At 44.6% G+C, this 116234-nt stretch overlaps 1 protein-coding gene across 1 annotated transcript; it reads right to left on the bottom strand.

Moving 5' to 3' along the window:
* Positions 1-47471: 47471 nt before the first annotated feature.
* On the bottom strand, positions 47472-109400 carry LOC141132635 (solute carrier family 45 member 3-like). Its single transcript, XM_073621249.1, has 5 exons — positions 109230-109400; positions 66755-67060; positions 65393-66217; positions 60548-60813; positions 47472-55936 (listed from the first exon to the last, which is right to left on the bottom strand). The coding sequence occupies exons 2-5, from the start codon at positions 66897-66899 to the stop codon at positions 55481-55483; spliced, it is 1692 nt and encodes a 563-aa protein (XP_073477350.1). The 5' UTR covers positions 66900-67060; positions 109230-109400; the 3' UTR covers positions 47472-55480.
* Between the last annotated feature and the right edge of the window lie 6834 nt (positions 109401-116234).

Genomic DNA, 116234 nt, shown 5'->3' with positions numbered 1-116234 from the left:
CACATAAACACGTGACAAGACTTACAACATAAATAGACATGAAGTGTACCTTGGTGGTCTGGTCGGTATGCCAAGAAAAATTGGCAAAAGACTGAGATAGGGGAATAACTCTTTATTGATTCTTGTGGTTATTGAGTCAGCTTGGTGAAGGTTTGTGTCATTTCTTCCCAGTGATTTGGGATGTATGTGGCAAAACAAGCGGACCTCCATCAGCCTAATTTCTTGGTTACATGGCCTGGTACTCCATGCTGGGAAGCAGCTGAGGCTGCTCCAATCCGGAAGGAATGTCGAGAGTACTGACTGGAGTTGAAGCCCAAGTTGCTTAGGAGGATCCTGACATGCTTGATAAACTGACTGCCACTCAGGGGGCTGGTTAGAAAGGGTAGCAACGAGCTACCATCAGATTGGCAGGGTAGATGCACCGTCACTGGGCACCAGGCATTGTTAGTCTAAGACAGGTTGATGTTTGTTACGTTTTGCAGACTGTGAAAGGGTGTAATGGTTCTAAAGTGAGTCAGGTGGCGTCAGAGCAGTGTCTGACTGCCGGAGCCACTGGCGGTAAATTCACTAGGTCGTAGGATACCGTAGAAAGCCTGGTAGATGGCCGCTTGGACAACTAGGCTGGGCAAAGCCCTAAACGGAGAATGAGGGCACTCGTGATAGGTAGGCGTTTGCCACTTACTATGGGTTGGTGCTTCAGTATGTCCTGTAGGAGGGACTTGACTGCATGGGCCGAGAATACTGACAGTTTACTGGGGTCCTGTAAGGACAGGAAATGCTGGTCACCAGCTAAGTATAGCCTGATAGTATTGTGAGAAAGGGCCAGCTGTGTGTGGCAATACAATATAAATGCTAGGACGTGTCTAACGTCGCCTATCGCTGCTCTGGGGCAAGAGGCCAAAGACTTATGATAAGTGTTCCAAGCAGTGTGATAGGCCTTCAGTGTGTTGCATGCCAAGGAGTGGTTAATGAGCTGGGTTGGGTTGGCGAGATGGGACTTCAGTCCATCGTTAGCAATGACCAGGGTGGGACAGGAGTAGTTGTTAATTCAGCTCCAGGCTCCTGCTGGAAAAACAAAGTAAGGTTGACAAGTGAGAGGTTGCTGAGATGATGTTGCGTTTTGCAAGGGTCTTAACAAGGGTGTCAGGCTGCTGAAATGATTTGCATGGTTCCAAGGGTCTCAACAGGTCTCAGGTTGCTAGGCCGAGATTGCGTGGTGGCAAAGGTTTTCTGATGAGTGAGAGGTTTGCTGAGACGATGTTGCATTTGGCAAGAGTCTCAACAGGGGTGTCAGGCTGCTGTGACGATTTGCATGGTTTCAAGAGTCTCAACGGGTGTCAGGTTGCTGGGCCGAAATTGCGTGGTGGCAAAGGGTTTATTTTTCTTTTTTTTCTTGTTTTTTTTTTAATGAGTTAGAGGTTGCTGAGACGATATTGCATTTTGCAAGGGTCTCAACAAGAATGACAGGCTGCTGAGACAGTTTTGCATGGCTGCAAGGGTCTCAACAAATGAGAATTGGACGTACGTTAAGCCGCCAAAAAAAACAGAAACACCTGGTTTGTTTGGCAGCTTAACGTACCATTAAGCGAGCAGTATAAGGGATAAGGACAACGTCCGTTTGATTTGTAGGTTCTGTAGGGGGAACTAACGAATGATATGGGAGGCGACGAATGGTAACGAATCTTACTTGCAACAGTGGGCCACGTGAGTGGTTCGCGGCGGACTGTGGCGGGAGTGCAACATATCGGAAGGTGTGACGTGATACCTTGCATGAAGCAAACCAACAAGGTTTGGTGTAGAAAATAAAACGCGAGAAGTACGTACGTATGATTTGTAAGTTCCACTGGGGGAACCGAACACACGGTACAGGCGACACTGCGAGTGGTCACTAACTTTTACATGACAAAACACGGTAACGAATACTACCTGTGATAGTGGCCATGTGACTGGGTTCGTATTGGACTGGAGCGGGTGCGCAACACATCCAAAGAGTGTGGTGTGTTGTGAACTAAAACACATGGCATGGGGGATACAAGGAATGGCAACGGTAGAAAGTATGCAATGTATCTGATATGAATCGGTTGTAAAGAGAAATGACTCTGATACGAATTGGTTGTAAAGAGAAATTACTCTGATACGAATCGGTTGTAAAATGTATGAAATGAATCCGATGAATGTACAGACTCATGAACATGAGGTGAGCTGGGAAGAGTCGGCCTAGTGATGTGTAGTATCACGCACGGAACCGACAAAGAGCATGGGCGAGTGGGCTGCTTAAATACCCTCTGGGCTCCTCCCATAAATTCAGGCCACCATACTGGCCTTTATATATATATATATATATATATATATATATATATATATATATATATATATAGTAAATTTAGAGATACTTCTGATTTTGAACAACTCAGTTTGTTGTCTTCATGAAGCAGTTAGTAGGCAATGGGCACCTTGTTTACAACCTTCTTCCAGCTATTTGGTGGGGCCCAGTCTTTAAGGTGGTGCATATAAGTATTGTCCCTTTAAAGCTTTGAATGCAGTGGTCTGATGCTACTAGGTAAATGGTTAGTTTCTCTCTCTCTCTCTGAAACACAGCAAGCTGCGACTCACTTTTCCCAGGCACACAGTGAGCCCTGATCTGACCATTTGGCTATCAGTGATTCCAATGGCTCTGCATACAGCATGCCCCCCCCTCCCCGAGTGGCTCTGGCTCCTAGCTGTCCGGTTTGTAGTTTCAGGCCCCAGCATACGGCTGGTGAATGCAATGCGTACAGTGCGATAGCAATGCACATCCCTCTGGTCCCCTCACAGCAAGAAGAAGTTCCTAGCTCCACAGCCCGGTAAAAGCAGTTTGGTCTCCTCCCCCTTAATGCCTTTCTCTGTGGCTTGTAGGCTGTCATTCCATTCACTCCCATGGCAGTCCTTTTCATAAACTACATCTCCCATGGTCCAGTGCAACCTGCATGAAAGTCTTTTAAGTCCCTTTTCACCCACCAGCTCCCTCTGCACACCAGCAGCTGCAGCACAGTGTCTTATAGTTGCCCCATCTGGCCAGCTAAGCACCTGGCTACATACACCTAATAAACAAGCAGACTAATGACTGACCCCTTATCCTTATACTATGGAAAGGTCCAATCTAAGGGGTAATACTAGGGCAATGGTCTAGCAGCCTTTGTCAAACCCTTCCCTACTGGCCAATGTGTTGGGGTACTCAATATTAAATTTCTCCAAACCCAGGTGCAGGTATCCGAATGCTGTCCCCAGCAAGCAATACTGTTCCTTTAAATAAGGTGTGGCAGGGTGTGGACAGCAGCCGCTCACCAGCAACTAGGGTGTTTTTGAATTGGCTCCTCCTGCTCTCTGCCCTGGGCTCAGCAGTGTCAGCTGCAGTGAACTCCTCCCTAAGATCAGTCAGCACAGGAGAGAACACAGAGCAACACACCCGGAGGACCCCCTCTTGCACCCCCCTTTGAGACTTGGAAGGAACATACAGGGGGAGAGAGCCCTGATCATCTGTGAATCCCCCGGAGTGGCGTTGGCAGCAGCTTGTGGCTTAGATGTTTCTTCCCTTGGAGGCTTATATTTTTCTTAGCTCTGGTGAGTTTAACCCCCTGAGGGGAGCGTGTTCTCACATGGTGGAATTGGATTGACCGGTGGAAGGTGCACACTGAGATTCTGTTTTATGATCACCTATGAACACTCTCTGAACCACTTTTTAAACTCCTCACTACTCTTAAAGGACTTTCGTGTGAAGTTGGCCGCATGCTTGTGTGTTTTTGCTCAACAATAGCGCTGTTTGTAGTGTACTATTATATATTAGTTCAATTTATTGATTATGTTATACTACTTTTTATTATAAGGTGTAGAACACTGTTGGTCGTTAAAGTCTAAAACCAAAACCTTTTTTTTTCATCTTGTGTAGAGTAGGGGATGGTTACAACCCCTGTTTTTTTGGGCATCTGTGTACATGAGATTTCCTTTCACTGCCTGTCTTGTAGAAAACTTAAGAGGGACCCCAGATTATTTCCATGACCAAAAAAAGGAGCTGGGCTCCGTCTATGCATACACGGTTGCAGGGAATCACGCTTATATTATGCTCAAACAAACATACTATTTGCATGCAAGGATGCCTGTCCTAGACCTCTCCTCTTCATTCTCCTGATCATTGTATACAGATAGTTACACTGTAGTGTAGTGAGACCGTGTCAGTAATCTTGACATTAGTGTATAGCTAGAGTAGGGACAGTTCAGATAGCGTCAGTGTAGTGACGGTTAAATACCGTCTATTTGATTGTGTTACTGCCAGTTTAACGCCATATTCTTTTGTGTGCATTACTGCCAGTTTAACACAATCTACTTCTGTGTGCGTTACTGCCAGTTTAACGCCATATTGTTTTGTGTGCGTTACTGCCAGTTTAACGCCATATAGTTTTGCGCGCATTACTGCCAGTTTAACGCCATATAGTTCTGTGCGTTACTGCCAGTTTAACACCATATAGTTTTGCGTGCGTTACTGCCAGTTTAATGCCATATAGTTCTGTGTGCCTTACTGCCAGTTTAACGCCATATAGTTCTGTGTGCATTACTGCCAGTTTAACGCCATATAGTTTTGTGCGTTACTGCCAGTTTAACACCATATAGTTTTGCGTGCATTACTGGCAGTTTAACGCCATGTAGTTCTGTGTGTGTTACTGACAGTTTAACGCCATATAGTTCTGAGTGCGTTACTGCCAGTTTAACGCTATATAGTTTTGCGTGTGTTACTGCCAGTTTAACGCCTTATAGTTTTGCGTGCATTACTGCCAGTTTAATGCCATATAGTTATGTGTGCTTTACTGCCAGTTTAACACCATATAGTTTTGCGTGCGTTGCTGCCAGTTTAATGCCATATCATTTTGTGTGCGTTACTGCCAGTTTAACGCTATATATTTCTGTGCGTCTGTGAGTTTGCCCATGCAGAGGAGGTGGTGAACTGGCTTACTAAACCTTCCTCATCCTCCTCATCCTATGTCACGCAAGCAGAGACAAGTGTGCAGTCCCCTGCAGTTGCCAGAGTGGATAAACCTGCCTCCTTGTCCACAAAGAGTAATTTTTCTGCACCTCTTTGACAGGTGCATATCATTGCAATTTTTTACAGCAAGGCCAATTCTTGCTTTCATCAAAATTACCTCTATAGGGTTATGGTGGGAAGGCGCCACGACCAATTTTTACGCACCTGTTACTTCTATCCAAAGTCAAAGTGACACCAGAATGTATCCAAAAAATCTCTAATCTTCAGTGCACTACATTGTGGCCTCATCATACACACTGGCTCCACAGCTGTTGCTGAGCAAAATAAAGGCATCTTGCAGGGAAAATGTCATTTTTTTGGGCTTTATAAATGCAATTATTATAGACTAAGGGGACCCCCCAGGCACTATATTGGATTTTCAAATTAAATTTTCATTTTTATGCTTTCACTTTCAAAATAAAAAAATCACTGCTCATTTAAAAATGAAGTTTTTCACAAACTTTTTTTTTATTGATACATGTCCCCCAGGGCAGGACCCAGACCCCTATAACTGTTGTATGCCCAATTACTTGCATATAAGCCTTCAAAATGGAAACTTTTGATTTTTGACATTCAGGTCCCATTGACTTTAATGAGGTTCGTTATTCAGGTCTGAACTTTCATAAGTTCTGGTGCAAACCGAACAGGGGTCCGTTTGGCCAATCCCTACTCCAGAGAAAAGTTCCAGAAGTCTAACTATCCACGCGTAGCCAATGGAAAACAGGGGCCTGGGCCGTCTGACACCTGCCATCTGATGCATTTTACATGAGGGGGTTCTCTCTCACCATCAGGATGGAACGCCTGTTCTATCATCACCACCCACTCCAGCATCAGTAAAGCACCCAACTCTTCACTTTAGGCATTGGCTCCTCTTAACACTTCACTTCCAGTAAAGCATCACACAAAGTCATTTAGTTTCAAAAGTAATGTCTATACTTTTCAGCCAAATAGCAATAGTCCATTAGAATAGCAACAACTTTCCACATAATGGCAGAGCAAAACATGTCAGTCAGTCTGAAATTTGCATAACAGTGGATGAGCAATGGGGTACTCACAACCCAACCTAAATCCATAGCCTAGATTACCATGAACTAAGGGCACATTCCTCAGCAGCCCCTCCCCCAAAGGGGAGAGTACACCAAAAACCCCTTGGCTGTACTCCTGGTGGTACCAAACAGACTCTCTATTTGACCCAAGCTCCTCCCAGCTTATAAAGGGGCACACCAAGTCATAATTTCAACCCTGTGAAGAAGCTAACCTTAAAGAAGAACATTTACCTGCCTACTGCCAGTTGTCCCTATTGAAATATTTCCCCTCTATTGCTTTTCTTGTGACAGCAAAGAGATCCTGTCATTTATTGGCCCATCCTTTCCCCTTGTCCAATGGAGGCGTTCCTTGTCTTTTGTGATTGATTCTATGAATTAACAAGGGGGAGGAGGGTGGATGAAGGTCAGGATTGCTTACCTATATGAGAGCTGCAGTGCTAGCTGTACTTTACAGCATATACAAATGTATGAATTAACTGTGAAGATCTCTTCTACTTACAGTCCAACACACATGCCCAAGGGTAACTCTTTTTTCCAATTAATAATTTATAAAAATCAGTTTGTGCACGGAGTTATGCTTCAAGCAGGACCAAAGTGAAAAAAAAATATTAATTGTGAAGAGGCAGGCTCTTAACAGCAAAGGAAGATATGCTATGTCTCTTCTGCAATAAAACAAGCTTGCCTTCCTGCTCACAATCTTATTAAGAATGTACACTGGGGTGCAGCTTAGTATACCTTCTCGGCACACCTCAGAATGAACTCATGGGCTCATGCGCAGGAGTTACTGTATGTCTTTCCCCATTGGCCAATTAAGACCTGGCACCCTGAAGCGACCAGGTAGAAAATCTTAGTATTGGCGAGGGAGTTTATGGATGTCACATCACTTTAGTTCAGCTTTAATGCCCCGTACACACGAACGGACATTGATCGGACATTACAACAACAAAATCCATGGATTTTTTCCGACGGATGTTGGCTCAAACTTGCCTTGCATACACACGGTCACACAAAGTTGGACATAAATTGTGAACGTCAAGAACGTGGTGACGTACAACAGGTACGGCGAGCCAAGAAAACTGAAGTTCAATAGCCACTGCGGCTCTTCTGCTTGATTCTGAGCATGCGTCGCACTTTGTGCATCGGAATTGTGTACATATGATCAGAATTTACGCAAACGGATTTTGTTGTCGGAAAATTTGAGAACCAGATCTCAAATTTTGTGCAACGGATATTCCGATGGAAACTGTCCGATGGAGCCTACACACAGTCGGAATTTCTGACAACAACCTCCGATCGCACATTTTACATTGGAAAATCCGACCGTGTGTACGGGGTATAAGAGTAATCAAAGTGGTCTGCATCATCTGAGATAAAAATACATAATATTCATATTTGCCCAGAGTGTACCTTTAATATGCTGTTGTATTGCTCTAAAATCTTGTTTTTCCACCAATAAAGAGGACCGGCACATTTCTATTTGTTGTCTATTTTAGGCTGGAGACATTTCAAATAGAACAGCAGAACTATTTCTTCTTGAGTCAAAGCTTACATTTGCAGTAAAAACATCTGCTGCTCAAATTAAGTCGTAGAAATCTTAGACCGGGATACTTATAGCGTGGCCTTCACAAGCTACCGGCTGCGAAGAAATGTGGGTGCCCACAGGAATTCTTCAGGCAAGAAGGGTGGAATATTTCGGGGCTCCTCCCTACCCCCAGCACTTGTCATCAGTCTAGGCTGGATGTCAGCGCTGTGGATGCACGTAGGTAAAATAGATGCCTCAATCAGTGAGGTCTCATGTGTTACTCTCACAGTGCTTTCTAACACAGAAAACAAAATGGATTTAAGGCTTAGGAGTTGGGAGCAAGCTGTGCTGCAGCCTGCTTGTATAAATTTACAGTCAGCTTTCCTATTAAGAGAGTCCACCTAAACGTGGTGACAGTTATAGGCTGTTATAGGTGGAACCTGGTGTCAGCCCCTGAATTCCTTTATGTCTTGAAAAGCCTAAGACCGTTCGTCCTTTTTTCATCCATCCATTGACGGATGAAAAACAGACATCAATGCATTCCTATGGAAAAACGGATGACAACGAATGATCATCCATTTCCATCTATTTTCATCCACTTCCGTCAACATCCATTTTTTTGGAATGGATGAAAATCCTATTTTTCATCCATCAAAAAAACGGATCGGACGAAAAACGTATGTAAGGCCCCTTTCACACATGCGGACTGTTCATTTCATCAGTTCAGTCACGTCAAAACGGATGAAGTATTCATCCGTTTTTCATCTGTTTCTCATCAGTGCTCATCAGTTTTTCATCCGTTTTTTCATCAGTGCTCATCATTTTTTCATCAGTGCACATCAGGTTTTTATCTGTTTTTCATCAGTGCTCATCAGTTTTTTATCTGTTTTTCATCAGTGCTCATCAGTTTTTCATCCATTTTTCATCAGTGTTCATCAGTTTTTCACCCTTTTTCTCATCAGCGCTCATCCGTTTTCCATCCATTTTTCATCTGTGCTCATCAGTTTTTTTTATCCATTTTTCATCAGTGCTCATCAGTTTTTTATCTGTTTTTCATCAGTGCTCATCAGTTTTTCATCCATTTTTCATCAGTGTTCATCAGTTTTTCATCCTTTTTCTCATCAGTGCTCATCCGTTTTTCATCCATTTTTCAGCTGTGCTCATCAGTTTTTTTATCCATTTTTCATCAGTGCTCATCAGTTTTTTATCTGTTTTTCATCAGTGCTCATCAGTTTTTTATCTGTTTTTCATCGGTGCTCATCAGTTTTTTATCCATTTTTCATCAGTGCTCATCAGTTTTTCATCCATTTTTCATCAGTACTCATCAGTTTTTTATCCATTTTTCATCTGAGCTCATCAGTTTTTCATCAGTTTTTCATCCATTTTTCATCGGTGCTCATCAGTTTTTTATCCATTTTTCATCGGTGCTCATCAGTTTTTTATCCATTTTTCATCAGTGCTCATCAGTTTTTCATGCATTTTTCATCGGTGCTCATCAGTTTTTTATCCATTTTTCATCAGTGCTCATCAGTTGTTTATCTGTTTTTCATCAGTGCTCATCAGTTTTTCATCCATTTTTCATCTGTGCTCAACAGTTTTGTATCCATTTTTCATCAGTGCTCATCAGTTTTTCATCCATTTTGCATCAGTGCTCATCAGTTTTTTATCTGTTTTTCATCAGTGCTCATCAGTTTTTCATCCATTTTTCAATCGATGCTCATCAGTTTTTTATCCATTTTTCATCAGTGCTCATCAGTTTTTTATCTGTTTTTCATCAGTGCTCATCAGTTTTTCATCGGTGCTCATCAGTTTTTTATCCATTTTTCATCAGTGCTCATCAGTTTTTCATCCATTTTTCATCGGTGCTGAACAGTTTTTCATCCATTTTTCATCAGTGCTCATCAGTTTTTCATCAGTGCTCATCAGTTTTTTATCCATTTTTCATCAGTGCTCATTAGTTTTTTATCAGTTTTTTCATCAGTGCTAATCAGTTTTTCATTCATTTTTCATCAGTGCTCATCAGTTTTTTTATCTGTTTTTCATCACTGCTCATCAGTTTTTTATCCGTTTTTTCATCAGTGCTCATCAATTTTCTCATCCATTTTTCAACTGTGCTCATCAGTTTTTTATCCATTTTTCATCAGTGCTCATCAGATTTTTATCTGTTATTCATCAGTGCTTATCAGTTTTTTCATCAGTGCTCATCTGATTTTTATCCGTTTTTTCATCAGTGTTCATCAGTTTTTTATCCATTTTTCATCAGTTTTTCATCCATTTTTCATCGGTGCTCATGAATTATTCATCCATTTTTCATCAGTGCTCATCAGTTTTTATCTGTTTTTCATCAGTGCTCATCAGTTTTTTATCAGTGCTCATCAGTTTTTTATCTGTTTTTCATCAGTGCTCATCAGTTTTTCGTCAGTGCTCATCAGTTTTTTATCTGTTTTTCATCAGTGCTCATTAGTTTTTCATCAGTGCTCATCTGTTTTTTTATCTGTTTTTTCATCAGTGCTCATCACTTTTTCATCTGTTTTTCATCAGTGTTGATCAATTCTTTATCTGTTTTTCATCAGTGCTAATCAGTTTTTCATCCGTTGTTAATCAGCGCTCATGAGTTTTTTTTATTAATTTTTTTTACATCCACTACCAATGCAAAACCGGATGAAAAACTGACCATTTGTCAGTTTATGGCCCATACACACAATCAAAAAATCGTACGAAAAATCTTGCTTTCAAAGTGATCGTACAATAATCTGATCGTTAACGCACAGTTTTCGAGAGACAATCACGACAGTTTATCCGATATTATCCGACAGGACAAGCATGAAAATTTTTCTCGAAGGATACCAGATCATACAATTTTCATTTCATCAGTACAGTTTTTGTTTGAAAATACAATACAAATATGCTACAGCACATTACATCACATCCAAATTTTTATTCTGTCATACGAGAATTTTCGTCACTTCCTAATTTTCAATATGAGACTTAGCATGCAAAAAAAACAAAAAAAACAACGATCATTTGTTCGATAATCTCTTTGTGTGTATCAGGCATTAGGCTCCAATCGCACGAGTGATTACACATGCTGCACTTTCCAGTGGCAGGAATCTGGATTTCTGGGGTTGGAGATGACAGATTTGTAGAAATAACTGCGGTTACTGAGCCTGTACAATGCAATGACAGGCAGTAGACAGCCACAGCAATTTGTGACTTCTCACAAAGCCAGTGATAACCTGCAGTGATCATAACTAGACGCACTTCTCGACTGAAGAACTATTGACCCAGTAAGAATTCAGCAATCCCAGACCACAGCACAAGGGTGCTTTATGCTCTTGTCTACCAAAGTATGTTTATAAAGGTCCTGGCATTTAGGAGCCTAAAGCAAGCTGCAGAAGCAGCTGTGAATTTGATATCATTTTTTTTTTAAACTGCTCTTTATCAAGTTTTTAGATACAAAATGTAGACAGCATAGATTACAACATCAGAAGACGTACAACATTCTATACTAACAAAATATATAACATCATTATCCTATCAAGCGTATTCCAGAAGAAAAAGCAACAGAGTAAACATACTTTTATAAGGTGTAATACACATTGAATGTAAATTCTCATATTATCAATGCTCTTACAATAAAGACAATGGTAACGACCATACAATGCTTGCATGTAAGAAGCTTAAAGTTCCTAGAACGGACACATGCATGTGTTCGAGAAAAACAACAGTAAATATGGAAAGTTATAACCTAGGATTCTAATACCTCACAAGTGTCCGACAGTTTCATCCAAGATCCCCAAATTTTATCACATTTTTTGGGACGACCCCTAGCTCAGAAAGTCAATTTGTAGAGCAGAAGAACTCTATTAGCCACTTCAGCTCCGGAAAGGTTTTACCCCCTTCCTGACCAGGCCATTTTTTGTGATACGGCACTGCGTTGCTTTAATTGACAATGTACCCAAATAAAATTGATGTCCTTTTTTTCCCCCACAAATAGAGCTTTCTTTTGGTGGTATTTGATCACCCCTGCGGTTTTTATTTTTTACACTATAAAAAAAAAAAAGACAATTTTGGAAAAAAAACAGTATTTTTTACTTTCTCCTATAAAACATTCCCAATAAAAAAAATTAAAATAATCTAATTTCTTCATCAGTTTAGGCCAATATGTATTCTGCTACATATTTTTGTTAAAAAAATCCCAATAAGTGTATATTGATTGGTTTGCACAAAAGTTATAGCGTCTACAAACTATGGGATAGATTTATGGACTTTTTTTTTTTATTATTGTTTTTACTAGTAATGGCAGTGATCAGCGATTTTTAGCGGGACTACGACATGGACAAATCTGACACTAAGGAGTTGATTTACTAAAGGCAAATAGACTGTGAACTTTGTAAAGTGCAATTGCTCCAGAGCTTAGTAAATGAGGTAAAGTTTCACTTTGCAAAAATTACCCAATCACGTGTAGGTAAACTGAAAAAAAAACTTAATTTTAGCTTGGATGATGAAAGTCAGCAGAGCTTCTGCTCATTTACTAAGCTCTGGAGCAACTGCTCTTGCAGAGTGCACCTGCACTTTGCAAAGTGTATTTGCCTTTAGTAAATCAATCCCTAAGTGACACTTTTTGAGGACCAGTAACACCAATACAGTGATGAGTGGTAAAAAAAAATGCACTGTCACTGTATAAGTGACACTGGCAGGGAAGGGGTTAACACCAGGGGAGATCAAGGGGTTTACGCATGCTTCTAGGGAGTGCTTTCTAACTGTGAGGGGGGTGGATGCACTGGAGGAAAAGAGTCTATTAATCCTCCTAGATCGCATGCACAAAAATCACATACAGGTACGTGATTTTGTGCGAATGGGCCACCCTGCCGCAGCATATATGCGGTGGGCAGTCCGGAAGTGGTTAATCAAGTTCTTCCATGTGTTAACTTGCTATCGATTTTTAGAGCCCGTAAGGAGCTTTGAGGTCTAAGTGATCTGGGTGGCTCTTTTACAAGGCTATGAATGTATACCCCCTTCTGGCGTTAAAATGGCAGAACCTTGGGAGCAGGAGTTTATTGGTAAATATCCGTTTCCCAGTTATCCCTGTGACTAATGAACCCGGAAAAACAACATGTATTACATCATTTCAGGGTTCACCACTGTCATTCCCCAGCCACTGTAGCTGAGGATGCAGCTAATCAAGCATGATCTGTGCAGTGGAGGGCAGGGGGGACATGGGGTTGGCATTGTCACCGCTGGCCTGGCCACATCTTGCTCAAAATGTCAGGCCACACCTTGCTCCACTTGTGAATCACAGCTAAGTGCTTCGATGAAGTGACACAGGAGACTCTCTGCAATTCCTACTTCTTACTCTGGGCTTGAAGATCCAGGAAGCCCCTGAGATAAAATGACCAGGACAAAGATGAGCATTAGGAAGGAGCATGAACTAAAAAGCACAGGAGGAGGGGAAATGTAAGAGGCCAAAAAAGTATAGACCTAAAAGTGACTGTAAACATTTCAGAGAAAGGAAGAGAAATAAATGTACCGGAATATCAATTAACTGAGCTAAAAATAGCCCTTTGTGAAAGCACATCAACCTCAAAGAGACGTGTGACCATGGTTGTGTGGGTATAACCCTTTATTGCATAACTGCTTTAAAGAAACCATAATCCTCTCTACTCCCACTCTTTGGGATTCAGATGGTTTGGTGGAGTAAAGGTTTTGCAATGCTGTAACAATTAAAATGTCATTCCCAAGAAGGAACAGAATATCCTCATAGGAAGAGTTTCTCAACGTTCTGTAAAAAAATACCTAAAAAAGAAGAATTGTCAGCATTGAAAATGCATCCTATGATATTTTGTTTGTTTATTATCTTACACTGCAATAAATCAAACAATCTGATTGGTTAATATGTTTCTCTTTTAGGACCCTGAAAAATGAGACCCAATTTGTGCAAAGGACGTAACATGTGTAGCGCAGCCCTGTAGGAGCCACTGGATTTGAATGGTCCCCACTTTTTTTTTTTCATCTCTCTCATTGGCTTAAACAAACAGTCTAGGGGTACCTTTTGTCTTTTTTATTGCTGAGTTAAACTTGAATATGTATGAGGGAAGTATGAGATACCTGAAAGGGACTGAAGTAACAAATTCACTGCTTGCTAGGAGAAATGCTAAGACCTGGTCTTGTGTAAAGCTGGGAAATTGCATACAGTCTCTGGGGCACAGGACATAGGACAGTACTCACAGGCCTCAGGATCATCAGCTGCCACCTTCAGATATCCCCTGGGCGCTTCTTAGTGAGGGAGATTCAGACTAATAAATCCACCAACCAATGGAACCTCTTCCATCCAGCCTCCACCTGGTATCCTCCTAAGTACTTCTCCTCGCAAAAGGAAAACAAACAGAAAACCTCAGACTTTAGGGAATAGGTCCCACCAGCCTAAGCTATGGCTGGGACCTCAATGATCTCACAGTAGCGTCTCAGACAGGGGACTCCTCTGATAGGGCTAACCCAGGATCCAAGACCCTCTGCTCTGGTGCTTCAGTACTTCACTATTTATGTGATTCCCCAACCACCTTTCCAGGTATTGTCTGGGTTCCCATAAATTTTCAAGATGTTCTCTCATTCTTCCTCCCACTGTAATTCTAGAATTTTCCAGAATGCAGGGACATACAATCAGGCCAGCAGCCTGTGTAACACTGAGCAGACTAAAACAATCAACCCCTGCTCCACTAATTACAGAGGAGCCAAACTAAATTTACCTAGCAACCTATACTAGGAGTGTGCTACATATGAAATAGTAAACAATTGCAAAAATTAAAATTCTTGGCCATGTCGGGCATCGTGATCTTTTTAAGGGACACCATACGCATTACAATCTGACCGTACTATCAACTTTAGATTTACCAAAATGTAAATTAGGAAGAGTGACAGGCTCCCTGGCACCCCTCCTGGGTGCCTCTGCCAAGATACAGCTTCCTCCACTCTATAACCAGGAACAAGGTCTTATAGCTCAGAATTTAACCCAAGAACTATAAGACACTAGCTTAAGCGCAAACAGGAACCCTTTATTGAACGGAAATACAGGTTTTTATATACCTTAAAAAAATAGGGGCATGAACAACTCAAACTTCAAACAGCATTCTAATCATCAACCAACAGTGATCCAATCAACAGCTAACTAATTAACCAGTAAGCCAATTAACAGCTAGGCACCTAGACAAGCCTTGATTAGCCAGGTAGTATCCACCCCAGACAGCCGGCAACAGCTGCAAATAAAAAACCCCTAAAACACTATAACACCATCCTAAAATAGATTAGAATTGATTGCAGAGCTGTGTTATAAATAATTGGTGCTCCAAAACATCAAAACTCATAATCGATAACCACCCAATCATAAAGTGACAACTTAATAAATTTACATGAAAACAAATTTCATATCAGTGTAATATATAACCTTAATTCTTCCACATGTTCTAATGCAATATAATTGTGCAAAAATGTAAATTAAATCAATAATCCAAAGTTCATAGAATCCATTAGTAGTTCAGAAGAAGCCTATGTACTTATTCGAGCTAAAAGCTTCAAGCAACATTAGGCTCAGGTGTGAATAGTCATTTATAGTCTCAAAGTTTTCAAATGTGAACTATTCAAGTGCAGTCTGTTATATTGCTGGAGCAAAATCGCCAAATGCTGCATTATTCAGCTCTTGAGGACCAGCTGGGCAAGATAAGAAATATGCCCAAGAAGTGTTCCATATTCCCAGCTGGTGAAGGTGCATCTGAACGATCTGTCCGATACAATATTCCTGCAGACGCACCTATGTTCTGGGGACTTCCTGACTACTTAACCCCAGTAGATACTGTACACCCGGCCAGGCACAGGGTTTCCTGGCTCAGCTCTTTTCTATGCTCTGACCGGGAGAAGCAGACAAAATCCCTGGTCTCCTCCATGGGCCATAGTCAGTTGATTTAAGGCTAGCCCATAGTCCCCTCCAAAAGCCCCTGTCCTGGTTGGGTCTGTCACAAGGATTTACTTAATCTATCCAATCAATCTGTTTCCAAACAGAGAGGCCCTTGCACTACATACCTACATAGTTGTTGGTAGATCTCAAGAAAATTGTATGTGTGTGGTGACCACTTTTGACCCAGTTATATGCACCTTTGTGGCTCTCTCTCGACGCTGCTTCTTCCATTGTTACTGCTGCAAAACATAATAAAGAGGAGCATGTGACCTGCTCCTATGATGCCATGCCCAGGCCTAGCAGCCAATCCAGGGAGTGATGTCATTGTCCTGAGTAAGCTCTGACACAGCCAATACTAGGTATTTTGCAATGGGGAATAGCAGGGGAGGCTGCAATTATTAGCATATGTAATCTGGGGTTGAACTTCAACCATATTTTTTTCGAAAGCTGCAGTGGCAAAGTAAATCCCTTTAAAGAAAACTTATCCTGTCAGAAATAAGCACTCTTTGACTGTTGGCCTCTGTCTCAAAATGGCAGTAGCTTTGGTTTCAAAATTTTCCAAGACACTGACCTGGGACAAGTATGCAGATCTGGAAAATGAAGTCAGAGCTGCTTATCTGCCTACTTGATCCATGTCAGTACTATATCCACTGGATCATCATGACAGCCAAGGCACTAACATTTTAAGGGGGAGGGGTTAATTATGGTAGCTTGTATGCTTTTAGTTTTGGATAGAACGGGTAAGAGTGCAAATTTTTGTTGGGTTTCTAGTTCTGTCTGACCCTTTTGGGAAGAATTTGGCTCATTTTCTGTCCCTGTGACACTGTAGAAGAAACAAGCAGAGTGGTTGTCACCAGAACAGGAAGGCATACACTATATTGTCAAAAGCATTGGGATGCCTGCCTTTACATGCACATGAACTTTAATGGCATCCCAGTCTTAGTTTTTAGGGTTCCATATTGAGTTGGCCCACCCTTTGCAGCTATAAAATTTTCAACTATTCTGGGAAAGCTGTCCACAAGGTTTAGGAGTGTGCCTATGGGAATGTTTGACCATTCTTCCGGAAGCGCATTTATGAGGTGGCCTGGCTCGCAGTCATCGCTCTAATTCATCCCAAAGGTGTTCTATCAGGTTGTGGTCAGGACTCTGTGCAAGCCAGTCAAGTTCATCCACCTCAAACTCGCTCATTCATGTCTTTATGGACCTTGCATTGTGCACTGATCCAAATCATTTGGTTGAGGGGGAATTATGACGTAGGGCTGTTTTTCAGGGGTTGGGCTTGGCCTCTTAGTTCCAGTAAAGGGAACTCTTAAGGCCTCAGCATAGCAAGACATTTTAGACAATTTCATGCTCTCAACTTTTCAGGAACAGTAAGGGGATGGCCCCTTCCTGTTCCAACATTACTGGACACCAGTGCACAAAGCAAGGTCCATAAAGACATGGATGAGTGAGTTTGGGGTGGAGGAATTTGACTGGCCTTGCACAGAGTCCTGACCTCAACCTGATAGAACACCTTTGGGATGAATTAGAGCAGAGACTGCGAGCCAGGCCTTCTCATCCAAGATCAGTGCCTGACCTCACAAATGCGCTTTTGGAAGGATGGTGAAACATTCCCATAGACACTCTCCTAAACCTTGTGGGCAGCCTTCCCAGAAGAATTGAAGCTGTTATAGCTGCAAACAGTGGGCCAACTCAATATTGACCCCTACGTACTAAGACTGGGATGCCATTAAAGTTCAGGTTCCTGTAAAGATAGCCGTCCCAATACTTTTGAGTGTATATGGCAATAAAAATATTGTCATATATTTTAACTCTTCTCCACTCTGCTAAAAATGTGTGTGACTCAGAGGCGTTGCTAGGGGGGGTGCGAGGGGTTCGGTCCGCACCCGGGTGACACCCGCTAGAGGGGTGACACCCTCCCGAAGGTGAAGAAAGCCCTGGTATTTTTTTTTTCAGCTGACCCGTTTACCCCGCAGCCCGCTGGGCTGGAACAACACACCTCCAGCGCCGCGGCCACGCCTGGTGTGTCACTGTGTGAGTGTGTCCTCCTTCTTCTTCTTCCTCCTCCCTACCCTACTGAGCCAGCGAGCCTCAGCCTGTCACATTTCACACTGCACTGCAGACATGATGATGACGTCACTACACACACTGCTAGTATCTGCCCGGGCGGCACGGCAGCTGCATGCTGTGAAGCTGCCCTCCTCTCCTCTCCAGACTCCAGCTGCCGCCCGGCGCCCAGATTCGGAACAGGTGCGGGGGGGGGGTTGTCCTGGTGTCCACTGCCCGAGTCCCAGGGTGAGGTGTGGGGGGGTGTGTGTGTGTGTGGGGGTGTCACCATGTTATACCGCACCAGGTGACACCAACCCTAGGGACGCCACTGGTGTGACTTAATGGATCGAATTGCAATTTCCTATCTTCTGATAGAAAGCAAAGGGACACAATAAAAGCCTGATAGATGCTGTAAAGATAACGAGGTGTGACTACCCCAAACAGTGTGGGGAGAATAAGAAAGCCATATTGCAAACAGTGCTGCCCTCATTTTTCGGAAAGCACGTCGGTGACAAAATCATCAGGTTTACATCTTGTCTGTGGTGGACAGCACATGCCATAAAACTCCCACTAGAACACAGATCAGGTTAGGACATAAAACAGGGAAAGATTGAAAGCAAGGCCATCGTAAATCCCAGTAAAACAGCATTTTTTTTTTTTTGGATACTAGTCTCCATATCAAAAACAAATAGGTTACTAAAGTATGAAAATTCTTGTACGACAGAATAAAAATTCGGGAGTGATGTAATGTGTTTGTATTGTAATTGCGGACGAAAACTGTAATGATTGAACAAAAATATTACGATCTAGTATTGTACCAGAACATTTTTCGTGCTTGTCCCGGAAAATTTCAGACTAACAATCAGATTATCGTACGATCGATTCAAAAACAGTATTTTTTGTACAATATTCTGATCGTGTGTACGGGGCTTTAGTGAGCCCTATCGTAAAATTTTCATGTAGTAGTCTAGCAGAGCAGTTTAAAGAAAATATATTCTGAGTCTGTTTTTATTATTATTATTATTATTATTATTATACAGTATTTATATAGCACCAACAGTTTGAGAACCGCTTTACAATAAAAAGAGAGACAATACAGCAACAATACAATTCAATACAAGAGGCTTAGGACCCTGATCCTGGGAGCTTACAATCTAATAGGGAGGGGCTGGTGGAAAAAAGGTCACAAATAAAAGATTTGGTTGTTAGATGAAGGCTGGGTAGGCATTACTGAAGAGATGTGTTTTCAGGGATTGCCTAAAAGTGAACAGAGTAGGAGACAGAAACAGATTAAGATAGGAGAGGCTCTGGAGGAGTCCTGGAGATGAGCATGGGAGGAGCAGGGCTGGCCCAAGATATTGTTCAGCCTTTGTCCAAGAATGGAATGCTGCCCCCCCAAACAAAAAAAAATCATGTCCGCCCAAATCATGTGTCCCTGTGCAGATTGTACTGTGTACAGGCAGGCAGATGCTTCCCATCATCGGACTCACGAGATCCCTGGACTCCTTGTGCAGACGAATCCTCCCCCATCCCTGGACTCCTTGTACAGACATCATCACCGGCTCCCTGAGCAGCCTCTGCACGGCCATGGTAAAAACACAAGACACGTGGGGGGGGGGGGGGGCTGAATCACAGATGGTGGGCAGAGGGACAGAAGGGGGGCAGCGTCACATGAGGAGGGCAGAGGGACAGGTGGGGGGCAGCATCACAGGAGGAGGGTAGCGGGACAGGAGCAGGCAGTGTCACAGGAGGTGGGCAGAAGGACAGGCAGGGACAGTGTCACAGGAGGTGGGCAGAGGGACAGGTAGGGAGCAGCATCACAGGAGGTGGACAGAGGGACAGTGGGGGCAGTGTCAGAGGGACAGGTGGGGGCAGCATCACAGGAGGAGGGCAGCTGGACAGGAGGGGGCAGAGGGACAGGCGGCAGCAGAGGGACAGGCGGGGGCAGCATCACAGGAGGAGAGCAGTGGGACAGGAGGGGGAAGAGGGACAGGTGGGGGCAGAGGGACAGGCGGGGGCAGCATCACAGGAGGAGAGCAGTGGGACAGGAGGGGGAAGAGGGACAGGTGGGGTGCAGTGTCACAGGAAGTGGACAGAGGGACAGAATCACATGGGGAGTAGCATGAGACGAATCACATGGGGGGTAGCATCACAGGAAGAGGGACAAAAGGGAATATATTTTAATTTCCTGGAGAGGAGCTTTAAATATTTTGGCTGCTGTTGGGCTTTAAAAAAACATGAGACGAATCACATTCTTGATATCATTCCAGCTGTTTTCCAATCAGCATTACAAAATAAAAGGAAATATTTGTTTGGCTGCTACGAGCAAGAAAGACACCTTCCTATTTCTCAGCTTTTATGAATCAGCCTCTTAGTCTCCTACTTCTCTGAAATTTCCTTTGGTAAAGCAAACCTGAAATTATGACCCTTAACTGCTGTTTTCCTCAGATTGTCTGTTATTAAGACTTGTCCTTTGCGATGAATCATGTTCAAGAATGTCTGAGATAGAAAAGCCATTTTTTCTTTTTCTAAGCTATCCTTGCCATTAGATTCACTTTTTTAAGATTTCATAAATTAATTCTAGAAGTTGTTTGACTATAAAGTGGTGATGTGCTATTCTACAATGCATATATGCATTGTAGTGTTCTTTCTATAAAACTTTTTAAATAGACTTTATGGTATTATTTGTGCTGTAGCACTCTGCAAAAGTATTGCAATGCAATCATTTGTGTACAGTACAGTGTGTAAAAATGGAACAGCGCATTGGTGTGAAATAAAACCATTAGACATACAACAAAAGATGTTCTGTCAGGACTGTGTTGGGCATTGCTGCCCAATGATGGTAAAAGTGTGGCTCAACCGCAGAGTTCTACACCCCTCCCCAAGTGTTAAAAACGTGATTTTATCAGTGTTTTGCTTTGCCGTCAATGCACGTTTAGCAGCGCTAGCTTTTAACCGCGTTTCTCTGCCTCTATTCAAAATCAGTGGTTCCCTATGGGAGTCCATTGATTTGAATAGAAGTCGCACCAGAAGTCGGATCATTATGATCCGACTTGCGGTGCGACTTGTGTGCTGAGGATGAAGGAAAGGGGAACCCCCTATGCCAAAAAATCGGCGTGAATCCATACCAGACCCTTATCCGAACACGCAGCCCAGGAGGTCAGGAATGGGGGTGGGGGCGAGCGAGCGACCCCCCCCCCCCGAACCATACCAGGCCACATGCCCTCAACATGGGGGGGTGGGTTCTTTGGGGCAGGGGGGCACCCTGCGGCCCCCCCACCCCAAAGCACCTTGTCCCCATGTTGATGAGGACAAGGGCCTCTTCCCGACAATCCTGGCCGTTGGTTGTCGGGGTCTGCGGGTGGGGGGGCTTATCGGAATCCAGGAGCCCCCTGTAATAAGGGGGCTCCCAGATCCTGGCCCCCCACCCTATGTGAATGAGTATGGGGTACATCGTACCCCTACCCATTCACCTGGGAAAAGTGTCAAAAATAAAACACACTACACAGGTTTTCAAAGTAGTTTATTAGTCAGCTCCGAAGGGTCTTTTTCCAACTTTGGGGGTTTCTTCCTTCTTCTCCACGCTCTCCGGCCTCTTCTCCCGGTCTCTGGTGTCTTCTCCTGCTCTCCGGTTCTTCTGCCGGGTTCCTCCGCTATCTTCTGCTCTTTTGCCGCTCTTTTGCTAGCGGTGGCCCGTCTTCTCCGCCGTCTTCTTTCCTCTTCTCTTCTTCTGATGTTGCCACAACACTTTCTCCCACTGTAATGTCGTGTGCGCGGTCCGCAACGACTTATATAGAGATGGGGCGGCCTGGTACGGTTCAGGAGGGGGGGGGGCTCTCGCTCGTCCCCACCCCCATTCCTGACCAGCCGGGCTGCGTGCTCGGATAAGGGTCTGGTATGGATTTGGGGGGGTTCCCATGCTGTTTTTCGGCGTAGGGGTTCCCCTTAAAACCCATACCAGCTTGAAGGGCTTGGGGGAACCCCACGTCAATTTTTTTTTTCATTGTGGCGGGGTTCCCCTTCATCCTCAGCACACAAGTCGCACCGCAAGTCAGATCATGATGATCCGACTTGCGGTGCGACTTCTATTCAAATCAATGGGCCCCCATAGGGAACCATTGATTTTGAATAGAGGCAGAGAAATGCCGAACGAGGCTTAACGCTCTTTTTACAGCGTTAACCCTCGTTTAACACCTTTTACCGGTGTCTGTCGTTTCCAGTACTGCTCTTGAACGTAAATTTCTGTCGTTCAGAAAAAAGCCCATACACTCCACTGCTCATTAAAGCTAAAAAAACGTCCATGTGTGCATGGACACATAGGCTAACATAGAGTGGAGTTTATGGGCTTTTAAAAAAAATGCCCAAACTCCAAAAAACTGCAGTTTATCAGCTCCAGTGTGCATGGAGCCTTATGCCGCGTACACACGAGCGGACTTTTCGATGGACTAAGTCCGGCGGACAATTCGACCGTGTGTGGGCTCCAGCGGACTTTTTTTCCCCAAAAGTCTGACGGACCTAGAAATAAAACATGTTTCAAATCTTTCTGACGAACTCGAGTCCGGTCGAAAAGTCCGCTCTGTATGCTAGTCCGACGGACAAAAACCGACACTAGGGCTACTGGCTATTGGCTACTGGCTATCAACTTCCTTAATTTAGTTCGGTCATACGTCATCACGTACGAATCCGTCGGACTTTGGTTGATCTTGTGTAGGCAAGTCCGTTCATTCGGAAGTCCGTCAGAAAGTCCGTCGAAAAGTTAGCCGGACCTAGTCCGTCGAAAAGTCCGCCCGTGTGTACGCGGCATTAGAGTGGAGCAGTTGGCCGGTGGATAGCTGCTAAAGTGTTATTTGACCTTCCCAAAACTACTGCTGCTTTCACACTGATGTGTTCTTGCTGTGTGTTGTGCTAAAAACACAACAAAAATGCAATCCCTCTAAATCCTATGGGATTCTTAACACCACTGTGCTGTGGGTGCGGTGTATTTTTAAAAGTCCTGCATGCTGCATCTTTGGTGCTGTTTTCAAAACGGCACCAAAAATGCAGGTCCCCATTGAAATGAATAGAAAACGCAACAAAAATGAATATGTGTTATTACCACATTTTTGCAACGGAACAGTGTGAAAGCAGCCTAAGGGTAAGCTGCTATTCATAAAGCGGAGTTCCCTCCAAAAGTGAAACTTCTGCTCATTTGTCCCCGGATACTTGACAGGTTCCCTACTTCCGGGAGACCGGGCCGCGACGCATTAGGTCAGCAGCTCGGCTCCCTCCTCCTTTCCCCGCTGCCAGGCCAGTAAGAGAGCTCATAGATGCATTGCGCATGCACAGTAGGGACCCAGTGTGAAGCCGTAATGCTTCACTACCGGGTTCCCTTTCCAGCAATGGCGGCGGCAGCATCCAACCAGGCGATGGAAACATCAGCTGCGGTGCCGACATTGCTGGACTCCAGGACAAGTGTCCTTTTATTAAAAGTCAGCAACTGCAGTATGTGTAGCTGCTGGCTTTTAACTTTTGCAGGGGTGGGCGGACCTCCACTTTAAGGCGTGAGGCGATATTAGGGCTCTTTCACATGGGGCGGATCAGTGATGATCCGCCCCGTGAACATCCGCTTGCTCAGCGGGGATCGCTCTGTGGATCCCCGCTGAGCAGGAAGATGACAGGTCCATCGCTGCACACTGTGCAGCGACGGACCTGTCAGAGCGCCGCTCTCCCCTATGGGGGATCGGATGATGACGGACCATAGAGTCCGTCGTCACCCGATCTGATCCGAAAAGAATTGTTTTCTTTGTGTCTCATTTACACTGCCATGCAGCCCAGAGCTGCATTTTATTGCAGTGCATTGTACAGGATCACGTCACTGTACAGCAGTGTAGTGCATTGCTCTGCTGTACAGTAACAATAATGAAGTGTACTTTTGTACACTTCAAATAAAGTTGAATGAGAACAAAAAAGGAGCCCTGTGATGCGCTGAATCGCACACCACTCTGCCCCATACAGCAGGACAGCTGCCAGACAGGTAAAGCGCTCCAGCAGCTGTCTGTTCCTGTGTGAATAGAGCCTAAATCTGCTTATATTTTGCCTTTCCTGGTTCCGACTTTTATCACTCAACAACATCCTAACTGTCCTAGGTAATTGCAACATGTGCTGCTGAGCCTTCATTATAGAAAGAAAATCTGAAATCCAATGAATGAAAAAAGCTGGTCAGGGACAGTCAGGCTGGGGAGGAAAGAGGGCGTGGCTACAGGCACATGACGTCATCCTGCATCTCCAAACAACAGCTCACACACAGCAGAGTGCAGGTGGAGTTATGTTTCTGACAAACTTCTAGGCTGTAATACTAGTGCCTGGATAGTACTGCTGACCGTAAGTGCATTGGTTTTAGTTCCTTTTAATGTTTTTCTAATAAACAGAAATATGCGATTCTTCTTATGTTCTCTTGAGTTTATGATCTATGATGGCTCTGAGATGTCATAAGTGAGTATGACCTATAAGTTTTAAATGCCTTGGAATCTATGTTTGAGCATTCTTCCAGAAGCACATTTGTGAGGTCAGGCACTGATGTTGGATGACAAAGCCTGGCTCGCAGTCTGCTCTCTAATTCATCCTAAATGTGTTCTATAGGGTTGAGGTCAGGACTTTGTGCAAGCTAGTCAAGTTCCTCCACCCGAAAATCGCTCATCCATGTCTTTATGGACCTTGCTTTGTGCACTGGTGCGCAATCATGTTGGAACAGGAAGGGGCCATCCCCAAACTGTTCACACAGAGTTGGGAGCAGGAAATTGTCCAAAATGTCTTGGTATGCAGACACCTTAAGAGTTCTCTTCACTTGAACTAAGGGGCCAAGCCCAACCCCTGAAAAATAACCCCACACCATAATCCACCAAATGATTTGGACCAGTGCACAAAGCGGTCCATAAAGACATGGATGAGTGAATTTGGGGTGGAAGAACATGACTGGCCTGCACAGAGTCCTGACTTCAACCCAGTTGAACACCTTTGAGATTAATTAGAGCGGAGACTGCAAGCCAGGCCTTCTCGTCCAACATCAGTGCCTGACCTCACAAATGCTCTTCTGGAAGAATGATCAAAGATTCCCATAGACACACTCCTAAACCTTGTGGACAGCCTTCCCAGAAGAGTTGAAGCTGTTATAGCTGCAAAGGGCGGGCCAACTCAATATTGAACCCTATGGATAAGACTGGGATGCCATTAAAGTTCATGTGCATGTAAAGGTAGGCGCCCCAATACTTTTGGCAATATAGTGTATGATGTTGATTTTTTAAGATGTTTGTAGAGCACAGGGCATTTTGAGTTTCAGCACTTCAATTTAAAGAGATAGTGCACATTAATAAGTTCATGGATAATTAGTTTGGGAAATCAGTGCTGTATCTTCTGTATCAATCTGGGGAGGAAAGCTCTAGATCAGGGGTCAGCAGCCAGTAGATCGTGGACAGGCAATTGGTAGATCACGGTCTGGACTTGCTGACCCACCATTCCAGAGCATCAGAGTGCAATGCAGAGGGACTACTTGTAAAGTTGGAGCTGTAGTAGGGAGGAAGAGCCACATAAGCCGATGCCTCCTCTGTAGTGCTGGCTCCTGCCCCATGCGGAGTGATACCAACTGCAATCCACCTCTTATTCCGGCTAGCGGATTCCAGAGTGGTGCCAACAGCAGAAAAGAAGAGATCTTCGGGTCAATGAGAAGCAATACACTGGGTGTAATAGTATAGGGCTGCTTTCACACTGATGTGCTACAGTTTACCCACACCACGGGTGCAGTGAAGTGTACCTTCAGCTTTCCTGCAGGTTTGCTGTGCTTAGCCATAGGCTTCTATTTTATCTTGCGGATTTGGTGCACTCTCTGAAAGCGCACCAAAACTCCAACCAAAACCGCGACTCAACTGCAGGGTTTTACCACGACCTCCGGGCACGCTCATCGGCTCCGGCGGTCGCGCACCCCCTAGTGGTCTGAAAGCGAGCCGACGTATAGCTACGATGGCTCCCCCAGGGGAGCCAACCTGCCGCAGTGTAACTGCGGCGGCTGGTTGGAAAGTGGTTAAGTATAGATCTATTTTTGTCCCAAGTATGTTTGAAGCCATACACTGTTGGCTGGCTCACTACCTCTGCTGAAAATTTATTCCAAGCATCAACTCTTTACCCTTTCAGTAAAATAATACTTCCTAAGATTAGTTTTGAACTTTCCTCCAGTTATTTTGAGGTCACATCTCCGTGTTCTTGATCTTGGTTTCATATTGAAAAAACAGTCCTCCTGAACCTTATTCACCCCCTTGATGTATTTAGGTTTCAGTTATGTCTTCCCTTTCCCTTTCCTAAAGTCGTTCTTTTATCCCTCAAGCCTTTCACCATTTTTCTCTCTCTGGACTCGTTCTAGCTTATCAATCTCTTTCTGTAAGTGAAGTCTCCAGAACTGGACACAGTGTTCTAAATGAGGTCTCACTAAAGATCTATACTGTACAGATGATTCAGAACCTCCTTCCTCCTACTGGCGATCCCTCAAGTTATGCATCCTAGAATTCTATTTGCCAGGTCACACTGCTCGTTTTGCAATCATCTGAAATAAGTACTCTGTAGTAGCTAACACTGTACCCCCAAAGTTGTACTCTCTTGAGGGATTCTTTTTTCCTAGGTGCATTATTTTACATTTAGAAATATTGAACTGCATTTTCCACTGCTTTGACCAATCTTCCAGCAATGCCAGGTCATGTTCCATGTTACAGACACCTCCAGGGATATCAACCCTATTGCACACCTTTGTGTCATCAGTTTGTGAACAAACAGAAGCCTCTGTATCCTGTTCATTTATCAGCAGTGCAGAGTGTGCAGAAAAAGGATTGGGGAATCTATGTCCTCAATTACTTTCTCTGCCTGGGTTTGTTTATACCCCTGATATTTCACCAAAGCTCCCTAACAGCGTTGTGAAAAAAAATGTAAAATTATTTTTAAAAATGTAAAATAATAATAAAAAATGGTAAATGTAGCGCTACCCCAGTATGAGCCGCTGGTGAATAGAGATCTCCCACCCTGCACAGCCAGGCACATTGAATTTTCTACAGGCTCACTGAGACAGGAAACAGTCCATGCAGTTTTTTTTTATTTTTTATTTAGGGGTTAATAACTTGGATGGGGACACTCAGCTAAGTACACTCCTCTTTCTCCAGCACATCACTTGCTTGCAGAAACACTCAGGCCCAGCTGGAACACTGTTAGGGGGATCTGACAAGGCACTCAATCAGATCCAGTAAAAGCCCTTTACAGGCAGGTACCGCGTGTCCTTTTGGTGTGTAGAAAAGTCCCAGTGTCCAGCTACCTTCCTGTGGCTACTGATCCCAGTGCCACCTCGTCAAGCGCCTTGCAAACCTCCTGGCTGCAGCTGCCTGTTTCGCTAGCCCTCCAAGCTAACTTCTTCCTGCAGTCCTCCAAACTGACACTCACCAGCCCAACCAGCTGACTCTCAGGAGATCTCCCAGATGTGCTGACTTGCTCCTGCTGCCCTCTCTCCTTGCTCCTGTGCCTCCAGGAAGGACTTCCACCATTTGTTTTGGTAGGATCCTTCCAGCACCTGAGCCCCAGGCCCAAGATCACTGTCCCCCAGACTAGGGGGCACCTCAAGGGCCACGGACAGCCTCTTTAGCACTTCACCTCCATCTTCCACCCAACTGCAATGCCCTTGCTGGCCTTACTCAGAGTATTTAAGAGGTCCCTCTCCCCGCCAGCCCTTTTGGCCAGGAATTGGTTGGGGCCCTCATTAATAATCCAGGCATCTCCTCCTAACCTCCCTCCCATTCTTCTTTAAGTTTCTCCAAAGTTCCAGTAAGTAGGTATATAGGGGGAGTTAACAGAGGTGCTGCCTGATGAGCCATCCAGCCTCCTTAAGTCATTCACCCCAACCCAGACTCAAAACACACAGGCTTGGCTGCCAGCCAAGCCCAAATTTACATAGATTACAAAAAACCTATTTACATTACCTAGCACTCTACACTAAAGTGTGCTACATAAAAATAATTTTAAAAAATTGTAAAATAATAATTAAAAAAAAAATTAAGGGCTCATTCACACGGGTTCCCATACAATGTGAATGAGCAGTTTGTATGTGCAACTGGAACTGCCTGTCTATGGCGGTGGTTGGCAACCTGTCGATCGCAATATACCCGTTGATTGTGGGCAGGTGACGGATAGATTGCATCTCTTGGTTGCTGACCCCAGAAACTGAAGAGAAGGAGCAGCTGGGGCGGCATTTAGTGGAACCAAATGCCCACTTCTCCTCCTCTCCCTCTCACCCTTTGCTGCTGCAGGGAGGAAAATACAGCCAATTGGTTCCACTAAATGCTGCCCCCCACCATCACTCCTCTTTCTTCAGGTTTTTCTTTCTTCTGTTGCCCGGCCCCCCTGTGTGCTCCCTTGGAGATCGTTTCAGGATGGAAAGCAGGGAAGGTCGCGGTAAATATGTAATTTACCAGCTCCTTTCTTTTCTAAACGAGCACAGTAAGTGATCGGTACCAATCACTTGTTGTGCCAATTCATTACTAAATCATAGTAAACTATGTTTACTGTGCTTCAGTTTGTGAATGAACAGGAAGCCACTCAGCACAGAGCACTTCCCATTCATTCACTATTTAGTGCACCTGAGACTACAGAGAAAGGGACTGGGGAATTTCAGTCTTCAGTCCCTTTCTCTGTCTCAAAAGTGAGTCATCAGGGGTCTGTTTAGACCCCTGATATTATACTCAATAGGGCGCCTAAAAAAAAAAAATTGTAAAAAAAATAATATTGTAAATAATAATTAAAAAATAAGAAAAGAATAAAACAAAAACAAATAAAAGAATAACATAAAAAAAAAAATAACAAAAAGAAAAAACAACTGACACCGTTCACTGCCCTACTGACACTGTCCACTGCTCTACTAACTGACACTGTCCACTTTTAAGGTAACCTAAGTTTATATTTGTACAGTAAAATTTGTTTTCTTACATTTTCCTAAGTTTTCCTTACTATTTAGTTAGGCCTTGCTAGTAAATTTCTTTAAAAAAAAAGGGGGGGGGGCGCTGAACCCCATTGATCTTTGATCATGTTGTTCAGGTAGATCTCCACCTCTCAAAGGTTGCCTACCCCTGCTCTATAGGGGTGCAGCAGGTGTCCTAATGACAGGTGTGCAGGTGTGGGTGAGTGGCCCCCGAATGTATACTGTCTGTCTACAGTGGCTGCATCCTCAAAGGGAAACATAAGCTGCCTGCATAGAGTTCAAGCAACATAAAAAAAATGTTAAATCACACAGTACAGGCTACAGTGCCCATGTGAATGGGCCCCAAGACCTCATTCACACACAGAGCTTTATTTATTACTCAGTACAGTTTTATCTTTTAGATTTACCAGGAATTGTGTAAGTTATGACGTTTTTGTGGTAGCTATTAATGATTTTAGTGTTTTTCTAACAGAAATATAATTTTGACATTTTTGGGGGGGTGGGGGTGGGGGGGCTGGCCTGTCCGATAGGCTGTATGGGGACCCGTAATTTTTTAAAGGTGTTTATTTTTGGATTTTTGCAATAAAAATAATACAAGAAAAACGATGAAATAATAAGAAGACCAATAATATAAACTGTCCTACATACATGTATGTCATAGGTATTTTGATCATTGAGAATATAGCAAAAATCATGAAGTAGTACAGCTGTACAGAACAGTAACATCCCAACCAGAAACAACTCGCACCATTCATACACACACTCATACACACATCTGTCACCCGCGACCACCAATATTACAGTATAATTATGGCGCTTCTTGTGGAACAACCCCTCATCAGAACGCATACAGATTTCCATCCACATTAAGATATATGTCAAGTAATGTTTGCTAAGAACACATCTCCTCGCCTCCTCACTGAGACAACTGTGAGGAGAGGACCTCCCCCCAGAAGTCCTTTGAAACATCCAGCCAAGGCTGCCAGATCCTGGTGAACTTCCCAGGGCATGCTCTGCTCTTGTAAATCAACTTAAATTTGGGGAGGGTCCCATGTACAATACGGAAGAAGGCTTGGGCTGAAGGGGGTTCAGTATCTTTCCAGTGCAATAAAATGGTTTTACGTGCATAAAACAATAAAATACGTATTAACATCCTAGCATGAGTGCGAGGAACACTATCATTTAGTACTCCCAGGAGGCCGACCTCTGGAGTTTGCGGCAGCGGTGTATGTAACTTACGGCTGAAAAAGGAAAAAACATCTTTCCAGAAGGCTGCAAGCCCGGGACATGCCCAAAACATATGAAAGAAATCAGCAGCGATACTCTTACATCTAGCGCATGCAATATCCTGACCCAGTCCCATTGTAACCAACCTAGCAGGTGTATAGTGTAAGTGATGTATAAACTTAAATTGTATCAGGACATCAGCCGTACTGATGATATCCTGAAAGCACACTTCCACTGCCTCCTCCCAGTCCTCTTCAGAAAGCTCAGGCATAATCCTTTGCCATTTACGTTGAGAGTTCTGAAAAGGATCCGCACCCATCACCTGAAGGCGCCCATAGAAGGTCGTCACAAGTTTGTCTATCTCTGGAGAGGACAGAAGGTCCTCCATGGAGGATTCCCTGAGCCCTATGGTCAATGAACCAAACTGTGTCCTGAGGGCATGTCGCAATAAAAGGTATTTGAAGAAAAATTTGTTTGCAATGTTATATTTAAGTCAAATGGATTCAAAAGACATTAATATATTGTTTTCAAAAATATGAGAGAGGTGCGTGATCCCATAACGGGCCCACCACATCGAATCTGGATGACCACAGAGCTCAGGAATGTTCGGGTTCCGCCACAGAGGAGTCTGTGGCGAGATATCGACTTGGGATTGTGCCAGTATCTTTCCCCCCTCCCTCCAGGCCATAAAGCAGACCTCTGCGGGAGAAAATCTGGATCCACCCGTTTTTTTGGACCTATGTAGTTCGTCCTTCAAGGAGGCAGGGGATGCAAATAGAGACAATAGAAAAGCCGTGGATGGAGTTTGGGGGTCAGAGTGCAACCAATCATGGATATAAGTGAGCTGGGAAGCAAGAAAATAGTTCCTCAAATTTGGGCAAGCCAATTCACCTACAGGTTTGGCCGCTTGTAAAGATGATTTGGCTATACGAGGTTGGCTACCGTTCCAAATGAAAGTAAACAGGGCAGAGTCAAGTTTTGCAAATAATTTTTTGGTAAGGAAAACGGGGGAGGCCCTAAAACTATAGAGAAATTTTGGCAGAAAGATCATTTTAAATATGTTTATGCGACCAATTAAATTGAGAGGTAAGGAGGACCAGGTACGGAATTTCTCCGTCATCTGTTGGACTATAGGGGTGACATTAAGTTCCTCGTACCTAGAGAGATCAGTATGTATCTGGATACCAAGGTATTTAAGGGAGGGCGTCAATTGGATGCATGACCTCTGTAGATAGTTGTAGGGGGAGGGGGGACCGATAGCCAAGGCCTGCGATTTTTCCCAGCCCACCCTGAGTCCCGAGACCACACCAAACTCCTCCACCACCTGCATTAATTTTGCAAAAGAGCTTTCCCGTCCATCTAAATATATCAGGGCATCATCTGCGTATAAGGAGATTTTTTCCTCAAGCGGGCCCGAACGGATGCCCCCAATCCCAGCCGTCTGCCGCACAGCCAGAGCCAGTGGCTCAATGGCTATTGCGAACAGCAGGGGAGAGAGAGGGCACCCCTGTCGGGTACCCCGACCCAAGGAAAATGATGCAGAAATATCCATGTTTGTACGCACCCTAGCTCTTGGGTCCGCGTACAGTAAGCGGACCCAATGAATAAAGGTTGGGCCAATACCCATCCGTGCCATAGCCTCCCATAAAAAAGGCCAACTCACAGTATCAAAAGCTTTTAGTATATCTAGGGACAGAACTAAGCCGGATCGCCCCGCACGTGCCGCCTCATGGACATGTAGGTACAACCTTCGGATATTATCAAATGTACTCCTGCCAGGCATGAAACCAGACTGATCTGGTGGTATAAGGGCGAGGATGACAGACTGGAGTCTAAGGGCGAGAATTTTTGCTAAGATCTTTACATCACCATTCAGAAGTGAAATAGGCCTGTAGGATCCGCAGTATTTGCTATCTTTACCGGGTTTGGGTATAACCACAATAAGTGCTTCATTTAAGGACTCAGGGAGCTTCCCTAACTCAAGGGAGTCTTGAAACAATTTGAGGAGCCTAGGAGCCAGTACCTCTGCATGCGCCTGGTACCACTCCGAGGGAAGCCCATCCAGGCCCGGAGCTTTATTAGAGGGAAGGAGGCTTATGGCTTTGGTGACCTCTTCCAGCGTGATGGGCTTGTCTAGGAGGGACCGCTGGGAGGTGTCGAGTACCGGGAGGTCAAGGGACCCAAAGAAGCCCACAAAGTCTGTCTCTGGGGGGGTTTCCGTGCCCCTATATAATGTGGCATAGAAGTCCGCAAAGGTTTTGTTAATAGTCAGTGCGTTGGATGTAATCGATCCGTCAGGTAAGTGAATTTCAGCAATCGTGGTTCCCTGACAGTCCGCGTGAGCAAGATATGCCAGGAGCCTACCATTCTTCCCACCATGTTCATGTATACGAGCTGAGAGGTACAGCTGTTGCTTTCTAGTCAAGTCCACCAAGTGCAACTGCAGCGCCCGGTGGGCCCCAGTCAGCACGCCTCTGGTTTCAGAGGAGGGGGCGCCCGCATGGCGGGCACGAGCCTCCTCCAAAACCCTCCGAAGCTCATCCTGTGTCCTCCTTCCGGCAGATCTGTAGCTCTTGATTCTAGAGATATAGGAACCCCTCACCACAGCCTTGAAGGCATCCCAAACAGGACCCACAGGAGCAGAGTCAGCGTTAAGGGACCAATAAATAGTCATGTCAATCGGAATGCCCTCAGCTATCTCTGGAGTAGAGATCCAAAGAGGGCTGAGTCTCCAAATTCGAAACCCCGGCCTATGACCCAAAGTCAAATCCACCCGTATCATAGAATGGTCAGATTCCGTCTGGGGAAGATACGCTATGGATTGAACAACCGGTAAGAAATCTTTCGTGGCGAGAGCAAAGTCAATTCTGGAGAGGGTTGCATAGGACCTAGACTGGCAGGAGTACACTTTGGCCTCTGGAAATTTCCAGCGCCACAGATCCACATATCCGTAGGTACCACACCACGCGCGGAGCAATCCGGACTCGGACTTCAAAGGTTTTAATCTATCTAGGTCAGGTTGTAGGACCGAGTTGAAATCCCCAAGGATAAGCATAGGACAGCTAGGCAAATTTGCAAATTGAATATCAAGATCAGAAAACATTGCAGCCGCGACCGGAGGGGGGAAATACACCGCCACTAGAATGAAGGGTGTGCCATGTATCGACACATGTAGAATAACATACTGCCCCTTGGGGTCTAGGATAACTTGGTGACACACGAAGGGTAATCCCTTACGAATTAATATGGCTACGCCCCGGGCATAATTTGAGTAGGTAGAGTGGTAATGGCTGGCTACCCAGTGTTTTTTGAGCGCCATCACCTTGGCCCCCATTAAATGAGTCTCCTGAAGACACAGGATATGGGGTTTACTAAGTTTCAGGGCCGCAAAGATGGACGCTCTTTTAAATTTGGAATTTAGCCCGCGGACATTCCACGAGCAAACAGTTACGTTAGACATGGGGTTGATAGCATAGGTGCATACGGAACAGAAGGGGTCTGAAGCAGAACCCCTCCCCCGGTCACGGCCACATATACAGTTAAGGGTCGCAGTGTCAGACTTTCATTCAACCAGACATACAACATACATACAACCATACAACAACAGACATTGTCATGTTCAATACCCAACAGGGGTATCAATTCCCCTGCCCAGCTCCAAAAAAGAGGAGTGGGCCTATACCCAAAACTTGTATCGTGCCTGGGGCGCATGGCCCGGAACAGAAGGCAGGAAAAAATTATAAGTTCAAAGGCAACAAAAAAAAAAAAAAGTCATTAGTCAATTATAATATTTCAAAATAGAATAAGGGGACTGAGTCCCAGAGCAGCTCGGGTCCAGTTATAAACCGGAACTAGGTACTCCCCCTCCGGAGACAAATAGGATCCGCCAAGGTCAGCACACGACCGTACTGAAACAGGGAAAGATTGTCCATCATGACCAATATGGCAAAAAAGAAAGGGGGGGGGACAGGGGGAAAGAAAAAAATTATAATGCAGGCAAGGGGGATCCCAGAGAGGAGAGGAAACTTGTGTGTAAACTGTGGGGCCATCATAAAGTGGAGATCCGCTTCAGGCAGGAGGCTTGGGAGGATGGGGTAATGCTTCCCACCAAGACATGGCATCTTGTGGGGATTGGAAAAAATGAGCTTTCCCTTGATAAGTGACCCGAAGGGTAGCAGGAAAAAGCATGGAATACTGAATATCTTGTTCCCGAAGCTTCTGCTTGATCCGTTGATAGCTGGCTCTACGGTTGCGGACTGTCGCTGAGTAATCTGGAAAGAGTGACACCACTGCATTATTAATGCGGAGACTTCCCTTCCGCCTGGCGGCCCCCAAGATGGAGTCGCGGTCCCTGTAATTAAGGAGACGAATCACCATCGTACGTGGGGGGTGTCCCTCTGGTAGGGGGCGCCCAGGGACTCGGTGGGCCCTCTCAATCACAAAACAGGGGGATAACTGTTCTCGACCAAACTCTTGCTCAAGCCAGCTCTCCAGGAAGGCCACAGGGTCAGATCCCTCCACCCGCTCCGGAAGTCCAACCAGGCGCAGGTTGTTCCTGCGTAGGCGGTTTTCAAGGTCGTCGACCTTATCCTCCAAAGTTGAAATCTTTCCCCCATATGTATTGAGTCTAGGTAGAATGGGGGTAATAGTATCTTCCAAATCACTGATACGTTGTTCAGTCTCGGTAACCCGGCCACGCAGCTTGTGTACATCTTGCCGCATAATAGTTAAGTCTATCTTGAGCCCATCCACCTTCCCCACCAGATCTGCATGGTTTACCTTGATAGTGGCCAGGACATCTGCCAGGGTAGGTTCTTTAGCGCCATCCGCGACCGCCGAGCCCGGGGTCGGTATTGAAGGGGTGGCTGCAGGGTCCGGAATCTCTGGGGAGGGTGGTGGGGATCCGTCCAGGCCGTCACCGAAAAGATCCGGAGTGGAGGCTGGGGATGAGCTAGGCCCGTGTACAGTATGGCGGCGGCCATCTTGGCAGGAGCGTGTAGCGATGCTCATCTTTACCGGAGGCTGTTTCCTCGTACGTCGCTTTCCCATCAACCAAAATGCCCCTCAGTAATGCACAAGACACACCTGAAGGGATTAGGCAGGAAAGGAGTCAGGTGCTGACGATGGATGATCAGGATGGAGCAGGATTGTATAGGGAGAGACCGGAGCTACACAGGAACACGTCCGCTCACATCCCGAGCCAGGCCACGCCCCCGACCCGTAATTTTTAACAGTATCCCTGACCATAAGTGTAGGTTAGATATTGAAAACATAAACAAAAATTATTTATTACAGGTATTTATATAGCACTGACAATTTACACAGTGCTTTACATACTGTACATTTACTGCACATCAGTCTCTGCCCTTAAAGCTTAATGTACACGGGATGTTTTACAACCTCTCTTGAACGATTCAACTTGACAGATAGTGACCGACGTTTAAAAACGTCAGTTTTGCCACGTTTACAAGGCCGCGTTTACATTTAGAAGCCTTTTTTTTTTTCAAATAGTCAAAAATGAAAAACGCCTGTAAACCAAATGCAGCTAAACGCGAGTTACCACGTTTACAAGCTGTTACAGGCGTTTGGTGTTTCAAATGCCTCTGAACATCCGTCCTGAACACATTGTTTTGCTTTCCAATAAAATGCATCTAAACTCAACTGCCTAGAAACGACTATAAACGACCCTATGTACATGTACTGATAAGATAACCTAAGATAAGAGTTCAGGGGCAACTGAAAAAAACGCCCAGCTGCTCCTAAATGTCCGTTTACCAGCAGCAGTGTACATGAAGCCTAAAGCTGGCCATAGATGGTTTGAATCTCAGGCCGGTTCAGCAGGAACTAGTCGAGATTCAAACCATGTATGGGGCACGCTGAATGTACCCAAGTTGATGGATCCATCAACTTGGGTACAACCAGCCTGCTGGATTTTACAAGCAATTATTGCTAGTGGCTGTTATAGCCCCCAACGGAAGAGCACTGTGTTGATGGGGGAATCCATGGTTGCAGAAAAGAAAAACGCTCCATCTGTAGCCGGCTTAAGCAATTTACAATCCCTAGCTCATATACTGTACGTTAGGGTTACCCACCTCATCCCTTTTAAAACGAACACATAATGATTACACAGGTTCTGTGGCTGATTAAGATGGTAATTATACACACTTGGTGCCTTATCTGAATTAAATTAGCTTCAGAACCTGTGTAATTCATATGTGTTCAGATTTAAAGGGATGAGGTGGCAACCCTACTGTACGTGCATACACATACTAGTACTAAATGAAACCCACACAAGCAAGGAAAACATGCAAACTTCATGCAGATAGTGTCCTAACCATAAATCAAATTGGGGACCCCAGTGCTGCAAGGCCTGCACTGCAATAATAAAGGTGACTTCATGTTCTCGTTGAAGTGCTCCCTCCGTGTCTATTTTAGGAGAAACACGTATTATTCTCCATTTATAATTCCATAATAAAATAATAGAGTGAGACAGATCTCTATATATGAAGGGTGACTCATCGGATGCGCTTTTATTTACAGGGTAATCCGTGGAAGTGATTCCTCCCCCATTCCTCACATTTTAACATCTCACTCATAGAATATGAGTAATAGAATGCAAACGCCCGCTTCCAATGTTCCATAAACTCACACAATGTAGGTTGTTCCTTCCTTATCCAGAGGTTTACCAGAGAAAGTGTCAATGCCTATAAAAAGGGCACACATTGACGTAAAGAAGGACTTGTGGCCGGTTGGTTGGTCACAAGGATTTTTATATAACCTGCCCTTCCGTAAATACTAAAGATTTTATCTAAATGCAGCTTTTGACAAAGGGATGACTAATCTTGATAATGGATGTAACATATATCAGTAGGTTTAAAGGGAATATGAGTCAAACTTTTTTTAATTTTTTTGAGTGGGGAATGGTTAAAGCTGGTTTATTCTGCTTATAGTTTGCCTTGCTTGGTCCCTACCACCCTCGTCAAAAACATGCTAATTACATTTTTAAATAAAACTTTTCTGTTTTCATTACATACCATAATTTAGACTTGGTGATGTCAACACTGGGTCTACATGCTTCTATATGCAATGCAGGGAAATGATGGCTGGTGGGAGGGGCTGCAAATAGCTTCCTGAAAACAGCAGGCTTCCCTAGATAAAGTCCACATGTGATGCTGAGTCTTCTCGATTGAGAGAACCAAAATCCAATAACAGGTGGCCCAGGAACAGTGTGGATGAGGACAGGGGCAGAAAAATTGGGCCTTTGTTTTGGTGGCGCCAGAACACTGTAAGCCCTCATAATTACTCTTGTTGGGCGCAGGAACGGGCCCTGCTGTGAAATATTAGATCAAGAATTGTAATTACATGCCCCTGTTAAACAGGGGCAGAAAAATTGGGCCTTTGGTTTTGGTGGCATCACAACACTGTAAGCCCTCACAGTTAATCTTGTTGGGCGCAGGAACGGGCCCTGCTGTGAAATATTACATCAAAAATTGTAATTACATGCCCCTGTTAAACAGGGGCAGAAAAATTGGGCCTTGGGTTGTGGTGGTGGTGCCACAACACTGTAACCCCTCACAGATACTCGTGTTGGGCGCAGGAATGGGCCCTGCTGTGAAATATTATTTCAAAAATTGTAATTACATGCACCTGTTAAACAGGGGCAGAAAATTTGGGCCTTGGGTGGTGGTGCCCTAAACCAAAAATATTGTTGGAAGCTAGCATTATCAAGATTGAAGAGGAATAGGATAGTCAGCATAGGCAGTCTTCAAGGGATCCCGCATCCATAGCAAATTCAATCAGTTACATCAGCATCAGGTGCTTGATAGCTGCTGATCCAAGACTGATTAATTTTTATGAATGTGAGCCTATCAACGGAGTCTGTGGACAGGCACACTCTTTGATCCGTTACAAACCCTCCAGCACCACTGAATTTGCATTCAGAAAGCACGCTGGATGTAGGACAGGCCAGTAGCTCAATTGTATATTGAGCAAGTTCTGGCCAGTGGTCCATCCTCAAGACCCAGTAACCCATTGGATGCTCTGTTGGAAAGGTCTCCAAGTCTGCTCTTGCCCCTAGATATTTCTGCACCATATAATGCAGATGCTGGTGATGGTTGCTTGAACCAATCAGACCTTGGCGCTGAGGAATGAAAAATTCTTTAAAGGCATCGGTCAGACGGCCACCTTCTCCATCGCTTTTCCTCTGACTGAACGAAGCCTCAGCAACACATTGTCCAGCACCAAGAAATGGTAACCTCCCAGGGTCTGGAAATGCGCTGCACAAACCTTTCTTCAAGGTCTCATGAAGATGTTTCATCCTCTGCTCCCTCTGTGAAGTCAGAATGTGTTCTGCAACCTTACCCTTGTAACGTAGATCAAGAAGGATTGCCAGCCTGTAATGATCCCTCTCCTTGATACCACAAATCCTAGGGTCCTTTCGCAGGCTTTGCAGAATCAGGGAGGCCATGCAGCATAAGTTTGCAGAGGCATTCGATTCTGAGTCCTCTGGATTACTAAGGATCACATGATCCGTAACTACCTCCTCCCAGCCACGTACAATTCCTTGGGTTTTTGGGGACTGAAAACCATCCCTTGACTGCTGCTGAGAGTTATCCTCTACATCCATGATGACACAATCCTCCTCCTCCTCTTCTTCCTCTGTGTTTGGCGGGCCCGCAGGAATGCTATCTGGATAAAGGGGGCCTTGAGAGGAAAGGAAGTCCTCCTCTTCCTCCCACTGTTCTGCCTCAAGTGCCCTATCCATGAATCCATGAAGCCTGTGCTCCAGCAGGAAGACTAGAGGGACAGTGTCACTGATGCATGCATTGTCACTGCTCACCATCCTTATGGCCTCCTCAAATAGTGACAGGACAGTGCATTCAACCTTGATCAGTAGCCACTGGCGTGGCAAAATAAAGGTCAAGCTCCCCTGACCCTGTCCTGGTGCCATAGTCGCACAGGTACTCATTGATGGCCCTCTGCTGTTTGTGCAGCCGCTGCAGCATTGGCAACGTTGAGTTCCACCTGATGGGCATGTCACAAATGAGGCAGTTGGTGGGCAGGTTGCATTCCCTTTGAATGTCAGACAGCCGAGCACTGGCATTGTATGACCGGCCAAAATGACCATACACTTTTCTGGCCTGCCTCAGGAGATCCTGTAAGCCTGGGTACCTGCTCAAGAACCGCTGCACCACCAAATTCAGGACATGTGCCAAACATGGAACATGGGTCAAGTGTCCCTGTCAGAGGGTGGAGAGAAGGTTGGTGCCATTGTCGCATACAACCATTCCTGGCTGAAGCTGGCGTGGCGTCAACCACCTCTGAGCCTGCCCCTACAGAGCTGACAGAATCTTAACCTGACTGCTTGCGTAGCCCCTTGAACGCTTATGGAGCACCGCTGGTTCAGAGGACAAATATGCAGAAGAGGCCATAGAGGAAGAACAAGAAGAGGGGGTGAAGGAGAGAGCTATGGCAGAATCACCACTAGCAATTTGGAGGCGTGGTGGCGGAACAAGCTCCAACAACACTGAACCCTGTCCTGCATCCTTCCCAGCTGCCAGCAGAGTTACTCAGTGCGCCATGAAAGAAAGATAACGTCCCTGCCCATGCCTGCTGGACTATGAGTCAGCGGTAATATGAACCTTACTGCTGACCGCCCTGTCCAATGAGGCCAAAACATTGCCTTCTACATGCCAGTAGAGAGCCGGAATGGCCTTCCGTGAAAAGAAATGGCGTTTTGGAAACTGCCACTGCGGTACAGCACATTCCACAAATTCATGAAAGGGGGCAAAGTCTACCAGCTGAAAAGGCAGAAGTGGCAGTGCTAGCAATTTGGCCAAGTAAGCATTTACACGCTGAGCATGTGGATGGCTGGGACAGAATTTCTTTTTACGGTTCAGCAACTGGGGTAGGGAAATTTGCCTGCTAAAATCAATTAGTGGTGTACTGCTAGAAAATTGGCTGCAAGTACTTGGGACAACTATTGCTATACCTTCATTCCTCTCAGTGCAGGTTTTTGAGAGGACTAGAGGTATAGTGGGGTTGGAGATCCCAAATGAGGAGCAAGGAGAAGTCTGCCTTTTTCTTTGATGTGGGTCTTTCAAGTGTTGTTGCAAATGGACTGCATGGCAGGTCATCATATGTCTGGTCAAGTATGTGATGCCCAAGCGGCTGCTGTTCTGGCCACCCCTAATCTGCTTCAGACATAGGTTGCAAACAGCAACGCTGTGATCTGCTGCACACGTGTAGAAAAGGGCCCACACCAAGGAACTATTAAAAGTCAGCGGGGAGTCAGCAGTGCCCTGCACCTGTGGAGCTCTGCAGTGTGATGCAATAGGGTGGCTGCCCTTAAGCTGCCACCTAGAGGACATCCTGCCTCCTCCTCCTCTCTTCTCTCAGGCACCCAAGTACAGTCAGTGACCTCATCATCCCCTCCCTCGTCACTGGAGAAAACTTGGCAGTATGCTGCAGCTGGGGGAACATGACTGCCAGTTTCTTGTCCTTTTGTGGGACCCCCTCTCTCTAGGCTCACGTTACTCCCTTCCTCAACCTGGGAACCAACATTGGAGCCTTCAACATCCTCCAGCAGCATGTACCCGACACTGTGGTCGAATAATTCTGGGGACTCCTCCATGCATGATGGTGGAGCTACGGAAGGAGTGACCGTGGACAAGGAGCCAGTGGAATAGGCCACTTTTGCAGCTGCTTTGGAAGGCAAGCTACTCTGAGCCTGGGTGACAGAGGATGAGGAGGATGAGGACTGCTTAGTTATTCACTCCACCAACTTTTCTGCATGTTGTGGCTCAATAACACGGCCAGCAGCAGAAAAAAAAAAGGACAAGCGTGCCACACGGCCACCTGCAGAGGATGCACCATGTCCATGACCACCACTATTGACGGTAGACACAGAGGCTGCTTGCCCTCTTTTAGTGGTCTGTGAGCGTCTGGCTCTCCTTGATGGCCTTCTGGACATGATGTATTTTTTGTTCTGCAACACCACACTACACTGTATTAGATACTGTGTACACCACCTGAAGTGTATTAGAAACTGTACACACTGTATTAGATACTGTGTACACCACCAGAAATGTAGTAGAAACTGTGCACACTGTATTAGATACTGTACACCGCCTGAAGTATATTAGAAACTGTACACACTGTATTAGATATTGTGTACACCACCTGCACTGTATTAGAAACTGTACAATGGCTGCACTGTATTTTATACTGTGTACACCACCAGAACTGTAGTAGAAACTGTACACACTGTATTAGATACTGTGTACACCACCTGAAGTGTATTAGAAACTGTACACCACCGAATGCACTGTAGATATAGGCTACACTGGATGCAGAGTGTGTATATATATATATATATATATATATACACACATATACACACACACACACACACACATACACACAGTATATATATATATATATATATATATATATATATATATTGTATATACACACACGAGACTGTATATATATTAATATATATATAAATTATTATTATATAATACACCGCCTGAAGTGTATTAGAAACAGTACACCACAAAATGCACTGTAGATATAGGCTACACTGGATGCAGAGTAATATACACATATATATATATACACACACACACACACACACACACACACACACAGTATCTCGCAAAAGTGAGTAGACCCCCACATTTATTTTATTATAACTCTTCATGTGATAACACTGAGGAAATTACACTTTGCTACAATGTAAAGTAGTGAGTGTACAGCTTATATAACAGTGCCAATTTGCTGTCCCCTCAAAATAACACACAGCCACTATTGTCTAAACCGCTGGCAACAAAAGTGAGTACACCCCTAAGTGAAAATGTCCAAATTGGGCCCAAAGTGTCAATATTTTGTGTGGCCACCATTATTTTCCAGCACTGCCTTAACCCTATGGAGCATGGAGTTCACCAGAGCTTCACAAGTTAACACTGGAGTCTTCTTCCACTCCTCCATGATGACATCACAGAGCTGGTGGATGTTAGAGACCTTGTGCTCCTCCACCTTCCATTTGAGGATTCCCCACAGATGCTCAATAGGGTTTAGGTCTGGAGACATGCTTGGCCAGTACATCACCTTTACCCTTATGCCCCGTACACACGATCAGAAATTCCGCAAGCAAAAGTTGGAAGTGAGCTTTTGGTCAGAAATTCCGACTGTGTGTATGCTCCATCGAACTTTTGCTGGCAGAATTCCAGCCAGAAAAAGATTGAGAGCAGGTTCTCTATTTTTCAGTCGGAAAAAGTTCCTATCCGAAAATGCGTTTGTATGCAATTCAGACATGCAAAAAAAATCACACATGCTCGTAAACAATTCGACGCATGCTCAGAAGCATTGAACTTCATGTTCTCGGCTAATCGTGGTGTTGTACATCACCGCGTTCTTGATGTTCGAAAATTCAGAGAACTTTTGTGTGACCGTGTGTATGCAGGCCAAGCTTGAGCGGAATTGCGTTGGAAAAACCATCTGAGATTTTTCCAACAAAAAATCCGCTCGTGTGTACGCGGCCTTAGCTTCTTCAGCAAGGCAGTGGTCGTCTTGAAGGTGTGTTTGGAGTCGTTATGTTGTAATACTGCCCTGCGGACCACTCTCTGAGGGAAGGGGATCATGTTCTGCTTCAGTATGTCACAGTACATGTTGGCATTCATGGTTCCCTCAATGAACTGTAGCTCCCCAGTGTCGGCAGCACTCATGCAGCCCCAGACCATGATACTCCCACCACCATGCTTGACTGTAGGCAAGGCACGCTTGTCTTTGTACTCCTCACTTGATTGCCGCTACACACACTTGACACCATCTGAACCAAATAAATTTATCTTGGTCTCATTAGACCACAGGACATGGTTTTCCAGTAATCTATGTCCTTAGTTTGCTAGTCTTCAGCAAACTGTTTGTGGGCTTTCTTGTGCATTTTCTTTAGAAGAGGCTTCCTTCTGAGACGACAGCCATGCAGACCAATTTTATGCAGTGTGCGGCGTATGGCCTGAGCACTGACAGGCTGACCCCCCCCACCCTTTCAACCTCTGCAGCAATGCTGGCAGCACTCATACGTCTATTTCCCAAAGACAACCACTGGATATGATGCTGAGCACGAGCACTCAACTTCTTTGGTTGACCATGGCGAGGCCTGTTTTGAGTGGAAGCTGTCCTGTTAAACCGCTGTATGGTCTTGGCCACCATGCTGCAGCTCTGTTTCAGGGTCTTGGCAATCTTCTTATAGCCTAGGCCATCTTTATGTAGAGCAACAATTCTTTTTCTCAGATCCTCAGAGAGTTCTTTGCCATGAGGTGCCATGTTAAACTTCCAGTGACTAGTATGAGAGAATGAGAGCGATAACACCAAATTTAACATACCTACTCCCCATTCACACCTGAGACCTTGTAACACTAATGAGTCACATGGTACCAGGGAGGGAAAATGGCTAATTGAGCCCAATTTGGACATTTTCACTTAGGGGTGTACTCACTTTTGTTGCCAGCGGTTTAGATATTAATGGCTGTGTGTTGAGTTATTTTGAAGGAACAGCAAATTTATACTGTTATACAAGCTGTACACTCACTACTTTACACTATAGCAAAGTGTAATTTCTTCAGTGTTGTCACATGAAAAGATATAATAAAATATTTACAAAAAATGTGAGGGGTGTACTCACTTTTGTGAGATATTTTGTGTGTGTGTGTGTGTATATATATATATATATACACATATACATATACATATACATATACATATACACACACACACACACACACACACACACACACACACATAACTGTGTGTGTATATATAATTTTAAATTTAATTTTTAATACACCACCTGAAGTGTATTAGAAACAGTACAGCACAGAATGCACTGTAGGTATAGGCTACACTGGATGCAGAGTGTATATAGATATCTCTATCTAATACACTGCCACTAACTGAATAACCTGCCTGCTTAATCTAACTCAAGCTATCTCTCTGTCCACACCAACAACACTACACACGGCCACCGTGTGGAGCGTGGACTTAGTCCCTCTGAGCCAGGATACAGCAATGCACTGCGAGATCGCAGTGCATTATGGGGCGTTCCGCGGCTCTCGAATTTTCCGCGAACGCCCCATAATGTTCACTGCGGGCGAGCCTGGCCTGACACCCCCCAGTGTGTGGCACCCAGGGCGGGCCACCCCCCGTCAATATGCCACAAGTGTGCCAGGTTTCAAATTGTATCCTTTTAAATACAGTCACTGCTCAGGACAGCCACAGGTGCCACAGCTGCTTGACTGTAGATGCTCTGATCCTTGTTGCTTCTGGGAACGGGCGAACACCTGATGTGTGAGTCGAACATCGAGTTCATCCCTAATGACTACCAAATTGTATGAAGACAAGATATAGAAAAAACAGTGCAGAGTTCAAAAGTGCGCTACATAAAGAATGCAGGGCTAAGTAGCGCACTACATAAAGAATGCAGGGATAAGGAGCGATCTACATAAAGAATGCAGGGCTAAAGAGCGCACTACATAAAGAATGCAGGGCTAAGGAGCGCGCTACATAAAGAATGCAGGGCTAAAGAGCGCGCTACATAAAGAATGCAGGGCTAAGGAGCGCGCTACATAAAGAATGCAGGGCTAAGGAGCACGCTACATAAAGAATGCAGGGCTCAGCTGTGCCCATCTATGCAGCCTGACAAGTGCCCAGCAATGTAGCCTCACCAGTGCCCATAAGCTCAGCCTCACTAGTGCTTAGCAATGCAGCATTACCAGTGCCCAGCAAAGCAGCCTCACCTGTGCAGAGGATCAGAGAGAGGAGAGCTGGTCGGATCATCACACAGGCCAGCATCACACGCTGTGACAGCTTTAATTTAAATCGCCAGGTGCCCGCCGTCACACAAGTCCCACCTCCTGGGTCGGCTCCTACCTATGATAGACAGCACATGTCCCGGCATTGGACAAGTGTGCTATCTATCAAAGGAGCCAAACCAAGAGGCGGGACTTTGTGTGACGGCAGACACCCGGCAATTCAAATTAAAGCTGTCACAGCGGACAAGCCCGGCCTGACACCCCCCAGTGTGTGGCACCCAGGGCGGACCACCCCCCGTCAGTATGCCACAAGTGTGTCAGGTTTAAAATTGTATCCTTTTAAATACAGTCACTGCTCAGGACAGCCACAGGTGCCACAGCTCTTGACTGTAGATGCTCTGATCCTTGTTGCTTAGCATGAATGGGGGAATTTATAGATTTTCTCTCATTCAACCCAGATCTAGCTATGTATAGCTCGTTTTAGTCTTGTGACACCCCTGCACCCCTGTGACCATATATGAGCATCTGACAGCGGGGATGGGAGTAAAACCCATTGTAACTCTTAGCCAAGAGTTCAGGAGATGGAGTCACTTTCCTCTTTGAAATATGTTTCCATTAGATTTACCACAGCAGTTTACAATACCCATACAACACCACGATAGCACAAATTCCTTGGGTGTTATTTTTATTGCTGGCCATGGTAAGCAGGCGCCATATGTCTCTGACACATAAATAATACCCCCAACAAGAAATCACATTAAACTATAAATATCATTTGTGGTTTTCTTTGCATTAAGGAACACGTATTAAGACAAGAAAACTCTCAGACCTGATTTATAAAAACAGTGCAAATGAAGAACATATATTATTTTTTAACCATGGTGACAAAGAACACAGTAGGCCACCTGGGTGCCAAGTAGTCTGAATGCTGAAAAACACACCAGACCTGATGCACTAGAAATGAGACGTGACCCTTGTCTTTTTACCACAGGCAAAGTATGCTGAGGTTCAATGCAGGTCATGCAAGTTCCCAGCCACTTAATGGTGCCATTTAAAATAATTATCTAGTAGTAGTTAGTCACATTCATCTGGACATGTCCTGTAATGTAGAAGACATTATATTGTTTATCCAAGCAACTTCTTCAGTTCTAACGAGTGTCAGAAAAATACCCCAGATCGCTTAATCCACTCACCAGGAAAGTGTAGATGTTGATCAACCAAGGATGGGAAGCGAGAAGGACCTTGTTCTAGTTACATAAACCCATTTTTTTTGTGTCAGGAAGGTTTCAATCCTTTAAATTCACATGGCTAAAAGTGGGGAATGTCAAAATGCCAGGGTAGAGTTAAAATTGCATATGTGGAAGATGAATGGTGTTGAAGGCCCTCACTCTTGTTCATTGATGGTTGTTCCAGTTTGACGTAGATGGCCTCTTTTAAACCTCTTGTGAACCAGTTGTCCCCGCTGTCTGAAACGCACACTTTATTATCCTCAAAATAATCACCCTTTCCTTAATGACTAGCATCTTTTTCTTGGACACTGAGGAAGTGGCTTGGATATTACAAACTTTCTTCAACATTACCATCCAGTTAAATAGGACTACTTCTAAGCTATACCATGACCTGAATAAATAAGAACTTTCTAAAAGAATTTACAATGAGGCACTACAACATACCATGACACATCTTCTGACCCTATGAGCCCTGTAGTGATGTAGGGGTCAGAGGAAGGAACTTCAGGGTGTGGCTGGGGCACAGGCATTCCTGGAAGGCTGGTTTCACACTGTGTGGTTGATTTACTAAAGGCAAATCCACTTTGCACTGCAAGTGCACTTGGAAGTGAAGTCGCTGTAGATCTGAGGGGAAGTTCGAAATGAGGGAAAGCTCTGCTGATTTCTATCATCCAATCATGTTCATGCAAAAATGCTGTTTTTTATTTTCCTTGCATGTCCTCCTCAGATCTACAGCGAGTGCACTTCCAGTGGATTTGCCTTTAGTAAATAAACCCCTGTGTGCGGATGCGGCTCACAGCAGGGGTTTGGTACGTCCCTGTTCTCGGTTTCAGGCCCAAATTTTGACCTGAAATGGAGCCAAAGATGCACAGGACCCTCGTACAATCTGCTCCGTGCACCCCCATCACCCTCCCCCCACCCTTAGGAGATATGTGAACCGGCTCGAGAGTCAGTTACAGTCTCCTATCGCGCAAACTGGATGCAGGGAAACCCCCTTTTAATTTGCATCAGTGTGGACCCAGCCAATGACTTGAATGCTGAACAGTGTAATGCAGGCTGAAGAGCTGGAACAAAGGAAAGGAAGGAGACATGGGCTGCCAGAGTATAATAGCTCTTATCTTGCAGGGAGCCTCCATTTGTTTTGTTTTTTGGCAAGAGACAGGAGTCATATTAAAGTGCATGTAAGCCAAACAAAAAACGTTCTCTTTTGTGCTACCTTTTGAAATCATTTCAATATATCTGTTTATTAAAAAAAATCAACTTCTATATCATATCAGAAATTCAGAGTTGTCCTGTGCACACTTCCTTGGCCATATCAAGGAGCCATCTCAGTGCTTATCTAGCTCAACAAAACAATTAATCTCTATGCTGTGTAGATGAGGACAGTGCGATTGACTGTGATTTTGTTCAACAAAAGTCAGTTAAAGTGACGCAGTGCCGAATCGCAAAAAAACGCACTGGTCAGGAAGGGGGTAAATTCTTCCAGGGCTGAAGTGGTTAAAAAGGAAAAAAAAAAAAAAGTAGGAAAATGTATTGCATTGTTTTTGGGTTTTTTTTGCCCTGCCATACACCTTAATTCACCCAAATAAAATGCATTAACAGCAGCAGTAGTATAATAATTTATTGAAAAGAGTTTTATGCAATTTTGTATACACAACATATATATACACAAGGATACATTGATCGAAAAGTTACAAAACATCCTATAAATTATTTCAGTAAACAAACAAAAACTCCCCATAAATATTACATTTTTGTATGAAACAGCTATACTTAGGCACTTAGGAATTAGGTTTTGGTAAGGTTAACTGTGAAGTCCATGGGATACCTGATCAGTGTTAGAATAAGAGGTCACTGTGGCAATGCAGATTTTGCTTCTGTGCCAGCTTGTAAAAAAAGAAAAAAAAAAAAAAACTGACATTAGGCCTGAACTGAATGTGTAGAAAAGGTCCTGGTGCACACAACAACCAATGAGGTTTCTAATTCTTTCTGCTAATCTTTACTAGGAAAATGATAGCTGGAATGGGGTTGCTATGCCTAACAGTCTCCTTCAGACACTTCTTTCTGTGAGCTGCAAGCATCAAAAAAGGGAGGTCTAGTGCTCCATAGCTTTAGGAAGAACTCTAGACCAGTCCAACCAGAAGTCAGCCTTCTCTTACCTGAGATACATGGAGAGTTCACGGGAAATGGAAGTTAGGCTCACAGCAGAGCCATGGTGGTCACTGACACAGTGATGGAAAAGAACAGAAAGACAGGCAGCAACAAAAACGAACAGAGTATATAACTGAAAGTTCCACTGAGATGGTCCTAAACTCTGATGTGAACATAATGCTATGGGTGCATAAATGAAGAGTAATGGAATGATTTCTTAGAGAAATGCTGCTCCCAGTTGGCTGCAGTGCTACTCACATAACCAAAGGCTCAGGACAGGCATGTCAAACTGGTGTTTTTTGGGCCACATAAACCCTCTTCACACTTTACACGTGGCCCTTAGCTGCTTTAAATTACCTAAAGACAACATTTAATATTCACTTCTCCAACTGTGCACACTTATCTTGGGCAGCAGGAGAGGCCAGTATGGCTTCTTTGTTTACCCAGTGACTTTAGCAACACTGATATATTATTTTTTTGTACCCAATTTCTTTTTAAGCCATCCCTGCATTTCCTGGTTCCATGCCTAGGCAAGAGTGACATAGCAGTGCTGCCTGCAGCCTCCTGGAATACTCGTGTCACACATCCCAGGAAGCTTTGTTGCCACCTACCACAGTGCACATGTGCAGTGGCCGAAGTAGAACCCAGAAAAGACTGCCAGCTCCCGAAGATATAAAAAAAAGTAGAAGGAAAGCATGGGACCAAGCATGCAGCGGATTACAAAAGGCAATGCTGGATATGCTGAGCACGTGAGTATGTTTCTTAAAGCAGTATTAAACCCAAAAAGGAAGCACTTATTATATTGCAGCTTAATGATTCTTAGATGTGATGGCTGCATTCCTTTTCTTTTTTAGGCGCTTTTTCTCTATTTTCATCTGGTGATCTAGCCAGCAAATCTGTTTTTCAAAAGCACAAGCTCTCAAGCAGATTGTGTCAGTTTACATGAATGAGACAAACCATTTAATGATGGCAAGGGTGCTTAAAATGATCAGCTTTTATTTATTCATGTAAAACCTTTTAAAATCAGTTGCAGCAGTGGCTTTCATTCGTTAAATGTATCCAAATCTGCGAATAAATGTAACACTCCTCACTGTCTGCTGTGCCTCCTGTATTCATTCATCCAGTGGTGTCTCACTAATACAGGAGGTATGTTACTGGCCAAATCACCAGGTAAAAACAGAGGAGGGACAAAGAAAAGAAAACTGATGCAGCCACCACATCTAATAATTGGTAAGAGTCAATAAATTACATTTTTTTGGGGGGTAAAACCGATTTAAGGACCCAGTGGACAAGATAAGAGAGGATTGGGGAAAAAAAAAAAAGAAGAGGGGGGGGGGGGGGGTGAAGCCCCTCTATGAATTTAGGGCTTGTTCACACCAGAATTGTCCAAGTCCCAATGCATAGACAAGCCAATTTTCCTTAGGAGCCATGGCATGAAAAACAGGACACGTTGCGATTTTTGAGCAGTGCGTTTCGATGTGCTGTAACACATCGCTATTCATGCAGCTGCAGCCGTGATCCTGGTATCAAAAATTTCAGGCAGCAACAGGCTTTTCTGTAGAAGTGATCTCATTGGCTCTGCAGCCGCCTGATCACTTCCACAGGGCACGGAAGTGGTCCCTCCACAATCACCACCGGACCTGACAGGTGGCTGCGGTCCCAGGCTTCCCGATCGCACCTGAAAGCCCAGGAGCCCGCTGCCACCTGTCAGTGCAAACATGAAACTGGAAGGGGCAAGGGTTTTGTCATTTCCAGTTTTGGTATGTTGTTTACAAGCCGGCTTGTAAAGCATCTCATCAAACTGATCTCGGTTTGATCAGATGCTTTTGAGGGCAGAGGAGAGATCTGGGTTCTAGAAGACCCAAATCTCTCTGTAAAGAGTACCTGTAACTGCCCATGCTATCAAAAGGAAGGTGGTTTATCCTTTGTGATAGCAATAAAGTTGATCAAAAAACATTTTTCATGACCTTTTTCTTTGGAATAAAACTGAATAAATTGCAAGCACTACTATAATTTTACTAACATGCTAAAGCCTTTTTCTTTAGTTACAAGTGGCCCCAAAGATTTATACTGTTTGAGTACTCGGACTTGCCTTGGCTAGACATTTCATCTTGTGGCCTCTTTTAAAGGCTAGGATTACCCTTTAAAGTGGAGTTCCACCCAAAAATGAAACTTCCACTTTTTGGAATCCTCCCCCCCTCTGGTGTCACATTTGGCACCTTTCAAGGGGAGGAGGGAGTAGATACCTATCTAATACAGATATTTGCTCCCACTTCCTGGCATAGATCACCGCTGCGTTCGCAATGAACTACGCCACTTCCGGCGCCTACGCTGTCCTCCCCCACTGTCTTCTTGGAGACAGAAGACAGCAGGGACCAGTGAGGACGCGCAGTGCAACTTGCGCATGCGCAGTAGGGAACCAGGAAGTGAAGCCACAAGGCTTCACTTCCCGATTCCCTTACCGAGGATGGCAGTCCATATATTGTCCATATATTAAAAGTCAGCATCTGCAGTATTTGTAGCTGCTGTCTTTTAATATTTTTTTTCGGCAGACCTACACTTTAATATTTAAAAGGTAATCTCAAAAATTTGCTCAAAAATCGCAACGTGACCTGTTTTTCATGTCAAGACCAGCTGATCCTATATTTCATTAGAGATCATGTGACCAGAGGTTCGGTCATGTGACCAGCACTAGGGAAAGCATGCAGCAGACATTTTTGCAGGAAAGATATTTCAGCTCTTCAAAATTGTCCTCATGTATATATCCCTAGCTAGATTGCTAACGTTTTTTTTTTTTTTTTTTTTGCTGCCTCTGCTTCCGGCTGGTGAAATTTGCCCTTATTATTTGCCCTGGTGACCAATGTCAACAGGAATGTAAATTGAAAAAAACTTCCAAATTTTGAGTCGTCAACATAACAAAAGCAAAGGGTAAATCATGCCATGGGGACACCTGTTCTGATGATAATACTGTGTAAGACAGGATTTCCCTCATTTTCAAGAGATCTCCTCCTACTTCCTGTTGTAGGATACAGATGGCAAAAAGAAACCTAACATTTCTTTCCTAAAGCCTCGTACACACAATCAGATTTTCAGACGACCGTTCTTCCGTTTTTTTGTGGCATGTCGAAAGTGAAGAGGTTGCTCAGCATACGAAAATTCTCGTACGAGAGAATACAACGTCAGAAGTGATGTAATGTGTTGAATAGTTTTGTATGTATGCTTTTGTTTCTGAGCATGCGTAGTCTTGCTCTCACAAGTTTTTTTCGGACGAAAACCGTACTAAATTAAACGAAAATCGGAAGTGGAGTTCACATACGGCAAACATTTTATAGTCTGCACATCCAGCTTTTCTCGGATGAAAAATTGGAATAGGCTGTCGAAAGCACCATACTAACGATCCGATAATCGGCAGATCGTTTGGACTAAATTTTACTTCCGATCTTTGTATCGTGTGTACAGGCCTTTATCTAAAAAGGATAAAAAAAAAAAAAAAAGAAGTTTTCACTTTAGATACTTTTTAACTTGTTTTCAAATATTAAAGTGTATCTACAGCCAGTGTATCGGATAGAGTAAGGAACTAACGCATTGTGATTTTTTTTTCCCCTACCTTGGAAAAACAGCAAGAGAGGAATTCTTTCTTAAAGCAGCCAATATATTGAACTTCAATCCAGAGATTTCCCCTGTAGTATTCTTTCTGCCACTAGATGTCCTCGGTCTAATGGCTAGTATAATTTAATCCACTTCCTCTGAGCCCATGTCATACTGGACCCACCCCAGCTTGTGACTGGGCAGTGAAATGTGAGAAAGGACAGCAGCAAGCTCATTTTCTGTCATGCTTTCTCCTATCAGCACATGAACCGATCAACGTATTGTACTCATGGCACACTTCAGCCCTGCTGTACAGACGCTGCATGAGGCCAACAACAGGTCAAATTCAGGTACTTACATTTAAAAAAATACATTCAATGAAGTATTAATGATTACAGAGCTTCAGTCATTTTTGTCTGTTTTAATGGTCTTAAGTTTAAAGTGAGGGGAAATCTCTTAACTAGACAGCTGTCACCACAAGAGGTGTCCCCAGTGAATGATTTCCCCTCACCTGTCACTTGTTCTGGTGACAGTGGTAAAATGTTGGATTACTCATTACCTATTGTCCTGGTGGCAAAAGAGATCAGAACGAAGAGGGCAAATCCCCCCAGTGGGGACACAGAGTTAAAAAAACAAACAATAAAACGCAACTTTAAAAAAGGTGCTAACCCCCCCCCCCATATGTAGAAATAAAAAAAAGTTGAAGCTGTAGATAGTAATACTTAAAAAAAATGCAAATTTAGGAGTGGCTGAGCTATCTCAGGCATCTCCAGCTTTTTTGTATAATAATGGAATATTTAAGTTATGTAATTACCACTAACTGATGACATCACCAAAAGGATGAGGTATTGCATGGAACCTCAACGTTTAGTCATGTCTCCAATTCTCACCCAAACAACAACACTACACCCCCCTTCCAAGGCCATACATCCCCCTGTGCAGATAGCAGCACCACTTTTTGAACACATAAATCTCAGTCTATAAACAAAACAACAAAAATTTACAATCTGTAAAACTGGAATATCAAAAGCTAGCAGCGTCACTTTTTATCCTACATTACAATGAGGCAGCTAAATGCTGATTCTGGAACAGTAGTTAATAATCCTTAAAAAAAAAAAAAAAAAAAAAAAAAGGGACAGATTAACATTTTACAGTACAGTATAAAATTAAAAATGAACCTAAAAAAATAATAAATTATATGCATGTACATTTAAATGCTTCTTAGTAAAATGCACATTTAAATTACTGGAGAGAAAAATGAGAGATTCAATGCATGAGAAGTTTAGTTCCCACGTTTCGCTAGTGCCTTTGATGAAGGGCGACTATGCAGTAGAATACTGTAAATATAGAGACAGTATCTGTACATTATACTAGTCGGTCCAGATACATAGTGAGCCACAAAGGAATGATCTGCATTGCTCCACCCATTGTCTTATAATGTGGAATAAAACAGTAGTATTTTTGAAACTGTGTTGTAAAAAGGGTTTCTCTAAAATTAGAATTTCCGTATATTAAACAGGTTTAGAACGTTATCTCTTCAATCTGATACTGTTTTGACATTATAAAATTACTATAAGACTGCCCATACATGGGGCGAATTTCTTTCCCAATTCCCCCATCCACACACAAACACGGTGTTGACAGGGGAACCCCTCCTGCCGGGCAATTGTCTTCTCCCAGCGGGGGGAAAGGGGAAGCCAGTGATTATCGCTAGTGGCTATAGCAGCCGCTAGTAATAATCGCAAGAGAATCCGGTAGGCTGGTTGTACCCAAGTTGGTACATTCAGCCTGCCAGTTAAGGGCTGAACTGTGTATGGCCGGCCTAAGTGCGGATTCACATCAGCGTGCTCTGCGATGCAGTGCGGTGCGGTGCGAATTACATGCGATGTCCTTGCGATAGTATGGCTGATATCGTATCGCATTCGGACCAAACTAGCACAGGACCCTTTTTTATGGTCCGCACCAGAATCGGTTCACACCCATGCGATCCGATTCATGTCCGAACTGTCAGTTGGGGGTGACATTAACAATGTATTGACACTCCCAGCAGTTTGCATATGGCAGTGTGAACTGCTGTGCTAGTCGGGTGCGATGCGGGATTTGCGGGGTTCCCACATCGCACAAGTGTGAACTGGCAATCAAAGTTACTTTTTCACTTTAACAAAAAAAAAAAAAAGCTACTAATATGACTTTCCTTACCTCTGCCCTACCCCAGTGTTAGGCTTGTTGTGACTGGGCAAAGATTCAACTCTTCCTAGTAGTAAAACTTTCCCACTCATCCCACCTCTCACATATTCCTATTGGAGTGGGCCACTATAGGATCAGGCCTGCAAGAATGTGTGGGAGGTGGTAGACAAGCGCCAACACTACTTGTAAAGATTGATGCTTTGTCCAATCAGAGCAGGCCAGCATTTAGCCAGAGTAGGGGCACTAAGAGATGCCAACTTTTTATTTTTTGTTAAAGTGGTTCTAAAAGCGAAAACGTTCACCTTAATGTATTCCCTGCATTTAGGGCCAATTCACACCAGTGCGTTGATCTGCGTTTTAGCACAGCTGTAAAATGCAGATCAATGGAAGGACAGCTGAAATACAATCCTTTTCAATGTGTCCTATTCACACCATAACGCAGCGTATGCTTGCCAACAGACGTCAAAATGTATGTCAACGGACATCAGCACGCTTAAAAATGCGACTAAAATGGATGGAAACGTACATGCATTTTCCATACATTTTAGCACAAGTCAGTGTGAACTGGCCCTAAGGTAAGAAACGATTTGCCCCCCTAGCTGTGCCCCCCTTCCCATCCCCCCAAATACTTACTTGCATCCTGTATTGATCCAGAAATATGCCCGTCTGCAGTTCTTCTTCCCCATCTTTCTCTTCTCACAGAAGGAACGGGTAGCAGCAGGAGCCATTGGGACCCCAGAAGACGAGGTACAGGGTCGCTCTGAGCAACAGCATTGCACAGAGCAGGTGAGTATACCAGGTTTATTATTTTTTTTTTTTTTTAAATCCCTTTAGAAACACTTAAAATGACAGACCCATGTTATAAATAAACTTCCAACAGACAATGGGTGCCAACATTTTCTGAATAAGACAATGGATGAGGAAGCTACCATTACAGCAAAGAAAAGCTGCCTTAAAATGCAGTTGACCGGTACTCTTGAACCGTACACACTGAGAATTATACATGGTTCTTTCCCTTTATACTTCAGACTATATTCTGTATCTAACCCAGCTTTTTTTTAAAAAAGGTCTCTCTAAATGTGAAAAAAAGCAAGCTCTGGCTACAGATCTCTCTTTTCCAGGGCTGTCCTCCAAACTAAAAAAGCTTTCTGTGACCAGATGTTCTCAGTCTTCTGGATTGACCGACGCCCAGCATTATTAAACTTGGAAGACCGAGGACATCCGGTGAATGCATTGGTTCATGGTGCCCTGCACTTACATATAATGATGCAGAGATCGTAGTGCTCTTTGTATATTCACTAAGCACTAGGCTTTCCTCAGTGGTACAAAGAGAAAGAGGGCCCGGGAAGTATTTAAAAAAAAAAAGAAAGAAAAATATTCCAGTTTGGGGGAGGGGGGACAGGGTTTGGGTGACTAAGGGCCGGAGGAATTCGGAAATGTGCTTTAAATATAGCAGAGAAGACCAATACTGAAAAGTATGTTAACTCATAGCAATAGCTAATGGAAGAATCTTTTTTGGTTGCTATAGGTTACTGAACTTTGTACAACACCACTGCATTTTGCACCACTTGTGGTAGCCTGGTTGGAGCAACTGGCCAGACAGGAAATTACAGAGAAACTTCAGTTATTGTAAACGCGAACAATGTAAACAAAAGGTACTGACGCCTCATCTGCCCCACTACAATCGCGTTACGTCCGCATGTCTTTTTGGTCAAAAACAATGCGATTTGCCAGGTAAATGGCAAAAACGCCAAAAATGACCGATGATGCAATGTAGACAGTGACATTTTCCATTAGCTGTACCAATATGCCCATGAAGAGGGATGGGAAGACCTGAGAAAGAAGGAATGTGCTGTCGAGTGTGGCAAAATCCAGGCCAATGCCACGTTTGGTGTAAACATCTTTACAAGTGTCACCCGTGCCATCGGGACTCTCGTTATTGTTTTTTGGGCAGTGGACCTGGGAATGGACGTAGATCTCTAGTTCTTGAGAAAGGTAGCTGCCATCTTTATTGTGTCCTGGCTCTTTGTGCTTATAAGTACCATTCTGGTGACTGTGCGGCAAGTTGGGTGAAAAGCAGACCGCTTCTTTGGTAAGGATATTTCCACTGCGGGCGTGTGGCACTTCAGGCCTCGGCATAAAAACCTATGGAGAAGTAGAGTTATATTTGAGATATATAGTAAAGAAAAATACACCACTTCACATCACTGCTGTTATATGAAATATAACTAGAGATACACCGAAATTTCGGCCACCGAAACATATCGGCCGAAAATGGCCCTTTCGGCAAAATGCCGAAAGAGAATTTTTGCTGATACTGGCGCTGAAAAAAGGGGCGGGGCCATCCCTCCGGGTGCCGCACATGTTTCATCCCATGCGCCCCTCAGAGTCTCCTCTCTCTCCTCCTCCTACTTCTGTCCTACACAGCCTCCCCAGTGCCTGGTAATGAATGTCACGCTGTGTGTCAAGAGATCTGAATCGCTGTGCAGCCGATGTCCCGCCTCCTAGACCGCCTCTTGTGATAGACGACACTCTGATCCGATGCCAGGGATCATTGTATTGTGTGTCACAAGAGGCGGGACATCGGCGGCACAGCGATTCAGATCTCTGACACACAGCTTGTGAGCGTGACATTCATTACCAGGCACTGGGGAGGCTGTGTAGGACAGAAGTGAGAGGAGGAGGAGGGAGGGGAGACTCTGAGGGGCGTACCAGGATGAAACTGGCTGCACGGCGATTCAGATCTGACACACAGCATGACATAGCATTACCAGGCACTGGGGAGGCTGTACATGATGGGCACTGGCAGACTGCAGAACATGGGCACTAACAGGGTGTACATGATGGGCTGCATGCCATGGGCACTGGCGGGCTGCTGCATTTGATGGGCACGGGCATTGGTGAGGCTGCATGGCATGGGTACTGGAGGGCTGCTACATATGGACAGAGGCACTGGAGAGGCTGCATGATGGGCACAGACAGGCTGCTACAACTAACTGGTAGGTTGCATCTGACAGGCACTTGTGAAGCTGCATTTGATGGACACTGGTGAGGCTGCATTGATCTCCCGTACCGTGTCCCCAGTCTCTGGCCATCTCCCGTACCGTGTCCCCAGTCTCTGGCCATCTCCCGTACCGTGTCCCCAGTCTCTGGCCATCTCCCGTACCGTGTCCCCAGTCTCTGGCCATCTCCCGTACCGTGTCCCCAGTCTCTGGCCATCTCCCGTACCGTGTCCCCAGTCTCTGGCCATCTCCCGTACCGTGTCCCCAGTCTCTGGCCATCTCCCGTACCGTGTCCCCAGTCTCTGGCCATCTCCCGTACCGTGTCCCCAGTCTCTGGCCATCTCCCGTACCGTGTCCCCAGTCTCTGGCCATCTCCCGTACCGTGTCCCCAGTCTCTGGCCATCTCCCGTACCGTGTCCCCAGTCTCTGGCCATCTCCCGTACCGTGTCCCCAGTCTCTGGCCATCTCCCGTACCGTGTCCCCAGTCTCTGGCCATCTCCCGTACCGTGTCCCCAGTCTCTGGCAATCTCCCGTACCGTGTCCCCAGTCTCTGGCAATCTCCCGTACCGTGTCCCCAGTCTCTGGCAATCTCCCGTACCGTGTCCCCAGTCTCTGGCAATCTCCTGTACCGTGTCCCCAGTCTCTGGCAATCTCCTGTACCATGTCCCCAGTCTCTGATCATCTCCTGTATAAAAATATTTTTTAAAAAACAGTCACTTTCGGTTCTGGTGCTGTTTCGGTATCGGTTTTTGGGATCAAGGAAGATTTCTTTTCGGTATCGGTTTCGACCCCAAAAAACCCATTCGGTGCATCCCTAAATATAACCATACAAATATAATCACTTGACACATTTCAGCACAATGCCTTGTCGGGAGCGCTCCTGATGTAGGCATTACGCCGAAATACGTGGACCAGGGACATCAGGCACACATATGGCAATCTGAGGAGGCTTGCTATCTGTTGGTTTTGAAGACTATAATTATCTCATCGGTTCATCTGTTGATCCGGCGGCCTCCTAGCAGTCATATTATGCTTGTAAAAAGTTTGGTTCTGCTTGAAGAGGAGTTCTGCTCCCCACAAAAAAATTAAGTCAGCCGCTACAAACATTGTAGATAAGCAGAGGTTCCACTTTTGGCTGGAACTCCGCTTTAAGCACTTAACATGTGAGTTGTTTTCCCATTGCTTTTACATATATTTTAATAACTTGGCATTACTCCATGAGAAGCAATTTTTCTTTTTTGGTTAAAAAAATTTCAGCAAAATGCCATTCAAGTTTGTCAAATTTGCAAGTTTCTAAGCACTTAGCATCCAATGTGAAGACATACTTTTATTCTGTTTTTTTATATACCACTTCCCTAAAAACTTGTTAAAAGTGATTGTAACGTCTTTTTTTATTTTTATTTTTTTAAATAACAAACATGCTCTGCGCAAAGGTATCTTCTGGGGTCCCCCCGCCGGCACTCTTGGCTCCTTCTCTTCTCTGTGCACCCCCATAGGAAGACGCTTTCTATGAGGGTGCACTTGCAGGCTCGATCCCAAGCCACGCTGCCTGCCTCTATAGATACACAGTGTGGCTCGACCCCACCCACCACTCCCTCATCACAGAAGATTTATCTAAGGCTGGCCATACATTATACAATTTTCCTTTAAATTTGTCAAAATCACATAATCTGAGGTGAAACCTAAACACTTTCAATTTGTATGCAATCAGGGAGGTCTCCCCTTGCACTACACAGCTGATGGTAAATTAAAGAAGAAAATTGTATCACGTATGGCCAGCTTTACAGCAGCGGGAGCCAAAGCCTGTGAGAGCGGGGAGAGAGCCGCTACAGAGCATAGTGTTGGATTGATTGAGGACTCGGGTAAGTATAAGGGGGCAATACTGCTACTGGAACATATTTTACCTTAATGCAGGGAATGCATTAAAGTAAAAAATGCTTTGGCTTTAGAAGCACTTTAAAGCTTATGTAAAAAATAAAAAAAAATAAAATATGGCCAAAAGTATGTGGACCCCACTCTAATTTATTGAGTTGGGGTGTTTGCAGTGAAGGGTCTTGTTAATCATGCTACATTATACAAATACAGGTTAGACTACTGTGTGCTTCCAAACTTGTATTAACAGTTTGGGGAGGGCGCTTTCCTGTTGCAGCATGACTGTGCCCCCATGTATAAAGCCAGGTCCATCAGAACACAGTTTGATAAGTTTGATGTGGAAGTCTGTACAGAGTCCTGACCTCTACCCTACTAAATATCTTTGGGATGAATTGATACGCCAACTGCAAACTAGATCTCCTCATCCAACATAAGTACCTGACCTCACAATTGCTCTTTTGACGAAATGGGCACAAATTCCCACAGTCCAAAATTGTGTGGAAAGTCTTCCCAAAAGAGTAGATGCTCTCAAAGCTGTTGCTATTAAAGCTATTGGGTATGCCCAATAGGCTCATATACACTATATTACCAAAAGTATTGGGACGCCTGCCTTTACATGAACTTTAATGGCATCCTAGTCTTAGTCTGTAGGGTTCAATATTGAGTTGGCCCACCCTTTGCAGCTATAACAGCTTCAGCTCATCTGGGAAGGCTGTCCACAAGGTTTAGGATTATGTCTATGAGAACGTTTGACCATTCTTCCAAAAGTGCATTTGTGAGGTCAGGAACTGATGTGCACAAGAAGGCCTGGTTCGCAGTCTCTGCTTCAGTTCATCCCAAAGGTGTTCTACCTGGTTGAGGTCAAGACTCTGTGCAGGCCAGTCAAGTTCCTCCACGTCCTTATAGACATTGCTTTGTGCACCGGTCCAAATCATTTGGTGGAGGGGGGGTGGAGGGGGTTGGGATTATGGTGTGGGATGGTTTTTCAGGGGTTGGGGTTGGACTTGGCCCATTAGTTCCAGGGAAGGGAACTCTTAAGGCATCAGCATACAAGACATTTTGGACAATTTCATGCTCCCAAATTTGTAGTAACAGTTTGGGGATGGCCCCTTCCTGTTCCAACATGACTGTGCACCAGTGCACAAAGTAAGGTCCATAAAGACATGGATGAACGAGTTTGGGGTGGAAGAACTTCACTGGCCTGCACGAAGTTTTGACCTCAACCCAATAGAACACCTGTGGGATGAATTAGAACGGAGACTGCGAGCCAGGCCTTCTCATCCACATCAGTTCCTGACCACACAAATGCGCTTCTGGAAGACTGGTCAAACATTCCCATAGACACACTCCTAAACCTTGTGGACAGCCTTCCCAGAAGAGTTGAAGCTGTTATAGCTGCAAAGGGTGGGCCAACTCAATATTGAACCCTACGGACTAAGACTGGGATGCCATTAGAGTTAATGTGCATGTAAGGACAGGTGTCCCAATACTTTGGGTAACATAGTGTAGGTGTGACATATTTTAGTAACATCCCTGTAGGGCCAATACAGTACAGTACTATAGAATTTATTACACTTTGTAAACTGCAGTGACAGCCAATGACTATGGGAAATCCAGGGAGGCTCAGTAGACAGATTCTGTATCTGATTGTGTGCCATGAGATACTGTGAATATCCATAGTGCATGATCTTTCTGTAAAAAGTTCTCCCAATCAATCTGCCATACTATGGCTCTGACCTTACATAACTCATTTCCTGTAAAGGAAAGAGCCAAAAGTATTTCAATAGACCACAAGGACTCCACCAAAGGTGGCAGTGAAGGGAAGAGCATTTAAGAATTATAAATATTACTTTATACTCTCATTAAAATCTTTAATACTTACATCTTTTTCCTTGTGATAGAGACATATTAAAGTGTACGGAAGTGTCTGAAGTGTAGCGTAAGCAAATCCAGTTAGCGAAGACATAATGGTGACGATGACAATATTTTGGGACAGGCAGATAACCAGGGCGGAAGAGGTGAAGGTAATCATGCTGGACAGGTAGACTTTCCGTGACCCAAATTGTTTGGCCAGTTTGTTGATGATCATGGAGAAGAAGGTTGCGGTTGCGCACTGGAGGAATAGTCCGAGACTTCCCATACGGATTCCTAAAAGAGAGCAATGTATCATTTTAAGCAGACTTCCATTAAAACTTTAAGGGACACTATTACCCAAATGTATAATCTTAGCATAGAATTGTTTTATTATATTACTATAATGCCCTGTTATTTTGCCCCCCACACCCACACCGAGTTGTTGTGTAAATGCAGAAGCTGCTGATGTCAAAACATGTGACTTCTGACGCAGAGTTTATAAAAACACATTCAGATTTTAGCCCTTGTTCACACGGGTGCGATCCGTCATGCAAACTGACAGTTCCAAAATGCATGGCAAGTCGCACCCCATTGTCGGCAAAAGAACTGTTCAAATTGGCACAATTAAATCGGAGGTGCAAATCGAACTGATCTGTGGCTTTGAAAAATCGCCTTGAAATAGCTGCACCAGTGTGGACCGGGGCTTAGAAAGAGATACAAAGTAAGATTGTTACTTTTGTATCCATTTTTTTTTCTCTCATCTGTGGATCAAAAGGGATAAGCCTTGATCTGTAGATGTCAGGCAGAGCAAGCAGCAAAAGAATATTTTTTTTCATATATTAATAAAATCTGTTCTTGTATAACCCCTTATTAACCCTTAGTTTATATCAGCCCTAATTAACTATTCCATCACCTTTTCACCTTAACTATTATATTTAAAATGATATTGCTGATGTTTTGTTTATTTCTATTTTTCCAATCATGACATTTTGAAAAAAAAAATATTTTGGTTATATTTACTGTTTTATTTAAAGAAAAATTTAAAATTGGGAAAAAAGGCATTCATTTAATTTGTAATTAATTTTGCAATGCTTTTAACCAGAATAAATTAATTTTAAACAGGACAAATTAAATAAAATGCATACTTTAGAGTAACAATTTTTTACACTAAACACTGAGCAACGTAGAAAAAGGTTTTTTTTTTTTTTTTTGTTTTTTTTTTTAAGTTTTGTTACTTTTTTTTCCGGATTGCATAAAAAATAATTTTTGCAGGATATTATCCCAAAAAATGTCTTTTTTTTTGTAATTTTGATGCATGTGTTTAGAGTTGTATTTATCTCATAGAATGAAACGCGTGGAAGCACACAATTTCCGTATAGGTCATTCTTCGCCCAGATTCACCTCTTTGGTCTCACTTTAAGACAGCTGTAAAACAATTAGAACAGACCACCCTCCCATTTGCTTAGTTGAAGCGGTTCTTAGGAGATGCATCTCTCAGGAACTTATTAACTCCGCAAGAGACAAGGCTCATGTCTCTTCAGCCAGTCAACTAGGTCCTGTTATTTAAGACAGTAATAAAAATGAGAAATTTGCTCCAGAGGAAAAGCAGATAAAATGTATTTCCACTTTTGCTACCAAGATTAGGATGAAGCCTACTTTAAATTTGTTACCTGAACTGTTTGAAATTCGCTCCGTGGGTGGCCCTTTTAGCAACCTTCAAACCTGACATCCATTAACAAAAAAACAAACACAAAACAAAAACAAAAAAAAATAAAATAAAAAAAAAAAAATAGAAGAAGCCAGGGAGAAAATTGTCCGCTAATCATCCAATCGGGTGCAGGCACTACTCAGGTCTTTTGACAGATGGTGGGACGCGCTGTCAAAATACATTAGCCACAGCGGGAGATTCGTCCATCCTTATTGTGTAGTAGTGTGGATGGAGGAAGCAGTTAAAGCGGAGTTCCACCCTAAAGTGGAACTTCTGCTCATCGGATTCCTCCCCCCCACCGGTGTCACAATTGGCACCTTTCAGGGGGGAGGGGGGTGCAGATACCTGTATAATGCAGGTATCTGCACCCACTTCCGGGTATAGCTAGCCGCAGACTCCCCGCCCACCCCCGTTGTGTTGTGGGAAATACACAGTTCCCACAACACAACGGGGACCAGTGAAGACGCGCAGCGCGACTCGCGCATGCGCAGTAGGGAACCGGGCAGTGAAGCCGCAACGCTTCACTTCCCGATGGCCTCAGTGAGAATGACGGTGGCAGCACCCGAGAATCGAGGGACGGTTCGGCCTCGCGTGCCGACATCGCTGGACCCCGGGACAGGTAAGTGTCCTTATTTTAAAAGTCAGCAGCCGCAGTATTTGCAGCTGCTGACATCTAAGAAAATTTTTTTAGCGAAACTCCGCTTTAAGATTTTTGGCCCGCAGGCTGGATAAAAAAAAAAAAAAAATGTATATAATGGCCAGCTTTACTTGCGCTTTTTTGAAAATTCCAAAACTGATGTTCTTCCTACTATATAATGTTAAGGAGGGGGCTGAGGAGTTCATTTTTACCATACTAAATCCTGCCTTACTTAGAGAAGTACCGGTATTTGCAAAGTACAAGTTCTCTTTAGGAAACTATATCCATTAGATACATTTGTGCCTTCCTATCCATCTTTGGTTTTGATTAAATCATTTAACTTATATAGTATATTTGGTGCCTGTACAATCTTCTCTTTTTAATAATAGACCTCCCATAGAAGACCGAAGAGCACATCCTTCTCCTCTTTGGCAGACAGGCCACGCCTTGAAATAACACCATCCATAAAGTGGCATTTTATCCAGTCATGGCAGCTAATGTCTGCTGGTATGAAGTGGGTACAGAGTGGCTCATTTAGCTTTTATATATAGACTACATGGAGCGGAGGGATCCTGGGCTTGTCAGCTGTTCCCTCTATATCACATACATATAAATACTTTGTTACTGTTGCAGAGAATCTTCTCAGAATTTGGCACAATGATTGCACTGTAACATCACTGAAATAATGAGTTCTGGAACAGACGTCCATAAATTCCAGCATTTCCATGAGTGGCATTTAAAGGGTCAGTCCACATCAAACTCATATTTCAGTTTTTGGCAGATGCTGGAGAGTTAAACAACATGACAGTTTCCCAAATCTCTCTGGGATTCTATTGGAGAGAGCTCTGCATTAAAGGGGTTGTAAACCTTCGTGACAACAGTGGCAGTGACCGGCCCCCAAGCTCCCCCGTTTTACTTACCTGAACCCTGGAATTTCACCCGTAGGAGACACGCTCGTCCTCTGCCCGGGGTTCTCGGCTCTTGCTTGGATAGATTGATAGCAGCGCAACCATTGGCTCCCACTGCTGTCAATCAAATTCAATGAAGGGGGGGGCAGATTCTTACATTCGGCATCTATGAACGCCGAATGATGGACTCGGGAGTGCAAGATAACATATCTTATCTGATGAGAGGAGGAGCCGGGAGAGCTGCCGAGGGACCCCAGAACGCGGTGTTAGGGGCCACTCTGTACAAAACGAACTGCACAGTGGAGGTAAGTATATGTTTGTTGCTTTTTTTTTTTTTTTTTTTAAACTTGAAGCTTTACAATCACTTTAAGTGTTGCATACCTGTAATAAGAGATAGGGCCAATATTACAAGGGTGGCAGTACGCCCATACCAGACCCCATTTGGTTAGCAGGGGCCTGGCGGTCACCCCGTTGTTGCTGCAGAGTCTCTTCACTGTGCTGCCCCCTCTGATGTAATCTTCAGGCCGCTCCGACATTTTTTCTACTACAATGTAGGCTGTAAGGCGAGTCGGTGGAGATTCCATACCCACCAGGATTCCTCACAATTTCATAGCCCTGGCAAGGGGACAAGCCCCCATCCCCTATAAAGTGTGTGTGTGGCAATTTTACTCTTCAAAAACATGCAGCATTCATGAACATAGTGAACCTCTTAAAAAGGTCTGCAGCCTGGGGGCCGAATGTGGCCCTTTGCTTACCTTTACCCAGCCCTTAAGGCACTACGTCTAACACTGACCCCAACAATGGGGCACTATTCTTCCCACTGACAACAATGATGGGACATTGGTGTCAGTGGGAGGACTAGTGCTCCATGGGACAATTGGCCACAGTCCAGCCCCCATAAAGTCTGAAGCACAGTAAACTGGACCTTTGTTTAGAAAGTTTGGAGACTTCTGCCATGGGGTGACAATACTCTGCCCCATCTCCCAACTGTACTGTCACCCTATCACAAGGGTTCCTGATGAAGATTAGGAGTGGCATTATGCAGGCATGGCCCACTGTTGTCACAAGCAAGAAACCTGAAAAATGTTTTACAGCTATCGCTGGAGAGTATGTAAAGAAGAAGAAGAAGAAGTGGATGGCAATTTTACAACTTTAAAAGCAGAGCTATAGACAAAACTTTTTTTCATTTTGGATGGAGCAAGGGAGGGTTACAACCCATCAGATTTTTTTTCGCCACCTGTGTCCTATTGTAGAGATTTCCCTTCACTTCCTGTCCCAAACAGGAAGTGAGAGGAAAGCCTTGCAAATTAAGGGAATTCCAGGTCACCAGAACTAGTGTCCCCATTAGAAGATTTCCTCCATTACTGGGGAGACCCCAAAATTTGGGATTTTCTCTTACTTTCACTTTCAATGATAAAGATAAACAGGATAAGAGATGGTAAATCTCCTTAACGGGGGCACAGACAGTAATAAAAACTGACAGACGTTATAATCCATCTCCACTCTATCCAAAACTAGAAAAAAAGTTTTGCCTTTAGTTATACTTTAAATCTCAGTTGCTACTTTGTTAGCTAATGTTATTTAGGGAATATAGCTGAGTGTATGATCAGACATTATTACCTTCATCGTAAAGTATTCTCGATTCTGTTCCTGGTGCAGCACTTGGAATCCCTTTATATAACCCCTCTCCGACAAAGTCTGTGTAGAAGAGCATGAAAGACATGACCGCCATCCAGCTACACAGCTGGGCAGCACACAACTGTTTCATGACAGCAGGGATACGACAGTAACTATGATAGATCCTGGGGGTGACAGACCAGCAGAGGCTCAGCAGGCATAGGACTGGGTTGCATTTCCAGGATCGCAGTTTCCATTTTGGTATACAGCATCCTCTGCTGAAGGACTTCGATGTGATGGAGGGTTTGAGGTCCAGGGCCGGCTGTCGCCTGTGGCTATGTTCCTCCAGAGTCTTCATAGTGACAAGGACGCTTACAATAAATATTAGCATTAACAAATAAAACAGGCATTCGTCTTGCCCGCCGAGGTAAAGAGACATATACGTGTAATTCCAATTGACAGAGGTCAGCAGATAGCCGATACAGCCGCCAATGCTGATCATGAAGGAGAACATGGCGAAAGCTTGGCCACAGTCTTCGTCATCATGGTACAAGTCTGACAAAAGAGCCTCCAGCGGTGTAAAGCAGACTTGAACGCAGCAGTCTAATAATCCCACCCCGAAAATGAGGAAGAAAATATGTACGCGGCTTCCGCCATAGAAAAAGTAGGAAGCCAAAGAGTCAGCATGTGGAATGATGAAGAGTGAAAGGAGAACACCGAGGGATAATATCCAGATGAATGGACGTCTTCTGCCATAGTTACTTTGGCAGTTATCGCTAGCCGATCCAATAAAGGGTACAAGGAATAAACCAAGGACGGGGCCAATACCTGCCAAAGACAAAGAGTAAATAAAAGATCCTTATGACAAGGTAAAAGGTTTGAAATTGTTAAAAAAAAAAAAAAAAAAAAAAAGCTAGCGACAGAATTTTCAATAAGTTACGTTACAATTGAAACAGTAAAAAAAAAAAAAAAAAAAAAAAAAAAAGTCCAGCAGGTGGTAAACTTCAATCTTTACTCTTGTGCAGTTACTTGTGACTGACAATCACTGCTCCCCACTCCAAGCTGACCGAGAGATCAGTGGTCATGTGATCGCTCAGTTCTTGGCCTTACAGACAGATGTGGGACTGATGCTGCACCATAGAGGGGAGTTTTTTTTATAAGCCCTAAACTTTCCAGTTTAAATCAGCTAAATACATTCCTGGTGCATCAAAAAAAAAAAAAAAAATCTTAGGTTCACTTTAAATTGGAAAGTAGGAATAAAATGAAATGGCAAACAAAGCCAATCCTCCTTTAGATGATTCAGTACACAAGGTCCACTGTGTCCAGTGGATGGAAAAAAAAAAAAAAAAAGTGGCTAATTCTTACCCAAGACCATGGTCATGTACTGCTCTTCCACACCAGCTTCCAGAAGTAATGGGGGAACATAGGTGATCCCAGCTGCCACGCAGATTTCAAGGCCGCAAGTCATGAAGTTTAGCAGAACGAGATGCCACTGCAAGCTGCAGGCCATGGTGGTGGAGAGAGGTCCCCTTATTCACTTGAGAATATAGTGCCGACTGTTCAGCTTGTCATGTGATCTGGATTTGGAACCTGCATTATCCTGCTGATCAGCTTTTGATTTGACTGGCTCAATTTGTTCATGCTGGGCCCTCCACATCTTCGTGAAATATACTACAAAAGAAAAAAGGTAAAGTTATGTAAACAAGATTACTCTAGATAAAGCTCTGGAAAATATCTTACTCCTGGGATAAAGGGGCATTAGCCTTTTTCTTTTTATGGAAATGCAGATGCTATCATATATTGATATGTTTCAGTAACAGGACTGACTTGTTTTATTTTGTAGAGAGAGATAGTTTGCAGGCTTAACCACCATAAATTATACTGAGGCACATTACAAAGTCAAGTTTTTTTGGGGGGCTTTATGGCCATGGTGATCAACCTACAGCTCAGGGTCTGCATGTGGTTCTTCGGCACTTACGGTATGGTCTCAGCATGTCTGAAGTCTCAAAATATCTCCTGTTGCATGTTAACCCAACATTTCATATTCCCGATGTGTCCAATGTACCATGTACTTGTATGAGAAAGTATCCTGTCCTGTTTGTATTGCTTCCTTTGCATGAAAACCCTGATGTTCCTGCCAGTCCCCCTGCTTTCATAATAAAAACTGACCACATTAGGCATGAGGGCACAGGGTTATCTGCAGTCCTAACTCTATAGATTTTTGAGAGTCTCCATAGTAGAAGCACATGCATAATAATGGATAGGCAGAAGGCATGTGAGCCTGAAGGGAACCCACCCCTCCTTAACCGGTTCAATACAGGGCATTTTCACCCCCTTCCTTCCCAGACCAATTTTTAGTTTTCAGCGCTGTCGCACTTTAAACGACAATTGCGCGGCCGTGCGACGTTGTACCCAAACAAAATTGACGTCCTTTTTTTCCCACAAATAGAGCTTTCTTTTGGTGGTATTTAATCACCTCCGTGGTTTTTATTTTTTGCGCTATAAACAAAAGAAAAGCGACAATTTTGAAAAAAAAACAATATTTTTTACTTTTTGCTATAATAAATATCCCAATTTCTTTTTTAAAAAAACAAAATTTTTTCCTCAGTTTCAGCCGATACGTAATAAGCGTATATTGATTGGTTTGCGCAAAAGTTATAGCGTCTACAAAATACGGGATAGATTTATGGCATTTAAAAAAAAAAAAAAAAAAAAATGTATTTTACTAGTAATAACGGCGATCACGATTTTTTTTCGTGACTGCAACATTATGGCGGACACATCGGACACATTTTTGGGACCATTCACATTTATACTGCGATCAATGCTATAAAATTGCATTGATTACTGTGTAAATGTGACAGGCAGTGAAGGGGTTAACCACTAGGGGAACACAAGGGGTTAAATGTGTTTCCTAGGGAATGATTCTAACTGTAGGGGGCGGGGACGTACAAGGGGAGGAGACCGATCAGTGTTCCGCTGTACTGGGAACACAGATCGGTCTCCTCACAACTGACAGGACGTGTTTACACACACAGATCCACGGTCCGCCCCGGTTAACTGGCAATCGCGGGTGCCCGGCGGACATCGCGGCCGCCGGGCACACGCACCGGGTCCCGAGCAACGTGGCGCGCGCGCGCGAGCCCCATAGACGGCCGGGAACCCGAGGCCGTCATATGACGTCCACCCAGGATGGGAGATCCCACCTGTGGATGTCATATGTCTATACGCGGGTAGGGAAGTGGTTAAAGGAACAAGGGTGCACTGGACACCTATTATGCATGTGCTACTAAGGAGGCTCTCAAACATGTATGTAACATGAGTTAAGACTGCAGATAATACTGGGGTGCTATGAAGTGGCTCTGTAGCTTACGCATGTATTTGCAAATTTGTGCAAACTAAACCGCTGTTTTAACACATAATGGCAGGCAGGATAATTCGCTTGGTTGAAAGCTGTTTTGTAAGCTGAGCTGGGAATTTTCTTTGGTTTTGTATGACATGCATCACCCTTCTATGTGCTTGCTGAGAAGGCCAGTTATAGGTGGGGGAATTGGCCATTTGTTTTTACTATGAAAGCACAAGATGGTCAGTTTTCTGGCTGTGCTGGGAAATCAGCCTGCTCTCCTCCAGTGATTAGACTTGTGCTGACACTGCCCACTGCACAGCCTTTCATTAGGAAGATCAGTGTACTGCGGTTTCTCCTCCCCTGGCTCTCTGAGCTCCTTATGCAGCTGAGAACAGAGGGTATATATTCAATTATAGAAAAAAAAAAATCATTTATAAACTTTTTTTCATATTTATACACCAGCCATTATCAACCAGGGTTACGTGGAGCCCTAGGCTTCCTAGAGGTTTGGCTAGGGGGTTCCTTGAGCTGTGGCTAACTGACCTCCACCTGACGGTGCCTGCATAGTTCCTCGTCAAATGTCACTTTGCAGCACCAGTGGCATGACTGCGAGGGAGTCATTCTGGTTACCTCTGTAAGGGCAGAATTTTTACCATGTGCCACATCCAATGTAGAGGCATTTTCCCAATGACAACCAATGTACCAATCCTACCAGGGGTTCCCTGAGATCTGAAAATTATCTCAAGGGTTCCTCTGAAGCAAAAACGCTGAGAAAGGCTGCTATACACATATGTTTTGCCTTTCATTTCTATTTTAAACTGATTGGGTTGTTTTACAAGGTGAGGATTTACATATTCTTTAAGGGGTCATACCCTTGACAGCTGTTTTGAAGGCAAGAACCTGACATGGGTTCTTGTTAAAGTAGATCTATGCTTCGAGGGCTATGTTACAAACATGCTTTTGATCAGGGGAGGGTACAGAGCACATACGTACAATCTATGTCCTCCCACACCACCCAACAAAATTGTTGTTTAAAGTAGAACTAAATCCATCAATTTAACAATTTTAAAATTCCTGGCATAGTGGAAATGCTAACTGTCACATTTGTTTGTGCTCTCAAACAAACTGAAATGATTGGCAGTTGCTGATCAGACAGCGGCTAAGATGACAGCTGAAAAGAACAGGCGGGATTAGTTCCGATTTAAAGCGATATTAAGCCTAGGTTTGGCTCACACTGATGCGGTGCAGGATTTGCAGCGATTCCTGTGTGTTTCCCGCATGACAATCGCACTCTGTTCATGTGAACTGCTGTTGAGTTAACGACACTCCAAAAACGGTTTGAAAAATGCAGTGCAACTGGCAGAATCGGATCGCATGGGTGTTCCAGCGTGGCAAAAAAAAACCCAAAAAAGTTGCATCCACCTTTTGTCATGCGGTGCCATACAAAATAAATGGGCTTGAATTGCACTGCAAAGAATCGCATGCGATTTAAACAGGAATGCAATTCGATTCCTGTCCGAATCACATGCAGTTTCCCGCACTGCACCAGTGTGAATCTAGGCTAAAGCTTCAATTTCTTTAAATTAAAATAATAAAACATGCTATACTTACCTTTTCTGTGCAATGATATTACACAGAGCAGCCCCGATCCTCTTCTTCTGGTGTCCCCCCCGGAAGTGTGCCAGGCTCCCTCTCTTCGGTGAGTGCATCTACAGAAATCTGCTTTCTATGAAGGCACTCATGCGGGCTCGCTTCTGAGACACCCTGTCTGCTCTGTGAGGAGGGAGAGAGCTGCTCCCATGCACAGCGCTGGTTCGGGATCAGGCTCAGGGAAGTATAAGAGGGGGCTGGGGCGGGATCCTGCACCATAGGTTTTTTACCTGCCCTGCACTGTGGAGAAGCAAGGGTGAGAGACATATGTACCTGCAAAACCCAAAGTAGCATTTGGAGGGCAGCCAGTTTGAGGTTTGAGACCCCTGCTCTAAAGCATTTCATTCGCCATGTGGATTGATAAGAAGGCGATAGGTCACCTAGTCCACTTCTTGGGGGGAAGGTTAGTTTAAAAGTAGAACTAAACTCTCCTATCCACAGAAGGTGGTGTCATCTTAGCCACTGTTTAGATCTATAGTTGCCATGGTGCCGCAAATCTGATCAGCTGTCCATTGATTAGCGATCACATTAGCCATAAAGAGCTTGAAAGTCCCATTGAGAGATGACATAAGCACAAAGGCAGCTCTCACCAGTGGCATGCCCGGATTGTAGCTTACACTGCACATGCACAAGTAAGCAGATTGTAAATTAAAACACTTCTGAAAACATCTTTGGTGTGTTCTATAAAAGATTTAAACATTTACTGAACATTTCTAACTTGAGATTTCTTTTGGGAAAGTTTAAATCTGTGGGTTTACTTTAAGCAAACCCCTAATTTAGCCATTCTTTTGTGCAGTTGCGGAAGCGCCAGATTGCTTCCATTTGACAGCCAAAAGTTGGCTTGTCAGATAAACACCCCCCCCCCCCCCCATAAGCCCTGGCAGCAACAGAGTTAAAATGGTAGCCCTTATACCCAGTGAAGTGACTGGCCTTTGGGTGATACACCAAGATGGAACAAATCCCCCTGCATAAGTTGTACCTATTTACCTGCTGCCAGATCTACATCAGTTGAAAGTCCAGAGTTTATACAGGTTGTCTGAGCTTTCAGAAAGCAGTTACAATCTGAAGAGCTCAGTGAGGAGAGATGATTGCAGGGAAGACGCAAACCCTTTTGAACAGGAACAGAGCTGAGACTGTTAATCACAGGCTGTGTTCTGGAGATCCCTTCCCAGTCACCCTTTTATCTTGGCATCAGGAAAACTTGCAAATAGCAGAGGAACAAAGCAGCAGACAGAAATAACACTTAGTGATCTGGATTGAAACAAGTACACAGTATAGAGGTATATGCTTTGTTCATATTTCAGGTCTGAGGTTTACAATTACTTTAATCACTAATCATATAACCTTCCTGTCTAGCTGTTGCATTAAATGCAGAGAGACAAAGGAAGTGCCCAGTACTTCTAGGTATGAAGGTTAATGTAAGCGAAGAATCAAAAAAAAGAGAATTTCCCGCCAGTGTATTCCAAATAGCCATACCCCTGCCGGTAGAGCTTTCAGGATCACATGTCCAAAGCAGCCCCACATCTGAGTAGGGGGTACCATCGGATGCGTTCATTAGGCAGCCCACTTTATAACCCCCGGGTTTGTAACTGCTGATATGCATTTCATTTTGGTTCAAAATAGCTTTGGCACTCCATTATCTGCTCTGGTAGGATACAGGCCTACAAAATGTGTAAAATACTATAAAATTCTTTTTTTTACAGATGTGCTGATCATTTGAAAAGCAACTCCCAGTAGAGAGAAGGGGGGGGGGGGGGGGACCATCATCTCTCTGTTGGAAAAGTATTACACTCTACTTATCTTTCATATGTACAGGACAGATACTCCAGGAATTTACAGGATCTTGTAACACGTGGAAAAAGGAAGAACTAAGCCCATCGATTTAACAGTTTCCCAAAACAGTTACAATCAAGGCATGCTGTGAATAATAACTGTCACAGTTGCTTGTGCTCTCAACCAAACTGTCAGGCCATCAAATAACTGGTGTAATAACCCACAGCACCATTCGAGGCATTTTCTGAATGGGTACTGTGTTAGCCAGCAGAAGAAAAAGATTTGGGGGTGCTTATTTCGGATGGTTGCAAAGCGAGCAAACAGTGTGACCCGGCAGTGTGAAAAGCGAATAGAATTCTAGGATGAATCACTAGAGGGATCACCTGGAAGAGGAAGGGGGTCCCGAATGCCCTATATAGATCTTTAGTGAGACCTAGAGCTGCACGATTAATCGTCAAGAATTGTTAGAGCGATTTTTTCCTCATTGCGATCTTGACTAAAGTGTTTCACGATTCTTGCTATGCAAAGAATTTTCTCTCTGCTCTTCTGAAACCACAGCCGTCAAAAGAAAGGAAGAGAAAAACTGGGCAGTCTGCCAAGAATCACAAACATTCTTTATGAACTTAAGTAGAAACATTGTAACAATTTGTCAATGGAACAGATTTTGTATAAGTGAAAAAAGTTTAACCACTGGGCACTTAAACCCCCTTAATAACCAGACCAATTTTCAGCTTTTGGTGCTCTCACATTTTGAATGACAATTACTCAGTCATGCAACACTGTATCTATATGAAATTTTTGTCCTTTTTTTCACACAAATAGAGCTTTTGGTGGTATTTAATCACCGCTGGGTTCTTTATTTTTTGCGCTATAAAAGAAAAAAGACCGAAAAATCTGTAAAAAAAAAAAAATGCATTTTGCTTCATTTCTGTTATAAAATTTTGCAAATGAGTAATTTTTCTTCATATATTTTGGCCAAAATTTATACCGCTACATATCTTTGGTAAAAATAACCCAAATCGGTGGATATTATTTGGTCTTTGTGAAAGTTATAGAGTCCAAAAGCTATGGTGCCAATATCTGAAAATTGATCACACCTGAAGTACTGACGGCCTATCTCATTTCTTGAGACCCTAACATGCCAGAAAAGTACAAATACCCCCCAAATGACCCCTTTTTGGAAAGAAGACATTCCAAGGTATTTAGTAAGAGGCATGGTGAGTTTTTTGAAGTTGTCATTTTTTCCCACAATTCTTTGCAAAATCAAGTTTTTTTTTTTACTTTTTTTTTTTTTTTTTCTTCACAAAATTGTCATATTAGCAGGTTATTTCTCACACACCGCATATGCATACCACAAATTACACCCCAAAACACATTCTGCTATTACTCCGGAGTATGGCAATACCACATGTGTGAGACTTTTACACAGCGTGGCCACATTCAGAGGCCCAACATGCAGGGAGCACCTTCAGGTGTTCTGGAGCACCAAGGCCAATTCTGACATTTCTCTCCTACATGTAAAAATCATCATTTATTTTCTAGAAAATGACATAGAACCCCAAAACATTATATATGTTTTTTTAGCAAAGACCCTAGAGAATACAATGGTGGTCATTGCAACTTTTTATCTCGCACGGTATTTGCGCAGCAATTTTTTTTAACGCTTTAAAAAAAACAAAACAGTAAAGGTAGCCCAATATTTTTGCATAATGTGAAAGATGAAGTTACGCCGAGTAAATAGATACCCAACATGTCACCTTTCAAAATTGCACGCGCTTGTGGAATGGCGCCAAACTTTGCTACTCAAAAATCCCCATAGGCGACGCTTTAAAATTTTTTTCTGGTTACATGTTTTGAGTTACAGAGGAGGTCTAGGGCCAGAATCATTGCTCTCGCTCTACCGATCGCAGCGATACCTCACATGTGTGGTTTGAACACCGTTTTCATATGTGGGCGGGACTTACGTATGCGTTCGCTTCTGCATGCGAGCACACAGGGACAGGGGCGCTTTAAAAAATTTTTTTTTTATTTTTATTGTTCATTTTACTTTATTTATTTTAGTTTGATGCTTTTTCCCCCCAAAATTTTTTTTGACCACTTTTATTCCTATTATAAGGAATGTAAATACCCCTAGTAATATGGCATGACAGGTCCTCTTTACAGTGAGATATGGGGGTCAATAAGACCCCACATCACACCTCTAGGCTGGGAAGCCTGGAAAAAAAAAAAAAAAAGGAAGATACTGGCCTCGATCGTAGCGGTGAGTCGGTAGAAGCACCAGAGGGCGGCGGGAGGGGGGGGGACATCCCCTCTCGCCTCCCGTAAGAATGATCAAGCAGTGGAACAGCCGCTATGATCATTCTTATGGCGTAGGGAATCGCCGGCTGAAAAAGCGGATATCTGAATGATGCCTGTAGCTGCAGGCATCATTCAGATATCCCTGCACAAAGTCAAGGACTTTGTATGACAGCCGGCGGGCGGAAAGTGGTTAAAACGCATTTCTTTTTTTTTTAACACAAAGTTGTCCATTTATACAATATTTTTAACACATAGCATGTACATACCAAAAATGACACCCCAAAATAGATTGTCCTACTCCTCCTGAGTACGGCGATACCACATGTGAGACTTCCACAGCCTGGCCACATACAGAGGCCGAGTACAGAGGAGTATGGCAGAGTACGGCTCAGCAAGGCGGGGTACGGCAGAGTACGGCGGGGGTACGGCAGAGTACGGCGGGGGTACGGCAGAGTACGGCGGGGGTACGGCAGAGTACGGCGGGGGTACGGCAGAGTACGCCGGGGGTACGGCAGAGTACGCCGGGGGTACGGCAGAGTACGCCGGGGGTACGGCAGAGTACGCCGGGGGTACGGCAGAGTATTGCGGGGCATTGCAGAGTATTGCAGGGCATTAGGGATGGCTGAGCATGGATGGATGGATGGATGGATGTCACTGAGCAGCGCTGTGGGCACTACACATCCAGCCCACAGCGCTGCAGCCATCCATCCATCCATCCCCCTCTCCGCTCACAGTGTACCGATCGGTACACAGAGGGGAGGAGAGGAACCAGCGTCATGAGATGACGCCGGTTTGTTTACATGTGATCGCTCCGTCATTTGACGGAGCGATCACGTGGTAAACGGCCGTGATCAGCGGACCCGGCGGTCACGGATGTGTTCGGGGGCGCGCGATGGGGGAATTCTGGGAGGACGTCATAGTACGCCCTCCCAGAGTTAAGCAACCGCCCTGCAGCCGTCATTCGCCTATGGGCCGGTTGTTAAGTGGTTAAACACTAAACCTTTTTCTGACATTTGTTGGTTTCAAGTTAAAATCATTTTTTTTTGGCTAGAAAATTACTTAGAACCCCCAAACATTATATACAGTGGAACCTCAGATTGCGACTAACACGGTTAACAAGCGTTTTGCAATACGAGCACTGTATTTTTAAAAATCGTAACTCGGTTTGCAATTGTCGTCTCGCAAAACAAGTACGATTCAGGCCAAAGCGGTGTGCAGTACCGCTTTTGGCCTGTGGTGGTGGTGGGGGAGCACCGGAACCAAGCAGAGCCAAACGGCACCGATCGGCGTCGTTCGTAACTGCACGGAAAGACCCGAGTACAGCACAGCTGACCTCGGCAAATCTCGGGTAGGAAGTCTTTCCCAGGTCAGCCGAAGTGTCCTCAGGCCTTTTCCGAGTCTCTCCGGCGCCCCCCCCCCCCCCCACCTCTGGCCGCATGCGGTATTGCATCCATGCAGAATGAATTACTTTCGTTTCCATTGACTTCAATGGGAAAACTTGCTTTATATGCGAGTACTTTGGATTATGAGCATACTCCTGGAATGGATTATGCTCGTAATTCGAGTTTCCACTGTATATTTTTTTAATAGACACCCTAGAGAATAAAATGGTGGTTGTTGCAATATTTTATGTCACACTGTATTTGCGCAGCGGTCTTTCAAATGCAATTTTTTTGGAAAAAATTACGTGAATTAATTTAAAAATAAATAATAAAAAAAACTAACCAGTAAAGTTAATTAATGCAGATTGGGGTAAATGGCGCTACCTTAGGCTAAAAGATAACTCAATCCCTTTGTGTGTAACAAGGAATATGTGTATAGTGCAACAACCAAAGGGTGCTATACTCCACTGGTTAAAACCTCAAGTGTTTGTTTAACATAAACCATCCTATAATGTGACATAATAAATGATTACATACAACAAACACAATAGTGTGAGGTAACATCTAACTTCGCAGGTAAATGAAATAGATTGGGGTAACCTAATAACCCAAAAGAATTAATAACTATGAAGTAACACCAAAACCCACAGGTGAAAATATATATGTATGAAAAAAACTAAAAATTGTCCAACCACAAAACTAGTGATCAAAAATAGTAATGAGCAAGATAAAATATGTCACTGTCATTTCAAAATAGTCCAATCAAGTTAATCAAAAAAAAATACAATATTGCTGCAGCAAATTTCGAAGTGACAGAGTGCTCAGGTAATCAGGTGACTCTTGTGCTCCCCCTTGCGGGTCCCCACTCACCAGCTCCGATTACCCCTGCAGGGGTAGTTAGTAGAGGTCGACCGATATATCGGCCGGCCGATATATCGGCCGATATTTGGCTTTTTTTACTTAATCGGCATCGGCCGATTGTGCTGATAAAAAAAGCCGATTATAACTTCAGCGGGACTTGCAAATGACTTCTGTAATAGAAGTCAATTGCAAGCTGTTTGAAGTTTGTTTTCTCTCCTCCTCTGGGCAGCCTGCCAAATCTGATAAGAAGATACATTTGTATCTCTTCGGGTTCTTTTTATCAATAGACTGAACTCCGTGGAGAAGTTTTCAGTTTAACCATTTAAAGACTAAATCTTTTTTGATATTTGTTGCTTACAAGTAAAAATCCTGTATTTTCTGCTAGAAAATCACTTAGAACCCCCAAACATTATATATATTTTTTTTAGCAGAGACCCTAGGGAATAAAATAGCGGTTGTTGTAATATTTTATGTCACACGGTATTTGCGCAGCGGTCTTTCAAACGCAATTTTTTTTTTAAAAATACACTAATTAAAAAAAAAAAAAAAATAAAACAGTAAAGTTAGCCCATTTTTTTTTTTTCGTCCAAAAGTTTTGATTACCTGTTTTTGTGTATTTAATATTTAAGATATAGTTTTTTTTTTAATCTAAATTCTACATACAAGTGAACTGATTGGAGGTTTGTTTTGTTCAATAAATGTTTAAATGTAAAAAATTTTCTGTATCACTTATTACTTAAGGCTGCTTTCACACTGGAGCGGGCATGCGTTGACGGTAAAACGCTGTTAGTTTTAGCGGCGCTTTACCGTCATTTTAGCGGCGCTATTCGGCTGTTAGCGGGGCGCTTATAACCCAGCTAGCGGCCGAGGAAGGGGTTAAATGCGCCCCTGAAGTGCTGCTGCCAAAACGTTATGCAGGTGCTTCGGCAGCGGTGCGCATTCATTTTAATGGGCAGGAGTGGTGGAGCAGCGGTATACACCGCTCCAAAGATGCTGCTTGCAGGACTTTTTTTTTACATCCTGCCAGCGCATCGCCTCAGTGTGAAAGCACTCGGGATATCACACTGAGACTGGAGGGGAGCCGTTTTACTGGCACTTTACAGGCGCTATTTTTAGCCTAAAAAAATGCCCCAGTGTGAAAGGGGTCTAACTGTTAGATTTTATGAGATGAAGGGGGAAAAAGAAAAAAAAAAAAAAAATCGGCCTAATATATCGGCCCAAAAAAATCGGCATCATATATCGGCCATCGGCCACCGCGATTTCTAAATATCGGCATCGGCATCGGCCAGAGAAAAACCCATATCGGTCGACCTCTAGTAGTTAGCATGTAGGAATAAATCAGACGTCCCGTCCCTTGATGGCTCCTCCAGCCGATTGTTGAACTCTGTTGAATCCAGCGATTCACAAATGCAGTTCCAGGAGGTACTCCAGTGAAAACCCAATGGTAGATCCTTTCACCAGTCAGGAATGGAAGAATTTTGAGAACTCCTCAGGAACAATCCCAACTATTGTATGCTACTCTGTGCAATTTCATGAGCTCAGTAGGATTTTTTTTTTTTTTGCTTTGAGCATGTTATATTCAGGCTTTACATTTTTGCCAAGTAGCAAATAATATAGTTAATAAAAAATATACACATGCCTTACAACTTTATAAAATGGCAATGAGAGACACCAGAGCAGCCCAGTAAATTTAGCCCATTTTTTTTTTTTTTTTTTTTTTTGTACAACGTGAAAGATTTTACGTCGCCAGAATCGTGAGCTTTTTATTCTAAGCAAAAAAATTGTGATTCTCATTTTGGCCAGAATCGTGCAGCTCTAGTGAGACCTCATTTAAAAATATTGTGTCCAGTTCTGGAGACCTCACTTACAGAAAGATTGATAAAAACGAGTCCAGAGACTGGTAACAAAAATGGTGAAAGGTTTGGGGGATAAAACACAGAGAGCGACTTCAGGAACTCAATTTTAGAGAGTGTGGAGAAAAGAAGGGAAAGGGGAGACATGACTGAAACCTTTAAATACATCAAGGGGGTGAATAAGGTTCCGCCATCTCCTTAGCCATGCTGTGATTAAACACAGATGTCGATCACCAGGTGCCGGCCAATGGATTACCGCTGGCACCCGGCAATCATGAATTTACACAGGACAGAGCCTTGCCTATGTAAACAAGGCAGAGCCCTGGCCTGTCAGCAGGGAAGTAATTGATTTTCTTTCCTTGCAAAGCAGGGAATAAAATCCATGACTTACTTTAGTAAAAGCACCACACACACACACAGCACACCAAAACACTGGCTAGGCGCACATTTAACCCTCTGATCGCCCTAGATGTTTAACCCCTTCCCAGCCAGTGTCATTAATACAGTGCATATTTTTAGCACTGATCACTGTATTAGTGTCACTGTTTCCCAAAAGTGTCAGTGTCCGACTGTCCGACGCAAAATTGCAGTGCTGCAATAAGTCACCGATTGCCATAACTAGTAAAATTTCAGTATATAAAAACATAGTTTGTAGAAGCTATACATTTTGCGCAAACCAATCAATATACGCTTAACCACTTGCTTACAGGCACTTAAACCCCCCTCCTATCCAGACCAATTTTCAGCTTTCAGCGCTGATGCACTTTGAATGACAATTGCGCGGTCATACAACACTGTACCCACCTTAAATTTTTATCATTTTTTCACCACAAATATAGCTTTCTTTTGGTGGTATTTGATCACCTCTGCAATTTTTACTTTTTGTTAAAAAAAATGTAAAAAAATTAATTAAAAAAAAAAAAAAAATTTTTTTATTTTTTTTATATTTTGTTATAAAAAATTTAAAACGGGTCATTTTTCTCCTTCATTTATGTATGCTGATGAGGCAGCAGTGATGGGCACTGATGGGTGGCAGTGATGGGCAGCACTGATTGGCACTACAGGTGGGCATTGATAGGTGGCACTTGCGGGCATTGATAGGTGGCACTGTGGGCACTGATGAGGCAGATGTGCCTCTTCCATCCCAGCCGGTGATCGGCTTTTTTTTCTACTCACGCTGCCAGCGTGAGTAAAAAAAAAAAAAACACATGATTACCGATCTTTTGTTTACATCATGTGATCAGCTGTCATTGGCTGACAGCTGATCACATGGTAAGGGGCCGGGAACGGCCCCTTACTCGGATCGGTGATCAGCCGAGTCTCAGTGACTCGGTGATCACAGCGCGCAGGGAGCGTGCACAGGGGAGGCCGTCATAGGACGGCCTCCCGGGAATTCAGGTCCGCGCTGTGGCAGTCATTCGGCCATAGCGCGGACGTCAGGTGGTTAATGGGATTTTTTTTTTTTTTTTTTTTACCAAAAACCATGTAACACAGGGGTGCCCAACCGCTGGTCCGCAGGCCACATGAGGCCCCCAGCGCCCTCTGATGTGGCCTTCCGCTTTCTGCTCTGGGACGGCAACCCCCCCCCCCCCCATCCCCGAGCATCAGTGTGAAGAATGGAACCGGCACTAGAGGAAGCAGAGCCAATGCTTGCTGTATAGCACCGGCTCCTGTCACAGGCAGAGTGATATCAAACTTAGTCCACCTGTGACAGGAGCCGGCGTGATACAGGAAGCATCGACTCCACTCTCTACTGCAGCCGCATGCTTCCTCAAGTGCCAGCTCCTGTTACACCAATGCTCGGGGATGGCAGATCGGGAACCAGCCAGCATTACCAGCCCTAGAGGACAGCCAGCAGCAGCCACCAGCCATATCTGCCTGGGGGACAGCAGTAGCCAACAATACCTGCAGGAATGCTGAGGAAGAAGTGACGATTGAAGCAGCCTTAGGCCCCTTTCACATAATTGGTCTGATCGGGTCCGAATGTCTGTTTTTCAGGCAGATCCAATCAGACCCTCCATTCACCTCTACAGAGCGGCAGATGTAAATGGACTTGTGTTCTTTTGCACTCACCGATCTCCAATCCGATCCACTTAAAAAAAAAAAAACAAACAAAAGGGGATCAGTCTCCTTCTGTCAGGGCGGATCAGACCGGAGGGCCCATAGAGTAGAGCGGGCTGTGTCCTTGTTTGCTCTGCATATGCAGAATGGACCAGACCTGTCATCTGTCCGCTCCACTCATTGTGGCCTGCGACCGGTTACCAAGTCGCTAAAGTGGCCCTCGCTCTTCAAAAGCTTGGGCACCCCTGATGTAGCAGAATACATATTGGCCTAAATTTATCAAGAAATTCAAATTTTTATATATTTTATTGGATATGTTTTATAGCAGAAAGTAAAAAAATATTGTTTTGGCATCTCTGGAGTGTAGAGGTTTACATGTTAGTATACCGTCTATGGTAACAATTACTCACTGTAACCAACCTGTAAAGAATTTAATTTCAATCTTATGTTTATTTGCTTCACTGTGAGTAAACCCGCTGAGTTCATTTTTATTGGACCCCGGCCAGAGTGTTAATGCTGTTGATTGTTACAAGACGTAAAAGCATCTCTAAGCTTCCCATTATTTGATTCCTGCCAGAATGTTAGCCGCGGCTAATGTGTCTTCTGGGTACAGAAAGACTGACTGCAGGGTCTGTAATGCATGTCATGTCCTTGAAGTCAGACAACAAACTTTACAGGCAAGGAAGCAATCGTGACCAGCAATGTGTCAAACATTGGGAATGATTACAGGCAAATCACAGAGCTCTTAAGAGGAAATCAGAGTAAGACACCTAATCGATGTCTCTTATCTTCATCAGGCGGTGAATCTCAGTCCTGATCAGGGTAAGGCCCCTTTCACACTGTCTGGTCAGGTCTGCCTGTCAGTTTTTAGGTAGGACCTGATCAGACCCTCCATTCACCTCTATGGAGCAGCCAATGTCACTGGTGACATGTGCGATAACACCCACCGCTATCCGATCCTGTCCGTCAAATCCAGACAGTCCATTTTCACCCGATTTCCCCACAGAGGAGAGCGGTACTTTTTTCCGTCTCCGCTTTGCACAGTGAGCGGAGACGGACCCATTATCCGCCTGCTTAGCAGAGGCACCCATGTGAAAGGGGCCTTACAGTTCCTAGGGGGCTGTAGTGGTGGTACCAGAAGAAAATGGCAGTGATGGTGCCACGATAGTTTAGAATGTCAGGGAGGGGAGAGCGAGCGAGAGAGCGCGAGAGAGAGAGCGCGACTAATTGTTAAAGGCTTACCTATAGGTACAGTAAATATCTCCTAAACATGCACCGTTTAAGAGATACTTACTTTAGATGCAGCTGGTGACGTCACCGGCGAATGCGCACAGTTATGCTGTTCCTTCAGAGCCGTGCCGTACATGCGATGCATACTAGAACATTATGACTTAAACTGCCCGGGGCCCCATTGTTTTTTCTTTTATTATGCGATTTAATACCGCTTTAAGTACATGACTCTCTGTGGCTGCTTTGCTGGTTGTTTTGTGTTTCAGGTAACAAGCTGTCTGCTGTTGCTAGGACGATTTACCTCAGCTGCTAAGCACCGTATTGGTGACAAACCTTTTGGCGGGAAACATCCAGCCAATGAGTGTAACCTTTTAATTGTATATCCTCTCCTGTCACTGGGCAGAGTCAACATTTACCTCAGGTCTGTCAACAGACTCACCTCTGGATTCTCCTCAGCCTTCCTTTTATATCTTTTGACTTGCTCCCCCACCCACCCTCCCCTTTGTTTTTTTTCCTTGTCAAGGTCCACCTTTATGTGGGGGTAACGTCACCAACTTTGTGGGTGTATAGTGGTTGGTACGCTGTTATTTGGTTGGTATAAAGGCCCCTTTCACACATGCGCACGGTTTGTCAGTTTCTATTTCGTCCGTTGATGGATGAAAAACGGACATCAATGCATCTCTATGGAAAATGGATGTAAATGGATGACTATCCATTTACATCTGCTTCGGTCAACATCCATTTTTTGGAAAGAATCAAAGCCCTAGTTTTCTTCTGTTTAAAAAAAAAAAAAAAAAACAAACAAAAAAAACAGATCAGACAAAAAATGCATGTAAAATGGCCAACGATCTGTTTTTGCATGAAAAAATGGCTCCAGGACTCAAGTGGTAAGGACTCTAGCTGGACGATGTTAAAACAGATGAAAATTCGATGACAAACTGATGAAATTTGATGTAAACTTCATTAAGAAATGTGACTGAACTGATGAAACAAACAGTCCGGAAGTATGAAAGGGCCTTCGATGTTGCTGCTTGAGTCTTGGTGACTAAACATGTTGGTCTGTCATTGGTTGATAACAGTTTTGTTTGGTATTGAAGGTCCATCTTTATGGGGAAATAGTGGAAAAAAGAGCCTGGAGCTGCCCCAAACATGCCCCTGGCAAAATGGAAAGAAATGGACTATGGGGTAATGTCACCCTCTTTGTGGGTGGACAGTGTTTGACAGAATGTTATTTGGTTGGTATAAGATATTGCTGCTTGAGTCTTGGTGACAAAGCATGTTGGTCTGTTAATGGTCTGTTTGGTATTGAAGGATAAAGTTTATTTCATAATTAAAACGAATTTAAACCCAATGAAGGGTCCACGGTCTAAAAACTTTCCCACAATCCTTGTTGTGTATTATTTAGGTATGGAATGATGGGTGTTAAAGGAATATACAATCCCATATGCACCAAATGCAGGACCTTCCAGTGACATCAGCAGTTCACCTATTCCTATAGACCAGGGGTCCTCAAACTACGGCCCGCGGGCCACATGCGGCCCGCCGAGGTCATTTATCCGGCCCACCCCACCCAGGGCCGGATTCCTGACAGGCCAGGCTCGGGCCGGGGCCAGGTCGGCTCGGCTTGGGCAGGTCCACTCTGCTTCAGGAGGGAGCATATTCGCTCCGCTCGAGCCGCCTCCCCCACCCCAGTAATGGAGGGCTCCGTGTGTCGCGCTGCATGCTGGGAAGTGTAGTTTCCAGCACAGTCCCGCGCGATTCACAGCACAGATTCACGTCTTCCTCACGCAGACAGGAGGCACGGAGGGTGACATCGAGAGCGGAGGCTTCAGGCAACAGCCTGCTAACAAGTGAGGACCCCTGTCCATCCCCCTGTCCACCCCCCTGTCCACCCCACTGTCCCCCCTGTCCGCCCCACTGTCCCCCCTGTCCGCCCCACTGTCCCCCCTGTCCGCCCCACTGTCCCCCCTGTTTCCCTGTCCGTCCCCCTGTTTCCCTGTCCGTCCCCCCTGTCCGTCCCCCCTGTCCGTCCCCCCTGTCCGTCCCCCCTGTCCGTCCCCCCTGACCCCCTGTCCGCCCCCCTGTCCCCCTGTCCGCCCCCCTGTCCGTCCCACTGTCCCCCTGTCCGTCCCACTGTCCCCCTGTCCGTCCCACTGTCCCCCTGTCCGTCCCACTGTCCCCCTGTCCGTCCCACTGTCCCCCTGTCCGTCCCACTGTCCGTCCCACTGTCCCACTGTCCACCCCACTGTCCCACTGTCCCACTGTCCCCCTGTCCGCCCCCCTGTCCGCCCCACTGTCCCCCTGTCCGCCCCACTGTCCCCCTGTCCGCCCCACTGTCCCCCTGTCCGCCCCACTGTCCCCCTGTCCGCCCCACTGTCCCCCTGTCCGCCCCACTGTCCGCCCCACTGTCCCCCTGTCCGCCCCACTGTCCCCCTGTCCGCCCCACTGTCCACCCCACTGTCCCCCTGTCCACCCCACTGTCCCCCTGTCCACCCCACTGTCCCCCTGTCCACCCCTCTGCCCCCCCCTCTGTCCACCCCTCTGTCCCCCCCACCGTCTCCCTGTCCTCTGTCCCCCCCACCGTCTCCCTGTCCTCTGTCCCCCCCACCGTCTCCCTGTCCTCTGTCCCCCCCACCGTCTCCCTGTCCTCTGTCCCCCCCACCGTCTCCCTGTCCTCTGTCCCCCCCACCGTCTCCCTGTCCTCTGTCCCCCCCACCGTCTCCCTGTCCTCTGTCCATCCCCACCGTCCCCCTGTCCATCCCCACCGTCCCCCTGTCCATCCCCACCGTCCCCCTGTCCACCCCCACCGTCCCCCTGTCCACCCCTCTGTCCCCCTGTCCACCCCACTGCCCCCCCCTCTGTCCCCCTGTCCACCCCACTGCCCCCCCCTCTGTCCCCCTGTCCACCCCTCTGTCCCCCCCACCGTCCCCCTGTCCATCCCCACCGTCCCCCTGTCCATCCCCACCGTCCCCCTGTCCATCCCCACCGTCCCCCTGTCCATCCCCACCGTCCCCCTGTCCACCCCACTGCCCCCCCCTCTGTCCCCCTGTCCACCCCTCTGTCCCCCCCACCGTCCCTGTCCTCTGTCCATCCCACTGTCCCCCTGTCCGTCCCACTGTCTGTCCCCCTGTCCCCCCCACCGTCTCCCTGTCCTCTGTCCATCCCACTGTCCCCCTGTCCGTCCCACTGTCTGTCCCCCTGTCCACCCCTCTGTCCCCCCCACAGTCTCCCTGTCCTCTGTCCATCCCTGTCCGTCCCCACTGTCCGTCCCCACTGTCCGTCCCCACTGTCCGTCCCCACTGTCCGTCCCCACTGTCCGTCCCCACTGTCCCTCTGTCCATCCCACTGTCCCCCTGTCCATCTCCTATATATATATTATTATTTATTATTCATTCTTTTATTCTTTTGCACTACAAAAAACATGTGTGCATAGGAATTTAGGAATTAGTTCATATTTTTTTTTATACTATAGTGCGGCCCCCCAACAGTCTGAGGGACCGTGAACTGGCCCCCTGTCTAAAAAGTTTGAGGACCCCTGCTATAGACCATTCAATAGCATTGTACCTGCTGTGTAGGTCTTCTCTGCATTTTCCCAATATTATGTGACTACAACACATGACAGAGCTCTTACCACAAAAAAGAAAAAAATTCCCCAAGTTCTACTAATCCTATCCAAATTCCAGTTGTGTGCCCTGGCTTCCTTCTTGGTCCAATATTGGTGGTCTTTCTCAACTGTTACATCATTCTGCCCATTTTCTGTGAGCCCAGCCTGTCGTCTACATGGCCCCTTTCAGCTCTCTTTCTTGTTAGTACCACTAAGACCCCTTTCACACGATAAGCCTGCTCGGATCCGCCTGTCTGTTTTTCAGGCAGATCCGAGCAGGCCAACCATTGACTCCTATAGGCAGGCAGATGTCAGCGGAGCCAACACCCGTCTGCCATCAGATCCGCTAAAAACAGACGTATGGAGATATGTTCAGCCATCCATCTGGCGGATCGGATGAAAAACAGACATGCTGTCCGTTTTCGTCCGATCTTCCCATAGAAATCAGAGGGGCTCTGACAGGCTCCTCCCCGCTCAGTGAGCAGAGACGGACCCCGTCATCCGCTGGCTCAGCGTAGATCAACGGAGCGATCTCCTGCTGAACTGGCAGACTCCGCTGAGCGGATCTGCCCCGTGTGGAAAGGGCCTTACAGTACTTTGCCAGCTTTTTGTTGCCTTGTCCCAACTTTTTTGAGACGTGATGTTGCCATCAATTTCAAAAAGACCCTTTTTTTTTTTCCCTTAAATTCGTACATTTCCTCAGTTTAACCACTTGCTTATTGGGCACTTAAACCCCCCCCCTCCTATCTAGACCAATTTTCAGCTTTCAGCGCTGACGCACTTTGAATGACAATTGCACGGTCATACAACACTGTACCCAAATGAAATTTTTATAATTTTTTCCCACAAATAGAGCTTTCTTTTGGTGGTATTTGACCACCTTTGCGTTTTTATTTTTTGTTAAAAAAAAAAAAAATGTAAAAAGACCGAAAAAAAAAAAAAAAAAAAAGTTGTTTTTTTCTATATTTTGTTATAAAATTTTAAAAAAGGTAATTTTTCTCCTTCATTGATGTACGCTGATGAGGCGGCACTGATGGGCACCAATAGGTGGCAGTGATGGGCACTGATGGGTGGCAATAATGGGCACTGATCTGTTACACTGATAGGCAGCACTGCTAGGTGGCACTGATAGGTGGTACTTGTAGGCACTGATAGGTAGCACTCATGGGCATTAATAGGTGGCACTGTCAGGTGGCAATGGCAGGGTGTGCTGGTGGCACATATGAGGCATTATTACCTCTTCCTCTTTTGTGAATACAATATGGGTTTATGAGACCTGCCTGGAGTTTGCATGTTCTCCCTGTGCCTGTGTGGGTTTCCTCCGGGTACTCCGGTTTCCTCCCACACTCCAAAGACATGCTGGTAGGTTAATTGGCTTCTGTCTAAATTGGCCCTAGTATATGAATGTGAGTTGGGGACCTTGGATTGTGGGCTCCTTGAGGGTAGGGACTTATGGTGAATGTACAATGTATATGTAAAGCGCTGCTATACAAGTACCTTAAATAATATTATTATATAATTAATGTAGATTTTGCACAGCATTTTTAATTGGGGTTGTACGTTAAATGATGTATTAATGATTACAGAGCTACAATCATTTGTATATTTTATATCCGCCTAGACCACAGCCTTGAAACTAGGAGAAAATTGTAGCCAAAACATAATATTTCATCCATTAGATGCAGACTTTCCCCCCACCTCCAGCAGTTCTTGTACATCTGCATCGTAAACATAATTGAGAAGTAAACATAATCCTAGTTTTCCCAGAGTGCCTCGCCATAGAACAATCCTGCACTAATGTGTGTGACATCATTCCATGTGCACAGGTTGTTTCCTGCAGCTGTGTTTACAGAGGGGCACAATCTGCCATGATCTCTCTGCCTCTACAAGTACGCCATCCGCAGCGGGAGAGGCCACCACCAGCTGCACACAACTGTCTGAGGCCGCGGCGCTACAGGAATTCGAATGCAAGCCTGACAAGTCTTTGATGTTCAACCATGACAGCAAATACTTTTTAACATTTTTCTTTTTTGCCTGTGTGAAAAAATGAATCCACAAAAAACACAGTATTGTTCAAAGCAGACGATTTAAAAATCACAAGCTTTTTCTTTTTTTTTTTTTTTTTTTTTTAGGGATCATTCACACCACGTCTGCTGGGCTGGTATGTACTGATCTGCATGGATCAACCCTGACTTAACAGAGGGGTTAAACAACTGTTTTCTATGTGCCCTGTTCACTCCACACATGCACGATGGTGCGCGCTGTGTGGCATGCATTTTTGCACAGTGCAGTGCAGTGTGCTACAATGTGATGCAGTGGATAGAGTTGAATGAAGTGTCATTTTGTGATGCTTTAATAAAACAAAAAAAAAAAAAAAAAAAAAAGACAAAACAGCGTGACTCCTTATAACCGCACCACCACTACACAATGAATAGCAGCACACATGCATTTTAGAACGTGGGCTGGTGTGAACGAGCCATTAAATCAGAACTAAAAAAGCAAAACTTTTTATTTTCCATTTTGGCTAGAGTATGGGAGGGTTATAACTAAGGATGAGCTCGGGCGTGTTCGCACACTCCACGTGCAGAGCCCGCCAGGAAGTCGGCACTGCGCTGATCACAGGCAGTGATACATTTCTCGATCTCTGCAGCCGTGCATCAGGAAATGTCTCACTGCCTGTGATTAGTGCAACGCCGTGCCGACTTCCTGGCAGAGTCTGCACGTGGAGGAGTGTGCGAACTTGCCCGAGCTCATCCTTAGTTATAACCCCTGTCTCCTTTGAGGAGATTGCCCTTCACTTCCTGCCCCATAGCCAAAACAGGAAGTGAGCGGGAGTCCCTCCAAAGTCATGGCATCCTTTTGTCACCAGATCTAGTGTCCTCATTGGAATAATTCCTGGCAGGACAAGAGATCTGATTTTTTTTCTTCTGCAATAAAGCTTCATTTAGGCGTGCGGTTTGGTCAGCAAAATGCATGGTTGAGGTGCATTTTTGCCCCCACTTAAGTTGCAATTGGCAGTGGACAGGGTGGTGGTTTAATTGCCGCAGTCGCAATGCTTAACGCCCACAGCAATGTTTATCCAATATGTGGCGATTAGCAAGTTTGCCAAACGCTACACACTCAAGCAAATGGTGAAGCATTGCAAACGCCCCATAAATGTGATATATATATGCGGAGCATCAATCAGCAAAAATGGGGCTAATCAGGCAGTGAGGAAGCATCACATCGCTTCCTTACGACAGGTCAGTAGCCTCTGATGCTTGATCTGAACGCAGATTGCGCTTCAGAGGAAAGGGAGATTATGACGCACATCTAAATATACCATAACACTTACAGGTCTGGTCCCTTCCCCCAGCCTGTGACTGCACAGCGAACAAAGAAGCAGCAGACTGATGAGCTCATCTCTGTCACTCTGTTGTTTCCTCCTATCAGCATGTTCTCTGTTAAGCACTAGTTTCTTGTGCTGCTCCTTTCTCTGCTGACCAGGAGACTGCAAAAGGCACAGATACTTATACTAGTTGCATTTTAAAAATGCATTTAATTGTGTATTAATACCAAGGTACATAAATTTGTGTCTGTGCCTGTAGTTTAGCTTTAGGCTGGGTTCACACTATCTTCACATGCGGCTCCCAGCAGGGGTCCAGTGCGTCCCTGTTCACCGTTTCAGGTCCGATATCAGCCTGAATTTGGACCTGAAACACAGCAACAGATGCACTGGACTCCTGTGCAAATTTGAGCCAGAGATGTATAAACCGGCTCCATAGGGAGCCGGTCAAAATCTCCTGCTATTGCGAATTGGATGCGGGGAACCCAGCCTTAAGGAAACCCAACATCAGGAAAACATGGGGACTGTCGTTGCTGATCTTTCTTGTGAAAATGCTAGTTGCCTGGCTGTCACGACAACACGTCTTAAAAGAGTTGCTTGCAATTATGGACCAGGAGTCCTGACTTCCCAATGACTTCATTAGCTGTGTGATTCTTGTGAATTCCCTCAAGTTCTTGTTATTTATCAAACTCCACTGTGCACATTCTTAGTCCTCTCCTCAAGATCGACGCACTCCTCTGATCAAGAGATGATCCGAGAGGCCAGAGAAGAATGACTGTTTACATAGTGCTAGGTAGCAGGGAGTGAGTGATGTCCCATAATCTGTATTCTGGGCGCCTCACAGGGCAGCACATGACATGCTGCCGCAATGGCTGAGGTAAAGGTCACTGCTTTCTTACAGGACTATTTAAAGGTACATGCCTTACTCTGCACTGCGCACGCCATCATCAGAAACAGCCGCGTTCGCAGAACCTGAGAGAGCGTCACGCGGTGCCTTCCACTTAAGCCTCCTACACACTAGAAGGAAAATCGTGCGAACATTTTCATCCAAACAATTGTGTACGATTTTCGTATAGTGCGTACACAACTTTCGACAGCCGATTCCAAATTTTAATACGAAAATTCCCGAAGAGAAAAACAATTCTCTCGTACGGGAACAGAACAAACAATTTTTGTATAACGTGTACGTTTTTCATACAAGAAAAATCAGAAAAGAAAGACTGCGCACGATCAGAAAACAAAAAAAAAAAAAAAAAAAAGCCTTTGTCGTACAAGAATTTTCGTATCAATTTTCGTTCATCAGTTCCGATTTTGCTGTGAAACAACGAGGAAAATTGAACGATATTTACCCCACTTTAGAGGTAAACGCTGAAAATACTGCAGCATAACACAATCTTTTCTAGGCCGTACTGCAGGAAAATTGCACTGGGCGACATCTGTATGACCAATCAGATCAAAAGTGTCCGATTTTCCACTGCAATCTTCAAAGGAGGGTATTTTTAATGGCTTTTTTTTTAACTAGATGTAATTAGCTTGATGTCAATTATATTATTAATCTGGAAATGAAAATAGAATATGTTGCATCTCCACAGACATTAGATGCAGTGTCTGCATTTGTTTTCTTTTTTCAGGTTTGCTTTGCAGGTAAGGATGTTACCTGGTGATCCCCCTGTCACACACAGGGTGCAAGGGTGACAACGCTTACTGTACCCTATGAAAAAGCAGCGTTGTCACCCTCGGACAAGACTACAGACACCTCCCTCCTTCTCCATAACATACAGTGGGGGTGTTCTGTAGTCCTCAGAGATAGCCAAGGACAATTTAGCTGATAAGAAGCACAGGAAACTGTCAACTGATCTGTGGCAGGATCAAAAGATTTTTTTTTTTTTTTTTTTGCATTTATCAAAACAGATATAACAATGTTTTCCGCAGTCGCAAATAAATGTTGCTTTGACCCCAGAAACAATTAGAAATCAAACAAATGTTCTTAAAACGCAAAGTTTCTATCTAAAATTCTACTTGTGTATGGCCAGCTATATTTGAAGCTTGTTAACCCAAATATATAGATTACACAGCTTTACAGGGAAGAGAAACAGACTGGTGGGGAGGCAAAGGAGGGCACATTGGTCAACTGCTGAAGATATAATTTAAAGTCTTTTTATTGGCGCTCCACATTAAAGAATGCACAGGTGGAATTTCCTCCCCAGGTCATGTGAAGACATCACTAAGGCCCCTTTCACACTGGGGCGGTGGGGGCGTAGGCGGTAAAACAGCGCTATTTTACCGTCGTTTTTGCGGCTGTATTCGGCCGCTAGCGGTGCAGTTTTAACCCCCGCTGCTGGCCGAAAAAGGGTTAAAACCGCTCGTACAGCGCGGCTATAGCCGCGGTATAGCCGCGCTGTCCCATTGATTTCAATGGGCAGGAGTGGTTTAGGAGCGGTGAACACACCGCTCCTTCACCGCTCCAAAGATGCGGCTCGCAGGACTTTTTTTACCGTCCTGCCAGCGCACCGCTTCAGTGTGAAAGCCCTCGGGCTTTCACACTGAACAAACAGCGGAAGCTGTTTAGGGGCGGTTTGCAGGCGGTATTTTTAGCGCAATAACGCCTGCAAACTGCCCCAGTGTGAAAGGGGCCTTACTGCTGTAGTTCTTCAAACCTGGCAGTAGGAGGAAATGAAAATGAAATGGTCCTTGTGAAGGCGTGGGAGACCCATAAACAGACCCCTGCGAGAGCCACGCTCCATTTGGAAGGCAGACAAATGGAACAAGTGATTTATTGTGATTGAATACTAGCCACGACCAGGCTTGTTTGCATGGAGGCTTTGATCACCGGGTTCCAAAAACCCTTTAAAAAGGGCCGCTATGCTCAAAGCACAAGTTATATAATGTCTTCTGGTTGCATGCTGTTGGCTGGAATTTACATATAAAAGCAATGAAGAAACTTCAACCACTCTTAACCAACAACACATTGGGGATGATTTACTAAAGTCGCATACAGTAAAACCTTGGATTGCGAGCATAATTTGTTCCGGAAACAGGCTTGTAATCCAAAGCACTTGTATATCAAAGCGAATTTCCCCATAAGAAATAATTGAAAAATCTAAGAATTTGTTCCACAATCATTTATTCAAAAGTCTATAGTCCATATAAAAATATTATAGCAATGCGACAGGTTGTGTAACCATAAAATGTCCATCCACAAATGGAATCCTCCACAAGGTGATTAGAAGTAAAATCCAGCAGGAGCTACAGAGTATAAGAGAGAAGAGAGGCACCTCTAAGTGTAGTAATATGGTTACATTTAATGAAGGTACAACATTTAGTAACTCACATGGTTGATGATTAAAAGGAGGACGTCTAAGTATGCAGGCATCCGGGGTGAAGCTGTCCACATAGACCATCCCCCGCACCGCTGGCTCTCACTGCTGTCAGTCTGCAATCATGACCGGGAAGACTACCCTGCAGTAGAGTGATCTGAAAGCGAGGCTTCAACCACTCGTGGAGCGCAGCGTGGAAGGGGCGAAGTCAATGGCAGTGCGGGGGATGGTCTATGTAGACAGCTTTACCCCGGATGCCTGCATACTTAGATGTGCCTCTTTTATCATCAACCATGTGTGTGTCTAAATGTTGTACATTCATTAAATGTAACTGTATTGCTACACTTAGAGGAGCCTCTCTTCTCTTTTATACTCAGTTGTGACATGACGCTATGTGTATCAAGTCAAAATGTATTTAAAAATTTTGCTGGTCTTGCATAGTTACATAGTAGGTGAGGTTGAAAAAAAGACACAAGTCCAACCTATGTGTATGGTTATATGTCAGTATTATCTTGTATATCCCTGTATGTTGCGGTCATTCATGTGCTTATCTAATAGTTTCTTGAAACTATTGATGCCCCCCGCTGAGATCACTGCCTGTGGAAGGGAATTCCACATCCTTGCCGCTCTTACAGTAAAGAACCCTCTATGTAGTTTAAGGTTAAAAAACTCTTTTGCTCTAATTTTAATCAGTGGCCACGAGTCTTGTTAAACTCCCTTCTGCGAATACACTCTCAAACCAAGGATTTACTGTATACTGCAAGTGCACTTGCTCCAGAGCTTAGGTAAATAAGGTAAAACTTTGCTTTGCAAAGAATACCCAATAGCATGCAAAAAACAAAACAAAAAAACAAAAAAAAAAAAGGAAGAAAAAAAACAGCATTTTTGCTTGCATACGATTGGATAATAGAAATCAGCAGAGCGTCCACTCATTTACGAAGATCTGTAGCAAGTGCACTTACCGTGCACTGTATACAGTATTTGCCTTTAGTAAATCAACCTCCCTATACATCTTTCTCTATTCATCCAACTGTCTATATTTTCATCCATCTGTCTGTCCTCTCATCCATCTCTATCCATCCATGTGCCCATCTCTATGTCCAGCTGTCGGTCCATCCATTCTTCTCTCTGTCCATCTATCCATTTCTTATTCATTCATCCATCATGTCCCCTGGCAACCCTTTCTAGTGGGAAGAGCTGATTGGTAGACTGGATCTTCCCAGGGTGTCACCATTTTTTTATCCCAAGATAAGCCAGTGCCAAGGTTGCGTGCCAGAGTTCCCCTCCCGCTATGGGTCATCAAAAAAAAGTTGATCATTTTATTTTCTGTATGCAGGCACAGAGGATAGTCATGAGCACCCCACTATGAGAGATTTAAATAGATGGAGGCCGTGGTTCATAATCACCACTACTTGCAATGGCAGCATGAATATCCACATTGCCCCATTCTGAGACATGCTACTTCCCATGTGGGTGCGTCAGTGTATAACGCTGGCAGCTGTACATCTGCCATCAGTAACTGTGACACAGGAAGCCATAAAAGAACTGGAATCATGTACACGCTATATAGCATGATGTTTCCATTAACTCCAAAGGGTCTACAGTGTTACTGAGATTTGTATAAACACATGTAGTATGTTAAGCAGAAATAAAGCCCATTTGTTACTTTTTGTAAAAATGTTTAAAACTATGACCCCTTCCAGGTGGTACACATATGCTGCAAGGAGTAGGCCTCATGCACACAAGGAATTGGCCAGCTTTCCTCCCGGCAGCAGCATTTTGTCAGAAAAAGACATGTTTAGAACGCTTGGGTGTCAATTCATTTCATAGAACAAAATAATGAATTATTCTGACCACTGAAATGAATAAAAGTTTAAAGCACGATAACACGTAAAGCATTTTTTCTGCCAAAACGGTGCTTCTCCTGGACGCACTGGTAGCGTGGGGTTTTGTGCCTCTATGCGTGCACTTTATTTTTTTAGCAGAGACCCTAGAGAATAAAATGGCAATCGTTGCAATATTTTGCACACTGTATTTGCGCAGCAGTCTTTCAGACGCAACTTTGAGAAAAAAAAAAATACACTTCAATGAACACAAAGGCTAACATGTTTAGAGGCAGAAAAAAACAACTGCCAGACACCCCTAAAGGCAGCCCTTTTTAAAGCTCAGTGTGCATGAGGCCTAAGGGGGATCTCTTACAGTGGTTGGTCAGATGTAGGCGTTGTTCATCTGACAGTTTTTTGTCCAACTCCTTTGATATTTTGTGTTTAATTAAAAAGGATGTTGGGTGGAGTAGTGCTGACAGGGTCACCCACAACTTCAAATTTTCCTGGTTCATTAGGAACTGGCCAAAATTCACTCAGAGCATAGCCAGCTTTAAAAGTCATTAGATGTGGTGACTGCATTTGTTTTCTTTTTTTTTTTTTCAGGCTTTTTTCATTTAAAGTGGTTCTAAAGGCACATGGGTTTTTACCTTAAAGTATGACTATAGGGTTTTTTTTTGGTTTTTTTTTTTTTGTTTTTTGTTTTTTTTAGTTTGGGGATAGAGTGAAAAGGGATTAAAACATCAGTAAGGTTTTTGTCTTGTTTACCATTATCTTTGAAATAAAAGTAAAGGAAAATCCCACATTTTGGGCTGTCTCCAGGAAAGTAATAGAGGGGAAATCTTCCAATGGACACACTAGTTATGGTGACTTTGGGGGCCCCAAGGGTTCCCCTAATTTGCAGGGATTTCTTCTCACTTCCTGTCTTGGCTATGGGACAGGAAGTGAAATCTCCCCAATAGGACACAGATGGCAAAGGAAAATCTGACAGGGTCTCTTACTTTATCCAATATGGAAAAAAAGCAATGCATACTAGCACATTATGTTAAACTTACCTGAAAACAAAGCCTTCCAGCACTGAGTTGTCACCGCTTCAGGGGCTTCCATCTTCACCCGGTCTTGCTTCCAGGTCCGCGGACTCTGGCTGTGCGATTTGCTGGAGCCGCCTCGATGGATGTCCCCCCCGTGCATAAGAGCACAGGGCTCTGAAGGATCAGCCCAGGTGGCTGTTTCTTCAGAGCGCATGTGCCAGTGACATCACCGGCTGTATGTACAGTAAATATCTCCTAAACGGTGCATGTATCAAGAAGAAAAGAAAAGTCCCGGATGGCCGCACACTGATACAACACTGATATTGAAAAAAGTTTTTAAAATCCAAATTCAGTCCACATGGTACAGAGGCAGAGCTGGATAGCTAACGCGTTTCCCACCGTATGTTGGTGCTTGGCCATAGCCAACACCAACATACGGTGAGAAACGCGTTAGATATGCAGCTCTGCACCATATGAACTGAATTTGGACTTTAAAAACTTTTTTCATTAAAGGCGGTGTATCAGTGTGCGGCCATCCAGGACTTTTCTTTACTTCTTAATTACAGTGGGGACGAAAAGTATTCAGACCCCCTTAAATTTTTCACTCTGTGTTATATTGCAGCCATTTGCTAAAATCATTTAAGTTCATTTTTTTTTCCTCATTTATGTACACACAGCACCCCATATTGACAGAAAAACACAGAATTGTTGACATTTTTGCAGATTTATTAAAAAAGAAAAACTGAAATATCACATGGTCCTAAGTATTCAGACACTTTGCTCAGTATTTAGTAGAAGCACCCTTTTGATCTAATACAGCCATGAGTCTTTTTGGGAAAGATGCAACAAGTTTTTCACACCTGGATTTGGGGATCCTCTGCCATTCCTCCTTGTAGATCCTCTCCAGTTCAGTTCGGTCAGTTTTTATTAAAAAATAAAAACTGAAATATCACATGGTCCTAAGTATTCACACCCTTTGCTGTGACACTCATATTTAACTCAGGCGCTGTTCATTTCTTCTGATCATCCTTGAGATGGTTCTACGCCTTCATTTGAGTCCAGCTGTGTTTGATTATACTGATTGGACTTGATTAGAAAAGCCACACACCTGTCTATATATATATATATATGACCTTACAGCTCACAGTGCATGTAAGAGCAAATGAGAATCATGAGGTCAAAGGAAATGCCTGAAGAGCTCAGAGACAGAATTGTGGCAAGGCACAGATCTGGCCAAGGTTACAAAAAATGTTCTGCTGCACTTAAGGTTCCTAAGAGCACAGTGGCCTCCATAATCCTTAAATGGAAGACGTTTGGGTGAACAGAACCCTTCCTAGAGCTGGCTGTCCGGCCAAACTGAGCTATCGGGGGAGAAGAGCCTTGGTGAGAGAGATAAAAAAGAACCCAAAGATCACTGTGGCTGAGTTCCAGAGATGCAGATGGGAGAAAGTTGTAGAAAGTCAACCATCACTGCAGCCCTCCAGCAGTCGGGGCTTTATGGCAGAGTGGCCCGACGGAAGCCTCTCCTCAGTGCAAGACACATGAAAGCCCGCATGGAGTTTGCTAAAAAAAAAAAAACACCTGAAGGACACTTTTTGGCCTTAATTCTAAGCGGTATGTGTGGAGAAAACCAGGCACTTCTCATCACCTGTCCAATACAGTCCCAACAGTGAAGCATGGTGGTGGCAGCATCATGCTGTGGGGGTGTTTTTCAGCTGCAGGGACAGGATGACTGGTTGCAATCGAGGGAAAGATGAATGCAGCCAAGTACAGGGATATCCTGGACGAAAACCTTCTCTAGAGTGCTTAGGACCTCAGACTGGGCCGAAGGTTTACCTTCCAACAAGACAATGACCCTAAGCACACAGATAAAATAACGAAGGTGTGGCTTCACAACAACTCTGTGACTGTTCTTGAATGGTCTAGCCAGAGCCCTGACTTAAACCCAATTGAGCATCTTTGGAGAGACCTAAAAATGGCTGTCCACCAACGTTTACCATCCAATCTGACAGAACTGGAGAGGATCTACAAGGAGGAATGGCAGAGGATCCTCAAATCCAGGTGTGGAAAAACTTGTTGCATCTTTCCCAAAAAGACTCATGGCTGTATTAGATCAAAAGGGTGCTTCTACTAAATACTAAGCAAAGGGTCTGAATACTTAGGACCATGTGATATTTCAGTTTTTCTTTTTTAATAAATCTGCAAAAATGTCAACAATTCTGTGTTTTTCTGTCAATATGGGGTGCTGTGTGTACATTAAGGAAAAAAATGAACTTAAATGATTTACCAAATGGCTGCAATATAACAAAGTGAAAAATTTAAGGGGGTCTGAATACTTTCCGTCCCCACTGTATAGGTAAAAGTCAGAGATGGGAGTTTACTCCTACTTCAAGTGAGGACAGCCACAAGTTGATTGGAATTCAGACAGTCCCAAAAGAAAAAGAACAGTTTGTTGTTTTTTTTTTAGGTTAACTTAAACAGGATTATTCTTGCTGCTCACATTTAGTTTCGCAACGTATGCTGCGTCGCAGACCTCAGTCCAACCTAAACACACAGAAATTATTTACATATTTACTGCTCAGCATCTCCTTTCACAACCAAACAAGGACACGTCTGCAGAAGCAGCTATGAAACAAGCCTTATATACCGGTTATTTCCGAAAAAGCCGCTATGCAACTTGAGATCAGTAATGGACAAGGCCTACTAGTGTCCTGCATGAATAACTGCCCAGCCTAGCTGAGACATTAATCTACAGGATACTCCTTGGTATTGCTGCTTCTTAAAAAGACCCTGATGCCAACTTTTAAAAAATTACAGGCAAAAGCACAGAAAATTCCAACTGGTTACTTGCAGCACGTTTCAGTTCTATAAGCGATTTTTTTTATTCATGAGCAATGTGCACTTGCGACAAAAATGTGACTACTCCACGAATACTCCATCAATTCCCTAGCACTGCCTCCTCCTGCACTTGTATATTGTAGCCCTTTCCACTTCTGGGAGTGTCTAATTATTGTCAGTGCTGGATTAGCTCCTTCTCTCCTCCCCTTACCCCCCTATGTAACATGGGAAGGAGCAAAAGGGGACTACCACAAAGTACCACTTGGGTGGTAGCTCTTTTCTTGGGGAGGGTAGAGAAGCACTCTATGTTTAGATGCATAGGCTTGGCACAGGAATAAAAAAAATATATATATATATATATATATATATATATATATATATATATATATATATATATACACCCAGTATAATTAGTCTCTCCCTTTCTTTTTCACATATATTTTCTTTAATGATGCCATTACATTTATTCCTGGAATCATCCTTTGCAAGTAGCTGTTACTGGAGAATCCAGGTATGAACGGAATGGAATGTATCACACAACACCATTGTTTGACCAGATTAACCGAGCTCGAGACCCTCAGTAAAACATTCATCACTGCAGCCAACGAGATCACCGTGTGCATTCCAAAGTAGATTTACTGTTCTGTAGCACACTACCCTACAGCCTAGTTGCCAACAAAATGTCATTAATTAAACTAAAATTATTAAAGGTTATCTAAACCTAAGAATAAACACTGTTACACCTTCTCAGTTCCAGTCTGCTCCTGCAGGAATCGTCTGAACTTCAATCCATCCATGAGCAGGTTGGTTTTACTGAAGTCGATTTATTGATCAGCTTCAGTACAACTAGCCTGTTGGGTTTTTTTCATTCAATCACTGGCGCTGTATTCTGATGGCTGGGAAACTTCCCGCTGTCAGAACACAATAGCGTGGGAGGGATTCCCCCATCAACACTGACTGTGTTGATTGGGGGAGCGGGCAAATGTATGGCCTGCCTGAGGGTGGCCATACATAGTCCAATTTTGGCTCCATTCCATGGTCCAGTATGATGATTGTGCTAGCCAAACACGGCTCAAATTCCAATCAATTCCCGCCGATTGATCAACTTGGGTACAACCAACCTGCTGGATTTTACATGCGATTATTGCTAGTCCCGGGGCATGATGGGACTGTGACAACATAAGTGGTGGCCACGCCCCATGCCTATATAATGGGTTGCGGACCTCGCTCACGGCATTACAGCGAGAGGGAGCGTTGTCTCAACATCTCAGGAAGAGAAGAGGAAAGAAGATGTCTCAGAAGACCGGGCTCCTCCGCCAGCAAAAGAGCGGTAAAAGAGCAGAAGATAGCGGAGGAGCCCGGCAGAAGGAAAAAGGCACCGGAGAAGAACCAGAGACCGCAGTGACAACACCGCAGAGAGGGAGAAGAGGCCTGAGAGACCCCCGAAGTCGGAAGAAGACCCCCAGAGCTGCCTAATAAATCACTTTAAAAACCTGTCTACTGTGTTTTTTTTAATTGACACTTTTTTCCTAGGTGAATGGGTAGGAGTACGATGTACCCCATACTCATTCACATTCCGATAAGCCCCCCGCCCGCAGACCCAGACAACCAACGGTCAGGGTTGTCGGGAAGAGGCCCTTGTCCTCATCAACATGGGGACAAGGTGCTTTGGGGTGGGGGGCCCGCAGGGCTCCCCCCTTGCCCCAACCCCCCATGTTGAGGGCATGCGGCCTTGTACGGTTCAGGAGGGGGGGTGCTCGCTCGTCCCCACCCCCTTTCCTGACCGACCGGGCTGTGTGCTCGGATAAGGGTCTGGTATGGATCTTGAGAGGGACCCCCACGTCGTTTTTCAGCTTAGCGGTCCCCCCTTAAAATCCATACCAGACCGAAGGGCCTGGTATGCTCTCGGAGGGGAACCCATGCTGGTTTTTCATTTAAAATTTGGCGTGGAGTTCCCCCTGAAGAAGATTCATACCAAACAGTGCTGGGCATTGGCGGGGATCCAAGATCCAACCCTGTTGGGTTGCTATGGAAATGGCAAACTGCAGCTAAACGCAACCGCAGCTAATCGCACTGTACAAATACAGCTGATCGCAGTGCCTGGAGTCTTGAATTTCACAGAAAAAAAAAACCATGCTTTTAACTGCAGCAGAATAGCCATCCATGTGAAAGGCGCCTAAGGGTTTACTTTCTTTTTAACAGACCAAGCTGTCCAGCAAAAAAACAGAAGTCAGAGATTTGAAACAAACCGTTTAACACTGACAGTGGTGCTTACAATGGTCAGCTTTATTCATCTTATTAAACCTTTATACCAAAGGGAAACTGTTGCTGTGCCTGCTTAAGAAAATTTTAGCTGGAGTTTGGCTTTCATTTTCTAAGCCTGCTTTCACACTGGGGCGTTAGGGGGCGTAGGCGGTAAAACAGCGCTATTTATAGCGCTGCTTTACTGTGGTATTCGGCCGCTAGCAGTGCGGTTTTAACCCCCCGCTGGCGGACGAAAAAGGGTTAAAACCGCTCGTATAGCGCGGCTATAGCCGCGCTGTCCCATTAATTTCAATGGGCAGGAGCGGTTTAGGAGCGGTGAATACACCACTCCTTCACCGCTCCAAAGATGCGGCTGGCAGGAGTTTTTTTTCTTCTCCTGTCAGCGCACCGCTTCAGTGTGAAAGCCCTCGAGCTTTCACACTGAACAAACAGCAGTGGCTGTTTTGGGTCGGTTTGCAGGCGCTATTTTTAGCGCAATAACGCCTGCAAACCGCCCCAGTGTGAAAGGGGTCTTAGTCACTTATATATAGTCCATCTAAAGCTGGCCATACACAGTTAGATTTTTTTTTTCATTCAACCCACTGTTTGGCAGATTCCTCAAACGAGGCGTATGGAGAAATAATCCCCCACGCCTGGACTGATTGGCTGCAGTCTTTGATCAGCTGTCAGAATACCTAAAGGGTGCCTACATCTGATTGAAGCCATACATAGGTTTCCTAACATTCTGGAATGTGTTTTTGTGGCAACCAGTACTACTGACTATTGAGGCACTGTCACCTTGTCCATGCAGGTGAACTGAAAATCAAGACTTCATGCCCTGCCCAGCTGTCTGTTGTTAAACTGCACAAAGGTGTTCACTGTTCTCATCCCCACTTAAGCTGGCCATACATTATGCAATTTTCTTTCCTCCAACCACGGGTTGAAGGAAAACAAAAAAAAAAAAAATATCGCTCTTTTCCCACATCAACACAGTCCCTGTTGATAGGAAAATCCTCCTGCTGTGCTATAATATTCTGACAGCAGGAGATTTCCATCGGAATGCAATGATCACTGCCGCTGGCTACACAAACAAAAAAAAAAAAAAGAAGACAGGCTGGTTGTACTAAAGTCAATCAATAGATCAGTTTCAGTACAACCAGCCTGCCCATAGATGGATTGAAATTTGCCTGGTTCCAGCTGAATCGGACACATTTTGGTCTGTCTATGGCCAACTTAATTGTTCTATAGTGCAAGTTAAGAACTGTGAGGTGTAAATTGTACCCCATGGGATGACATATGAAGTAAAGCTGCACGACTAATCATTAAAAGATTGTGATCTCAATTCAACCCCTCCTCACAATCTTAATCCAGCATTTCCATGATTCATGTAACAAGTGCAGAGCAGTTCCTTGCTCTCAAACATAAATAAATAACAAAAAAAAAAAAAAAAAGCAGCCAACAAACATTGCTCAGCGCTGAAAGAGATAAAAAGAAACATTGTATCTTTCTGTTCTTTTAGAGATCAAAAGGGATGAACTTCGGTCTGCAAATGAGGTCAGTTTAACCACCAAGGCCCCTTTCACACGTGTGGTTTCAGGGAATGCCTGAGTAAACTTAAGGTCTATGGACCTCAACTCGCATCCAAGTCGGACCAAAGTAGTACAGGGACTACTTTGAAGTCACACAGATATGAATGGTTATCATGGGGTATGACTTGTCATGCGACTCTGATGTCCAAAGTCACAGGGAAAGTTAGAAGTGTGAAAGGGGCCTTACAGACTTTTTTTTTTGTATAATGTGAAAAGATGATGTTACGCCAAGAATCACAAGAGAATCGTGATCTTTATTCTAAGCAAAAATTGTGATTCTTATTTTATCCAGAATCGTGCAGCTCTGGTATGAATTGAACACAGGTCAGAGGTCAGATCTGAAATTCTGATTCTGTATTTCTGTGCACTTAAATTTAGATCTAACAAAATGTTTTCAACAGACCAAAAGGGAGCCCATACAAGAAGTTCATTGTTGGGGTTTACATACAAAAGAATTCTTGGGCATGAGAGGTCTACAGACATGTGAACTTTCCCCCATCAGATATTAAACAGCTGAGTTGGGCCAACCTCCTGTGATATCTGTAGGCACCTTTATGCTTATCACCCAACTTCAGGTTGAAACACATCATGGGTAAACAGCTTTGAAGACCCAATCTGGGAATACTCACATGAAAGACAGATTGATAACATTCACAGCAAAGTTTTCAAGCTCCTATCAGAACTGAAGCTATTTGAGATCATAGGGGAAGATAGGGTTCCTTTGCAATGCAAATTTCCTCATAGTAATCCTACCAAGGGCACTGCAGGGAATCTTTATTTTGTGTATACAAATGTTACCAACATCGCAATAGACAGCCTAGAAGACAGCAAAGGAAAATTAAAGCAGGAGCCCAGAGAGAGCTGTTAGCTTTTATTCTGGACCTGAACTAGAAAATTGAAGTTTATTACAATGATTGCAATGAGCAATGCTTACGAGTCTGAGATTTATACAAAGTAAATATATAAAAAGTGTAATAGACACTTGCACACAAAGATCTGAATAACAAGCTTTGCCAAGATATGGTGAATTTTTATACATATTTGGGGAGCAGATTTATGTTATGATTCCAAACCTAAAAACTGCTTTGAAGTAATATACCCAATAAAGTCAACAGGTGCAGCAAATTCATAGAGACTTCATACTAACACAATAGATCAAGTATTGTATAAGATATACAGATAGGTTAGATAACTGGCTAAAAATGTACTGCAAGTATAAGGGGTAGTTTGACTTGAATTTACAATCCACCCGCCCTCGGGGCACCTCGGCAAGGAAGCATTGTCACCTCCCTCGAGCACCTCGGCAAGGAAGCATTGTCACCTCCCTCGAGCACCTCGGCAAGGAAGCATTGTCACCTCCCTCGAGCACCTCGGCCAGAAAGCAATATCCCCTCCCTCGGGCACCTCGGCCAGAAAGCAATATCCCCTCCCTCGGGCACCTCGGCCAGAAAGCAATATCCCCTCCCTCGGGCACCTCGGCCAGAAAGCAATATCCCCTCCCTCGGGCACCTCGGCCAGAAAGCAATATCCCCTCCCTCGGCACCTCGGCCAGAAAGCAATATCCCCTCCCTCGGGCACCTCGGCCAGAAGCAATATCCCCTCCCTCGGGCACCTCGGCCAGGAAGCAATATCCCCTCCCTCAGGCACCTCGGCCAGGAAGCAATGTCACCCCCCCTCGGGCACCTCGGCCAGGAAGCAATGTCACCCCCCCCTCGGGCACCTTGGCCAGGAAGCAATGTCACCCCCCCCCTCGGGCACCCTTGGCCAGGAAGCAATGTCACCCCCCCCCCGGCCAGGAAGCAATGTCACCCCCCCCCTCGGGCACCTTGGCCAGGAAGCAATGTCACCTCTGTCGGGCACCTCGGCCAGGAAGCAATGTCACTAAGGCCCAATGAGCAATATCAACTCATTTGGCACAAGGGCCAGGGAGGAATGTCACCTCCCACAAGCACCAAGGCCAGGAAGCAATGTGATCTCATGCGGGCACCTGGGCCGGAGATCATTGTAACCTCCCTCGGGCACCAGGGCCAGGAATTGTCACCTCCCTCAGGCAGCAGAGCCAGGAAGCAACATCAACACCCCCTTTGAATTAAAACCAGCAGTGTATGGGTCAGCTAAACACTAAAAAAATTTTTAGCAAAATTTAATTTCGGTCACTTCTACCATACAAACTCTGCCCCTACTGCTAACATTTTTCTGCATACGGACTGATGTGCAGTGAACAATCCTGGCATTTGTAAGATGACAGGAGTAAGAGCCAGGAGTTGGGACAATGTAACTCACTGTACTATATCTATGAGGCAGTGTGGTCACCATAGGACACATAACAGCACTACAGAACACCTCCCCCATTGGTAGTGGTATGTAGTTTACAGAGGTGAACTTAGCATAAAACTGCAAGGTGCACAGGGCAGCACTGGATTTCTGGAAGGATCAATGTATATTTTTTACACTTTTTGAACAGCTATAACAAAATGGTTTCAATGGTTATAATTAACAGACTAAAAAGGAAAAAAATAAATGAAGGAAGGTCATTTGTACGGCTGAAATGTTCTTCAGAGAACCACAAAACATGCCATACCTTCTAAATACTATTTTGTACCTCTTTTACATACAGTAAAATCTGTATGTGGTCTATAGTAATTACATTCTTCTTTTCATTTTGTAAACTGCACTAGAAGACTGTCAGCTGGATTCTGATTGGCTGCCATGGAATGCACAGAAAGTCTCCATTCACAACCTGATCTTCTCATTGTCTGTCGGTTCTAGGGTGGAATGACAATGGAGTCTGGCTAAAAGATTGCCTGTAGGTAACTTAATACACAGAGTTAATTATCATAGTCAACTAGGCACTGAATTAAAAGAGCTGATATATTAGGGGGAGGTGCTGAGAACTGTGCCTAAAACACAGACTGCCCCTTTAAGATAAATTATGGACTCAGGTCAGATGGGGCTGACCCCTGCCGGCTAATTAACTCGCCAGTTTAGAAGGTCAAACAAAGTACGCCGTCCCTGAGAAGTGCTGCATTTTGTACCACCCAGAGAGCATCCCCACAGTATGGGCTTGTTCACACAACGCACGCACGTGTTAACGTACTGTGATAAAATGCCTTAGGGTCTGTTCCCACTTGTGCATTGCATTAACGTGCTGGAAAGCGCGCATTTTGCAAACACGAGACAACGCACGCATCGTATTTTGCTACATTGCAATTCATTTTGAATAGCACCCCAATGCACTTACCTAACGCAATGCAGTACGTTACAATAGATTTGTGAGCTGTGGTGTACTAAAACAAATGCGTGATTCTGGGACTCTTATATATAAAGAAACTGTAAATCCGCGCACACACGAGCGGAATGTCCGGCAGAAAAAGTGCGACAGAAGCTTTTCATCGTCTATTCTGATCACGTGTGTGCCTCATCGGACTTTTTCTTTTTCGAAAATTCTGACAGACCTAGAAATAGAACATGTTCTAAATATTTCCGACGGAACCAATTCCTATCGGGAAAACCAATAGTCTGTATGCTGTTCCAACGCACCAAAAACTACGCATGCTCTGAAGCAAGTACGAGACGGAAGCTATTGGCTACTGAACTTCCTTTTTCTAGTCCCGTCGCTGTACGTCACCGTGTTCTGGACGGTCGGACTTTGGTGTGATCGTGTACACACAAGACAGTTTCAGCGGAATTCTGTCGGAAAAACCTTCAGACTTTATTCCGACGGGAAAACCAGTCGCGTGTAAAGTCTCTGTTAAATATACCATTGAATGCATATCTATTGGATAAGTAAAAAAAAAGAAAACACTTCTGATCCTGCCTGAAATCTAGTGAGCTGATAACGCCCAGTGATGAACTCTTCATCCAGCCCTCGTTCACACTGAACACGCCTTTAAAATTGTGCCAGTTCAGGCGATTTCAAAGCCACATTTCAGTCCGACTTCCAGGGTGACTTGAAAGACATCTGTGCAGTTGCTGATGTCTAGTGAAATTGCCAAAAGTTGTGCAGAATCTACTTTTGGAAATCGGTGCGATGCGCACCGATTGGGACGCTCCTATTGCCAGCAATAGAGTCTGATTTGACCTGTCAAATCGCGCCAATGTGAACAGGGGGGGGGGGGGCTTAATATTGTTCCCAGAACTGCGTTGTTCCAGTTCAGTTGCACCGCAAAAGACAAGCCAGAACGCCGCGCCCCGCACCACCACACTGCGTTGGTGTGCACTGGGAAAACGTATGGTGCACAATACTTTTCTCAGCTCAGCATGAGACGATCGTCTGCCTCGCACGGTGCGGTGGCCAATAGAACTTAAAGTGTTACTAAACCCAGGACCCTGCATTCACTATATCTGATCTCCCACAGAACATGGAAATGCAATTATTTTAGTAAATATAAACTGCTACCTTTTCTCATCAGCATTATAAGGCAGTTTTGTGACTTCTACCAGTTCCTGGTAAAGCTTGTAGGAGGAGTTTTCATACTGCACTGAGCTATCCTATCAGGATCCAGGACCCCTGACTCTCTGTCTAGAGTAGACAGTGCTGATCACATGCACTCTCCCAAGAAAAAAAAAAAAAAAACTCTAGCAATGCACTCTGAGCATGTGCAGCCTGACTACAAAGGTTCTGTACTACCTGGTCATGTTCTGGAGTCAGTGGAAGAGGATCTGTGCATACAGGATCAAGCAGCCTTTTTACACAATGCAGAGGATTATCCCCTTAGGTTCCACTGTGAGCATAACAAGCATGCTTTACTGCAAGTACAAACTGATTTTACTGTTGTGGGTTTAGTGACACTTTAGTGAGATTTCAATAAAGGTCATATAAAAAAAAAAAAAAAAAAAGTAGGGCAAACACCCCAATTGCACATCTTTCTCAAGATAGCATTACCACACCCCTGAAAGCTTACCATCTTGTCCATACTCACCCTACCACCCATTTTGATAATGTTTTAACTTCTACTAACCATGCTTTAAAACCATCTAAACGCACCCAAATGACCTATGTAAACCCTTTGTTGATACTTTATTCTATACTTGAATTGATTGTTCACTAAACGATCGACTGTTCAGCTTTGGTCTTTGTAACTTGAAAAACTTATAATGAGCGTTGTCACCCTAGGAAACTTATAATGAGCGTTGTCACCCTAGGACAGGAAGTGTGTTACTGGCAGGATCACCAAAATAAACTGTATAGCATGTTCCTGCATCATGGTATTTGTCTGCAAGTTCTCTTATGTGGGCTTGGGGAGGGAGTCTCCAATCACCGGGACTAAAACTATAAAACCAATAAAGAAAATGACCACAAAGAATATTTGCCCACAAAAGCAGTTCATAACATTGGGGGGTCAATGTCCCGGAGGTAGAACATTGGGGGGGATCGTGTCCCGGAGGTAGAACATTGGGGGGGGGGATCGTGTCCCTGAAGTAGAACATTGGGGGGGATCGTGTCACCGAAGGTAGAACATTGGGGGGGGGGGGGGGGATCGTGTCCCGGAGGTAGAACATTGGGGGGGGATCGTGTCCCCGAAGTAGAACATTGGGGGGGGGATCGTGTCCCCGAAGTAGAACATTGGGGGGGGGAGTGTCCCCGAAGTAGAACATTGGGGGGGGGATCGTGTCCCCGAAGTAGAACATTGGGGGGGGGGATCGTGTCCCCGAAGTAGAACATTGGGGGGGGGATCGTGTCCCCGAAGTAGAACATTGGGGGGGGGGATCGAGTGTGCCGGAGGTAGAACATTGGGGGGGGATCGTGTCCCGGAGGTAGAACATTGGGGGGAGGATCGTGTCCCCGAAGTAGAACATTGGGGGGGGATCGTGTCCCCGAAGTAGAACATTGGGGGGGGATCGTGTCCCCGAAGTAGAACATTGGGGGGGGGATCGTGTCCCCGAAGTAGAACATTGGGGGGGGGATCGTGTCCCGGAGGTAGAACATTGGGGGGGGATCGTGTCCCGGAGGTAGAACATGGGGGGGGGGGATCGTGTCCCGGAGGTAGAACATGGGGGGGGGGGATCGTGTCCCGGAGGTAGAACATTGGGGGGGGGATCGTGTCCCGGAGGTAGAACATTGGGGGGGGATTGTGTCCCCGAAGTAGAACATTGGGGGGGGATTGTGTCCCCGAAGTAGAACATTGGGGGGGGATCGTGTCCCGGAGGTAGAACATTGGGGGGGGGGGATCGTGTCCCCGAAGTAGAACATTGGGGGGGGGATCGTGTCCCGGAGGTAGAACATTGGGGGGGGATCGTGTCCCGAAGTAGAACATTGGGGGGGGATCGTGTCCCCGAAGTAGAACATTGGGGGGGGGGATCGTGTCCCGGAGGTAGAACATTGGGGGGGGGAATCGTGTCCCGGAGGTAGAACATTGGGGGGGATCGTGTCCCCGAAGTAGAACATTGGGGGGGGGGATCGTGTCCCCGAAGTAGAACATTGGGGGGGGGGGGATCGTGTCCCCGAAGTAGAACATTGGGGGGGATCGTGTCCCCGAAGTAGAACATTGGGGGGGATCGTGTCCCCGAAGTAGAACATTGGGGGGGATCGTGTCCCCGAAGTAGAACATTGGGGGGGATCGTGTCCCGGAGGTAGAACACCCGGAGGTAGAACATTGGGGGGGATCGTGTCCCCGAAGTAGAACATTGGGGGGGGATCGTGTCCTGGAGGTAGAACACCCGGAGGTAGAACATTGGGGGGGATCGTGTCCCCGAAGTAGAACATTGGGGGGATCGTGTCCTGGAGGTAGAACACCCGGAGGTAGAACATTGGGGGGGATCGTGTCCCCGAAGTAGAACATTGGGGGGGATCGTGTCCTGGAGGTAGAACACCCGGAGGTAGAACATTGGGGGGGATCGTGTCCCCGAAGTAGAACATTGGGGGGGATCGTGTCCCCGAAGTAGAACATTGGGGGGGGGATCGTGTCCCGGAGGTAGAACATTGGGGGGGGGATCGTGTCCCCGAAGTAGAACATTGGGGGGGGGATCGTGTCCCGGAGGTAGAACATTGGGGGGAGATCGTGTCCCCGAAGTAGAACATTGGGGGGGGGATCGTGTCCCGGAGGTAGAACATTGGGGGGAGATCGTGTCCCCGAAGTAGAACATTGGGGGGGGGATCGTGTCCCGGAGGTAGAACATTGGGGGGGGGGGATCGTGTCCCGGAGGTAGAACATTGGGGGGGGGGGGGGGGGGGGGATCGTGTCCCGGAGGTAGAACATTTTGGGATCATGTAGTAAATATATAACATTGGGGATGATATACTACACATATAATGATGATTTATCACATGTGACATAGGAAGGGGGTGATTTACTAATCGTATAACATTGGGGATCATGTAGTAAATATATAACATCGGGGATGATATAGTAAAGACATTGTGGATGATGCCGTACAACTCTAGAATGAGGGTCGGAGGGGGCGATTTACTAAACACCTTAGACTGGGGGGTGATGAGAAAACATTGGGGATGATGTCCTGTCCATATAACACTAGTGTCCCCCGAAGTTGTGTGCTCCCCCAGTCAGTCCCGGGTGATGTGGCAGGGAGGATCTCCCGATGAAGTTGGGGAAAGTTTTGGTGCGGTGTATCAGCCTATCAGAAGATAGAATGGACGGCGGAGCCGCTCTCTTACCTCATCCTTCCGGACGGTGCGGCCCGGGGGCCGGCCTGTGATTGGATCGCCTGTCCCGCCCGGCTCGGTGAGGAGTCTCCGGTAGTTGGAGGAGGCGGCAGGAAACGGAAACTCGGGAGAGGGGGAGAGAGCCGGAGTCAGTGCGGGCTGGGCGAGACTCGGCGGCTGGAGGAGGCTGGGGATGTACAGGGGTGGGCTTAGAAGGGGGGAGAGAGGGGGAGGGGCGGACATAGGTACACACGTGTTAGAGGACCGAACACTACAAGTACTGCCATCTCATCCCTCATTGGAAGGGCCAACGGAGCATTTCATAAAGGGACATTTATTCCACAAAAAACTTGTTTTCTTAGTTTTCAATATAGTGAGAACGGGTTAGAACCCCTGTCGTGTTTTTACTGTTATCAGGGGTAGGGTTGCTACCTCGTCCCTTTAAAATCAAACACATAATAATTACACAGGTTCTGTGGCTGATTAAGGTGGTAATTAAACTCACTGCATTGACCACTGGGCACTTAAACCCCCTCAGGCCCCATTCACACTAGCGCGTTTTTTGATGCATTTTGCAGAAATGCATGGGAATTTTTTAACATGGGTTCCTATGGAACATGTTCACATCAATGCTTTTTTGTATCTCTGCGTTTTTGGAAAGGGTCGGGGACTTTTTTTCATGCAAAAAGCAGCGTTTTGCATGTAATGGATTTCAATGGACAAGCATCAAAAACGCAAGTGCACCGTTTTTGGTGCGTTTTTGCCGTTTTTTTTTTTTTGTAATTTTTTTTTAAGACTGTAAAAAAAAATGAAAAAAAAAAAAAAAAACGCAAATCGCGGCAAAAACGCTGCAAAAACGCTACAAAAACGTTGCTCAAAAACGTGCCAAGCATGAAAAAAAAACCTCCAAAAACGCTCAAAAGCAACATGCATAGGTGTGAATCGAGCCTTAATAACCAGACCAATTTTCAGCTTTTGGTGCTCTCACATTTTGAATGACAATTACTCAGTCATGCAACACTGTATCTATATGAAATTTTTGTCCTTTTTTTCACACAAATAGAGCTTTCATTTGGTGGTATTTAATCACCGATGGGTTCTTTATTTTTTACGCTATAAAAGAAAAAAGACCGAAAAATCTGTAAAAAAAATGCATTTTTCTTCATTTCTGGTATAAAATTTTCCAAATTAGTAATTTTTCTTCATATATTTTGGCCAAAATTTATACCGCTACATATCTTTGGTAAAAATAACCCAAATCGGTGGATATTATTTGGTCTTTGTGAAAGTTATAGAGTCCAAAAGCTATGGTGCCAATCTCTGAAAATTGATCACACCTGAATTACTGACGGCCTATCTATATTCTTGAGACTCTAACATGCCAGAAAAGTATAAATACCCCCCAAATGACCCCTTTTTGGAAAGAAGACATTCCAAGGTATTTAGAAAGATGCATGATGAGTTTTTTGAAGTTGTCATTTTTTTCCCACAATTCTTTGCAAAATCAAGATTTTTTAAATTTTTTTTCACAAAATTGTCATATTAGCAGGTTATTTCTCACACACAGCATATGCATACCACAAATTACACCCCAAAACACATTCTGCTATTACTCCCGAGTATGGCAATACCACATGTGTGAGACTTTTACACAGCGTGGCCACATACAGAGGCCCAACATGCAGGGAGCACCTTCAGGCGTTCTGGAGCACCCAGGCCAATTCTGACATTTCTCTCCTACATGTAAAAATCATCATTTATTTGCTAGAAAATTACATAGAACCCCAAAACATTAAATATGTTTTTTTAGCAAAGAGAATACAATGGTGGTCGCAACTTTTTATCTCGCACGGTATTTGTGCAACAATTTTTCAACCGTGTTTTTTTGGAAAAAAAAACAGCTTTGTGCTTTAAAAAAAACCAAAACAGTAAAGTTATCCCAATGTTTTTGCATAATGTGAAAGATAAAGTTATGCTGAGTAAATAGATACCCAACATGTCACCCTTCAAAATTGCACACACTTGGAATGGCGCCAAACTTCGCTACTTAAAAATCCCCATAGGCGACGCTTTAAAATTTCACTGAATACCCACATCTGTATGACTGGATACCCACATCTGTATCACTGGATACCCACACCTGTATCACTGGATACCCACACCTGTATCACTGGATACCCACATCTGTATCACTGGATACCCACATCTGTATCATTAGATACCCACATCTGTATCATTGAATACCCACATCTGCCACACAATTTAACCTTTTTATGGTGCTATTTTTTATTTTTTGTGAAAAAAAAAAAAAAGACCAAAAATAATGAGGAAAAAAAAAAATAAAAAAAAAATTTACTTTCTGCTATAAAACATATCCAATTAAAAAAAAACGATTTCTTCATCAGCCTAGAGCAAAATGTGTTCTGATGCACGTTTTTGATAAAAATCCCAATGTGTGTAAATTGATTGGTTTGTGCGAAAGCTATAGAGTCTACAATCTATGCTATGTATATATACTGGAATTTTTTTAATTTTTTTTGTATACTACTAATGGCGGCAATTAGCAACTTATAATGGGGTTGCGATAGTGCGGGCAATCTGACACTGAGGCTTAGAAGGAATTGACTAAATGCCACTGGCATCTCCAGTGCTATTAATACAGTGATCAGTACTAATAATATACATTGTCACTGTACAATAGTTGGAAAGGAGTTAAAGCTGTAGTAAAAAACATCTGCAAGGCAATCACATAATGTGCTAGTGTGCATCACATACTAGCACATCATGGAATACTTACCTTAGAACGAAGCCTTTCAGTGACGCACTATCAACACTGAGAGGGCTGACATCTTCCCCCGTCTTCCAGAGTCAGGCAACAACGACATTACTCCCGCACGTTAGCGCGGGAGCCTTCGGTTCCGGCACAAAGCTCTAAAGGTCCGGCAAGGTATGCCGGACCTTCAGAGCGCATGTGCCGGTGACAGAACTGGCTGCATCCAGGGTAAATATCTCCTAACGTTTAGGAGCTATTCATTTTACATACAGGTAAGCCAAATTATAGGCTTACCTGTAAGTAAACATCACCAAGCGGGCTTTACTACTGCTTTAACATCTAGGGCAATCAAGAGGTTAAAAGTGTGCCTAACAATGTGTAACGTGGCTGGGACTCGCTGACAGGCTCCCATTGTGTACAATCACAGTGGGAACTGAGCGGGGGGCTTGTATGCGTGTGCCCTAAACCCGGTAGTAGGCAGCAACATATGGGTACATCGCTTTGCCTACAGCTGCCGCTGGAGGCAAGTGGTAAAGCAGAACTAAAGGCAAAACTTTTTTTTTTTTATAGATAGAGCAAGGGAAGGTTATAACCCCTGTAAGTTTTATTTTCATCATCTGTGTTCCATTTGGGTAGATTTTCCATCACGACCTGTCCCATAGCCAAAATAGGAAGTGAGAAAAAAATCCCACGTGAAGGAATCCCTGGTTATCACCAAAACTATTGTCCCAGAGTAAGATATCCTTACTATTTCTGTTTTGAGGACAAAACAAAAGTTGGGATTTTCTATTATTTTCACTTACAAAATGTAGCACCCTTTACCAGAAGGTAGGTGCTAGTAAGGGTTGTTCTACTAGGTTTATTCAGCACAGGCAAATTTAGGAAGGCTTATGCTGCAAGCTAGGCCTGTCTGTTTTGATCTGGGGGCTGGGAGTGGTCAGAGTAGCAGTGGGTGTGACCACCTGTACTTCAGTTTTGAGGCGCCCCCCCCCCCCCCCTGCTTCCAGGGAGAATGTTCTGGAAGAGGAGGCTGGGCTTAGAGCTGGAGTGGCAGGCAGCCCATGTGGGAGCTCTGACCAATCCCTAACTGGCATTGACAGGTGGCGGGCCTCCTATATAGGCTGAGGTCACATGCTGCTGGGGAGGAGTAGACTGGGTGACATGAGGAATGGAGTGCTAGACAGCCGCAGGAGCACACCCCCATCTGGGGGGGGTGGGATTGCAGGAGGAGGCCCAGGGAGAACTGTGAGGGAACATTGCCTCTACACGGTCATCGGCAATGTCTCTGTCACCACACGGTCGGTGGCAGGGAGCTCCTGGAGCAGAGAGGGCAGGAGAAGCTGTCGGAACGCATGGTGCGGGAAAGTTCCTCATCAAGGACTGAGGGCTGGAAGGTTGGAAGTTCAGTGAGTGTTACCACAGTGGATAGCTGGAGGTGCCAGGGATTCTGTAAGGGAACTCTGCTTCTACACGGTCACTAGCAGAGTCTTTATTATGCACATGGTGGATGGTGAGGAGTCCTGGATCAGAGAAGAGACTGTGGGGATCTGTGTCAAATCAGTGTGGCCGGCTGGCACATGGTTTGTAAGTTAGACTGGCTGGGAGCAGTAGTCCATTTCCTAAAACATAGACTTTAACCTACTGGGCCTCCGGGGAGAGGTTCTTTAGGCCTAATAGCAGCGAGTCACCAGAGCCAGTAGAGGGGCTTATTCAGAGTGAGTTCTTAATACCCATTAGAAGAGGATGTGTTATACCCTAATGTAACTACAAGTTGTGCAGGAGGAAACCAAGTGTGCAAGGAGAAGCAAGTTTGGGCAGGTGGTGAAGAGAACTAAGACCATTACTTTTACATGGTCAAAAGTGATGTTTCTGTCCCTCACATGGTGATGGATGGAAAGCTCTTAGGAACAGCAGTCTGCATGGAGATGCAGAGGGAGTAACATTCTGCAGGGAGCTGCAGAAGAAGATTTCTACTTAGTCAAGTGTTCACATTCATTCTTCAGGCTCTAACTATGATCAAAGTATCTGAAATCTGTAAATGTGATGGCAATGATTGATTTTATGGGCATCCCATATCCAAATCCCTATCCAAGTTGTACCCCCCTCCCCCCCCCAATAAAAAAACAAAAACAAAGCTCGCAAATAACTGTTCATTGTCTCTGGAAGGGATGCATGAAGTCTGGCAGTGGGGTGATTTGGCGGATTGTTTGTCAGTAGTGCTAACACCATGGCTACACAATGATAAAGCTAAAGAGGACAAATAGAGAGGGTGAATCTCCCAAAATATAATGTATATAAAATAACAAAAGTGAGGGGGTAATAAGAGTTTATTTTAAAAAAGGAACTGAGAATGATAAGTAAATGCAAAGCACCTAAAATTGTGCATGGCTCATTTTTTAAGGTAACCCACAGATCGTTCACATTTGTGCCTTGTGGTGTGTTACAGCCTTATGTTAGTGCTTTGGAGTGCTGTTGTAAATAAATCGCACTGCACTGTGGTACTTGTGTTTTGTGTTTGCACTTATACACAAAAAAAATGCACATTTACTGGGGTGCAACACACCAATGTGAACCAGCCCTTGGTTTAAAAAAAGAGTAGACAATTTTAGACAGTTTTTTTTAGTCCATGTGATTTGAAAATTACAGCCACTGCCTACAATAAAGTTCCTTATCCTACTGAATTTTATTTATTTATTGCAGGTATTTATATAACGCCAACAATTTAACAGCTTTTACATATTGTACATTTACATCAGTCTCTGCCCTCGAGTAGCTTAAAGAGGAAGTAAAGTCTTCTTTTTTAATTGTACCTACAAGTAAGCTTATAATAAGGCTTACCTGTAGGTACTGTAAATATCTCCTAAACTTGCAGTTTAGGAGATATTTACTATATACGCGCATTCGCTCTGAAGGAACGGTCGTATGTGCCATTTCTTCAGAGCCCTGTGACCGGCGGCTCCCGCGCACATGCGTGGGAGTGATGTCATCGCGACTGCGGCCACTTACAGCGCCGGAGCCCACAAACCCAGAAGAAGCACTGGGGAAGATGTCAGCCATCTCTCCTGTGTGCAGGCGCCTCTGTGGGGGCTTTGTTCTAAAGTAGTTCATAATGAGCTAGCATGCGATGCATACTAGCTCAATATGAATTTGTCTTATAGTTTGTTTTTTTCGGGGGGGTTTACAACCTCTTTAAAGTCTAAGGTCCCTAGCCCACACACAAGGGCCAATTTTGACAAGAGATCATTAACCAACAGCATGTCTTTTGGAGTGTGGGAGGAAACCAAAGTACCCAGAGGAAACCCATATAAGCATAGGGAAAACATGCGAACTCCATGCAAATGGTGTCCTGGCTGTGAGGCAACAGTGGTAACGACTAAGCCACTGCAGTCAAGCAGTGTTTGAAATCTGGAGCATTACTTCATTTTTTTGGAAACGTCAAAGTATCCAGGCTATTGGATTTCTGTCAACCAATCTGAATCAATTCGGTGATGACCCAATGTCAGTGAACACACACCATCAACGTGTTCAATCATTGCTATAAGAGGGCCTGCAGTACTCCTTTCCTGTCCTGCTCTTTAAGCCTACCCATGAACAATGTCTCCTGCATACAGTCCCAACATTAGCATCCTATCCCTCAAGAAGGGCCATGTTGACCGTCTCAGCCTATATAAATGAGATTGCCAAATCTGACTCTGATGAAATATGTATGGGTAGCTTTAGCCATAGAGCCAGAATGGGATGAGGTGGGACCCATCTCAGGAGGGGATGCATTAATGGAGGCTTATCATGGGGCACAACAATCAGGCACAATAGTAAACTCTTTAGATGCTCCCGGATAGGCTGTGCCTGGTAAGAGCGTAATCCAGTTTATTGTTACATTGTGCAAACTACAAACTACACTATGTAAACACCTTTTATCTCCCAACTCCTCCCATCCTTTGTTTTGCTGCTAAGTGTATTAAGGATTGCTGAAAAGTAACATGGCATTGGCCTTTCATATTCTAAAAGTAACTGTCTGAGAAGTGTGTGACGGTGGGGGGGTCACTTCTGGCCTGGGGCAATTAGAGTTGAGTGGATGGCAAAGCAGAAGCAGCTACACATTTATATACACACACACACACACACACATACATACATACATACATATATATATTGTAACATCGGGGGTTGGTTTAGCTTAAAGGTAGAGCTTACCAGTGAGCTGAGTCCACGCCAGATATGCAGTTTTAAGGGCTTGTAGGCCC

This window comes from Aquarana catesbeiana, linkage group LG03 (assembly GCF_042186555.1).
Source record: "Aquarana catesbeiana isolate 2022-GZ linkage group LG03, ASM4218655v1, whole genome shotgun sequence".
Lineage (NCBI taxonomy): Eukaryota > Metazoa > Chordata > Amphibia > Anura > Ranidae > Aquarana > Aquarana catesbeiana.
The sequence above is the reverse complement of the archived record's forward strand: the minus strand, read 5'-3'. Positions and strand labels throughout refer to the sequence as shown.

Bases quoted from the DNA above. Each gene is read 5' to 3' on its own strand.
- LOC141132635 (XM_073621249.1), bottom strand. From the start codon at position 66,899: ATGGCCTGCAGCTTGCAGTGGCATCTCGTTCTGCTAAACTTCATGACT. The intron at 60,814-65,392 runs GTAATAATGTCT...GCTCTCTTTTAG, and splicing joins GAGAATACTTTACGATGAAG to GAATCCGTATGGGAAGTCTC. The intron at 55,937-60,547 runs GTAAGTATTAAA...ACTTCTCCATAG, and splicing joins TCTATCACAAGGAAAAAGAT to GTTTTTATGCCGAGGCCTGA.